Source organism: Sciurus carolinensis, chromosome 9 (genome assembly GCF_902686445.1).
Source record: "Sciurus carolinensis chromosome 9, mSciCar1.2, whole genome shotgun sequence".
Classification (NCBI taxonomy): Eukaryota; Metazoa; Chordata; class Mammalia; order Rodentia; family Sciuridae; genus Sciurus; species Sciurus carolinensis.
In genome coordinates, this window is record NC_062221.1 from 8,634,751 (window position 1) to 8,772,629 (window position 137,879).

A 137,879-nucleotide genomic window follows, 5' to 3' on the forward strand; every position below is an offset into this window, starting at 1 on the left:
AGTCCTAATATATGTTATTTTTGCCCCGGAAGCATTTCTGTGCACCCAGGAGGTCAACTGTTCCAGCTTGACTGGGACGTCTTGGCTGGTCACCCCAAGTCTTGCATTCCTGAAAACCCCTCCTTTTTGAGCAAACCTGGGACAATTGGTCATCCATATATTTTATCTGCTTATTTTTAATCTTCACAAGAATCTGTGACACAGGTCCCATTACCTGCATTTGACAGCTGACTGGTGGCCATGGCCAGTAGGTGGTGAACCTGTATTCAAACCTGCCTTTCAATGGCCTGAGATCTTGCACTCTGTTACATCTGTCATATATTCAAATCTGTTGTGCATTCTTTTATTTTTTTCCTTTTTTGCAGTGCTGGAGATGGAACCCAGGGGTGCTCTACCCTGGGTAGAGCTACATCCTCAAACCTTTTTATTTTTTCTTTTGGGACACAATCTTGCTAAGTTGTTTAAGTTCTAAGTGTTGAGGCTGGCCTCGCACTTGTGATTCTCCTGCCTCAGTCTCCTGAGTCTCTGAATTGCAGGACTGTGCCACCATGCCTGGGTTGTTACTGTGTACTTTAATCTTTAAGTTTTTATCAGAGGGTCCATGGTATAACTCACCGGTAGGCCATGTACTTAGTGTGTGCAAGACCCAAGTTTCCACCCACATCCAGCACATACAATACACACATACAAATTATACTGAAAACATTTGGTTTCAAATAAGATAAATAAAAGATCTTAATCTCCATAAAGTTATTTTATAGAACATAAATACCTAAATATGGGATATACTAGATATTCCAAAATCAGGAGGCTGCTCTGGTCCAATGTCTGAGGAAAGGCAACTCATCTCAAAGACTTGCTCTGTGCAGGCTGAATGGAAGGGGCAGCTGGGTTACCATGAGGCTTAGAGGCAGGGCATTTAGATAATTCTGGGGGAGAGTGGAGGTTTAGGGATGGGGCTAGGGAAAATTGGATTTCATTTCCTTTTTTTTCCTGGTTATTTTTTTTTCCAGTTTTCTCTGCCCAAACAACTATACACATGCTTCTTACCTCTTCTTCCTTCCTCTGTCTTTGTGAAAGATGGATTGGAACAGACACAGCAGAGCTTTCTCACGTGACAGCATCAGGGGACAGCTGTACCTCAGGGTCCTCAGCTTGTCCATCACCTGTCTCCAGGACAGCCCAGGAGTGGCATCAGACGGAGCTGTTCCCTTACTCTTCTGGAAACAAGTGCCAAGCGCTCCAGAACCACTTCCACAAATGCTCTGATCAGAATTTCCCGAGTTACTCTCAGAAAGCTGCTGTTCACTGCAGAGGGATTCTATCATGGCTTCCATTTTCCTTAGCGGGATGTAGCCATAGTGAGCCCAGCCAGGCTTTGGCAGAAGTCACTTTTTTTTTTTTTTTCCCAAAAATGAACTTGGATAAAGCATTTAAGAAAAAAAATGAAAACATGAAAAATTCAATGCAAAATGAATTTGGCAGATTATACTATGTGCATGTCTAAATATACCACAGTGAATTCCACCTTTATGTATATCTATAAAGCACCAACTGGAAAACAATAAATAAATAGAAGGAAGACCAGCAGAGTAGGGGAAGAGGAATGGGGGAAAAGGAGGGGAGGGCAAGAGGAGGCACCCAGGGATTGAGAAAAAAATTCAGAAACCAAATGCATAAAATATAAATATGAATAAATAAAGCTAATTAATGCTTATTATCTTAAAATTTATAGAATCACTAAAATTTCAAAGCAGGGACCCTTTATTATACTTCCTTATTTTGCTACATTTGTAGATTATTTAAATATTCAATGGATTTGAAATATTGCTCAAACACCTGGTTTTGTTAAAGAAGACAGGAATTAAAGGAAAACATTTTCCTCAGTTATCTGTTATTTGATTTGTCTGTACTTTTAAGATAAAACCTGTGAGTAAATTATTTTTGTCAATAAGCTTCACAGTTTGATAGAGATCACAAAAATTTTTGGACAAAGAAAAACACTGAAAAATAGAAGGGAATTTTGGAATTATTTTGTGATTCTCAAAGTGTGGTTCAGCAGCAACAGCATGACCTGAGAATTTGTTAAAAATGGAGATTTGGAGGTATTTCTTTATACCTGGGACTGGGGTCAGCAATTTGTGCTTTAATAACTAACCTCCTGGGTGAATCCAGTACAAACCCAAGGGTGAGAGCCCCTGGTCTAGATCGCCCAGAAGAGTATCTAGTGGGTCATTGTGATGATGTACCTTTAGCATGGCTTGAGAATCAAATGGCTTAATTGATGATTGACAGGTTAGGTAACCACTCTCTCTGCTTTCTAGAGAGGTGACTACCATGGGGCAGTTCAGATGAATAGAACTTGAACTTGGAAGTATGAAAATCTAGTTTTCAATTAGTAACTTTTTATAGGCAAATTACTAAAGCACTTTGAGCTATGGTTGCAATATACAAAATGTGAATACTCGTAATCTTCCCTCAACTAAGTCACATCGACTTGTGATCAAATGCAGACGTGCATATAAGGCAATTTTTAAATTTTCTAGTACTATGCAAATGTTACTTTTTATATGCTCATTACTGCCAGTATGATTGCATATCTCAAAACTTACCCTTCTCACCTCTCCATTTTTTGCCCCATTAAAATTTAATTACATCTTAAAATTTAAGTTTTGCAAACAGACTTTTTTAAAAAAAGATATCAAATATTTAAATAAGAAAAGAAACCAGAGTTATTGCAAACTATTTTACATATGAAATGACACATATGGATTTTTTTCTTTGTTTCATGAATAGTCTTTTACGTGCCTTCAAATCCACAATGTGAAACGAATCAGTAGCACACTTCAGGGGTACCATGGCAATAATAATGCATTTGGAACATTAAGTGTCAAATTTCCCTCACATATTTCAAAAATTGTTTTACATTTTTCTGGTTTAACCTCTCTTGACACCAGTGAACTTAAGGCTTGTAATTGAAGGGTAAGTGAGTAAAAAAGCCGTTCAAGTGATAATATATCCATTTCAAATCCTATTTTCTGGACGGAGACCTTTTATGCTAAGTTCATGTGAGAGCAAATTTTTATGACAAAATTATAACCCTCAGATAGACATTACTCAGGCGGGTTGAGATCTGTCCCGGTATAATGGACTCTGTGACAATGAAATGTAAGAGAATCTCCCAAAAGCTTTGCTTGAGAAAATTCTGACAGTAGCCTATGTGCTGCCGAAATTTTCGAGATGCTATTATGACTCATTATAGAAAAATGGCGGGGTATTTTAATCATGGAATACAATTGTGTTTAAAAGGAGAAAGACGAGTACAGGAGGGTCTTTGACACATTGCTTTGTATTCACATTAGCCTCACTATGTAGAAAATGCTGCTTTTACTGTGGTTTTGCACAATAAAACCTCGCGTTTCAGAAGGGCTCATATATTTGTTTCCCCTAATTTGAGTTCTGCCCATAATTTTCTGCATATTACCAGTCGAATGAGAAGGAAGCATACTCTGCCACCAGATGAAATCTGAACTTCGTACCATTCCTCATAGGTGGGAGAACATTACTTCTTTTCCTGTTTCGATGTGTTCATTTTTTTTTGTTTATTTATTTATTTATTTTTAGCAATACACATACATGTTCACAAAATATACAAAGACTGGAAAACTCAACGATCAGCAATTAAAAATGAACAAAACACATAAACAGGTATTTCACTGAAGAGGATAGTCAAATGATAAATAGCATATGAAAAAATACTCAACATTATTTGTTGTTAGAGAATTTCACATTAAAACCATAGGATACCTAAGAGAGTGCCTATGGTACTATATGCATATATGCATATATATGTACATATTATATTATAGTATGGTACAATATATATGTATGCACACATATATGTGCATATATATTTTTTATTTTCAAAATAAAAAGTGTTAAACAAAAAAATAAATCTGTTGCTGTGTCTCATGTGATAAATGAGAGTGAACAATTGAAACAAAAGAATTCCACAAATCTTCTCTCTGAGCCTGACAGCAGGACTATTCAATCCATTTTCCAAAATATTACATCATCAAATCTATCATTTACCCAATTTTCCACTGACCGTCCTGTCAAGTGTTCTTTTTTTCAACTATATCAATAATTAACTTAAATATAAATGATCCAGAAATTGTAATTAAAAGGTCTAAATGTTCAACATGTGTAAAAAGCAAACAATAACTATAGGCTCCATGTGTATGTCACATTTTAAATATCAATACACCAATAGGTTAAAAGCAAAAGAAGGGGAAAATATGCATGGGAAATCTGAAGCAGAGCTATTAATATAAAATTAATTTCAAGAAAAAGTATTTTCAGAGATAAATGGCAACATTTTGTAACCAAAATAGAGTAACTTCTTCAAGAAAGTAAACCCTAAATGTGTATGTAGCTAATAACAAAATTTTGAAATACATGAAGTAAAAATGAATAAAACTAGAAAGATAAACCCACAATCATATTTGGAAGGAGTAATGATATAGAAGGCTTAACAACATTATCAACCACCTTGATCTATTTATTATTCTATAAAAACTATACACAGAAATGACAAGTAGAAAATTAATAAGGATAAACTACAATTCTGTCATAAAATAAACTTTAAGAAATTTTAAAAAATTGAGATAATGAAGACTGTGTTTCCAGCATGATTTATCATATTAGAAATCAATCACCTTAAGATTTATAGAACCCATCCCTTTGTCTCAACTACTTCAAAATTAAATGGCACATTTGTAAATATCTCATAGATCAAAGAAGAAAGCACAAGAAAAGTAAATAAAAAGTGCTTTGAACTAATTGATAATAAAAGCTTAAAATATCAGAATCTCTGGAACAAAACAGTACTCAGATGCACACTTATAACCTAAAGTATTTGTACCTGAAAGAAGTCAGATAAACAAATTATTTTCAAACTAGGTAGTAGGAAGGAAAAAATAAGAGTAGGAGCAGAAATATGTGTAATAGAAAAGAATACAGCTAAAAGTTGATAAAAATCTAATAAAAGTCTAATCAAGAAAAAAGTAAGAAAAAATATCAATGGAAAGGGAGCTATCAAAACAACCATAAAGATGCTCAAAATATTTTAAGGTAATATTACAATTGTAGAGTTATAAGTATATAGCTTACATAACTTAGTCTATTTTAGAGGATAGAGACCCTGCCTGTTTACACGTTCCATGTGAGTGATGTGTTTTTTCCCATTCTTTCACCTTCAGTCTGTGAATGTCTTTGCCTATGAGGTGACTTTTGGAGACAGCATATTGTTGGGTCTTGTTTTTTAATCCAATCTGCCCGTCTATGACTTTTAAATGATGAGTTTAAACCATTAATGTTCAAGGTTATTATTGAGATATAATTTGAGTTTCCTGTCCTTTTGATTTATTTCTATTTTTTTTAATTTGAATTAGTTTCTTCTTTGATTGACTCTTCCTTTAGTGTAGTTCTTCCCTTCACTGGTTTTCACTTTTTTTTTTTTTTTTTTCCATTTCATCTTCATGGACTATTTTGTTGAGAATATTCTGAAGTGCAGGCTTTCTGGTTGCAAATTCTTTGAAATTTTGTTTATCATGGAAGGCTTTTATTTTATCTTTAAATCTGCAGTGTCATTTTGCTGGATATGGGATTCTTGGTTGACATCCATTTTCTTTCAGAGCTTGGTATATGTTATTCTAGGACTTCCTGGCACTGAGTGTCTGGGTTTAGAAATCAGCTGGGATCCGAATTGGTTTCCCCCTATATGCAATCTGATATTTTTCTCTCATAGCCTTTAAAATTTTATCCTTACTTTGTATGCTAGGCATTTTCATGATAATGTGTCTTGATATGGGTCTGTTGTGATTTTGCACATTTGGGATCTTGTAAGCCTCTTGTATTTGATTTTTCATTTCATTCTTTAGCTTTGGGAAAATTTCTGATATTATTTCATTGAAAATATTGGGCATTCCTTTGGTTTCTATCTCTGTACCTTCATTTATCTGGATAAATCTTAAATTTGGTCTTTTCATGTTGTCCTGTAATTCTTGGAAGTTCTGTTCATGGTTTCTTAACATCTTATCTCCATGGTCAACTCTCTTTGTAAGATTATTTTCATTGCAAGATTATACATTTTGTCTTCATTGCCTTCTAAGTGGTCTAGTCTGTTGGTGATGCTTTCTATGGAATTTTTAATTTGGTTAATTATTTTCTTCATTTCAAGGATTTCTGTTTGTTTGTTTGTTTGTTTTCAGAATCTCTATCTCTTTTTTGAAGTTATCTTTTGCTACCTGTATTTGCTCTCTTACATTATTTTTACTTTGCAGATCAGTTTAACTATGTACATTCTGACTCCTTCTCTGATATTTCTTCCACCATGGTATCCATGAATTCTGTTATTGGAATATCTTGGTTTGCTTGGGGCGATTTGTTCCCTTGGTGTTTCATGTTTGTGTGTCTAATAGTATGAATCTGAGGCAGTAGTTTCTACCCTGAGGACTTATGTGTCCCTGAAGGTTTCCAGTACCTAACTTGTGGAGAAGCTGCCTGTCTGCTTTCTTTGTTTTCCTCCACGGAGCAGTCAGGTACTCAACCTCCTCTATTCCGCCATCTTGGATCTCTCTCAATGTGTTGAATATTTGAGATATCTGTTTAAAGTGGCAGTACTGTGTTGCACACAATTAAAAAAAAATCACATCCTTGATGAAGATCACAATTTCATAACAAGTTGGCAGGTTAATTATTTTCTAAAGTTTTAAGATTTTTAATTTTTCTATTTTTGATTGTTGGAAATATTTTATATTTTCTATCCACTGAATGGAAGATCATTAAAAAGTGAAAGAATAAAATAATAATAATAAGCAAAATAACAAAAAGGAAGCCAGAGAGAAACTTTAAGACGACTAGAGTTGGAATTTTTACTTTTATGTGTGAAAATATGATTTCAAATTTTGTTTTGTGTTCAGTTGTGCTTAAACTTGTGGATGTTGATAGCTCTTAGGATGTAAGAATCTGACAGACACTCTGTATGAAGGAAGATGCACATATGCACCTGCATGGTTCACTACATGCCTTCAGTGCACAGCCAGGTGAAGAACCACATGGGGAGAAGAAATTGCTCTGGTTGGTTTGGTGTCACTCAATACTTTCTCAAGAAGGAAACACCTGAGCCAGTACCCTACAAGACCAGGTACTCTGTCCCAAATACAATGTGGAAATCAGTAGCTTAACTTGATAAACATCTATTACTTCAAATTATAACAAAAACCTAAGAGATGAACCTGGCAGGCAAACGTGATGGCCTCTGGCTGGTTATTGTTCAGTGGTAGAATCAGGATTCCAATCTCAACCTCCTGGTTTCTACTCCCATGGTTTTGCATAACACCACAGCATCCTCCAAAGATTTTCCACCCAGGGCACATCTAAAACAGTTTTCCCAATTTTTCCTGGACTGTTGCATTAGTTAGCATTAGACTTGACTGGGAACAAGAGCAATTGAAATCAATAGTAAGTTGACTTAGAAGACCTTCCTTTCTTTCCCTTTCCTTTCCTTCTCTTTTATTCTCTTTCTCCATTTTCTTCTCCTCCTCCATTTTCTTCTCCTCATTCTCCTTCTTCCTTTTCTTCCTCTGTGCTGGGAATTGAACCCAGGGCCTTGTTCATGTTAGGGACATGCTCTATCACTAAGCTGTATCCCTAATCCCTATTTCTTTGTCACATTTAAGTCCTAGATGGTCTAAGCCTTGATTAGCATCTCTGTTTGGTGAAGTTCTTCTAGCAGTCTCTTGGCTTTGATTCTCAAGATCATCTTAGGGTCTGAAATGTGGACAGGCATTAGTCATCATACTTGTGTTATAACCCAAAGGAAAGAGAACAAGATGAAGGGCCAAAGTGCATGTTCCAGAGGTCTTGGAAGTGAGCATCCTAGACTGTAACACGTGATGCTTCTTAAAACTCATGGACCAAAACAATTCAATGACTGCCATGATTTGCAAGAAAGTTTTGAAGATAGAGGCTTTTTTTGGATAGCCATGTGTGTATTCAAAATTGGGAGATCTCTTACCAGGGAGAATAAAGTGAAGAAAGAGGGAAAAGAAAGAGGGAAGATTGGTTTTTGGAGAATACCATGCAGTAGTGAAGGTCCAGGAACGGTTTCTGAACTCCATTGGTAGTTATAGATGCTCAAATAAATGAGTGTTCAACCAAGATTGCTTACTGCTGTTGCTTTGTAATTCATGAATTCAGAAAAACTTGACATTAATTTAATATTAAAATACTACATTGTAGATTTGGGGGACTAATGTGTATTCTCCTTTAGGAAATCTCTCATTTACATTTTCAATATTAAATATAAAGTGCTAATTTATAGTAGTGAGAACCACATGGTGGAATCAAGATGAGTTATCTGTCCTTGAATTAATTATCCCCTGTCCAGGGGAGGCTGACATCCATCCATTTGGAATGGTCAAAATAATTCAGACTTCTTTTGTGAGAGTAAGGTGACCAGGGGAGAACATGAAACCTGAGAGAACTTGCGTGCTCTCCATAACACCTTCTAACTTTCTATGGAGATTATAAGTTTGCTTTTTTTGTTTAAATTAGCCATAGGTGTTTGGGTTCCATGAGAAACAGTAACTCTTTTCTGGAGGCCTAATGTTCACTGAGCCAATGAGTATTTCTGTGGTTAAAGAACCATGTGTGGGTTATGAGGAGGAACTTCTGATTGAACATTTAAAAAATCAGTTTGGACTCATGTTTCTTACTGGAAACTCATTTATTTGCATAGAAGAAACAGTCAATACCATGGTTAATTTCCTCATGGAATAGAGCTGAGTTTCTCAGCCCAAGACCATTGCCATCAAATAACAAATTTTAAAAATCTGAAAAAATGCCCCTCAAGTGAATTTAATAGGAAAACTGGAAAAGGAATTGTGATTTAGAAGATTTTTTTGGTAAGATGTATTATCAAGAATATCATAGGATATAGCAGGACCTATAACTTGGGCACGAAGCCCTTTTACTGATAAAGGGGAAGTGATAAAAGAAGACTCAGCATGGATTGCCCAAATGTTCTCATGAAAATGAAATTTGAGTTTTTAAACTTTAATGCAGATGTTTTCCTTCACCTATTTATTTTCATTTTCATATGAAGTCAAAGAGGCAAAAATACCCTAGAAAGCCATTCAAAAAACTATTCAATTAGGATAAGGAATGGTCTTGTTAGAATTTTTGACTTTTAGCTAGTCAGATAATTTTTTTTTCTAAGAAAAGCAATATCAAACTGAATAATAGCTCAAGTTAGTTGTGTATAAAACTTTTGTGTCTTCTACAAACTTAATGGACGGACATAGGACATATTCAACAACAGAGATTCTCTCTTTCACCTCCTCCATCTAAAGTCCAATTGAAATTAGAGATAGGTATGTGAATTTAGACCAAGAGCGGAGTTAAACCCTTTCTCAGTTGAGTAGTAAGTGTGAATGAGTGTATGATTCCCACATGGCATATTTAATGGAACAAATTTACCCTATGTTCTGAAACCAGTCTGGAATGCTAAATATTTAGGTGTAGGTATCATAATTTTTGTGAGACAACATACCCCCAGCCACAGTTTTGGCTTTCTCTTTCTTGTCTGTCACTGTCCCCTCTTCTACCTGTAAAGAAATTTTGTTAGTTTATATTTATTTTTCCTAGACAATTTTGCATGGGAAAATTTTGCCTACCCCATGACTATCAGAAATGCCATCATCTTGTAGATTTAATGGTGTCCATGCTTCTGGGGGTCCCTAAGGATCCATGAGGAATGTTCCAGGTTATTTGTTGAATATGTTTCTCAGGAAGTTTCAGGGTCTTCAGAATCTATATCCAGAGTGTTTGGAAAAGTGAGTTTATGGAAGTCAAGGAATTCCCTTCTTGTCCTTGCAATTCCGGTCAGACTGTGGTGGGCATCTGTGTTCTGGATTTCCAGAATGTAGACACCACCATTCTTGTCACTTGTCAAAGGGGTCAATGTTGAGAAGGGATTAATATTTGGGGGGAAAGTATTTTGCAAGAGCATCTTAAACAATCACAGACAGAGCAGTGGTACCCTGACTGCCACTGGTCGGCAAGACTCTCAACTCCTAATGCGTTTCCTGGTCTCCTCTCTCTCTGTCAGGAGGGCAAAATCACAGTTGAGCCTGTAACTGCTGAGAGATGTTTTGGCGGGTGGTTTCCTCTGTTCCTCTGATTACAGCAGGTTAAATTCAACTGTTTTGAGTTTAATACATGTTATAGCCATGAGACCTGGGTTGGTTGTTTAATGCACTGAGGTTTGTCTCTGTAAGCACTGTTTACTTCTATCAGAAAAAAAAAAAAAATATGTGGGCAAATTATGTTTTTGAAAATTGAAGGTATTCTTATTAACAGGATGAATAAGAAATGTTAATCTTGATTATTAATACTATTAAAGAAATGCAGAGAACATAGTCTATCAAAAACAGAAGATGCATTTGTAAAGCACTGGAATGCATTTCATTTCATTTTATTTTTTATCATATTAGCATGTGAAATGACGAAGCCACATGGTAACAATCAGATTCTGGAGAAACTGAAGGTTTACTTTCTTTGCTGAGTTTTACTGTATATCATTTTCTAAAAATACTCAAAATCATACCCTCTTCTGGTTCAGACTTTCCTTAGAACAAAGAAAGATGCTTAAAAATTTCAGTTAAAGCTAGTTTGTTAAGGTGCTACTAGGACTCAATAAAAGCAAAAAGAAATAATGCAGGATTTGGGTCCACCAAGACTGACTTAGGTGACCTGAATCTGCATCTAGGCACAGCTGAAGATGGACTTTCTTACAAAAGGCATGCTCGGATTAATTGGCGTATTCTAATTGAGGGCCGTTGTTCAGGAAGTATGCTTGAGGATGTACTTGGCAATAAATTTGACAGCCAGCATAGTCTCTTTACAGGTTGACTTTATCCGAGATTCTGGAAGGAGAAAACCAAATCTGCCTTTATCACGTAGCTCAAAGGCAAATGTGTGTTTGATGCCCAGATCATAAGCCCAGTCTAAAGAGGAACCTGACGTCGGGTCTGCAAAACATAAGCAGTAAATATTTAATTAGAATCAAACGCTAACTTTTTTTTCTTGAAATGGAAATCACTGGTGTAAAATTAGCAATAAAAAATAATTATGTGTACAGTTAATTGCAATAAAGAATGAGGGTAGTGGTCTGAATAGTACAGAGTGCATGGTAGAACATAATCTTGAGTTTGTAATTATACATTGTAATATGTGCTGCTTTTAGAAAGTTACATTTGGGTTGGGTCAGTGCTACACTGACTTTGTTTCCTGGCTCACTCGGCTGCGGCTGCGGCTGTGGCTGGCCGGAGGTACTCTGAGAAAATGCAAGCAGCCGAGGAAATTAACTGCGAGTCACTGGTGGTTCAAAACCACCAAGGACAACTTCACACACAAGCTGTGTAAAACTCCCTTCTTTGTAAGAGCATAGATCTCTCGATTTTCATGTTGCTAGGGTGAATCGCTTTATAGTCGAAGGCCAGGAGAGTGTATATTCGTTTTTTAGGCAGATATTTAGTCCCTTAATTCAAACTTCCCATGTCAAGTTTTATAACATTTTACTAAAGATGTTATTATTTGGTAGAATATTGAAAACAGAAATGCACATCTAGATGTTTTGTATCTATCATATACATAGAGGTGATGTAATATATGTAAGTACATATACATACTGTAAATTCATTTAGGTAATAATAAATTCATTTAGTAATAAAAATGTGTTTTTGTATGTAAAATTATGTTCTAGAACAAGTAACGAGTTCAGTTGATACCAACAGTGGTGGTTTGGAAGGTAGGATTTCAAAACTGTGAAGAGGAAAGAAAGAGAAGAGGTGTATTTGGTGGACAGAAGCGAGTTGGTTCTCAAATCAGTCAGTCAATAGTTAATAGGTCCGGGCTGGGGAGATAGCTCAGCTGGTAGAGTGCTTGCCCTGCAAGCACAAGGCCCTGAGTTCAATTCCTAGTACTGCAAAAAAAAAAAAAAAAAAAAAAAAAGTTAATAGGTCCAACTCACATTACTTGGGTGGCGTAGAGTACTTGATCCAATTCTGTGACTCTTTTATCCCACAAAACTATTCAGGAACTTACAGCTTAGGGGAGAGACATCAAAGTGCCAATTCATACAGGAGCAGATCAGAAAAGGAACAATGGTATAAAGATTTATAAGAAGAAAGAGAGGGTGCTTGGCCAGGAGGTGACAATTCACTCCCATGCTTTTCAATGGAGATTGCCTAGCTGGGTCACCTGGTGCCTCCAGGTGGCCAATGGTGGGCACTAGCCTGACGGGATGGAAAGCAATTTCTGGTGAGAAAGAGTCAGAAGGAAGAAGAGGGACAGGGAGGGAGAGTCTTTGGAAGAACTTATGCATCGTACCTTGTTTGTTAGAACATGTTTACTCTTAGAGGCAGTCACCAGAGAGCGAAGAAGGAGGAGAAAATGGAGGAGAACCAGGCAGGTTCAAAGTCAGGGAGCCGAGGAATGGAAAGAAGTGTCCAGGAGGTCATCATTGCTGGGGATTGTGGAGCATGTGAGCTGAAAAACTTGTCTGGGATTCTGGAAGGCTGATATTTTTAGCTAGTTGGGTTTAAATTCATTAGAAAGAAAGTACATAAAGAAAAGAGTTCAGGAGGAAGGAGGAAGGTCGAAAGATCTTGTGCCTGGTGTAACAATTCAGAGTGTATAATGAACTTGACCAGATTTTAGCTGTGCCAGCTCTCCATTTGCAGTTGATTAAACTGCTGTGCCTTCAAAGGGTTAAAGGATGCGGCTATTCCATTCCCAGAGCTTTACTTTATGTGAAATTTCTCATTAAGATTAACAGTGATGACTGAGAATATATGTAATTTGTGATTTTTCATAATTGTGTGATGTTATAGAGTATAATACATTTTCTTTTATGATGCCACTTTGTGCATCTTCTAGACAAATTTGCAAAACAAAAACTATATTAAGGCATATAATAAAGGCAATATTGAAAGCTTTTTGCTCATAAGAATATATTATTATAGAATTCAATTTGCTGAACATGATAGTCTTTTATTTAGCTCCATGTGTACTCATTAAGTTATAGCATATATTTATAAAATATAATAACTATCACTTCTCTAAATATCAGGCACCCTTCTAAGTGCTTTCTGCACGGTTAAATCATTTAATTAATTCCTCTCCTAACTTATTACGTAAGTACCAATTGCCACTTTGTAGAAGAGGAATTTAGGCACAGAGGGATTGAGGAACTTCTGAAAGACAGAGTTGATAGATGCTTGAATCAAAACTCAAACCAGGCTATGTATCTTCACAGTTCATGCTGTTAATTATTGCATTTCACTACTTCCCTTGTGCCAATCTATTGCCCACCCAATAAAGTCTTCTATTAGTTCTACAAGATAATTTATTTTTTTGTTGACAACACATTCTTAACATCTCAACCTCTGGAAATGAAACCCTTTCTACTCCTTTCAAAGCACAACACTAGGTGCAAGGGACTTTGTGTAGTGCAATCAAAGCAAATAAAAATGAAATTGTACCAAGCTGGGAATCCACACAGAATGATGCTGGTGACTTAATGTGTGCTGTGTTTACTATCTACTTGATATAAAACTTTCTAGAAAATCGTAAAATTTTGCCGAGTATTACTGAAATGCATTAAATATAATGAACTGCGTTGACATAGCAACATTAAGCGAAAATTCTATTTTAAGTCAAAGCTGAAGCCAGAGATACAGGAGCATAAATTTAATTATTTTCTCACCCTTCTCGTGCCCCACAAGGTCATCTCAGTTTGAACGTCTCTTAGGAAGAAGAGATTGGGTGTCCTAGTCTACCTATGAGTTTCAACTTTCTTCTTTTCAAACTGTAGTGTGGCATAGAGTTTGGAAAGGAGGGCTGACTGAGAAGGAGGAGCAGATCTAGCATTTTGGTGCACAGAGAAAGCAGCACTTTGGAATGAGCTTTGTAATTCCTAATGTGACTCCCAGCTAGATGTCACCAATGATGCAAGCTATCTGGTTCCTGTCAGTTCAAATAACTATCTGTGCTCACTAGGGACCGCATGTAATTATTTCTAAGATGGTGGAGGATTGGATATGATGCTAATATTGATGCAGACATCTCACAGTCTTTTAACATCATTATTTACCCACGGTGCTGACTAAATGTGGCTGCTTTTGGGCTGAAGAGTTGGTGTAACATTTTCACTCTGGTCCGAAAATGCTCATTTTTGTTCCTCTTCTGCCCCAAAGCAATGGAATCTTACTCTAATTCAATTTCACAGCCTCTAAATGAGGGTTGAGCCTAGATCAGTGGTTCCTGACCCGAGTTTCATCTTAGAATCACTGTGTGTAGTTTAAAAAAATGCTTCGCCCTGGATGGATGGAGTCAGAATCTCTGGGGGTAGGGCCTGGTCACCATGTGATTTACAAACTCCCTGATGATTCTGATGGGAAGTCAGACTTGAGGACCAGAGACTGTGTGATCTCTTTAGTTGCCACCTGGGTTCCTACATTTATCATTTTGACTTATGTGATATATTTGCTTCTTAGGTTCAAATTGCAAGTTTATATTTCTTTTTTCTTTTTTTTTCCTGAAGACTCAAGATCTCTCCATGATTTGTGTTGAAAAAATGTTTTCATAATCCTTTCTTCTGCCCTCATCAAATCAGAGAGAAAAATACTGGCAAGAGCTGGATGTTTCCCCCAAATCCTGGGACTTGTTAAGTGACAACCAGGACATTGGAATGACTAAACTTCCATCACGAGGTGCATTCATTTCCTATTTTTACCAAGTCAACTACTTGGCTGCTCTCTGCTTCTCATGAATGTTTGATTAACATTCAATTAGATGCTTTATTAAAGCAGTTACTCCTAGAAACTTTGGACATCTCTTGAGATGCTGCAGCCTTATGCGAAAGAGGCAATTCTTTCCAAATCTCAAGTTCTGAAAAATGGGTTTAGTATAATATAATAAAAAAAAGACACTTCCACACAGGTGTATAGGATGGTAATCCCTCTTGATGCCTTTCTCCCACTTGGAGGGACACAGGTGCCACCGCACCCTGGTCTGTCTGCTCCTCCCAGGCAGCAGGGGACTTCACTCTTCCTCTGTCCCTCGAAGCTCCAGGATGCTGGGCTTTAGGTAGGCCTCCCACCAATTCTTGTTCACTGAGAGATGGTGGTGCAACGGTGATGCCTGCTGTGCACGGCTCTAGCGTTCTTGCACTTTGTGCACACACGCGCGCGTGCGCACATACACACACACACACACACACACACACACACACAGATAATCCTTTGATGCTCTAACTGCCTTTTGCAGAGTTTGCTCCTGTTTGGACCCCTTTGTTCCTTGCCCCCAGGAACATCTGTGTGTCTTTCCTGCTTAAGGAGTGGTTCATGCCTGATGCCTCTCTCAGCATCCATGACTTGGCAGCCATTTAAACTGGTGCTCTAGTCTGCCTTGTTATTTACCTTGCTCACTTTTTGTTCACTCGTGTAGCTGGGTACATGTCATCTGCTTTTGACATCTTTTGGTCATTCATCTGTAGTGCAGTGTGACCCAGCATGGGCTTCGAGGGAGCAGGACTTTTCTGGATGCTGGGGATCTTATGTGTCACTACGCTTTTGCTTCATCCCTTCAGCAGTGACTGATGGGTGATTGCTGATGAATGTTCTCGAGGTATCAGACTTGTCTGCTTTTTTTTTTTTTTAAGTCATTTTTTTCCAATTCCACCAAAGGAGCTTTGAACGAGTAGATTCTAGAAGTGATACATGATGATTCTGACACTTTAAAATTCCACAGCAGTTATGGAGAACACAGATCATTAGTTCATGCTTATTCTCTTAGCTTGGGTAAAGGAAATTGTTGTAAGCTATAGCCAGGTGGCATTATGACAAGGATTCCGTATATATATATATATATATATATATATATATTTTTTTTTTTTTTTGATCCACATATTCTCAAAGTACAATGTGAATATGAGTGTGTTTGGTGGTGGTTGTGATGCTCCTGAAATGTTTGAAAGTTTAAAAACCATCTTCATATTTAAAGAGTTGGCTACCGTTGGCCCGGGGAATGATACCGGCTAAGCCCAGTCCCATGTTGTGGTCTCAGTCTGTGTTCACTGCTTTTGGATAAACCGGACACCCCTCCCAGGACATGAGTTGTGGGAGGGAATTCTGCAGTGTTCCATGCCCCGCTCTGGGCTGTGTGTTTGGGGTCTGCGGGGACATTGGAAGCATTGTCCTTATTTCTGAGGTAAGTTTGGTTAACAACTTATGGATTTGTAAACAGTTTTACAGAAGAATTTCCTATAAAGTTTGGAAGTAGTAAGAGCTAAATCTTGAACTTGGTTTGGAGAAAGAAGTAATTTTTACTAACGTCTTCCCAAACTAAGTCAGTGAGAGGTTTCTATAAAGAAGAAATGAACTCATTTCCCAGGGTCTGAATTAATGGTGTTTGGTAAAAATCAAGTGAACTTTTTTTGTTGTTGTTGTTGATTTTGTTGCTTTAAAATAAATTTTTTTTTAAAAAATTTCAGTTACAAAAAACAAATGGTAAAGTAGTATGAACCATGGTCAATTGGTAGACTTGGGATTTCCTAAAGCCTGTAATTGAGTATTGGATTTGCGAATTCCTGGAAGTGGTACATAGTACTGCTCACTTCATAGGGATTCATGAAGATTAATTGAGATAATGAAATCCAAAGGTTAAACACAGGGCTAATTTGTAAGAAAGTATCAATAAACTCTTGCAGATATCATTGAGTGAATAGTGTGAGGGTGGGAAAATTATGGTCATTCTCCTGCCTTGGTGAATGAGGTTTTATGGGAGCGTAGCCGTGAACATTTGTTAACTTATCATCTGTGCCTGCTTCTGAGCTACAAAGCTCCAGTTAAGTAGTTGCAATAAAGGCCACACTGCTAGCAAAGCCAAAACCACTAACTGGTCCTTTGCAGAAAAAGTTTGCTAATTCCTTGTGCATAGAATAAAGGAAAAAAAAAAAAAAAATCAAGGCCAAGAAGTCTAAGTCAGCAATTCAAGAACACAGAAAAACAATGAAATTCTAAAAATAGTGAAGAGCAAGATGTGGTACTGATAATGTAAAACAAGGGTGCTAGAACTGTGGTAGACTTTCTTAGTCCAGCCTATGGGTTTCAACTGACCCTAATGGGAAGTGCAGGTTGGAGGACAAGAAACTGGCTTCCATGTTAAAAATGGCTGAAAGTGAATGTGTACCCATTTTCCTACCAGGAATTAGGGGAGAGATTGTGCTTGCATGGAGATAAGGCCAAGGGAGAAAGAGTCCAGTTAAAATTAAATAGTGAAAAAATTACTATAGACTCTGCTGCAACTAATTCTTGTTAGTTCCTGTGAAGATAAAGTCTTCATGGTGGAGATGGGGAACAGGAAGGTGGAGGGATTAAGCTGTGAATCTGTATTCAGTTAATAATTTCTGTTAATCTCATAACCTTGTACAAGTTCAAACAAGTTCATATTGCCTGTTTCAGGAAAATCTCATCCCAGGAAATAGACACTCTATTCCTTAGATTCACACATAATTCAGAATCTCCTCTGAAAACTCGGGTTCAAATTAGCAACTCCAGATGTCTAGTCCTAATTGATAAGTTCGATAAAGTTTCTTTCATATTTACAAAAAAAAGGTTAGGAACAAATCTCAGTAAATGATGAGAACTTACAAACTGTCGATGCTATTGGGCCATAAATGTATTGGGTTTCATATCGAGTTGATAGGACATCAGTGCCAATCCGTGCAACTTTGGCCTGAAGGGAAAGGAAAGTTAGACAGGAATAATGGAGAACTATGTAAATTTGCTAGGGAGTCAAAAATCAATTTTAAAGGTTATTTGGCACTTGAAGATCAAAATGAATGGTTAAGTGAAAGATTTATTCTCACTGAGGTATGCTATCATCACCAGAGCTTCTAAATGTGAAATCAATTAGACAGTGATGTCATATCTCATTTTGTGTTTTTGTCTTTCTTCTGTCTCTGCCTCCCCTGCCCCCACCTTTATTTTTAATAGAATGCATTTTTATTCTCAGATTTTTTTTCCTCTGATATTTGTCTCTTCCAAAGTCAGTGTCTCTGGTTGATCCCACATTTCTCATTGTTTGGTCTGTTAGTTCCCACTCATCTGACTTCATTGTGCCCAGGGAGAAAGGTTGTTGACTCCTCTTTAAAGCAGTTCTGTTGAATTAGGGTTTCACATCCAGAGTGGCATCTCACGATCTTTAATAAATGTTAGTGTTTTGTGTTATAAAAGTTACTGTTGGAATGAGCTTTAATAGAATATAGTCACTAACATTTGTACTCAAAATGAAGGTTTCTTTAAGTCTATATATAACTAAGAAATAGATGAGTGATTAATTAGTTTGCTGTGTGAGAACTTTCACTTTTCTCAGTCATTGTTGGTATACACATGTATTTTTTATTCCTAATAACATCTTCTTAAGAATAATGCTAGTGTGCTGAAGACAGTTGACTGAGATCAAAACAAAAATTGGAACCTCTTTTTTATTTCTAAATTAACTGTATGAGTATTTGAATCACATCTTTTCCTGGATGTGCTATATTTGCTAATCACCAAGGGAAATGGGGCAATGAACTTTATCTACTTATTTCTTTTCTTCTACAGCAATTCAAGGTATTTATCTACCTATCCAACCATTTATCCTGTCCGTTCGGTGATTCATTGGAACTCATATGCAGACATGATCAAATAGTTTTCATGGACAGACAAATAATATTCAAGAGGTCACAGCTTAGGAAAGAGGGCCTTCTTAGTGACAAAGCCTCACAACATTCAGAACGTTGTGAACATTCAGAATGTTTAGATGGAGAACATCATTTCCAGTTTGATTGGGAGGATAGAAATACGACAGGTCTCCTTAAATATGGTGCCTGGGGAACAGGGCTATTGGGCTTTGGCTGTGTGTGGTTTTACAGTATGGCCCACGGTAAATATTGAGCTGCAGAGTGGTGGAATTCTGCTCTGAAGGCCAAACTTTTTTCCTCCTATTTTTTCTTAGAATCGCATTATGTTGTCATTTATGTACTTTTATCAGATGAAAAATTAAAGATCATAATTTCAAATCCCCAGCAAACTTCATTAGTTTCATGTTGAAACATGAAATTCCTTCAATGTAACCCAAGTTAACGAAGAACACACTGCCCGTTGATGCCCGTGGAGAAACCAGATTGTTCTCTACATACCAGGTCCTCGTGGTTGGGCGGCAGCTTTAACGTATAGCCATAGGGAAACAGTAGCATCTGAGAGTAGGAATGGAAGGAGATGTAGGCCCGGATTGATTTCAGGTGACTTCGAATGAAGTCAGCGACAGCTTTTGTCTCTTTCTCGGACTCTGGAGCTGGGCCCCGATAGGTGTCCTGACATGGGTCATCGGTGTTAGGAGAGGCTGTAGGGGACACGGGTGGACCAGATCACAATCCACCCTCCATCAGGACAGCCTGCCTCTTCCGATGTGGGCTCCCAAGATACTTAAAGCTCTTTGGCCTCCCCTATTTACAGGGCGACCAGAAGGTCTCTGGGTCACGGTCCCTGCACGCTAACTTTGCACACATGTCCTATCGTAGCAAACTTGGTCCACTGCAATACTCTTAACCTTGTTTATTTCCTCTTCCTTTCCCAGGGCTGTGGGAAAATACATCAGGAGTGTCCCAGGGGCTAGAGCCAGGGAGACCCTGGTTCCAGCTCAACCCCAGCTCTAGCTCCCAGGGTCTGGTGTAAACTACCTTCTCTCAGTCTGACTGTCCTGAGGCATGTTTCAGGAGGAAGTTCTCAATCAGGGGTAGCTGCTGCGATTATTGAACTCATTACGGCAGAAGAGTGTTAAAAGCGAAGGTGATGCTTTTAATCAAATTAGGCAAAGAGGAAACACAAGAATTGGAGCTATCTTAACTTCTCCTGAAAGTCTTAGTGATAAAGTCACAGTTGTGCCCACCCCCATGCTGTATGCGAAGCAGCAGGTTCTGCTTATCACGGCCTTTCCAGCAAGTTTTACACTTTTAAAAAATTTTTGGCACCAGATGTTTCTTTTCACTAAGCATTTAAAGAACGACTTGGTGGTTGGTTTTAACCACTGAGCTTTCTCAGGATTTTCAAGAGCAGGAAGGGGAGGGGAGGTGGAAGGACCTGAAGTCTTTCTTCAGACCCTCTGAAGTCTTTACTCCTGGATGGTGCCTGGCTTTTAAGTAGGCTAGATACTCTGCAAGAGGTGGCTTGGTAAATAGCCTCTTCCTCCCAACTTCCTCCCGCAGAAGGACTTTCCTGATCCCTCTAAAGCAGTGATGATTATCTTGCATTTAGTAGATAAGAAAATTAACCTTCAGGAATTCCTGTTCTTACTGAAACAAGTATGTGGCTCAGTTCAGTTCAGCGAATAAATGTGCAAGTGATTTTCCTCAAGGCCAAGTCTACTCACAGTTCCACGACACATTAAAATTCCTGTTGAGGTCAGTGCCAATGCACTTGGAGTTGTGGTTCTTGGAACGATTTTTTTTCCACATGCGGTTCTGTGGGATTGAATGGTGGAAGTGTTTATCAAGATCACTGTGGACTTTTTGACTTGATCATCTCACATTCTCTGTGCAGGCATCTACAGCTTTATTTGAAATGTATCTAACCTGAGTCCCTTTATGACTAGAAGAATATTATTTTCTTACAATTTCTAATATTTTCAAAAACATGATTTTTAATACTAATATCCTTAGGCCTTGATGAAATAGTTCAATTAGTTTATGTAAACTATTGATTAGCTCTCACTATTAGAAAATGATCAATGTAGTTCTTTCATTACCTATAATCTAAATAACTTTATTTCATCTTTTGCCATTTGTAGATAAAATACAAGTTAAATTGTGACCATTAGACTGTAATTTCCAGAAAAGAACTTGATGTGATAGCATGTTTGAAAGTTCAGTATTAATCTTTTTAGCAATAGTAGGTCAATAAAACATCCTGTTAAAAGATGGGTAGACAGATGCCTGTATCTCTTTTTCTTATTATTTTTAAATTATTTCATCTAATTCCAACCCAGAGTGATGGAATAAAATGACTTTAGAATCAATATGCTCACAGAAGTCTTTAAGTGGCTTTTATTCTTAGCTAGAATATGCTTTTGCCATATCATATAATCATGCACTTCCTTTATAATAAGTGCTTTATTTCATTTTCCCATGCCATTAGCTTTAGCAGCAAAAATTTCATATTATTTCAAGGACATCTATGCAACCAGGAAATCATAGTTGACTTAATCTGAAATTAAAATTTAAAACATAAACATTTCTGAATTAGAATTATCTAGCTACCCAAACCTTAAACTTACTGCATAGCCATCAATGAATGTACATGAAGGCCAGTGAATAATATATCATTTATATGTAGACAAGAGAAAACAGAGCAGTACCTGCGTCCATGACCAAATATATCCATCCACGTTGAACACAGGAAGAACATAAAAATTCATTCGGTCCAAGAGTTTGGTCATAATTTTGTTTTTTCCATAACTTTTTGTTGCCTGTAGGAGTAACAATAGATAAATAAATAAATAAATAAATAAATAAAATTAAGCTATTGGTGGGAAATTTAGTAATAGCTATCATTCCTTGAGTTATTTGCTCAAAGGTCAAATGATTTCAAACATTTTTTATTTCAGAATTTGCACAAAATAAATGACCCGTATAGATTAGATACAGAAAAAAGTCCCACTTCCTCAGACTAGTGACATTAATAATTGAAATCTGCAGGGTGTAATATAAGAGTGGTTTTAGACTTTCCATACTTAACTACAGGAAAAACTTTCATAGGATAGCCCAAAATAAAAATGTCTCTTTTAGCTTCCTAAACTTTCAGGTGGGATTTGAGAAGTTTGAAGGAAGGTGTCAGTTTTATAAAAACTTCGATGACGGATAAAATCCAAGCATTTCTGCCTTGACAGCACCAAGTGCAGGGTCCTCCAGAAAACCTGAACCACTCTCATCTGGAAAGGGGGGTCACCACTCAGTAAAATGCAGGGACTTGAGAGTCAAAGGAGAGCCATGAGCAAGCGCCCAGGCACTTACCTGATAGACAAACCACTGGCAGAAGGCTGGGGAGATCCATTCTTGGGCATGAATACCGCAGTCCATAAAAATAGCCTTTCTTCTTCCATCTTCCTTCCCAACCTATTGAAAAAGAGAACTTGAGATGCTATTTTGCCTGAACTCACACACAGATGCCCTGTCGTCCAGTAACTCATACTCTCAGGGAAATTCCTTCCCCTGTTGGAAAATGGGAGCTGTGTTTGCATGCTGTTCTCAGGGAGGACCATGACGCCTATCCTTAAATGTCTATGCATAATCCATACGCTGCTACATTGAACTTTTAAAACTTTCCTAATGTCAGAGCTGCTTCAGTTTTTTATTTAAGAAAAACGTAACCTATGATTTTCTTATTTCATTGCTAACTTTCTATGTTGGCAATGTAGATTATCAAGTTACTTCTGTTTCCTTTTGCTTTCTGTTTTTTTTTATGGACTGGGGGCATTAAGCTCCAGTTTTTGTGTTGTGTTCGGAATGAGGAGGTAAAACAGGGCCTGATACTTGGAGGGTTGTCCTTTTAGAGAGAGTTCGGATATGTTTTGGGTGGTGGAGACACTGAAGGCAGTCACAGTAAGGATGCTTCTGGGAGGGGTACCTTTGGGTGCACGGAAGTCCTGTAGTACTAAGTGGCAATCATCATCCCCCTTACAGAAAGAAATGCCCCATCAACATGAGTTGGGGTGCCTCATGTACTGTTCTGGGGTTCTGTGGGTGTCTGACACTTAAATTTTTCTTTAAGACATTCATTTATCACTTTGAATTTAGTGGGTGGAAAAGGAGTTTAGATGCCAAGAGCATTACAAATTCTTGCAAGAAAGCTGTGGAATGAGATGCTTATCAGGGTTCATCCACTCTACAGCCTCTGGCAATTTATTCAGATACTTTCTTGGTTTCATAAAATATCACTTGTTACTTCTGTTCTTGATTTGATGTCTAGAGTTTAGGTATTCTTCAGAGGATGGGACTTTTTCGCTATCTCACAATTGGCCCAACTGTGTCACAAAGTAACATTTAAATTCATGTGTTTTTTCAATAACAATAAGAATCAGTGGTTCTTGAATTATTTTTACCTTGAGAACATACAGGGGATTATCCTCAAAAGTAGATCCAATTTTAATACGAGAGACCATTTCAGGGTGCTTATCCACCATTTTTTCAGTCCAGGCTACAATCTTAGGAGCGAAATCAATATTGAAGAATTAGAACAAAGGAACACTATATGAAAACAAATGATAAAGATCACTTTTTAAAAAATAATAGGCATTTTACACGGTACCTTGTCCCAGTTATTATACTTCGCATAACTGTGCCTGCCTGGGATCGCCTCTTCAACATCAAACTGTTTTTCGATCTCTTCTTGTAGATCATGAATCAGGATTCTGTTTGACCCGGGTGATAAAATATACATTTTATCGTGGGAAAGAAAAACACAGTTATCTTTTATTTGCAGAAAATTTCTCTTCCTTCTCCTCTATCTTTAACCAACCTTGCCCCCTTTCCTGTCCAGTCACCTCCTCCTGACAAGTCATGTGTCTGATTGCTTATCTCCCTATTTATCGAGAGCTGTCTGTCCAACACGATAGTCTCTGCACGCAGGTGACTGTCGAGGGTTTAAAATGGGGCACATGTGAAGTATATACTGAATTTTGAAGAGTTAGTGTAAAAACTATGGAAATATCTCACTAATAAGTGTTACATTGATAACATATTGAAATAGTAATATTTTGGGTATATTGGATTAAATGAGATATATATTTTTAAATTTGTTTTGATTCATTGTACACAAATGGGGTACACCTGTTGTTTCTCTGGTTGTACACGAAGTAGAGTTGCACAATTTGTGTAATCATACATGTACATAGGGTAATGATGTTTGTCTTATTCTGTTATTTTTCCTTCCCCCACCCCTCTTTTTCCTCTATACCATCCATCCTTCCTCCATTCTTGCCTCCCTCCCATTCCCCCCTTATGTATCATCAACCACTTATCAGAGAAATCATTTGGCCTTTGATCTTTTGGGATTGGCTTATCTCACTTAGCATGATATTCTCCAATTCCATCCATTTACCTGCAAATGCCATAATTTTATTCTTCTTTAAGGCTGAGTAATATACATACCACATTGTGTATATATACCACAGTTTCTTTATCCATTCAACAACTGAAGGGCATCTAGGTTGGTTGCACAATCTAGCTAGTGTGACTTGAGCTGCTATGAACATTGATGTGGCTGTATCTCTGTAGTATGCTGATTTTAAGTCCTTTGGGTAAAAACCAAGGAGTGGGATAGCTGGGTCAAATGGTGGTTCCATTTGAAGCTTTCTAAGGATTCTCCACACTGCTTTCCAGAGTGGTTGCAATAATTTGCAACCCCACCAGCAATGTATGAGTGTACCTTTTTCCCCACATCCTCGCCAACACTTACTGTTGCTTAAATGAGATATACTGCTAAAATTAATTTTATCTCTTGCTTCTTAGCTCTTAAATGGCTACTAGAATATTTAGAGTTTCACATGTGCCTCACAGTGTCCTGTTACCCTATTCCCCATCCTTCTCCAAAGCACCCACACATTCACATACGCACAGTGCAGGCAGCAATGGACGTTTTCTGAACACATCTCCCCACCATCCCTTGATAATTCACACTGGAAGAGCTCCAGAAACTTGAATGACAATAATGATAATGATAATATTAGTACCCAGGTACTCAGCATTTGCCAGGTGCCGTGCATTGATCTAACCTCCTTATGTACGTCAACTTGCTTCTGCACATGGGATCATGATCTTCATCTTTCTGATGAGGAAACTGAGGCACAAATGTTTAAACAACTTTCCTATAAGTGGTGAAGCTAGCAAGTGGCTAGGTCAGTTTTGAGGGGCTGATAAAAGAGGCAGAAAAAATTCCTGGAGGCTAAGGTTGGAGGTCAGAGGCTCATACCCCCACTTTCTGGTTTTGGTCTCTTCCAGAGTCTCATCATGGCGACGTCTCTTGGAGGCCCTCCCCTCTAAGGGTTTCCTGATGTTCTGCTGTGCTCGAATCTCCAGGTCTGGCCTCTCCCCTCAACTCCAGACAAGCACGACGGTCTACCTTACATTTCTTCTTGGGCTCAGACATGCATCTGTTTAATAGGGGCCAGGTGCTGCTGCTTCACACATGATTTTATTTAATCTTGTCAAAATTATCACATTTTAGAGATAGGGAAATATTGCTTGGGAACTGTAAGTACTTATGGTTTGTATATGTTGGAGTTGGGAATTTGGACCCCAAATACTTGACTTCAAGATTTATATTTTAAAAATGACATCTTCATCATATATACAAATATTTTTATGTGATTTGTTTGTTTTGGGATATTCTATTCAGATCCACAAATTTGTTTTCCATCTCTTATGTAATAACAAGCCATATGTAAATATTATATGATTTGATATTGGATAAAGTGTTTCCTTGTTCTTTTCAATATTTTTGTCTTTAATCAATGTTTTTGTTAGAATCATTTTGGAAATTACTAGAATCATCAGAAAAATAGATTTTTGATAGGAATTATATCAAATTATGAATAAATTGAAGAATTTTATTATTAATATTGGACCCTAATATAATTGTTTCTTTTTGATTCCTCAGAAAAATGTTGTATATTTTGATTGTTTATTCATGTAGTTTTAGTCTTATGAGTGTATTATTCCTGAATATACTATCGGTTATTATTCATATTTAAAAACACAAATTGCTTTGTTAATACCCGTTAGCTACTTTATTGGCTTAAAAGCTATCTTTTCAATTAAAAAAACGTTTAGTTGTGTCTTCAGGGTTTTCTGTGCAGTTATTTTTTCTGCAAATAACTATAATTTCTATTTTTCCATTTACTATTTCTTTTTTCCCCATGCTTCATTTCATTGACTAAACTCTCTGAACAATAAAAATAATAGTAACGAGAAAGGGCATTCCTTTTCCCCTCTTCCAGCAGGAAAACTTCTTTTAACATAAAGTATGCTATTGAATGCCACTTGAGATTGATATGGCAATATCTATTTATGTGATCTAATTATTATTTTCCACTGAGGTAAGTTTGCATTGAAGACTATCACTATGTTCCTTGAGATTTTGAATATTATGTTCAGTCACAGGAGGTTTGCCAACACCCCACCCAGAGTCTGGATCCTCTTCTTTTACACATAGTTCTAAGCTTATTTAGCCAACAACGACCGTACTGGATCTGGGGAAATATTGGCTGAGACAAGCATACTGAGGTCAGTAGGTGACAGACGACAGGAGGAAAGGAGAGTGAAACCACCTCAACAGAAGGATGTAGCGAACACAGAGGTCAGTGGCCCCTTGATACTGTCCAAATGGCCCCAAGCACTTCGGTAGCTTCTACAGCCCTTAAGAATGTCACTCTCTTATAACATGAAAATTCACATTCACAGTTATAATTCTTTAGCAGAGAAGGTAAACTGCATTCATAATACTGCATTTTACAGTATAGAGAACTGTGTAGTATGATGGAGATATTTTAAAGAAAACATTTTTTAAGAAAGAATTTTTGAGACTGTATGAATCCAAACAATTTCCTTATCTGGACCCTCTCACTTCCTGTTGATTCCGTATGAATACAGATGTCGCCCTGCTTTAGGGAAGGAAATGCACGGACACTTTTCTTTTGTTAGCGGTGAGTCCTGGATGCAGGAAGATACTGTCTGTCTTTTAGCATTCACTCCAGGCATTTAGTCATCTAGTCATTTATCTAAGGAAGAAGCAGAGGACCACGGCCAGCGTTCTAGAGTTCGAGCTACGGTTCTGCTACTTGATGCTTACTGGGATCTTGGGTAGTTTAAGAATTTCTCTGACCCTCAGTTTTTTCACTTTTACGTGAGGACCAAAAAGACCACCCAGGGCTGTGCTGCAACCGGAATGAGGAGCAATCCGGAAACAGCTTGGCCTGTCCCAGGTTTCCAGGGAGCCTCAGAAGAGTGGGGTCGAGTCAGGAAACTGACAACCACTTTACAGAAGCAGCAAATCTTTAGGCCAGACTTGGTGGTGTGCTCCTGTCTGACTCTGCTTTCTTCACTTTCTTACGATAATAAACTGTGACCCTGCAGAGCTGCTCTCTGCTTAGTTTCTTCTTGCAGATTGACTGACGGATCTGAGTTCTGATGCGGAACACAAATGCGGTCTACTCCTAATTAGAGTTTATTTAGCACATGGGACCAAGTACTGCTCATGAATATTGATTCCCATTAACAGCACTGACAAGCACATTATTATGCACATTATCTCTAACTCTCTGCATGCTTTGCTTTTGACTTATGAATCTGGGATTTCTGAGAAAGCACATGTGTGACCGCCAGCCTGGACTCAGGTGGACCACGTTTCACTAAAGCTGGCCCAAAGCTGGAGGAGGGCTGACATTATATTTGGGTGGTCACTACAGATAATAGTTGCTTTAAGCTCTAAAGAGATCACACAGCTTTATGCTCCACTCGCGTTAATAGAAGTGGGGGAATCAGGCAAGAGAGGAATGTTGTGATCCCAGAGGCTGATTCAGAACCCAAGGCAGTACGAACTAGTCACAAGAAGCTTGTATCTAAGAATATTTTGAGACTTACACACATCAATTCAGCTCTTGTGAGAACAGCAGCAAAACAGAAAATCATGTGAGCTAAAATACGACCTTCCCACAAATGCTGCGGCACAAGGACATCAGAATGGTGCCAGATTGTTGCTGATGGGGACTAGAATTAAGCCTAAGGCGGGAAATGAGGAACAAGGGCCAGATGTTATTTTCATGAGCCCTTCCACTATCCAGCAGCCAGGCACAAGCCGATGAAACCAAATTTCTTTCTCCCAGATACTCTGTTAGTATTCCAACACTGGCTTATTTTGTTCAAAAAAAAATCCTTAAATGTAGGTGAAAGGATTACCACTTATCATTGAGGATTTAATAATACAAGCGACTGATGTTTACTGAGTCTTTTTTCTGTACTGGGAACTCTGCTCAGCTCTGCATTTACATTTTTTCACGTCAACATTGTCAACAATGGTAATTTAATTCCATTGTCACTCCCATCTTTCTGGAGGTCAAGTCTGTGTACAGAATTGTCATAGCCACGGAAATACAGGAATCTGGGCTTTGAATCTGACTTCTGACCTTAGTACCCATGCTGCAGCACCTCCATCAGCGAGCCCCTGGTGGAGCATCAGACCTGTGCTCTCCTCAGTCTTCAGAGGCCTGTGCCGGGTGTGCCCAGCCAACCAACCCTTGTGTGGTGCTGTCCTTCAAGGCCGGGGGCACGTGAGAGATTTGGAGAAGCAGCGAGATAAATCCTTTGACAATTTCAAGGCTGCTTTTAGAGAGTATCAAAGAAGGACTGGAGGACTGTGGGGTAGTGTATACCACCGCTATGTACTCTGGTGTGTGTGTGTGTGTGTGTGTGTGTGTGTGTGCGTGCAGACAGTGGAGAAGGTGCTTCGTGAGGCAGAGTCATTGTTAGGGTGTCTTATACAGCTCGTCTGGATTCCCCTGATGCCCACATTACAGCCAGTCAGGAGCTCTTCAAAAAAGTATTGGGTTTAGCTTTCCACAAAATCTGATTTGGTAGCTCCCTCATCGGGTTACCAGGCATCAAACTCCACACTTTCCCACATGGATTTCCCAACATCTGAGGCATACCATGTGTTGGATAATAAATTTCAAGGCACTGATTTATTCACTAGGAGGGAAGCAAACATCTGGTGTGAGCCTCTAGTTATTCCCTGTTGCCCTGTGTGTGTGTTGTGGTGTATGGTGTGTATGTGGTGCATGTGTGGTTGTGTGTATGTGTGTGTGCACTCATATAAGCATGTGCATAAGTGATCTTTTCTCTACTTGAATTAATATAAGCAAAGGAGCCAGTCATAGGTCCCTGTCAATCTTCGTGAAACCCCTTTGAAATGGGTTCCATGACCCCCATTTTATGGACAAGGTAAGTGAGGTGGGGATAAATCATTAGGATGATTCACTTATTTGACAGGACTGTGTTTATACTTGGAATATGAACTTGTGCCCGGCCGAGCATTATTAGCAATCAGACACTCTTCTGAAGTGTGGATTAGCACCACCAAGTCAGTTTGGGCTATATGTCTTTTACATTTCCCACGTCAAGTCATGTGGTTCTTAATAAGATTTTACTAAGTTGTACCATTTGAGCTATATTTTTATATTAATAGTGTTTTTTGAAATTACCTTCCATTAACAACTTTTCTAATTTTAACTTTTGACCAAAGAAAAGACCATGTTCTGAAGATCAACTATCTACATGTAAAAAATTAGTAGACATGCCAGGATTTTGAACTGCTTCATGTAACATGGTGCCTGTCTCCAAGCCCAGTCCAAAGGGTTTGCTTTCCTTTCACCATTTGTTCCCCAGTCTGTTTGGGGTTGTGAGTGTATACATATTTTTTAGCTTTTGGACTTGGCCCTTTATGACTTTGTAAAAGTGTAAATAAAAAGGAAGTAAGCATGCTACTTTAAAATCAAATCTGGCTTAGTAATTCAATTTTCTGAAAATTAAAAAAATATTACACACAGATGCTTTAAACTAAATAGTGGTTTATATGCACTGTCTAATGAAGGGTGTCTAAGTAAATCATTGTGTCAAACCAGCCTCTTAATATGGTTTTATTCAGCCCGGTGCCTGAGTCCAACCAGATGTTTCTGTTCTTAGAACCCTCTTCTGTTACTGACTGACACCAAGTAACACATATAATTAATATGCAAATAAAATTATCTATATAATTAGTACTTTGAGACAAGATTTTAAATAGTTCTTGTCTGCACAGATCACTTTACATATTTATATTTTTGAGGAAGATAACTATCTAATTATGTGGCTTTCCCACAACTGTGGCTAATTTGGGCCAATTTCTAGAAATCATGTCTTAATTAGATAAAACTAATTTTTATAGGTAGATTAACCCTTTGATTCTCGATGTAAATAGCAAAAAAATATCTTGGTGTAAGACAAAGAGAAAAACACACTATTTTCGAGGATGCGGATTAGACTCCAATGGGACCAAGGTTCAGGCCAGGAGAGGCCAAGAGGACCCAAGACCAGAAGGGTGGGTGTGGGTGCTGTCCACCTGCCTAGATGTCTTCCTGTATTTACTTCTGCATTCACACCCAGGTGGAACAAATGACTTTTTGTCTACATTACAAGAATGTTAAGGAGAACAGAAATCTCATTTTTTACCCTGCTGTTCAAGCCAGCTTATATAAAATTTGACTAGAGCACCACTGTATTTAGCTGGGCTGGATACTGGGTAAAGATGAATTGACCCTGGGAATCCACATCAGGTACTAATGAGGTCAAGTGAGGAGGTAGTGACTAAGGCACACAGCAAGAGGCCCGTCATGTGAAGGGAATGGAGAGTTGGAGCCCAGGGTTACTGAGGGTGGAATCAAGACTTCATCTAAACCTAGCTAAGCTGGCAGTGTGGAATGTGCTAGGAATTTCTGGACTCTTGGAGGGATAGCTATAAAATGTCTATTTCCAATTTTAAGCATGTCATTTACAAAAGCATAGAAAAGCACATTTAATCTGTTAATTAAAAATGATTAAATGCTGGTTTCAATTCATTAACTTCTACCTTTCTATCACACTCCTCTTGAAGGAACAGTGCAAACAAAAACAGTGATCAATAACCATCACAAATAATTGCCTGCTATTTTAAAACTGTGAAAAAGAATGCTCTTTGTCTTATCTTATGGACAAGTTTTAATAGCCTTTATATTTATTTGTGATATTGTGCAATGTCATAAATATAATCAAATCATGATGGGCAGTAGTTGATCTCACTCTGCTGTGTGACCTTGCTGTATTCAATAGGCTTTCTTCATCTTAGAAGATTTTTTGAACTAAAGCACTAAATTAGGTGAAGGCATGAGATAGCAAGTGGAAAAAGAAAGATCTCAGGCTTAGCAGTTTTGGACAGTGAGCATCTCAATAAAGGAGGATCCTGGGCCGATAAGGCCAGAAGAAGTCAAAACTGGACCTCTCAGAACATCAAACTGCTGAATGAACGTTTAAAAACGCAGTTTGCTAAATTATGCATTGATTTGTGACATTCATTGCTATGTTCCCTTCTTATTCATGGCCCCAGGGTCCAGACTGCATGGTCCATGGTTGTTGCTCAATAAATTCTAATTTCCTCTTATTTCTCAGTGGGGCCAGAATGACTCATTTCTGCATCTTTAGCTATTTCAGATTCTCTGGTCTTTGATATAAGCCTTATTCTGCTGCTTTTCTTTTTGTTTTCTTTGAGGAAAAATTTCTCTTATAAAGAATGATTTATTTATTGTACATTTTACATGTACCATATCTCTGATTTATATTTCTAGACGAGCACTTCTTTGATTTCCTTGTATGTATCAGGAGAATTCGAATCCAAGCACATGGTGCTGGTCATCACTGGCAGTTCATGAACTCTGGGCCAAGTGTACACTGTGGTATAATATGCGGCTAAATGGTCCAGGCCTGCTCTCCTGGGCTCTGTGAGATGCTGGTTTTGGAAATGGCAGATGTAGTAATTATCATTCTTGCAGATCAGGACAAATGTCAGTTGGAAGGTGAGCTGCCGATGATCTTATCACCTCTACAGGCTGCTTCCATAGTCTGTCTGGAGGTAACTGTGAACTTTATTTTATGAGCTTGGTTTTTGGGGAGGTCCAGTTTAAAACTAGTTCTATTGTAATACTTTTCTTAAAATTTCAAGTTTTTTGAAGCTTTGAGTTTTTAACACATTTGAATATTAGCAAAGGACTTACTCATAGTGCATTTTGTTTTGATCCAGGACAGACTGGATGGATTGGAATTCCTTCCCATGAACTCGGAAATCCACTGTCATGTTAGCAGCTACGTGGTCGGTGGCATCTGGATACCAGAAATCAAGCTGCAGAGATGAGTTCACTGTTAGTCACAATGGCTTATTTGCCCATCCAGGGCATATTTGTAAAGAGATAACCATGTGTTATGCACCATAAAAGGAATTTGGGGTTCAGTGTGGCTAAGGTATATATTCTTCTTTTAATAAGTTAATGAGATTTTGGCAAACATATTTAAGAACTGTCGACTGTTAAGGGGTGGGAAAGAAACCATACGCACAGATTACTGTTTCAGGACCTTGTGTTTACCCGTACGAAAAGAATAGGCAGCTTTTGGTTCATCGCTTTCCTTCTATCACTTTGGAGTTGAATTGGATAGTTGCATCCTATTAATTGATTGCTATTGATTAAGCATAGCATATGACTCTAAATGTACACTTACATGAAATATCTGTATTTTTCTCCCCCCTAGTCAGGTATCAAAACCAGACGTGCCTATAAACCCTGGAATTTCTGGAAGCTTTATGTCCAACAAGGAGGCAGAGTCTCCCAGTTCTCCCATTCTTTAGCCGTTCTTATTGGGCATGTTCCTGAAACCCTGCATTTCAGTACTGTCCCCTGAGAAAACGGGGGCAACAGAGCTCTCTGGGGAATGTTGTGGCCATCATGAAATGGTACAAAGTCTGAGACATAAAGGAATGTATGAGCGCCGATTTTCTTCTTTCCATCTTTTCCCACATGAGAATATTAGATTTGGTGAATAGACCCAGAAGGATAACATTCAGGTTAACATGACTTTGAGAAGATTCCAATTCTCATGGTTCTTCAAAATCACACTCCATTGTGAAACCAAAGGAAGTACAAGTTTCCAACCTGGGAGATGAGAAGGAAATGCTCCATCTCCATCTGTCACACCAGGATGGTGCGTGGCCGTCTCTCAATTGAATTCCACTGTAGCTCTAGGTCAGTCCATTATGGGACACTATGAGGCTGTTATGAACCAACTAATTTTGATCAAAAGGTTATAGCATGAATGAGACACGAGAGATAAGGCAAAGGCAAGTTAGGAGGGCCATCAAATCACAAGAGCAATTTTTTCTAGTAAAGTAAAGTAATATGGAGTAAGAGTCTAGAGCTCAGTGAATTTTATAATTATTTTGAAACCCCAGCCCAGAGCTGGATGAGATTATTGAAGAAGCAAGAGGTTGGGTGGGAGACAGATCCATTGTGCATGTTTCCAACATGTAAACCTTTGCCAGAGGAGGAACAAGGTGTCTCAGGAGCAGAAGGAGTCATCCAGACTGGATCATGAGAACTGATGTCCGGGAGGATTTCCTGTAAAAGGTACCAGCTAAGCCATCCCTCAAAGAATAAGGAAGACTTAGCTAGGTAAAGAGGAAACACATTGCTTTTGAGAAAAAGTATACCAGGTGGGTGAAGTTTTGATATCTATATTTCTTGAAGGGTAAGAAAGAGTGTGGTCAAGCAAGAGACCATGAAGGGCAGCAGTGTGGCAGATCATGAAAGACTTTGAACACCACACCAATACCAAGAGAGAAATAGAGAAAATGATTCTCATGACCAGGCCAGATTCTCAGTACTGTCCAAAGCTTACTTAATTTTGATAAAAACCTTACAGAACAGGTAAGATGATTAGCCTTCTCTGGGAAGAAATTGAGATCCTGCAAGGCCACAGAACTAGTGCAGAGTTGGGATTTGAACCAAAGCATTTGGCTCTGAAGAGCACATTTTTCCAATACAAGGCTGCCTCTCAAGGAAGAGTTTCAAATGAAGAAACGCCATTGTTGGGTTTGAGAGAGAACAATCAGGGTGCTATGCAGACTTGGCTTTGTGGGAGGCACGACCAGAACTCTGAATGTTAGACAAGGGGCAATTAAAATTGTCCCAGTAAGTGGTAGAATGGACAAGGACACTGGTAGTGGAACGGTGAAGAAGAGTGTATGTGGGGAACATTTGGCCATAGAATAGGGGGGACTTTCGATTGATCTGATGTGGAGGTGACAGTGGATGTTACAAGAGTCAACCCCAGATTTCATTCTGGGTTTAAATCTGATGTTCTCTTGACAATTTAATTTAGCATTCTTGAACTTCAGTTATTGCTTTAAATTATGGCCATGGCATTGCAAATCTGCTGGAGCATTTTAGATGACGTATGGAAGGTGCCTTGGAACAGAGCAGAGGAACAACTACCAGAATGGGGAATTTAGCCCGTTAGATTTTGAAGGCCTGATCTCATTTTCAGTCTCTTTTTAAAGTGCGCCTGCTCTTGGAAAGGGCCAGGACCTGGACATTATCAATTTATACTGTAACAGAAATTTTGCCACCAAGGGAGATCAGACTGGGAGTAGGGAGAATGGAGAGCCCTGGGCACCAGCAGGGAGAGAAAGAGGGCCTGAACTGCCCCTTATTTTACAAGTTTACCTGGAAAAAGGTGTTGTTCGCAAAGTTTGGCGGAGACAAGACAAGTGGTATTCCATGAAAACAAAAAACATTGAGTTACTGGCCATCGCTGGTTTATCCAAATAGCACCCACCATTTCCCTTATGATGGAGAGCCCTGAGGGCATTAAAAATGAAAAAGAGAAGAAGGATCTTAGAGAACAGAAAGATCGGGTGCAACGTCTCTCCCTCTTACCTCGCTGGTTTTGGCCAAATCCTTCAGGATACTCACTTGGTTTTCATCCTGGGGCTTCACACGGACCACCTTCTCCCTTCAAGAAGACAAAAGACGAACATGTGAACCCTAGAGAAACATTCCTAGTGCTCTTGGAAGCTCCTAGTAACTGCCTAAGACCACAGAACTAGTGCAGAGCTAGGATTGAAACCATTTGGCGCAGAGCGTGTTTTCCCTAGAGGAGACTGCCTCAAGGAAGAGTTTCAAAGGAAGAAACCGGCCTTAGGTTTGAGAGAGAGAGCCATCACATTGCAGTGCAGACTTGACTTTGTGGGAGGCAAGCAGCCCAGAACCCTAAATGCTAGCTAAGGGACTATTAAAATTGGAATCTCTTCCTTCTTGGAATCCCGAGAAGTCCCAGAGGCTGGAACTCAGCATGGTAGACCTTACCTGTCAAATCGGACAGGAGTAATCGCGAGGGTGGTAGCCAGCAGAGCCACAGGCAGGAGAAGCCTCATGGTTTCTCTTTGCTTGACTTGAGACCCTCTGTCACTCTCTGCCCCAGCCTTTATCTTGAGCAGCAGCTGACTTCCTCTTAGAGTTTTGTGAGACCCACTGTCTTCATCTCCATGGTGCGTGTGTGTATGTGTGTGTGTGTGTGTATGTTGATTAAGGAGGGGGGAAAGAAATTGAACCTTATAAGTCTGTGCTCCTCATCTACCTTCTACAGTAGGGAACCTCACTTACAGATAAAGGGTGGAAGGCAAATTACTTTATCCAGTATTTTTTTTAAGATTTTTTTTAGTTGTAGATGGACATAATAACTTTTTAAAATCTATTTATTTTTATGTGGTGCTGAGGATGGAACCCAGGTCCTCACACGTGCTAGGCAAGCCTCTACCACTGAGCTACAGCCCCAGCCTCACTTTAGTCAATATTTGCCCAAGGTAGAGCTAATCATAGCGGGATGGAATCAGTCAGTTCTTTTTGTTCTAAAGTACTCCCCTACCACCATGCTTGTATAGAAGGGTTCTTTAATTTTTAGTTTTTATATTATTTTCTTTCATACCAAAAGTTTATTTCAAGTATGGCAGTATATTATGTGTGTACAACATGCACAATACCTACATACTTACACATGCGTGTTAATTGAACTTTTTTCACGAGAGCTTAATCTTTGCCTTCTCTCCATGACGTATGCCATACAGTCTTGTTTAGTAACTTTAGAGCTACAGATCTTATTGCTCACTTAAGTCATTTGAGTTTTCCTACACAACCAACTGGGACATCAAAATACAATGTTCAGAATAAACAAAAGCAGAGAATGGACAAGGAAGTTATTTTATGCTGCCACTCTACAAGAAAAGACAGAATGAGAAAAACAAACACCCATTTGAAAGGTCAGGAACGTCCATTCTTCACCTGATGGTTTCCAAGCTGTTTCAACAAAAGTTCAAAAATGCTTTTAAAAAAATCCTGACATAAATTTTGTTGTCCTTAAATGACATGGTACGTATGTCAAATGATGGGCTAAAAAATTGAGATGTTTTTCTTTTCGGTGTTTGAAAAGGTACTGAGCCTCTTAGTTCCAGAAAGTCCCAGGAACATCTCATCTTAAATTTGCTCTTGAAACATGAGATGAATTTGGAAAACTGACCACAGGACCTTGGTGGGTGGGTGGTTTTTAATAATGTAAGATATGTTTATGAATGGAGATTATAATCCATTAAATTAAAAACATTTTAATTACAAGATATTTTGAATATGCTGAAATATAGTAAGTACTGTGGGAAAGGCAAACATATTCCCCACACAGTATTCATGAGGTTGTATTTTTGTCATCGTTTTCTGTACCTCTGTTTGTAAAGAAGCAAACATAATCATGCTTTTTGAAAGTGGAATTGATGCAATCTATTGGTCTACCATGTAAAATCCATCTGAGGGTTTCTTTAGTTTTGAACACAACTTAATTAATTATGGACCATTTGGAAGAATAGCACCATTTCCCAGAATTAAGATAATCTCACAGAATAAAGTGAGTTTTAAAAAATCAGATAGCTTATCATTTCCTTTCCAAAATGATCTCTTCTCCTTGGCGAAGGTATAGATGGCTACCTAAGAATCTTCTTAGACTCGTGGTTATACATTTCATTATGGAAACAATATCAATGAGCAGATGCCCCTTTATCTGCAGAGCAACAAAATACCATTCCTCTTCATCTGATGGGCATGTGATATAACATCAGACATCCTGATCTTCCCCCACGAGGGATTCCTGGCCTCAACCCTGAAGATAAGGAAGAGGAGGGTTTTACAAACGCCTTCCTGTGCTTGACCTTGACCGGGCTGATCAGCTAGAAACCCCCGAAGCGAAAGTTTGCTCCATTGCTTTGACTGAAGGTGTGCTGGACCAGGGCACACTGTAAAGGCCGAGGTGGAGCTGGGATCCAGGCAGCTGTACCCTCAGAGGGGGGCTCCCGAACACCAGCTGCAGCCCCTCGAGTGGGCCGCCTGCTGGCGTGGCCCTAACAAGTGCAGTGAGGCTGAGGTGGCACCAGCAGGCAAGTGGTACCTGGTAGGAGCTAAAAATCATGCCCTTGCTCTGTAGGTGTGAACAGAGACTCAGAGCTGGCGACTTCTGTGTGCAGAATTTTCGATCACCAGCACGTATCCCTAGTTAGATTGGTGTGGTGGCCGTGATACTTAAGGAGAGGACTTCTCTCCATATTTATTTTGATGTGAACAACTTCAAGAAAATTTTTTTTTTTTAATTCTGTGACTTTCCTTTTTGGAGTTTCATTTTTAGCTTCTAAAAGTTACAAATGGTTACCGAAAATAATTTTGCAAGATAGAGGGAAGCTGAAAAGAAGAAAAATAGAAATCTCCCTTAATTCTAGCTTTCTGATACATTTTGTTGAAGCTTTTGCTGTGTGAGGGATTTTAACACTATGGAGAGGGCTTCAATGTCTGATTTTTGGGGTTCATAGGGAGGACTCTTCCATTTTCTTTGGGGCTCTACATGAGTGTTTGAAGGACCCTGGTGTCTCTCAGGATAAGATTCTGATGATAAATAAAAGAACATCTTTGGATTCCTAATACTTGTTGCATTTCATAGTTGTCTGTTTCTGAATAAGATATGGACACATGATGCATCCACCCTTCCAATTCTGTTTAGTCTCTGTTGAAAAGCACAATAGATGGATTTCAGGAATGTTCTGGAACTTTCTCTCAGAATGGGTGCTATTTCTTGGCATCTGTATAAGGTTCATCATAATCTTCTATTACCAAATCAAGACTTATAAAAGGTTTTCTTGGCACATGTATGGAGTAGATGAATAGTTACTGGACACCGCATCATTTTAGGGGGATTAGGTAGACTGTGATGTTTCATAGGAAAACTTAATCTCTTTAAAAGGCAATTTAAAGTTGAATGCTTCACACAGCAATAATTTTCCATTTTTTTTGAGCTTTGCACTCCTGGGATTTCTGTAGTAGTGATGGTTATCTAGCTACAGTTTAAAATATCACTTTATTTTTAACTCTACTTTTCTATATGTCTTTGAACATTATCACTATAAAGAAAATGTCCTAGAAAATGGAAATGAAAGTTTTCTTGTGATTTAATAGGAAATAGGATCTTCAAACAGCTCTCCTCCTTCAAATCCAACCCAACAAATTGCTAGAATAGTTTTAGATATACTATCGAGGGCATGTTGAAGGAAAAATGTGATGCTTTTAGTTGTAGAGGTTGGATTCTTATCATTGAAATAAAACTACCTTGTAAATGCAGCAGAGAAAGTTTTCTTCATTAGGCGCAGCAAAGGTGGTGTTTCCGGACACATACATGTGTGCATGGGTCAGGTGAGATTGGGGGAGCACCAACCTGGTCCAATGACCTAGCCTAAGAGACTCCTCAAAACCTTGCTTAACCCCCCAATTAACTTGGTAACTTGGCATGGTTCTTCTCTTCCTTCTGGAAACACTTACCAATTCGTAGAGGTCAACTTGAAAAAGCAGACAAACATGTGACATTCAATTTTTAACATGCAGGAGTTCAATAAAGGAAACCTACAAGTCAGTTGTCTTAGTCAGCTTTCTGTCACTGTGACCAAAATACCTGGCAAGGACAACTTAGAGGACACAAAGTTTATTTTGAATCATGATTCCAGAGGTTCAGTCTTTGGTGGGTCCAGTCCATTGCTCTGGGCCTAAGGTGAGGCAGAACATCATGGCGGAAAGGTGTGATGGAGGATCTCTTCTCAACCCTTGGCAGGCAGGAAGCAGAGAGAGAGAAAAAAGAAAGGGCTGCAGGAAGGATGTACCCTTCCAGGGCACGACCTCAGTGACCCCTCCTCTAGCCATGCCCCACCTGCCCACAGTTATCACCTAGTCCATCCATTCAAACTAGGATGCACTGATTAGGTTATAGTTCTCACAATCCAGTATTCCTGGGTATTCCTGCATTGACACAGGACTTTTGGGGGATATCTCACATGTAAACCATGACATCTTTCTTGGTATTTTCTAGAAAAGAAAGATTCAGGGGGTCATTCCTGTGTTCACTATTGCTGTGTGAAGATGAAAGGAAGGGTACCTAGGCTGCTGGCCTGGCTCTGAGATTTGGGTGGGTCAGAGGAGGGAGGAGGAGAGTCTGGGGCTCTTGGCTGGAGCTCTTGGCAGTCTCTGGTCAGCTGGGCAGGAAGCACAGACTCTGCTGCACGGGGCAGGACTGAGGCCGATTCTGCTCTTCCTGTGTCCTTGGCTTACTTTCAGCAAGTGGGACTCCTAGACAGCCAGCGGCCACTTTTCAGTAAGTGGGCAGGAGCTTTAGCAAAACTGTCTCAGTGCAGGAAGCCTCAGAAACGTGGGAGTCTGAGAATATTTGCATATTTGTTTTCCTATTTCGTTTTCTTCGCCTTAAAAGTGCTTAGAATTTTAGAAAGGTCTACAGATATTCCTAATTTCTATTATAAGTAATTGATTTCTTTTGCAGTACTGGGGATTGAGCCTTACACATGAGCCTTGCACATGCTAGGCAAGCACTCTACCTCTGAACTACTTCCCCAGTCCCTTTTAAATTTTCATTTTGAGGCAGGGTCTTGCTAAGTTGCCTAGGCTAACCTGGAACGTGCCATGCTCCTTCCTCAGCCTCCTAAGCAGCTGGGATTCCAGTTGTGTACCACTCTGTCTGGATCCCCTCTTTATTTTTAAAGTACTCATATAGGACTCTGGGGAGTCGTTATTTATTCCCCATGATTTTCCATACTTTAGACCACAGCATCCCTTAGTTAGGGGTTGATGTTGTCTGATATGGATGGGGTAAGGGAGTGTCCTATGGAACAGGAAGTGAGTGAATAATTGTCACTCAGGTGATTGGTGGAGTTATCCTTCAATCGTAATGAGAGTATAACTGAAGTAGAGTGGGGGAAGGAGAACTTAACCAAATTACTTCTATTTTTTATTACTATCAATGCTTCTAAAGAATTCATGGGAATTTTTTGCAACAAAGGTCTTGCTATTTAAATGATGCATTGCCGAATTATTTTGAAGATGGTGGCTTGACAAATTGTAGCAGCTGCACTGCTACCATCTAGTGGACAATTAGTGCAATTAATCATTCTTTGGCTTGACAATTTCCAAACTGTAAAGACTTCAAAAGATTTTTTTTTTATTAGAACACTGTTATACATATTTTAGCCTATTATATTCAATGGGGAATCCTATTTTCCTTGAGTCCACATAGGAAATAATTAATATTTTGTCCCATGATTTTAAAGTAAGAGATGCCCTCAAATTATAACCTCAATAAACATTATTCTATTTTAAAAATTGGACTTGGTGCCATCCTTTCCAACATGGGCACATCAGCTTATAACTCTGGATGGCATCAAACCCGGTGGTGCAGAAGTCTGAAGTGGTCTTCTGCTTTTTTCCTTGGTCCAGCCAGGGTGCCTGGCATGCTCAGGTCTCACTTGCAAACTGCTCTGCTCACCCTGGGTGCAGAAAAGACGCTTCCCATGTCATTTAAACCTCACATCTTCTGTGGTTTCCTATTGTTCTTGGGACAGTGTGCCAGGTCCTAAACACAACCTCTAAGCTCTCCTGAGGCCGCCCCTGCCCCCCATGCCTCTTTTCCTTCCACTCTCCCTGTTCCACCCTGGTGACTTTCTTCCTGCTCCTTCCATGACCTGGAAAGGTGGTTGGTTTGTCCAGCTCCTGGTGACTTATTTTGCAGGTTGCAGCACTTCTTTGAGAGGGTCTTCTCCCTACATCAGGAAGGAGAATTCTTATATGTTCTTTTTGTGACAAGCATTTAATTTGCATAATGTAAATTTAGTAGCCAATAATTAACTAGTTAAATTTTTTCGGTTAATGTCTGTCTTCTCTAATAGCCTATTATGCCCAATGAAGGCAGAGGTCTTACAATTTTTTTGTTTCACTGTTCTGTCTTGGAAGGCTTAGCAAAGTTCCTGAGGGCACTGGGCAGCTCGTTATAGAACTTGAACGAGCTGAACTGAAAAGTTACACCAGAGTTTGCTTGCTCCATTGCCCTGTTTATTTTTCTTACTTCTTAAGCCCCCCATCATAACCTGGGCACTCTGCTGGTGTTGGCCGGCTCCCCAAAGACTTTAAGTCCCCTCTGGTGACACTGTGTCCCTGTGCCCAGTGACACACTTGCTCATTCATTCACAGCACCCGACCCCCGCCCGCTGCCAAAGTAGACCATCTTTCATGTTTTGCTTTTATAATGATTTGTTTTTATTGTGATCAATTGTAAAAGACCCAAGTATTTAGTAGATGCAGAAGTTTAAAGGAAAGATTAGGATCTTTAAAAACTCCAGGCAAACAAAAGTAAGAATTCAGGATAGACAAGAAATGCACGGTGAGTGTCCTGAGGGAAGGCTCTGGAATTTTCCATTAGTACAGGTGTTCCAGGACGTAGCTGGCCATATGCTTGACAGCCAGCATGGTCTCCTCACAGGTGGCGCGGATCTGGGACTCGGGAAGCAAAAAGCCGTATCTGCCTTTATCCCGGAGTTCAAAGGTGAAGGCATATTTGATTCCTTGGTCATAAGCCCAGTCGTCAGAGCCGCCAGCCGCAGGGTCTGAAATGAGCAAACAGCACGAAATAATAATAAGAAAAATCCCTTTTACCTGTAGAAAGGAGGTTAAAATTATTGTCAGTTTCCTTTTATATTTACAAATACTTTGCTGTGTGAGATATTATGGGTAGAGCAACTTTTTAGTACACTGGATCACAAAGTTTTAAAAAATGAGTCAGTCTTACCTCTGGATCTATTTGGTGGGAGGGACAAGTCTGACACTCCAGAAAGTGTGTAATTTGTAGTACACAATTCTCAGGGTGCTTATGAGCTACGGTCCACCACACCGCATCGCATGCGGTTTGATTACCAGATCTGTGTAAGATCTGGGAAAAGAATGTGTAACTTGCAGGAAAGTAAGAAAACGGTGCGGGGGTGGTGGGGAGCACTGGGCCCGAGCCCCGCAGAAACTGCACTGAAGGATGAAGTGGTAGTAACTTGAGGGACGCGCTGGGCCTTCGTTTCTTTATCTGCAGGGCCTACGTGGAGTCTGGAATGAACGTGGCTGGTGTTCCTGCCATTTGTAATTCACTCAGGGACAATTATACTGCCCCTAACATATAGACCACGTCTTCCTTCATTCATGGATTGATTTACCTATTCGGTCAATGACTCTGCAGTCGCCACAGGGTGGGTCATGTGCTCAAGTTCGGAGATGCCAGGACCAAGGAAAGATGCTGCCCCGCCCCGTAAGTGTTCCCAGGATAACAGAAACAGAAACCTCACTGAACTAGTGTGAATAACATATAGCGGACAGGAAGTTCACACTATAGGATTAAGTGAGTTACTTGAGTAAGTGGGTTATTTCTGTTAGAACTCCTTTAGGAAAAAGTTTAAAATGTTCAGTTTTTAAAACTGGGAATATGGGAAATTGGTATTCTAGATAGAGCTTAACAAAACCCAGCAGCTCAGGACTGGAGCCTGACCAACTGCACTGGGGGTCCCCTTGGTGACAGGACTGGGTCCCTCCCTTTTGTTTTTTGGTACATATTTCTTTGGGCAGAAAGAAATCATTGGAGGGAAGAGAAAAATAGAAATAGGAATCAAAAATGGGGCTCGTGGGATGGGCCGCTGCAGAGAAGCTGACCCTGGTCAGCATCCGGGTTTGGGGGTGAGCGCCCCGCGCAGCCTCTTGCTGGGTCTCTTCCACACAGGAGCCCCAGCGGGGGGTGTCAGAGGGGCTGCCCCTCCCCCTTGAGGGCAGCCTGGGCCTCCAGATCCCTCACACTGCAGTCTGTCCAGCCCAGAAAACCTTTCCCCTGTGCTTTCTCCAGCAGCGGTCCTCCCAGGTAAGGTCCGGGCTGTCACCTGGGAAGTGACCTGACCCTGAAGGCAGGCTGGTCAGCGTGCTCTCTCCTGGTGCATCCCAGGTCACAGCTCTGAGCACCTGGGTCACCTTCCTGCTTCCCTCGGGGGTTCTCCGAGGAGCGCACGGGTGCCCCTCCTTCCCTCTGTCTCCTCTGCCTTCCTCTGCACCCTTCCCTTCTCTCTTCACACCTGCCCAGGGCCTGGCACATCCCCACCATAGCTGCTATGGAGATGTGGACAGAGAGCAAACGTTGCTGTGGTTGAAAAAGATTTCTCTCTCTTTCTCAATAGAAAAATGATTACGTAGTTCATAATAATCACGGTGAGGCAGAAACCACATGCTTTAAAGGGTGGGAGAAGAAAGGCGCGGCGTCTCTTCCACCGTTGGGAAGGCGAGACTCACAGATTGTGGTGGCTCCCGGGCCGTAGGTGTACTGGGTGCCGTGCAGCGAGTTCAGTTCCCTCACAGCAGCTTTGGCCAGGGAGTTCTGCAAAGGAACCGGCAACACCTGAGCGAAGACACCCCGTCAACAGACACACGCCCTGCACACCGCGTTCAAGGCCATTTCTGTCACGTTTGGGGTCAGTATTAGGAACTTATTCAGTGCCCATTTCGATTTTTCCTGCTAACTTAGTCCTGTGGTCCAAGTCCTGCAAGAGGACGTGTCCCCCGGATGCTCATCTGAACTTCCAGCTCTCCCCTCTCTGGAGCTTGCGAGAGAGAGGCAGAAGGCAGGAGGTCCTACACTGCCCGTGGAGGTGGCTGTCCCCGCACAAAAATCAAACACATGCAAAAATGACATAAAACCAAACCAAACCAAAGCCACTTGGCAACATGGTAGGTATGAAGCTGAGGTTGAGTCACGGTGGGATCATGTGAATCAGGCCAGGAGCGGTGCATGAGGGATTGGCTGGCTGGGAAGCAAGTGCTCAGGAATTGGCAGTTCTAATGGTGGGTGGTGGTTCCAGCTTGCAAGAGTTTTGGATTGAAGAGTTAGAGAACATTCATTCTATTTCAAAAGACAGAACATTTGAATTCTAGGACTTTAGAATATCAGTAAACGTTAACTTACTGCCTCCTTTATTTCCCTCAGCATAGTGTCACCCTCTCGCAAGAGCCATCGCCCTCCAGTCCCGTGCACGCAACTCCTAAGAGACAGGCTGTCTGCACCACCGGCAGCCCGGCCGGAGAAACTGCCCTGGCTGGTGCCTGTTTAAATAGGCACTTGGAAAGCAAGACCTGACTCAGCTGTCTGGGGAGCACAGATTGGAAAAGTGGATTGTTTACTACAGGAGGATTAACCATAATTCATTCTGGTTATGAAACCTGCTGTATTTCAAACTTTGGCATCATAATTGCTTCTTGTACATATGCTGGGAAAGCTGCGAGGGTGGTGATGAAATGAGAAAAATCTGCTTTTTCGCAGGGTAGGAACTTTCTAACTGCTTATTCTAGTATTAAACCTGGTTTCAGAGAGTCTTCCCTCAGACTGATGAGGGCACTGTCTTACGACTTCAAGGATCCCAGCTCCCAAAGCATTAGTGCTTCATCAACCAATTGGCAAATTTGAAAATTTGCAAAGAGTTAGAAAATTTAGGTCATGATTTTCTGCTCTGGTCTACTGCAATGAGGCAACCAGTTTCCTGGAACTGACTTCTTATTCTCAAAGTTTTAGATCAGTAACCTGAAAGTTTTAGGGTTCTGTTTCTCTCTGTCCGAGCTGGGGAATGAAGATGTGCTTCCTGTCATTCCTTGGATGCTTTACTCCTGTGATGCAAAGGCTGGGCTTGGGTTGCTTAGCCTGGTAACCAGGGCAGGAGTCTCAGATCTTCTTTCCTCTGTTACATTACAGGGCCTATTGTTGATTGAAATCAGAACAATCTACAAACATTGCATAATGGATCTAAAACCTTTTAGAGATATGGAGGTGGTGAGACAATAGTCCTTTTGCTAAACAAACAGTTGTGTTTTCACTCTTCCATAGTGTCTTTAACTTGCAGTCATCAAAGGAAGCCTCTAGCCAGGTATTTTTTTGAAAGGCCGCGCCTCACATCTCAAAGAACACCTGTTGCTTCTCTAGCTGCCTTCCTTGAGTTTTCACTCATTCTTTTCTTCTTTAAACAGTGAATTATTATTTTGAGTTAGCAGAAATATAATTAGTCAGGATTACTTTCAAATGTGAAAAGTTCCACATGTGAAGAATTCTCAAGAGCAGTTGTGTAGGAGGATTCACGGTCCTTGCTTGGTCTCGGTGGCACTCCTGTGTCAAGTGTCCTTCCAGTCTCTCTACGTATTTATTGGCATTATTAAATAGTTGAATTTTCAGACCACACCAAAGGGCCCCTTCTCAATCTGTTATCTCTCTGGACTTTCCAACATATCAGTCTAGTCATGGCTGCTGTTAGGACCACGCAAAAATGTACTGTTTGCCTTTCTTGGAACCAAGCTCTGGGCACGGGGAGAGCCAGCTCCGCTGCCTGAGCTTTCACCGGCATCCCTCTTCCGGAAACCGTGGCTCTGGCTTTGATGCTGAAGGAGAACCTGTGAGGTCGGCTCAGAAAGGCTGCCATTTCCTTCCCGTGCCTGGCACCCCTGCGGGGACGTCAGCCCGGGCCTCAGCCCCCGCTTTCTCATCTCGACATCTGCCTCAGAGCTGGGGGTCCCCTGACGGCACCTTCGGTGGCTCTGGGTATTCTATCTTGAACAGGAATCTTCTATTCAAGTCCAGCCTCCTCTTTCCTGTCACTGTGGGCTTGTGGCGGCTGCTTCTCTGCGCCCCTCTGGGCCTCCTCTTACCTCCATTAGGCAGGGTGCCCTTCTCCCCTTACCGGAACCCTTGACCCCGCTTTGCTTACGTGGAGAACTCTGAGTCTTCCAAATTCATTTTTAGACTTATCTTCTTTGTGAATCTGCCCCTCGCCTTTTGGGGGGGCCTCACTTCTTTTTAGAGTTCCTGTCATTCTGTGCTGTCACCGGTTGTGTTTGCTTCCATGCTCCCCAGAGGTGAGCTCCCCAGAGGTGGGCAGGGACTCTTGTCTCTTCGTTTTGTCTCCTTAGCAGATGCCTCAGCCCTGAGCCAAGGTGGGTTTGCAGAGTCCTATGCTGGGTCTTAGGGGCAATATAAACAGGCAAGATTTGGGTAGGGGCACAACGTGCTGAGCGTTGCAAAGGCCAAACTGCGACCCACCTGAGTGAAGATGGGGATGCTGGTGGAGAGGGCGATGGGACTACCCAGTGATGGCGGGTGGGTTGCTCCATTTAGACCCTGACATCTTCTGCGTGCTTTTACTTATTTTCATTAATTAGAAAAGAAAGAAAGAAGAACAGTTGGTGGACCCTTTCTCTGAGCCCCTCCAAAGCTGAGGGACAAAAACCAAACAAAGTCAGAACAGACATGAATCAACTGCACTACCATATTTTAAATTCCAATTATCTTAACAAAAATCCCTGGAATCATGTGGGTCTTTCTTTTGAAAAGTTCAAATAATTTCACAAATGTTACTCATTTATCTTCCCAACAGTATCTGTCCACATTTCATCACCACAGAATTTTCGAGCAGAATGGAATGCCGTGTGGGTCGGCACGCTCAGTGGGAATGTTCCCACCGAGCTGGGTGACTGACCCCTGCCAGGGATGATAGAGAGAAAGGTGATTTTTGCAATTACAGAAATGTGAGGGTGGTAGCTCCTTTCCTCTGTCGGTTTCTGTAAAAAGGGACCAAGAAGCACTAATGGCAGAGAGCCCTGTCTATACCCTGCATCTCCATTAAGGACCCTTCCTACACGAGCTGCCACCGGAGAAACAAATCTTCCATTCTTGCTCAATGGGTTCAAAATAAGAACTAACATTTACATAAAACCTTACACTTTTAAGAGAGCTCTCGATAAGCACTAGATATTTTTATCCCCATTTTACAGATAAAAGACTCAAAACTCAGAGAGGATGAAAGAGCGCGTCCAAGGGCACGCAGCTCCATCAGTGGCTGACTTGAGCTAGGTTCTTCTTTCTTTAAATCCTGTGCTCTTTTTCACTTCTCCTCTTGGCCTTTGAATACTTCAAAAGAAGTGTTGCTGGAGCTGGTTTTACCAATTGTAAAGAACAGAAGGAAGCTAAATATAAATCGGCCTCAGAGCAAACTTGGCTTTCAGTCAAGGCCAAACATGGCTGGCCTTTCCTAATCCTCAGATATGGATTTCCTACCGCAGCTTATGCATGTTCTCTTTTGTCATCTTCTTCCTTAAAAAGAGGCCTTGGGCCTAGAGCAAAAGACAAAGAGTCCAAAATGTCACATCCAGCCCAGAGCCCAGGAGACAAAGGACAAAGCAGGGTCGTGCTGCCCCGGGCTCTAGGCCCCGGGCCTGGTGAGATGAATACGCAGAGGGTGTTCTTTTCCACCGGCCCTCATTCCAGGTAAGGTGTGATAAAGAAGCCCCTCTGTCAGGGCAGGGCACATAATCCACATTCCACCTGCATCCCGCAGCCAGCATCGTCAGGGACAGCCTGCTCCAGTCCTCCAGGGGCCACTATCACAGGACAGGAGAACAGAAGCCCTAAACCGACAGCGAGATGCCATAGGATTCAAAGGCAATTTTTTTCAGAACTCGGTCTCTAATTTCAAGTCCAAAGTTTAGCCATCCCTGTGGGCCAGTGACTCTGGAGGCCTGCAGGGGATCTTCACTGTGGCTCCCTGCCTTCTCTCCTGTGGTGATGTGGAGCGTACACCAAGGTACCAACGAGAATATAACTGTTATAATGTTGGTGCACAAAGCGAAGCAGGCACCGAAGAGAAAGCACTCAGAACTAAGAAAGAGGAGCCCTGGGATGAGAGAGGAGGGGAGAGTCTGGGGCACTTGGTTTAGGGGAGTAGGGCCTGTGCTTTCTGCAGAACCCACCAGGAGTGTGGGAATGTGGGATGCTTCCACTGATATAAACCAAATTTTTCTTTGGCTCCATCTGCATACATATTTTCCAACCTTTTCAAATTCAAGGGAAGTGTGAAATGTGAGTCAGCTGAATTTTGCAGTCTGGAGATTTAAAAAAAATTTTTTTAAAAATTTGTTTCTGGTGGAAGTGGTACTTTTCCCAAATAAATTTTAGAAATAAGCGCTATACAATAGAAATGTGCCAGTCTGGCACTTGAGACTGTCAGAACATTGTGTACTGTTTTTGAGGAGGGTATAAGATCCTGTGGAAGCCAAGAGCCTTTGGCCAGGAATGCGACTCTGTTCTTATCTTTGTTTAAAGCAGCGTTTCTCAATCTCGGCTTGCTTGACATCTTGGGCTGGAAGGTTCTTTGTTGTGTGTGGGGCTGTTCTGTGCATTGTAGGATGTTTATCAGCTTCCCTGGCCCCTGCCCACCAGATGCCAGCAGAACTTCCACAGTTACATCAATCAAAAAGCATCCTCCGATCATTGCTCAATGCCCTCTTGGGGTGCTGGCCGGGGCAAAATTAGTTGAAAGGAAAGTGAAATAAAAGATATAATTATGGTAAATGTGAATTCATTTTAGGGAATGAATTAAAAAAAAAAAAAGAAAAGTGTTCTTGAAGGTGCTCTGAAGGCCTGTTTTTGGCTGATGTCCTTATAGGGGTCTCCTAAACATTTCTGCTAGGTCTGTCCGTCTTGCTGCAATATCACTTTACCAGTAGGTTGCCCAATTCAGTAAAAAATACAGGCATTGCAATTAGATTTAAATTTCAGCTGAACTGTGAACATTTCTTTTAGCATTAAGTTTGTCCCATGAGATATTTGGCATGTACTTAGAGTAAAAATGATTTGTTGTTTTTCTGAAATCCTAATTAAACTGAAAGTCTCCTCTTGGATCTGGCAATACTCTTCACCACATCCTGCTCCAGGACCAGCAACGATGGAGGATTCATTCTGACATCCAAGTCTCTCTCCAACCCAATAACCTTATTGAGTGCCCTATTCTTCCCTAGCAAGAGCTCTCGAAACAGGCTGACCTCTGTGTTCGCCTTCTCGATACCATTTTCCAGTCCTACTGGTGTATATTTGTTGGCTCTCTTTTCTGTCCAGCATACCTGATTCCTTCCTCTACCAGCCAGATCCTGCCTATACTTCCAGGCTTACAATAAATCCCACCCCTCCACTAGGGTCATGGAAGAGCTTCGACACATGTTGATGTCATCTCCCTCTCCTGAATTCCTCCAACTGTGCATAACTAAAAACTCCCAAGTCTTTACTTCTCTTGAATGGTTTCTAGTATCTGCATTTTATAATTTTAGTAAGAGCCTAAGTTCTCCATGGCAGGAGCCATGGTTTATGATGAGCACTTACTAGGTGCTCAATGAAACTCTGACAATTACCTGATACACCCTGTCCTGACCAGGACTAGTAGGAGAATTTTATCAGGCCAAGGAGTAGTTAAAAGTGTATAATGGTACAGCAGCAACCAGTTTCTTTATCCAATGACATTCTGCTGTTTCATTTGGAACTTTTTGTCATTTATGCAAGATTAGAAGTTCTGAGAGAATTTTGTGCCCCAGACCCCGTTAGCCTGCATTGTTGGTAGCTGCTTGACACCTGGACTGTGGTCTTGTGACTCTAATTTTAGTCAGGGACATGGTGCCAGCAGTGATGGGTGTCCACATGACCTGAAATTGTCCACCACCTAATTGCAGAATGTCCTCCCTCTGGATTCAGGGCCTTGCACTTTGTCCACATGCCTGCCTGGGCAGCGGGTCTCTCTCTTGGTGGGATATTAATTGCAGCTCTCAGAGGTGGCAAATGATGTGGCGCTGGACCAGAGCTGGTAAACTTTAGAAGTGGACTTCAATATTTTGGTCATGTTTAGTCATTTTTCAGAAAGACGGGCATATTTCTTCTGATGACTGTTATCTTTCTCTTAGTTAATGAATATATTATACTCATCAAAAGAATGGGCCAGAATCATAAAGACTGGGTCCTGAGAAATCAGTCTTGTCTGATAACTGGGGTAAATTCTTAGCAATGACCAGTGGCAAAGGTAATTATATGATTTTTGTGGGATTAAAGACTTCTTTTCTGATAAATGTTCTGCAAATTAGTTACATGGACACCAGAATTGAATGTGGCCACATAAACCTGTGTGTGTGTGTGTGTGTGTGTGTGTAAACTGGGGCAGCACAGAAAATTTTTCAGGAGCCAGTAGCTCTCGACCCCACTGCTATTGTCGGCTTAGCTATGGCTTCATTGCTTCGGTTGGGAAATGAGAAATAGAACGAGAGACTTTCTAGATTTTCCAGCCATGACATGCTAGTCTTCTCATGCAGGGAAGCCAGGTAAGACTCGTGCCCTGGACTGCACTCTGCTGTCTTCTTGATCAGTTTTTGGAGTGGGACAAGGTACTTGTTGCCTGGGTGCTCTTCTGGCTTCCTGGCTACCAAGTGGTATGATGATGGTGATGATCATTGTTAACAGTGCCATGCAGGCACCTGGGTGTTGGGGGATCAAGGACTGGGAACTGCCTCCTACTCAGTCGGTGCAGCTGCACCACCCAGGTTTGGGAGTCTTGTCCTCTATGTCTCCCAGTTTTTAGTTTCTCTGACAATAAAGAAATCACATGATTTGTTCTTTTGTTATTCTTTCGAGTTTTGGAAATGTAAATATTTCTTTTTCTGAGCCTTACAACTTCCCTTGAAGATAATGGTAGACGATATTGAAAGAATCTGCACTGGAGAACCCAGGTTGTGCTAGGGAAGCCACTGGACACTCAGCACACGTCACAGTCTTGCTTTAAATAACCTGGAAGGGCAGTTTGTGACATGAAAGCATCGTGATATTCCTGCACCTCCTACCACTCTGCCCAAGGCCCATTTCTGGCTCCCTCCTGTGTCCACTTCTCCTGATCTTTTACTTCCTTGGTCTTCTGGATGCCCGTCACTGCCCATCTTTCCTCTGAAATTTTTCTCATAATATAAGCAATTACCAGGCAAGCTCCAAATAAGATCTTTCAGAAAGGAAGCCACAAAAATCTTTATCATCATTCTGATGTCAAAGGATTGCTGCTCATAGCATGCCTTAAATTTGTGTAAAAATGCTAATATAAGTATAAAATAATTTCTTTGAGTCTAGAGTCTTATTCATCTTGGAGGGATATTTTTTGATACAGATATAATCTTACATTTTATCAAGAGAAATGAAGATAATATACACACCAATGACTAGGCCAAACTGTGTAAGACAAAGTCCTCACTCTGTCCCTTCAAGGAAATTCCTTGCTCTCTAATGTGGCATGAGGCCCAGCATTCATTTTTCTTATCTTTCACCTCTTTCTGTTTTCTGTAGCAGTCATGTTTCTCTAATCAAGAATTAACATAGAGATACTAGATTCAAATGGAAAATTCGTCCTTCTAGATCAAGATCACTTTTTTTCCCCTCAAAATACTCATTACAAATAAAAACTGTGAAAAATGTCAATATACTTTTTTGGGGGAGAGATTCAAATTCTCCTTTGGCTATACATACCTTTGTAATTACACTGTAGTTTGAGCTTGTTCTAGAAAAATGTGCTTTAGAAGTGAGTGAATTGGAATTTCACCAAATAAGAAAAAATGGAAAGAATTTCTAGTCTCTCAAAAGATCAAAGTTGCTTTGAGCTGTCAAACTAAATTCAGAGGCTGAATGAATCTAATAATCGAATAACTCTCGCCCTGGGCTTTCCTAGCCTGGTGGCATATAAATATTTGTCTCAAGATAGTAGGCAAAAGTTTAATCTCAGAAAAAAATTGGACATTAAAGTATCTTTTAAGTCAATGTGTGATATAAATCTAGTCACCTTTTAATGTTCTGGAAAAGGTAAGAAGTGGCATGTGCTTTACCTTGAATTTAGTTTTGTGAATATTGAAATAATCATTTAAGATAAAATTATTTTATGTTTTTTGTCTTTTAAGAATAGGTCAATATTTTGTATCAATAGAATTCTGTTTATTTCACTCCTTTGTTAATTAGAATTTAAAAACAATTTTAGAGACAGAATTTTAAGTAGTGTCTCTTTTGCTATCTGCTTTTCACTGATTTTAAATAAAAAACTGATTTCTGAGAAGAATATCAGTGCCTTACAATCTACTGGTGCGTTTTCTCACCTCCTGGGCCTATGTGAACGGGCTGATTAAATTCTGAGTCTCTGAGTCCTGGGTGTTTTCCTGGATAAAGTTTCCAAAGGAAGCAGTAAGAATTATTCAAAAGATTATAACATATAAACAAACAAACAAAAGCAAGAGTACTTGATTCCTTTTTAAACAGTAGTTTGGAGATGTTTGAGAACCCATATACTGGGTTATTATCATATGCAGCAGTAGATGCAAAGTTATCTCATTCCTAACGAGGGATTAATTTATCCCCCAAATTAAAAAAAAGGTATCAAACTTTGTGGAAGCAGTTCAATTTCCATGAACACTTTAAACTTTTTGGTTAGTATTAGACTTTGTGGTATTTATGTCTAAAACTAGCAGATACTGAGCAAGCTAGACATATTTGCTATTGACATACTTTGTGCGTTTTAAAATTTTAGTTTTCATAATTCTTTTATTAATTCATTAGTGGTTAGTTACTAGGATTTTGTTTTCTCTTAGGAAGTAGGAAAAATTTAAATATATTCATATGAATTAAGCAACCTTCTTCCTTTTGGTGGCCAGAAATCTAGGACAGAAACCAGGAGCTGATCACACCCATCTCTGGGGCCACAGGACCATGAACTCCCACTGGGAACATGTACAGACAGGGCATAACTGGAAAGCTGAATATTTAGTGGTTCTAACTAATGATGTTTTCTTTTTTTTTTTGGCTCCAGATAGGGAAAATGAGAAACATTTTGAAGAAAAAAATTTTTGAAGAAGAATCCAGCCAACTATTAGCCATCAGTTTTCTGGGAGAGTGGGTTGTTTTTCTGTTTGCTTTTTTTCATGACATATTTACAACATTACATTTCTTATTTGGTCTCTGAAAGACGGAATCTGAAAGTGCAAAACAACAATTTCCAGTTCTTAAAGTTACTGGGCCTTCAAGAGTAAGCTTTTAGGTAAGCCAAATATTTGTGTCATTGTCTAAGTGGAATACTTTTTTATTTCTGGTGCAATTTAAATGCTTTAAATCTTATGTTTGCTCTTTTAGGTCATTGATCTCAACTTCTGGCAACCAGATGTTTCATAAATTAAAAAAAATATTTTTTGAAAGACTCAAACCTACTTTTAAAAATCTATGTGTGATATTTGTTAGTGTGAACTGTTATAAAACTCATGAATATCTAAGTGCTCCTGTGATTATATCTTTAAAAAGGATTTTTTTTGGTAGTTTTAGATAGACAGCATGTCCCCCCCTTTTTTTTTATTTGTTTCATTTTTATGTGGTGCTAAGGATCAAACCCAGGGCCTCACACATGCTAGGCAAGCGCTCTGCCTCTGAGCCACAACCCCAGCCCCTGGGATTCTATCTTGATTTTCCAACAAGACTGCTTGTATTTTGAGCAAGGGCTGCTTAAATTTCTTTGCATTGTCCCCTAAATCTAGAAAGAGTCATTCACATCAATCGCACATCGATTGACTCACTTCTGAATCTCACCCGATCCAACTGTGAAATAAGCAGTTTCAGAATCTCCTGACTAAACCTGATCTCAACCAAATGTGACAAATTCCTAACGGCATCTGCCACGCTCTGCTGTGTCAACCCAGCTCAAGGCAACTCGGCAAAACCAACTCTGACAAATACTGTGTATGAGACCAAGGAACTCCAGTGATGGTCCCAAACACATCTGCCATCATCCTTCCAGTCAGCATTGTGACGAAGCCAGAGAAAATAGAACTATGGTCATTTTGAAGATTAATGAATAAATAACATGAAGGAGACTGTTCCTGATTGCAATTCTATTTTTTTTAAAGTTAATTTATGCAGTCACCTCTAGACTCCTTATAAAGCTATAAGTGTTTTCTACTCCTACTACCAAAAACCAATAAAGGAACTTCCAGAAATTGTTCTTACATGTTTTTTTCAGGAATAGAAGGAAACAATCTCAAGAACGAAATTCCCCACCCACTGCCATGTCCACTTACCAACTCCACGTTGTTCGCTGGCAGTTTGTAGCTGTAGGAATAGGGATAGAGCAGCATCTGAGAGTACGAGTGGATCGTCAAGTATGCCTTGATGGTAGAGAGGTGGCTGCGGATGAAGTTGGCCAGGGCCTTGGTCTCCTTCTCAGACTCGGGCGCAGGTCCACAGTAAGTTTCAGCACAGGGACTTGTAGAGGCTCCCGTCTCTGGATGAACATACGTTGTTGGTAATGGCCAATGGTGGCCTTCGGCAGCCATCTACCTACTATCAGCTACCTGGGGGTGTTTTAACACTTCAAACTTTTAAATCAGGAAGCTCCATGTAAGTTGTTTTCACATGACTCCGTTGAATGATTCTCCACTATGCATGTGTTATAAAGTATGCATATATTTACTGACAAGATTAAGATGGTATGATTTTAAACTGGCAGGATAAAACATTTGCACATGAAATCATCAATGTGTCCTGTAGAGTACTACACAGCAAGATCAATACAGTGCAAGAAAATTAATAAGCAGGGCACAAACCAATATCCATCAAAATTCCACATTACTATGATCACTCTTAATCACATCACAAGGTTATTTAAATAATTATTAATTTAATGGCTTTATGGAGACACTCTCTGGACTTGACTCACTAGACTGTACATCACAACAGCAGTAGGATTCTGTCTGGTGTGTTCAGTCCTACATTTCCCGCATCTGACACAGCTGGGAACGCAACCCAGTGCCCAATACACATTAGTCAAAGGAATTATTATCTGTGCTTTCAGAAAGTTAAAACTCTAAAATATAAAAATTTACAGTTTTTCTTGTTTTGGACACTGTTGTGTTTTCTTATGTTAATTTTTCCTCTTAAGGTTTCAGCTGATGAGTGCCAAATGGCCAGCTGGATACTTACCGCACCAACCAGCAGCAAAATTTCTGTTGGGATCTGTGCCAACGCAGGAAGTTCCAGCCTGAGTCGAGCGGGTCTTTCTCCACATTCGGTTCTGGAAGTGGATTGTGTGGTTAGAGTAAGGGTCACAGGAAGCAGTTGGTTTTCAATTTCATCAGTCTCCCTCAGTATGGATTCATGTACCTTAGTCCAGGTGTAGACGTAGCCATCAACATTGACCACGGGCAGGACGTAAAAGTCCAATTCATTGAGAAGCTCTGTCATGTGGATCTCTTGTCCATACGTGCGAACCGCCTGCATGTGAATTATAAAGCAGAATTTCATGGGATAGAATGCACCATGCTGCTAAATTTAGACAGATGGGGTGAACGTTGACTTTGGTAATGGAACTGTGTCACTTATTGGTGTAGGCATATTTAGAAAACCAGCAGCAAATGACAGCTCTTTTTCTTTTAAATTATTATTTCTAATTCTTCTCTGCTTCCAGGATACTTCTGTTCCATTCATATGTGACGCATGGAATTATTATTTTTAACTTGTTTCTTTAGAGAGGAACAAAGATTTAATTAAAAAATTAAATAAAAATTTAAGACTTTTTTCCCCCCAGGGCATTCCAAATTTATTGCTCATTGAACTACAAATTAAAGACCTTTAAAGGACATATATATATTCTCTTCCTTTGAGGTAAAAAGTGAAAAAGCACTTTTCATCAAACTTACGAGGGTATGACTGTAAGACCTACTAGTCCTGGTAAGGAGTGTCTGTGGGTGGTTATTCATGTTCCTAATGAAATTGCCTGGAAATTTGCCTATTTCATAGAGTTTATGGAAACACTTATGGATGATATTACTAGAGGGAGTGTCCAACATGGAAGAAAAGTGAGAATGTCTGTCTGTAATCCACTGATGGCTTGGGGAAGCTCTCCCTAACCCTGCACACTGCAGCACGGTGGAGGAATCTGCTTTATCCTTTCTTGATGAGGGAATCCCATTAAGGAACTGGTTGTCCCTGTTAGGTGGACACTTACCTTTGAATGAAGGACACCAAGTCCACTTAATTTGTTCTCTTCATGGTAGGCGCTCTGCTGCAGTATCATGGTAAATTTAATTTCAACATTTTCCTGGGCTCGTTTACAGAACTTGAGAAGGTATAAGACTTCTATATGTGAACAGTGTACTTTTTAGGTTGGAAGAGATGTAGAACCAGGTTCTTTGAATGGTCTACACTTTGAAGATGATGATAAAATCTAATTTTCTCCTTCTAAAGGGCCAAGGGCTAGTTACCCAGTGAAGTTAGGTGATGCTAATTGGATACATAACAGGTCTAGAAATCATGACTATAACAAATAATACAGAAGGCTTCACATGAAGGAAATTACATTGTACATCATCATATTCTTGTATTTTAACACACTCCAATGTAACTTTTAAGATTTACTAAGGAGCGGTAAAAACAAATAGTATGGGTAGCTCCCATACACCTGTCTCCCAACTTTCCCTAACATCACCACCTTATATGACTCTGGTATGATTATCAAGGTGAAGGAATGAACCTGGGCACAAGACTAGAATTTAGACATAAGGCTTTGTTCAGATTCCATGGTTTTCCACTCATGTCCTTTTTCAGTTCTGGGTCCTTCTCAGATCCCACATTGACTTTGCTTGTCCTGTCTCCTTAGTCTTCTCTGACTTGTGATAGTTCTTTAGTCTTTCCTTGTCTTCTATTGACACTGTTCAAAAGCACTTATCAGGTTATTTTGCAGACTGTCCCTCAGTTTGAGTGTGTGATTTTTTACACTAACTTTTCATGATTAGAGGGAGGTTCCACATTTTGGGAGAAGAATATCACAGGGGTGATGTATCTCTTTCGTGTATGTGATCAGGGGCACATGATGTCAATACATCAAATTTATCACTGGTGATATTTACCTTCGCAACTTGGTTAAGGTAGTTTATGCTAGGGTTTTTCCATTGCAAGTTTTTCTTTGTAATTAATACAGGTTGAAGGGAAAGATATTTTGTGATGCTGCAAATATCTTGTTTCTTCTTAAACTTTTACCCACTCATTTTGTGTCCCTCTGTGGATTTACCTGAAATGATTATTACTGTGGTATTCTAAAGGTGATTTTATAGTGCATTCATTATATATAATGAATGTGTATATATTATAATTCTGTAAGAATTAGTTGTTTTCCCCCCTTTTAATTATTTATTAAGTCATCTATTTATGCCAGTATATACTCAGTGATATTTAAAAACTTGAATTTTTAGGTTTATCAGGCGATCACATTCAAGTTGATAGCTTCCCCATAACCGTTAACTTTAAACGACCAGTTCACCACACTAACAGTCAGCCTGCCCATCCAAGATAGGTGAGAAAATGTCCAGATGAGTGACAGGCAGATAAATACAGTTCTCTAACTGCTCAGAAATCCCACCCTACAAAGATCAGTTGGTGAAATTTGACACCAATTCTGAAACCCAGGGACTTGGAATTATGGATTATTTTTTCTGTGTCATTCTCTTTTTCTTGCTAGGTTCTAAGGAATTAATTAGAATAAAACTACTTTCTGCTTCCATTTGCTAAAAACTGCCGCACAGACTGACCTCTCTCACAAACCACTGGCAGAATGCAGGAGAAATCCACTCTCTGGCATGGAAACCACAGTCGATGAAGATGGCGGGCTTATTTGGATTGGCTTTGCCAACCTGGCGACAGAAGCAAGAGGGAAGCTGTGATTGACACCCTGGCATGCAGGGTTAACCTTCACCACCCACCAGCATTTTGCGTTCAACAGGTGAAACCTGACAGCGGCGTGATATATCCTATGATTAAATTAAAACACAATACCAGCACAGTATGCTCTTGCCTCTAGACACTCACAATGTTTGAGCTGAGAGCTTACATGGCTGTTTATTATTTTTATTAAGCTTGACAAGCTCATATTTTCAGAAGATGCCTGATTACCCTGCTTAATGGTCCTCACGTGGAGGTTATTTTCAGCCGCTATTACTAGGTGACATGACCAAGACAACTGCATGAGTAATTAGAGGTAATCACGGTTGTTGCTAATCTTGTAAGAATTTTCCCTTCTCTCCACTATTTCTTGTCTTTTTATTTCCTTCATTAGAATTACATGACAAAAATGGCATTAGAGGATGACAGAGACAAATTGTCGGTATGCTTTGTAATGTCGTCTGATAAACGTGAAGTTTATGAAGCTCTTTAGCAAATGGATTTGCAAAGAACAGCTGGGAGGGAGGAATTTCATCAAGGTAGACGATCATTTACATTGCTTACAGGAATGTGGTTAAATTTATAGGACTTCTCTTATTTTATTGCATTTTCCTTTTGCATAAATCAAAATAATGATCTAAAAATCCACATATGATAAGGGAAGCTGGGGAATCTGTTCGGCTCCCTGGGGGATATAGGCAGGAAAAGTTATAACAATGTTTGGGATAACACGTCTGTGAGACAGATGTTAATGCATTAGGACTCACTGATTTAAAGCCCTCAGCCCGGCAAGGTCATGGTTAAAAATCATCACCTTGAGGAGGTACATGTTGCGACCTTCAAAGGTGGTTCCAATGATGCTGCGGGAGACAAGATCTGGATTCTCATCGGCGATTTGTTGAGTCCAAGCCTCTATCTACCAAAGGGAATCATTTGCGGATTAACGTGACATTGTTGATTCAGTTCCCAAAGCAAAGTGAAAACCACCCGCACCCCGTACCGTTTCCCAGTCGTTGTACTTGGTGTAACTGTGTCCTGCCGCCCGGCTTCGGCTGTCAAACTGGGCTTCCATCACGTTTCTCAGGTTGCTTATCAACACCCTGCAATGGACCAGAGAAGGTGCCCCCCTGGTAAACACGCAGGAAATCCAGAGCCACTGCGTCAGCAGACGGTCCTGTGCACCCCCCAGGGATCACATATTGTCATCTAAGCAGCTGACAAGGACATCAGAGGTGTTGGCAGGACAGGCTCTTCCTCAGCCCAAGCTTCACGTATTTGATGTCCTTAGACCCTAAGCTCAGAAACGGTTTCCACTGGGCAAGGGACTTGGGCACAAGACCATATGTACTTGAGTCCTATCTATGGCCTTTCCTCCTCAGGACTTTCCTGATTTTATCAATAAAGTCCCAGCTCCCAGAAACCTGCTCAGTCCCACATAAACGGGGACGGTTCCTCATCTAGAGTCATCTCCAGGTTTTGAGAAAAATCTCTTGGTGGCCAGAAATTAAGAAATGCCAATAAGCTAAAGATTTATTAGGTCAAGAAGACTGGGCTCAAAGCACTAGTTTCTACTTGCCTGTTTGGCTGGTTTAAATAATCTAATAATAGTTCTGCAACTAGGTAACAGGAACACCGGGGACAGGACAGCTTCGGCCCTCCTGTTCCTGCAAATGTGCGGTTCAGTTGAAAGTCCTCTTAACAGTGGCGGACCTGAAGGTGTGGGTGTGGGTGCCTTCATTTCCCTTTGCCACTTTGAGTGAACAGTGTATTTGGAAGGGACAGAATTTTATAAATATTAAAGTCCTTGGTCACAGCACTGTGACTATTACAGACAGAGACCATTTTGCAGGAACTTCTATTATCCTAGTCGATTCTTGAAACAGTTTTATCTGCCACACAGAGACTTAGAATCACACAGCACCAATCTGCCTTTCCTTGGTTGCCCTAAGGGCGTTCTGAGAGTCCGTCAGGGAGGTCCTCTGAGCCTCCCTCTGATTGCTCCTTCCTTTGGGGAACTTGGATATGAACTGGTGTCGCCTCACGGAAAACTGAGTAAATTAAAACTAAATGGTATTTGCTTCCTTGCGAATGACAAATACTGTCCTGAGGACTTCACTCTCTTAAGGTATTAAGAGAATGAAAAAGAACAGATCTTAGAATTTATTCTGTGGAAAGAGATTTTTCCATTGAACAGCCATCCATACTTTGTGAGTGTCTTAATTTTCTGTGACTGCTTAAAGTTAGCAGCGGAGAGCAATGTGGATTTGTAATTTTACAGCTCTGTAGTCTAGAAACCCAACGCAGGTCTCATCGGGCTGAAAACAAGGTGTCCACAGGGATGTGTTCCTTCCTGGAGGTTCTGGGGGAGAGTCTGATTTCTCTGAGCCCTTTGCTTGTCCTGGAGGTCACCTACATTCCATGGTTGGTCCCTCTTCCTCTGCCTTCGAGCTAACAACAGTAAACCAAGTTCTTCTCATATCCAATCCCTCTGACTTTTACCTCCTTCTTCAACTTTTAAGGACTCGATTGATTATAGTCGACCTATCTGGACAATTCAGTGTAATTTTCCTATTTAAAGTCAGCTGGTTAAGATCCTTAAGCTACCTAATATCTCGATTCCTCTTTGCCATGCAAGGTAACACTTTTAAACATGTTGGGGATGAGGATGCAGATTTTTGGAGGAATTGTCATTCTGCCTACTACAGTTAGGAACAATGATTATAGCGAGTGCCATAATTATACTCAACATCAAATTAGATTGTTAGGGCATAGGACGGAAATAGGAGGAATCCTGAATTGGAAATCAAAACATGAATTTCACAGTGTGGCCCAACTCATCAATTCACTTTAGAAGAGTCATTCAATTTCTGGGCCTTAATTTCATAAATTTTAGAATTGGAGCTTTTGATTGATGGATATTCAATGTGCTTTTCAATTCTGAAATGCAAGACTTCACTCAAATTCATGGGTTTTGGTCATTTACATACCTGTCTTCCAAGTTATGTGAAAAAAATTTTCCCCCAGTTACCACCTCCATAAACATTAATATGGAGGAAACTAAAGCCTAGAATAGATACAGTCTAGGCAAATGGTTTTTAAGGATAACAAAAAAAAAAAAAAAACAAAAAAACAAAAACTAAAAACAACAACATAATAAGCAAACAGGAACATGGAAATTAAACAAAAATTAAAAACAAAATTGGCAGAAGCCTTTAAGAAAATGGCAGTCCAATATCATCAATTTGAAAGAAGAAATCCTACTAGCTAACAAGGATAAACTTCTGAGAGAGAGAGAGAGAGAGAAAGAGAGAGAGAGAGAGAGAGAGAGAGAGAGAGGGAAAAGGGGGAGGGAGAGGAAGGGAAGGAAAGAAAGAAAGGAGAGAAAATGGAAAATGGTAAGTGATGTATCCTTTTACTTTAACGAGGTTTTCCACTGGAAGTGAGCAAGTGAAGTATCAGCTGGGTCACGTGGCTTCTTAGTGAGTGTGCAGAGGAAAGATCATGGGTTGATTGCTCCCATGATCTACAGCCTTGGGACTTTCACTAGACAGCCACATCTAAGTCTATAACCGTGGCTGTCCTGATCTGTCGCTGGGTGGAGGGGCAGCAAAACTCCCAGAACATACAGCGTCCCTTTCACCGGCACCCAACCTCAAGTTCGAATTATTTAGAAGAATCAGTGACTGTGCAGGGGCTAGGGTTTCTTTTGGTACAAAGAAGAGACATTCCCTTAGAGTTATTGCTGTGTTAAATATTAAACATTTTCATCAATAACTAGGACAAAGAAGCATTAAAATATTCAGCTAGTTAAATTTAAGACGACACCCAAGAGTGAGAGCGTCCTCTAGTAACTTGGGAGAGAGCATCAGAATGAGGCTGAAATATGGTGTTGACTTTAGCCAGAAGGCAGGGGATTGACCTCAAATGATCCTTTCCAGCCTTATGATTATTTGATATTATTGGATTTAGGATGAAGCACTACTTTAGCTATATTACAAAATATTATTACTAAATAATGAGCTACTATTGTAGAAGATTAAAACAATGCCTCTTAATATCAGAGGGACCACATTACAGCTCCCAAATCCAGAAGATGTGCACTATTTTCTACTTTTATATGCTCCTTTTATAGCCCCATTCAACTTCTTCTTCTCCTTTTTCATTTTATAAAACTTGCAAGCAAATTAGATAACTAGAGTTCCCAACAAAGCAAGTAACACAATGTCTGAAAATGACTCAATTTTATCTCTCTTTCAGACTCCAGAAAATGGAGCATTTGTTCAGTTCTTGGACTATGCACCCCTGACTATTGAAGAACACTGCTACGTACCCACTGCCATCCAAGGACACTTTCCTGTGTGACTGAGATATGGCAGAAGAATGATGCTATTGTCAGTTAGCAACAGACTTTCTCTGCATTGAACAGGTTCGAGATAACCTTGCGATTTGTAGGAAGGAATTCTGCAGAGACTGCCCATCCATAACTTCAAACCATAAGTTGGAGATATATACTAATTCCTAGTTTACCTGTATCTCAGGACGCAACCTGGCCATTAAAACCAGTTATCTTTCTCTTGGTACACATTTTACATTTTTTTCTAGAAATAATTCAGGATCTTACTAAAACTCTCAAATGATATGAGTCTTGGTGAAGAGGGTTGGAACTACTCAAAAATCTGAAAAGCTATTTTGTGGACCTTGTGCAGTGGATGGTTCCTGATATATAAACACAAATGCAAATTTGTGCCAGCAGGAAACCATCTAAATACAAATTAGTTACCATATGAGGTAATAATAGTGTGCACAGGGACTGCTTTCGGCTTGCGGCCCCTGGCAAGGATATTGCTGGAGTACTTCTCCAGGATTTCTAGGGACTTATTATTATTTAATATTTAGAAAATTATATGCTACAAATGTGTTCAGCAGTGAACAGAGAAGCAAAAATTAACAAGATCTTAGCCCTCAGGGAACACCCCATGTTCTAGATGAGACAACATTTATCCACAATGCTCAAAAAGTTTACCATTAAAAAAAGCAAGTATATTTTCTACCTGGTCCAGTAAACGCAGATTGAGAGGGCATTGGAAACCTTTTCATTATTTTGAGATATGAGTACAATTGGGACACCATGCAGATGGCTACTATTTGTCTATGGTTGCTGCTCTTTCTTTGTTTTTCTGAAAGAAATCTTAAAAATTCATCTTTTTCAATGTTACTGAGGCCCCCAAAGGCTAGGATTTTAGAAATTCTTCTAGATAATAGGAAGAGCAAAGTGTCAGGGACATGAATCTTAATCACATTTTGAAATTTACTAGGTTATATTTTGTTTAAGATGACAGTCAGTTTTTAAGGTCACATTTTGACACTTCCCTCAGGCAGAAGCAGATCGCTAAGTGATATGAAGCATGATAATAGGGTTAAACATAACAGTTTTTGTTGACCCTTAAAAAAGGGTAATCTATTTCCCCTCTGTGTAGCATAGTAAGTAAGCCCGAACAGCCTTCTCAGGAATGCTAGTTGGGATACTAGTTGCACCTTATTTACATATTGTTTGATTCCATTTTCACAACAGTCCTGTGATGGTGGCATTGTGTCTGCGTTTTATGGATAAGGTAACTGACATGCAGAGGGGTAAGCAAATTCCCCAAGGTCTCGTGGCCAGGGAGTTGCGCAGTCAGGACTGGAATCTGAACTGTGGTTTTTCCAAAGCATTTATTTGTTGCACTCGGCCACACCAATTCTGACGTTGGTACACACTTTATATGGGATGATTCTGACACCTGTCTTGGCACCGATACTCTTCTTTGATGCTTTTAAGATGTGAGAAGTGACAGAAAATTTCTAATGTTAAAATTATGTAGGTGATATTTTCTTAAAGCATAGTGAAGACCTGAGCATATGGTTGGTGATTGCTGGGTAAATGTTTGAGGATTCAGAACTGGAGCTTGAGAACTTCTTTGCTCCTTCTTGGTCCAACCCTGGTAGAAGAGCTCTGCTTTGTATTGAAGACCTCATTTCTTTCACCCTTTCTCCTGCAAATGCCTCCAGGCCACCAGTTCTCTCCCACCTCTCAGCATAAGGACTGTTCTCGGCCTAGAGTGGGTTTTTCCTTATCTTGGTCTGGCTAACTCCAGTTCATTGTTTGCTTCTCAGCTGAAACCTCATTCTGGTAGGGCAGCCCTCCTTGAATTCTAGACTTGGTCCGTTCCCTGCAAACTCCATTTCTCTGCCCCTCCTAATATCTATTATATGACTACAATTTCTCCTTTCAAGTCTTCACTTCTCCTAAAGCAGATGGGGCCACTTCTAACATTTTTAGCATGTGAAACATGTAGGCAATATCTTCTTAGAAAGACTTGAAAGACCTTGATGGAGCAACATTTGGAGAGAGGAGTCACAGAGTGATCAGCTAAGCCAACCCTACTGTAGGCCTTTGGAGAGCCACTTCCCTTTCTTTGATTCCTTCTCCATGTCTTCTCCTACCATGAGAGAGAGAGTGATAGAATCTTGGGAAGAAGGCAACAGGAGGGCCCCTCAGACAGATTCTAGTCTTGTTCTTAAGCTAAAGGAGCAGAAGGAGTCCTTATGGTTCACAATAGATCTCATGATCATGTGGGAAGAGTTTGAAATTTGGGGATTAAACCATGTCTAGCTGGTAATCTACTGCCCTTTGCTTTGGCCTGTATCTTGTAAAGCAGTAGCAGGGTAGAAATCTGGCTGAAAAATTAGGATTCACTAATCAACACTGTTTTCATTAGAGGAATAACTAAACACAAAATCTACCAGGATGGGAATCCAGGGCCAACTTGGCCTTTATCTCTTTGTGGAGTGATGGGGAAGACAAGTTCTTGGTCTCACTTTTACCTTCCCAGGGCTATTCAAAAGCTCAGATGAAAGCATGCATGAGAAAGAATGTTAATAGTTACAAGACATAAACTTACTCATATTGTAGCTCATGTTGATCTAGAAGGTCCTCCACAGTGACGCTATCTTCTGCTTTAATACAGAAGTCAACTGTACTGCGAGGTCGGATTTGTGTGACAGCATCTGGTTTCCAGAAGTCAATCTGAATACAAAATCAATATTAATCAATATTAAACTTCTATAGTTCAATGGGTGAATTATAATCTGAAGGCACACTGTTGCTTATCTCCATTGAGTTATTTGCAAAATCAAATTATTCAGAAAGTTCCTTAAACATATCTCCTTTGAGTGAACAAATGTTGGGCCCAAGGAGTTAGATATTGATCAAAATGTTTACAAATACATACATAGCATTAACTGGTTATCAGCACGCATTAAGAATACATAATTATTCCCCATAATACTATGTAATTGCCATATTCCATAAAGGCTCTTTTCTATTTATTGATTTTTCTGGAGCACTTGCTTGTTGGGATGGCAGTCTTGGTGGCAATGGAAAAATAATCTGAATGAATGATAATGAACTAGCTACTGACAAAAAACAAAAAAGGAAACTGAATTTTCCCTTTTACTTTTTAATGAACTGATTTTATGAGTTTGTCTTGTAACTGACTTATGTGCAAGTCACAGTAATGTGTGGAAGCAATGGTGTCCCTGACCTGTGGAGGATACCAGAGAGAAACTCAGTGTCCTTCCACACTGGGTATCTTGGCACCAAAATACTTGAGAATAAAATATTCTTGGGGATCCAGGAATGTGCTGACATTTTCATTTATTAAGTGATTGGACAACTGTTTGTAGGACCCATTATGTTCTAGGCTCTCTGCTGAGACCAGGGATACCCAAGGGGTCGGATCAAACATGGTCTCTGTCTTCATGAGGGAGACTTTAGAGAAGAAGTAAGTACAAAACAATAGCATGCCACATTTGAGGACTCTAATGCTTCTATTTGTGGAAGTTTGGTTTTAAATATCCACTTTCTGTGGAAAAATATTAATCAGAGCATACTGGCTCTTACAGGTCTGTGTTTTCCTGTTTCTTCCTTGTGCTTCCTGGAAGCCGGAGGTGAACCTGACATTGGATCTTTCTTTGTCTCTCTATCTCATCCGGTCCCTGTTTAGATGTTTGTGAATTAGTCTCAGCTGGTGATCTGACTGATGGTGATATTTAGGACCATTGCTTGGAAACTTGGAAGGGAGTGAGGGAGACTTAGAGACTGGTCAGAGAAATAGGAGGTCAGATGGCTCAGTTTCAGATACACCTGGGGTGAATCCAGTAACCTATATGCTGTCCTGGTAATCTTCAAACCACTGTGGAAGTTCAGTGGGTGCTGAGCCGGGGTCTTAATGTCAGGGCAATGGCAGGCAGGAACATGGGGTCCCATCAAGAGGGATTTCAGAAGAAAAGGTATAGTGTGGTTATCACAAAGGGGTTGAATGGAGTGTTAATGGTTGGATAAGGATTGGCTACAGAACGTGACCTAGGGTGCCCAGGATGAAAGGAAGAAGATGAGAGCTTAGGTCATAGTGGAGGAAGGACAAAGTGTGTCATGACAAGAGCAGAGAAGCAAGGGCTATTTGGCCAGCATTGTGCAGGGAAGGGCAAGGAGGAGAAGCACATGGTTTGACAGAGGCTGTTTTTTCAAGCTGTTTGTGACGGTGTTCCTAGTCAGTGATTCCGAGGTGAGGCAGGGGAGGAGAGAGTGACTTTATGAGAGACACAGAAGTGTAGCATTGGTAAAGCACATAAAGTCCTTTGAGAATCTATCTGTAGCTGACCCCACAGTGTCCACCTCTATGTAATTGCGGGGACCCATAAGTGTGCTCAGCAGACTTCCTGCTTTCAAGATCTATAGCTCTATTTCTGAGGGCACTTTCCTTTGGGACTAGGAGAAGGCAAATATCAGGTCTGGGGAGGAGGGAGCTGCAGAGGACCTAACTCTTTCTGGAGAACTGCTCAAGCAGTGATCTTGGAAAGCCATAGTTTAGGTTTCCCAACTCCTGACCTGAGAAGGTGGAATCATTTTGAAAGGTATATATTATACCTTTTCTTAAAACGTCCCCATGGATTAAGCTCAGGGTGTCCTCTGTGGTAGCTGGCTTAGTAATGCTGCCCTAAGTTTTGACTGTATCCTTTCCACTTTTATTTACTTATTAATTTTGCAACAGAGCTCTCTGCATTCCTACATGGCAACTTTCCCTTGCATCTTTGTCTCAGGGTCCATTCTGGAAGAGCCTCTATTAAGACTCTACATTCTACTCAAAGCAAAAAAATGCCTGATGATATTTTTGGTGATGATTCTAACATGACCTTGAATATGGGTTTCTTTCTGGTACTAAACTGAAAGTTGCCTTCTCTAACCTCTTAAGCCCATTGGTCTGGGTTCTGCCAAATACTGGAATATCATATATGAATATATATGAATCATATATGAAAGTTTAAATTACCTTTAAGCTTCTGCTCTAAGAATGATGAATGCTTTAAAAGGGATGTTATAAACATGTTCGACAAAAGTTTGCAGATCTAACCTCAGGTTACTTAAAGATTTCATTCCAACATGGGGAAACTGGGTCCGTAAATCTGTTAACATCCATCAGTGTGGAGTGCTGCAGGTGTGACATTGACTTAGTCTTCTGGAGATGGTCCCTTAGTTCCCAGGAGGAACACAGCTGGAAGTCAGCAGTGAACTACAGCTGCCCAGCCACTTACCAATGTGCCAAGTGTGGACACCAGTGATAGACTCAAGTAAAGACACAAGGAGATAATATGAATTTCAGGAACTAGTGAATGAGATTCACATCTGAAATAGGGAAAAGGGTGAAATACACAAGATGCAGGAAAATGAATTACGTGTTAAGATGTTATAAAACTGAAGTTATCAAATCATAAGTGTGGCAGAGAACCATCCAGTGTGTCAGATGGTAGATGGATACCTTTGAGTGACAATCTGGTGAGAATAACAACTACATCAGCCAGCTGGCTAATAACTAAGGAGTCTTTTCTAAAATGTGTCACCAACCTAGCACAAGAGCAAGATAAACCTTCAAATAAGGTTTATCTTGGGAATAAGGCTGGCATATGAAAGAATGAATACTGGCGACAGAATCTTTGGTTCTTCACACATCTATTTCTCCACATTACGTTTGACTCTGAGTTGAGCATCTGATAGATCCCTTCGTTTATCTTGAGGACATTTTCCTTTCTAGTTAGAAAATGAAGCAACTTCTGTTCTAGGCCTAATTTCAGTCAGCTGGGAGGAACTTCCCAGTGTAGCAGCAACAAAGAAACATGGGAACCGTGATGGTACAGGACAGAGCAAGGTGGGCCTTAAACTTGGAAAACAGATTTCCAGAAAGGCCAGAGAAACGATAGTGGATTTTATGGCGAACATCTCCAGTACAGGGACCAGAACAACCTTGACAGCACAGAGGTAAATAAAATCCTTCCTACACAATTGCAGATGAAAGGAGAGGCGGTTGGAGCACAGATCTCTCCAATACATTCAGCTTTTAAAGGACACGTTCAAAAGCTGGCAGGAAGGACACTTGGCCAAGGATGAATAAGAATGCTGGATGCCCTTGTAATGATCTTATCAGGAAGGCTGCATCCCAGAATATTCTGCGACACACAATTGGTAGAGAGAATAAAAAAAGAGATTTTTCAATCATGTTGGAAGTTAAAGAAAAAAAAAAAAAAGGAGAAAGAAGAAGGAGGAGGAGGAGGAGAAACTCGTGTCCTTCTACTCAGAGCTAAGGCAAAATGTTTGAAGAGAGAAACTGGGTCTCTTATGTGACTTCTGTCTTTTCCAAGAAGGGATAACACTGTTCCTTGTATTGTATACTTCTACTGAGAGCGGAAATGACCACCAAGATAAGTAAAGGTTTTTACACATGCTATTTAAGCAGAAATGATTTCTTTGGACAGAGAACACTGAGGTCCAATGTAGATGAGGAGATGGCTGATTCTATTGGCCTGTAAATTGTATTCAAAATCCCAGATCTAATGATAGTAACCATCAAACACTTACACAGTTCTTCCTGTTTAAGTTCTTCCCACCTGTTTTACTTATACCAACTCTCACAGTAATCCTTGAAGGTAACCTTATTATCATCATGGTACCAATGGGGAAGCTGAGACCCAGACAGCTGTCTGAGGCCCAGCTAGCAAGTGGTAGGTAGGGTCAGGAATTGAGCCCAGGCAGCCTGAGACCAGATTCTCTGCTCTGACCACCATAAAATGCTGAATTTTAGATAACCGAACAACAACAACAAAAACAACAACAAAACTGCAGATGTGATTGCAGAACTTTCTCAGCAACATTGGAAGACTCAGAGTTTGGAGGGCACCCTGGGGAATGATGAGGCCCAGTCTTGGATTTCATCAATAGGAAAACAGGTGAAGCCCAGAAGCAGGGGCTCCTGGGGCCTGGCATGGGTTCCAGCGAAGCTGCAGAGTAAACTGGAAGCAGATGGCCAACGAGTGCTCAGAAAAGGAAGCTGTGGATCTCTGGGAGTCAGCGTGATTTCAAGCAAGAATGAGTCAGGCCCAATTAACTTCCTCTTCCTATTGGAAGAAACCCCCTCACCCGGAGAATACTGAGTTTTGCTCTCAGTAAAGCATTTGATGAAGTCTGCACCGAGACTTACTTTACAAGCTGGAAAGTGGCTCAGCTTTAACTAGGTAACATCCCACTAACTTAGGGTAGTTGAGCTGAGTTACCCCAGGAGAACAGGCTGATGGATCACTTTCAGGGCTTACCACTGTGTCTGTCACATCCGACATGCTGATACGTGGGAGTCGAATGAGCAAACCATAAGGAGGTCTCTTTTCTATGCTGACCCCTGATCTACTTATTTTTCTTTATTGGTGATCAAAGTCACAAAGGGATGCTTATCAAACTTGAAGGTGATGCAAAGTTAGTGGGAAGAATTATTTCCTTGTTGACTGAATTCATTTTTGAAAAGATCTCACCATGCTAAAAACAGGCTAGCAAGATAAATTTTAGCAGCATAAATCTAAAATCCCACATTTAGATTTAAAAAAAAAAGTCAATTAAGCACAGAAGGAAGAGTAGCTTGTTTGAGGGTGATTCATGTGAGAAAAAATAACCTAATGATTTTGATTGAACACAGGTTTAATAGAATCTAAGAATGTTCTATGAGGGCTCAAGATGCTAAAAAGAATCTTAGACCCCATTAATAAATGTCTGCTTTACAAATGGAGACAGGCAACAGTCCTGTGTCACATATTAATCAGACTGTACCTGGAGGCCCACTGTCAATTCCGGTAGCCACATTTTAAAAAAGAAGTCTAGACGGACTGAGCTGTATCCAGAAATGACCAGAATGATCAAGAATCTGTAGACAAATGCTAAGAGAAATGATGAAAGGCCTGGAAAAGATTAATCTTAGAAGTAGCATAGCACAACATTTGGTGCAGCTAGGTCTAACAGGCCAAAGTTAGAGAAATTCAGTAAAAGGGAGAAAACAGGATGATTTTTAAGGCAAATTGATGATTTCAAAAAGGAGTATACCTACTGTCCCTGAAAGTACTTGAAGAGGTTTTATTAGGGTCAGCAACCAGGGATGCCATTTCCTGGGAGGAAATTCCGAATTTGAGTAGAAGACTGGAATAGGTGACTTTCTATTCTCTTTCAGTTTTAAAGTACTACTGCTTGGATGTTGTGAAATATTCTACCCTTTTCTTTCTTTCTTCACAACTTCAAAGCCAGAAAATGAAAGATAGACAGACAGATAGATATTCAGGAGCTAGGACCTAGCTAATATGTTCATGAAGAAAGAGCACCTGTTCAAGTGGACCTACTTTGCGATCAGCACTCATTTTCTGGCACATGGGACATAATTAAAAATGTTGGTTCCCACCCCACATATAGTGATTTTCTTAAAGTAGCAAAGAGATTACAGTTTCTTGAAAGCAAAATCAAAGTAGGGAAACCACTCATGTATTTTTTTCTCTTGTTCCCCCACCACCCCACCTGCCTCACATCATGTCATTAAGGGGACCAAAATCAAGGTCATGAAACCTCAAGCTGTTTGATTTGGAATGAAAGAAAATCAAAGAGAACAGATGATACATGGGATGTGGAAATGAATTTGAAGTTGGACACACGCCCAGTTTCTCAGTCATTTCCAAGTTGATCATTTTTCTCTCTTGCTTCAGAAGGCTGCACATTAGATGTTCTGTGACCTTCAAGATGCCTCCGGCTCATCCAGTTGCCACACTCTTTTAAAAGTCTTCATGGATTTATAACACTATGGGGCTCTTTTAAAAGTTTTCATGGATTTCTAATACTATGGGGATCCTGGCTATTTAAATTAGGCAGAAAAATAAGGCCTGGTGGCATGGTGTGCTTTCCAAGGTTTTATTTCTTGATACTGGATCGCTGTAGTTAATACTTTCTATCATTCTTTCTTTGATGGGATCACAGTACAATCAGTTTTTAAAGCAGGTGTGAGGCAAACCTAAGCTACATAATGGTAACTTACCTGGTTGTTGCTGGCCAACTCACGGATTAAGTCGAGGTGATTTTCATCTTCAACATTGACACGGAAAACCTTATGACTAAATGGTGAGATAACAGAAGAATAGGACATTAAAAGTTGGGTCATGTGTCCAAACTTTTGGACTAGCAAGGAAGAAGACTAACTCTTTAAGGAATTGGTCACCTACCCTTCAAAGTGCTCACCAGAAGGAGGAGCAGATGCGAGGGCCACGGTCACCAGAGCCAGGAACACCAACATTGTGTCTGACTAGGCCTGTTGGGTGACTCAGAGTGCCACCTGGCTTTATAAGCAGAGTGTTCTTTTGAGATTGCAAATACAACTATCAGATCTTGATTACTGGTTTTCCTGGCATTGGTGCCGGCGGAGGTGGTGTGAAGTCTGAGAAGATCTTTCTCTCAACACCTGTGGAAACAGACCAAATTGATCTAAGTTAGACCTTGAATAGTCTGGGGCAAAGTGAGTTTTAAATAAAATCTATGTTGCCGTCTTCTTTTCTTAAATTGAGAATTGCATAAGATTTAAGAATAAAGTTTGATGAGTCTTGACAAATGTGTACACACATGTATGTTATGTACCAAAGAAGGTATGAAACGTTTCCTACCCTGAGACATTTCCTTGAGCACCTTTTCAGCCCATTTCTGTGCTCCGAGCTCCTGCAAACCACTACTCCAATTTCTAGCTTTGTGCAGAAGTTTGCCTGTCCCAACTTTGTTCAAATGAGGTCTTACCATAAACAGTCCTTTGTATGTGACTTCTTTCATGTTTTAAAGATTTATTAGCATTTTTGTTTATATTATTTTTTGTTCCTTTTGATCATAAGTAATATTCCATTGGATGAATATACTATAATTTGCTTAGCTATTTTCCTGTTGATTGATGTTTATGTTTCCAATTTTGTGTTACTGCAAATAAAGCTGCAATAAACATCTCTGCACAAGTCTTTTTGTTGACATGTATTTTCACTTGGACAGGGAGTGGATAAATATCTAAGTGGAATTGCTAAACAATAATGTAGACATAGGTTTGGCATTAGAAGATCCTGCCATGCTGGGTGTGGTGGCCCATACTTGTAATCCTAGGGGCTTGGGAGGCTGAGTCAGGAGGTTCACGCTCAAAGTTAGCCTCAGCAACTCAGCAAAGCCTTCAGCAACTTAGAGAGACCCTGCCTTAAAATAAAAAGGACTAAGGATGTAGCTCACTGTTAAATTGCCCCTAGATTAAATCCCAGTACCAAAACAAAAAACAAAACATAAAAAAACCTACCTACCATTTTTCCAAAGTGGCGGCACCATTTGAAGTTTTCACCAGTATCCAGTTGTTCTGATGGAACACAATCATATGTGTGTGTATATAATATATATCAGTCTCATTTTTTCACTTTCCATGAAAAATCATACTGGGATTTTGGTATTGTATTAAATCTACATATCCATTTGAGAATAACTGATATCATTACAACATCGAGTCTTTCAACTTAAAAGCATGGTATTTGTTTACATTAACCATGGAATCTGTCAAAAAGTGTGAAGAATCTGAGATTTTAACTACCTGGAAGATGACAAGTTATCCTGCCACTGTCTCATAGATGTTGGCGGAAGACATGAGCCTGCTGGGTCAGAAACAAAGGCTTTATATGTCATGGCAGAGCAAGCAGCATGAGCTTCATGTTTGCGTCAGTCGTTACCCATGGTCCCATGGATGACGTGCAGGTGGGCCCAGGTGGATACTGTGCATATAGGTTTGTCACAGTTGAGATATACTGAACTTAGGCAACTCCAAATCTTAAGAGGGGAATAGTAGCAAAGTCGCCTAACCTTTGCCCCAGAGGAGATATTATATTCATCATCCTGGAGTGGAACAGATCTTTCTTTTGCTCTGGAGAGAGGCAATATCTCTACCTTCCAATCTCTCTGCTATATACAAATACCATTGAAAAGATAGCTCAGAATAGAAGCTGTCCTGAGACATACAAAAATAGAGGGATTTATGGAAAGTTGGTTCTCAACAATACCTATCACTTTCTATTCCTTCTTTAAAGAATTTTCCCATGAATATGCTACTCTGATCTGACAGGTGCTAGAACCAAATCCACTCAACTTATCAATGTGGCGTGAATTGAAGTCAATATCAATAGGCCCAACGGTAGCACTGACCTCAGCCATTCCTCCCCCGGGTCCTGGATCCAACAGGCTGAAGGAACTGCATAAACCATCAGTTTCTACCTTGGAGAACTAGGTAGCTTTCTCCTTAAGTTTTAGTATTGACTGTTCCACTCGCCTGAGTCAATAATCCGGGCACAACAGGATCTATTAACTATTACACAAACTCCACCAAAGCCTGTAAGGAGGACGTACTCTATGGCAAGTTTATCATCCAGAACAACTTTGGGCAGTGAGTTGGGACTAACCCTAACACCTTCTAGGACTAAAGTGGTTTTTAATACATTTGGTGTGTGTGTGTGTGTGTGTGTGTGTGTGTGCGTGTGTGTGTGTGTGTGTGTGTGTGTGTGTGTGTGAGAGAGAGAGAGAGAGAGAGAGAGAGAGAGAGAGAGAGAGTGGGAGAGAGAAATCCAATCCAGGATTGCATATAATCGATGCTGTCTCTTTAGTCTTCTTTAATTTGAAGTAGATCTCCAAAATTTATGTTTTATAATGTCGATACTTTAAAAGGGTACGAATTTGTCAGTTTGGTTTGTCTCCTTGTTTTTCACAATTTCATTAACAAATTAAAAAAATTAAATCTCAATTACATAACTTCCTGAATATAAAGGATGTAAATTATCTATACTTTATCAACACAACTTAATAAAAAGTTGAAAATTTAGTCAATCCATTGCTTTTGACAAGTCTACCTCTTTTGCAAGTGTTATTAATTACTCCCTTCTTTGCCCCCACTTATAATGACTTGCTTTTATCTCTGCATATTTCTTGTTTATTTTTGTATTCTGGTCAAATAGTTTGGATCTTTTTCTTCCACTAGGACTGCAAGCTTCTTGAGAGATCAAACTGTGTCTTATTTATTTTAATTTGTTTTGCAGCAGGTGCAGGCTTCTTTGTTGACTGGAAAGAATGAAGAAATAACGACAATCTGATATTTTCCTAGTAATGCCAAGTTATTTTGGCATTGTTCAATAACCATATTATAGGGATATTAATATTAAGACAGATATTTGCTTTCTTAGGAAGGTCACATTTTCATCTTTTCTTGTATTAATGGAAAAAATACTCTCTAGAATTCCCTTTTTGGTTTTATGGCTATATGAAAAGTCACATCAAGGAAAAAATTATAACCTTACCTGAATCATCCTCCCCACCACATCTGTATTCTGAGAGTTGTCACTTTCCTCTTGGGGGGTGTTATTCTGAGAATCTTTCCATATTCAGAATTAATGATTAAGTGTGTGCCACATAGGGTGAATTTCTGATGATCATACCCTTTTTACACTATGCTCCTGGTCCCCATAAATGGTGAGTCATATCATTTATTTATTATTCATAGATTTGTATTAAATTATCTTAACCCAGTCTTCTCTGTACATGACATTTTATCCTGCTATTGATTCTTCTAGATTTAAATTCCATCACTCATTTGTTCTGTGTTTGTTTTTCTCTTTCACATTGACCTTGCCTTTGGATTTAGCCCTTTTTGATGTCTTTCTAGTCTCAACCTTTGCAATCCATCAATCCTGATTTGGGTTCTTTATTTACTTCCCTTCCCTTTCCTAGGATGTCCTCAAATTCCCTCTGGGTTGCATCTAAAAATAAAACTAAACTAGCTAAATGAAAGAGACACTTGTTATTCATCTAGCTGAAGAGTCCAGCAATAGTGCTGGCTTCACAAGCCAGTAAGCAATGGTTGTTCAGTCTGAGCCTCTCTTTTGGGTCAACTGTCCTATGTAATAACAGGATGGACGCTAATAGCTCTAGTTGCACATCTAAGTGGGCTAGTAACCCCTTTGGAAAGATAATGTATTCCTCCACAAATTTCTGACCCGACACTAGGTTGCATCTCAGTGGACTAACTTTGGACATGAAGTTCTCTATCCTGGAGCCAATTCTAGGGGTCAGGATGATGGGATATGCTGATTGGTCAGGTCTGGTCACGTGATCACCCCTGGATCTTTAGTATAAGACAAAATACTCAATGCATTTACTACTGCTGCTGCCGACACCCTTCCTAGGACAGATCTGAGACCTCCTCACTTCTGTTTGTCATCAGCTCACAAGTCAGTGTCAAGGTCATAGGTCAGTGCCTTTGGTACAAGGCTTGCAGGGAAGATAACAGTCTGACTTTTAACTTGGATAATGAGAAGGGTCTCTCTTTCCTATGTTTCCTTAGCTAGAGCAGTCTCCAAATTTGCAGAAGGGGTTCAGATCTGGATGACTTAAAAGAATGGCAAATATCCACAAATAAAAGAACATAATCATCTGTGGATGACTTTTTTTATTTTTTAATTAATTAATTAATTTTTTTTTTGTGGATGACTTTTAATGCTGTACTTGGAGTTGTAAACTTTGAAAAGAGTTTACTCAACTGATGTTTTGTGAATCCATGTGGAAGGCAATAGGATTTTTAGGTTTTAATTAACTTTTTTGTTAGGTGCAATAATTTCCCCATAGGTTTTGAAGCTTCTTCTGCCTTTCATTTCATGTTTATATTTTTAAATTCCTCTTTTTGATTCACAGTGTTGGTGAGTAATAACACAAAAGGCACCTTTGTGTCCTTCTGTGGCTCACGCAACAGTGGGGAACTCTGTTTTGGAGAACCTGCAAGCTGTTCATGGTGTTATGGTTTATCCTGTGTGATTCTCAATTTCTTGAAGAACATTTCCCTAAATGTGTTCCATGATATAAAGTAGAAAAGATTTCTGAGTGCAGATGTGTCTGCCTTAAACTAAAACAAACACAATCCTTTAGAGGAGGGCTGCTTGGGGCCCTTAATATTGATTGGAAATTAAAAGGGACTCTGGCATATGACATTCCTAAACACCTCACAGTAGAGGCCAGGAATGACCAAGTAAATTAGAAGACTCAGGACCATTCCTGGTATCCCGGTGTGTTTGGTTGTGAAATACTGTCTTCAGAAGCATCAGTTCAGATGAGTGGGGATACACTCTGGGATTCTCTAGAGTGAGTTCATGACTAGCATTACATTAACTTCAGGCCCTGTGGATTCCTGGTCTGTTTTGCTTAAGACCCAAGAAATTATTGTGATTCTCATGTTACTATCACTGGGCTGAGCACTGTGGGGTACAAAGATAAAAGGGGTTTCATTTGTGTTCTTCAATCCGCAACTGCCATGTGTGACGACAAGTTAGGCATAAATATTAAGGAAGGAGTTTCCTTGACATCTTTCTCCTTTGTTCTAGAGTGGGGGTTAACAACTGGGTCCAAAGGTGGTTCTGGACAGGTTATTCTTTCAGTTCCAGGAACTGTCATGGGAGGAGTTACTGAAAAACGCTCCCTCACTGTCAGAGGACCAAAGGATAAGCTGGAAGAGGGACAAGTTAGGAGGTACGCCATTTCCATTAAGTTAGAGAAAACAGTTCTCATTCCTTGAAGAAGCTCAAGCAAGTGTGCATGTACATGTGTCTGTTGGCTATTGAGTGGGAAAAGTTTTACATAATAACGATTCTTTCCGAAATCCTGCATCATCTTCATCCTCTGGTGGAGTTTAAAACTGCCATGAAAAAATAGACTGTAAGAGTCCAGATTATAACATCCCTTTAGCATACAGATTATTGTGAGCTGATTATTTTGTGAAACAGCAGACAGGAGAAACTGTGGAAACAGAATAGTTGTTAGCCATTCATAAGAACAAGTTACCTCTGTAAAGGAGATCTCCATTTGCCAGGGTGTGGTCTTGTCTGTAGGCCAGGAAGAGAAGAATAATCGATGCACTTTGTTTACAACACTTTTCTGGCTCTTCTTGTAACTGGGTCTCCTATGCGTCTTTCTTTGTTTCAGCAGATGGTATTTAAAACAGCTTTCAGAGATTTGCTCATATTTCCCTTGGGCATCTTTTGTGTATACACGAGGAATACATATTAATAAACTTCTATTTGTTTTCTTAGCATTAATCTGTCTTTTCTTATGGGGCTTCATCCCAACTAAAAATTCAGAAAGGGTAAAGGGATACAAATGGGTTTGTCTATCCATTCATATGATGATGGACATTTGGCTTATTTCTAGATTTTGGCTATTACAAATAAAATAGTTATAAACACATGAGAAAAAGGGCAGAGGGAAATTATTTTTGCTTTCCTACATCATCGTCATTTTCTATCATCAATTCCTTGACCACTAACTATGGAGAGAGGACAATGCTATTTCAATTCTAATGCTAAAAATGCAGGGCTGCGTTGTGGCTCAGTGGCAGAGCGCTTGCCTAGCCTGTGTGAGGCACTAGGTTCGATCCTCAGCACCACATAAAAATAAAAAAATAAAATAAAGACATTGTGTCCATTTACAACTAAAAATATTTTTAAAAAATGCAATCAGATTTTATGTGATAGGGAAATGAAGCTCCTAAATGGGAAGTTATTTCAGACAAGATTGAGCTTTTGTTTTTGTTAACATCCAATCAAAATAACTAACTGCTTCAGGCAATTCAAAGAAAATTCTTCTGATAAACTTTTGTTTATTAAACTGTCCAGTTATTTGTGAGGCAGCCAGAATTTTCCTATAAATTGATGGATGTAGCCCATTTTGACCATATCTGCTAGTATTGTCCTAAGGAAGGCAGAAATAACCTGAAAGGGTTGCACGGGTGAACCTATGTCCTATTAACTTTGCATGATTATATTTGCTATTTGAATAAACTGCCTTCTATGAATGTGAAGAGGGAAGCTAGTAAACATTTGCTGGACTTCCTTTCCCCTGGCATCTATTATTGTTGGCATATATGTATTTTTAACACGATCATCATCATTAATGGGCAGAGTTTGCATATCTCTGGTGGGAATGCTGATTGTTACTGAATTGCAGACCAGTATTTTTGAAAGTTTGGAGATAAACACAACAGCTTCATCCCATAAATCTTACCACCTGAGTCATCAATTTGAGGTTCCTCACTGAAACCAGGAAAACATCCTTAATCATGCAAATATTTGGAAACTGCAAGCCTATCTCCATTTGGAATTTGGGAGATAATTAAAATGGACAAGTTATGATTGATTAACACATGAAGAATGGGTGAGTTAAAAGGCAGTTGGTTCTCTTTCTATGCTTGTATCAACATTCCATCAACAGGAATTAAGAAAACAGTCTAACTGGGCTCCAGCTCCTTGCTGAGGGCAATTAATCAGGACAGAAGAGCATGAGGTGAGCTGGAATGGGCCCAAACCAAGGAACCTGTTCTTGTTCCTACAAGTATCTTGCTCATTCTCACAGGCCATCTTAATATTTTGGTCTTTGATTTGTGCACCATGCAGAGTTTAGGGAAAAATTCATAGGTATTTTGAATTATGAAATAAATGAATTACATATATTTCCATTTAACATCTTTACTTTCTTGGAAGCAAATCCTAAAAAGAGGTATGTTTCCACCTTTAATTTGAACACGAGAACTATTTTTTAATTCTACTTTGAGAGGAAATGACTGTTTTCAGTCTTAAAAGGCTATAACAGAACATTGAAGCTTCTTAAAACCTTTTGAGGAAAAGACCGGGTTTTAATAAATAATGTTCATAACCTTTTGTAGGTAGGAGAAAAAAGAGCATAAAATCAGTTCAGATTTTGATATTTTCTGACAACCTGTGTACTATTTGCTTGATATGCATCTTCAAAAAGATCTGCATTCTACTTTGTGTGGTTTCAACTCAATTCAAATTATTCTTAAAAAATTACTTTGGAAGGGTGACCCCAGGCACACAGATAATACAGCCGACACTGCCATCTGCCAAAGTGGTTCTAACTCCCAGATTGATTTTGACTATTTTCCCCTGTTCTCTAGCTTTAAGTCAGTGAGACTTTCACCTTTCTTTCTCCTTTTTTACCCTCGGTAAGTTTTCAGTCTAACTGTGCAATGACCACTTGGGTCGGTGCTTGAGAGAAATAGGTGGACATTAGATTCTCCTGGAGACATTTCAAAGGTGGCAACTGAGTACTCAGCAATCCAGTCAGTACAATAGAGGTCGTGACTTGGATTTTCACCCTTTGGGAGTGAAATATTTTAATCCTGGAATGTTTTACAGGACATGCAAATGTTGAAGGTCTAGGTATTGTGTTACCATGCTTTAAAGTAACAGAATCCTTCCTAAGAACTTGGAGAAATGCATGGCTAAATTGACACCTTGTTTGAGACTTAAAAGATGATTCCAGAATCCTTGATTGTTGGGTTGTTCCTTTTATCTCAGAGTTTTGATCTCCAAACACAAGGACGGTTGTGCTTGCTTTGCCACTAATGACCTAATTTTGCAGCCCTGTATGCTGCTCCCCAACATTGATCCCCTGCGGAGGCAAGTCGTTAAACTTGGTATCAGCAGGGATTATTTTGACAGCTGCCAGAAGCCATAGCATAGACTTAGGAAGTTTTTGCTTCAGAATGTGGTGGGCCAGAAACTAATCAGACACATACTAAGGGGTGAGGATGCAGTGTTGGAGAGAAGAACCCACAAGGAAAAGTGATCATAACAATTAAACCAAACATCGATATTCTCAGGGAACATGGGACATGAGGTTGAAATGTACAAAAAGATTCCCTCTGGTTTTGAATCAGATCAGTAAAATCAAAGGCACATTCTTCCCTTTGATGGTCTCTGGTACTGCATTCCAAACCACATGTAATGCCATCTTGATATGTGAAGCATTGGCTGTTGACGGGTCCCCATTAGTGAGAGTGCCTCTGTGCATGGGACATCGTTTTCATTCTCAGAATTGATGGGCCCGCATCAGATTACATGATAAACTCGCTGGAAGCATGGTCTTGTGTTTCCTAACGGCACTGGGTAAACATTCAGTATCTGCATTTCAGAGTGGGAACACAAGGATAAATCAAATAGCAAATTAAATTTAGGTATGCCATCTGCTGCCTTTATTTTATGAATTCCAGCCCACAGGACATGGACTGGGCATGAATGCATAAGCCATTGTCTTTTATTGCTGGACCTACCATAAGTGCTGGACCAATGTTAATCCATGCTGTCATTCTTGGAAAGAGGAAAATTCGATAAAAGCGAATCTTTTTTAGCTGTTGTAAGTTTTTTGTTTTAATAAAAATAAAGCACAACAGAAGAAAAACCAGCATGTACCCGTCTCTCCAAGTGCAACATCTCAGCAGGCTCTAGGATTTCATCCACAAGGGGTAAATTGTTTGATGCGTAATTGTAAGCAGAACTGTAAAAAGCCACATTAGGCTTCCATGATCTTACTCTCTTCTGTGGGTAAAAGAACATTACTTCTCCCTGGGCTCCTAATGGTTAAGCCTCTTACCACTTTTCCATTTCTGAGGATGTTCTCGATTTCTTCTGCTGGTGACTCTCAATGTCATGTCTTTACTTCACACTGGTTTCTTTAAGAAGTTATGTTTTCTCATGTTTCTAAGGAAATTTGTTCCTTCATTTATTTTCAGTTTCCAGGTTAAAATTACATATATTTATGATGTACATAATGAGGCTTTGGTAAGTACACCCTGGAAGGGATAACACAGGCCCTTTCATGTATGTATTGCCTCATGTATTTGTTATTATTTTTTTTGTGGTGAGGACACTTAAAATGTACTCTCTTATCAATTTTTGAGTATACAACATATGCTTATTAACTTACTCATTTTTTGTCACTACGATGTTCAGTAAATTCCTTGAACTTATTCTTCCTAACTGAATTTTGTGTCCTTTGATGAACATTTTTCTTAGCAATTCAGGATAAGCAGAATAAGAAATTTTCTTATTTTTTTTTTCGAAACTTATCTTTTTAAAGTCTTCATTTTTTTGTTTTTTTGGAGAGGCCAAAAAAAATTTTTTTTTTTTTTTTTCATTGAATAGTTTAATGTAAAGCATGCATTTATGGACGTGGAGTTATATTTTGGTGCTGTCACTTGGGAGCAGTTTTATCTCTGGATGCTGATGCCAACCTGGTTCTCCTGCAGCGTTTGCTGGGATGCCGTGGTCGCCAGGACAGGAGAGTTGCTTTTCAAGGACTTTTGTAGGTTTTTAGCTAGCCCTATAAAAAGAGTTCTCCATTTCGGAGGCTAATAAAAGTCTTAATGATACGTGCATCTGACAGATGGGGCAGAGGGCCGTTTTGGCAGTGGGCAGTTGGAATTGGCCCTCCATTGTTTGTTCAGGGCTCTTGCTAAAGTCAATAAAAGGTAATTTTCACACACGATTTAGTTCAGAGTATAAAATGTTGGGAAGAGTAGCTGGTGTTAAGTCCAACAGGCATGAGGGTAGCAGTTGGTAAAAGTTTTGTTTGATGGCAAATGTGAACTGACAGAGTGACTGTTTGATCAAGAGAGATACAGGATGGAGCCAGGAATCCTGGACAGTAGCAGGGCTTCAGAGTTGGGGGCAGGACACAGCTGAAGTGATTATCCCCAACATCCCTGGCACAAGGCTTGGTGATGAAAACTCTCCTCCTGCTTCCAGTCTTCTTCCTTTTCTACTGACTTGCTCCAGCCTTATTCCTATTTTTTGAAACAATTTGCTTATGTTTCCCTTTAGCATTCGTTGAACAAAAGGTTCCAAAAGAAAGTGCTCACCAAAAATAGCGAGTGTCATGGGAGCATCATAAACATACCAGAAAGATCTGGAATATACTGCCCACTCCAGCCATGCAGGGTGAGGTATAAGGCTAGACCATGCTTTTCCCTGATGGTAGTGAAGAGATAATCCTGTTTAAGGCTGATAAGGTTTTCATGGGTTGGAGTATTTGTCTAGAGACAAGTTCACAATCAGAAATTAGGAACTGAAACTGCTAGTGACTTTCCTCTTTTTTGTGCACTTATAAGCTTATATGCATTTGGGTAATTAACAAATAAATCAGCAATTTATTTTTAAATTTTTTTAAAAAAATTTGGTTCTAGGGATTGAATCCAGGGGCACTTAACCATTGAGCTACATCACCAGCCCTTTTATTTTTTATTTTGAGATAGGGTCTTGCTAAGTTGCTCTGGGCCTTGCTAAGTAGCTGAGGCTGGTAGTGAACTTGCAATCCTCCTGCCTCAGCCTCCCGAGTCTCTGGGATTGTAGGCATGCACCACCACACCCTACTCAACAATGTTTTTGAGATGTGTGTTGTATCTGATGCTGGTGAATTCTGAGTATGGTTTGAATGTAGGCATGGCAGGTATGCAGAACATGTTCAGAGTCCAGTTGTTTATATCGCTAAATTTTTAAAGGAAAGTGCCGCCACTCCATACACAAAGGCTACGTGACAAAGTAGAAATGAGATTGTAATCATGGAATTATTAACATTTCATTAGACTTCTGCAGGGTCTCTCAACCTTTGCACTGTTGACATTTTGACCTGGACAATTCTCTGTTGTGAGGGTTGCCCTTGGCATTGTAGGATGGAACGCAGCGTTCCTGACCTTAATCAGTAAGACACAAATAACATTCCCGCACCCCCATGCCCACCTCCCATCTCAACTTGTGATAACCGGTAAAACCTCAGATGTTACCAGATGCTCCCTCAGGGCTCAGTCGGCTCTACTGAGAACCACCACCCCACTGGTATGGCCATCTTGCTTCCAATCCATCTAGGACTTACCCAAAGCTTAGTAAGACTGGGGACATGGAGGAGGAGGCGAATTGGGGGGAGGGAAAACGTGGAGAGTGGAGCAGGGCAACGTCCTTGGCGGTTGACTGGCTCCATCGCCATCACTACCACTTCAAAGAATGAGAGAGACAATGTCAGAGACAATGAGGTCCTTAAACGTTGTCTTGAAAGTGCACTCGCTGCAATGGACCCTTCTTTGGAGTGCAGGGCAGAGGGGTTGGTGGTCTTGGAGGCGCTGACAGTTTTGTGAGTTGAAGTGGAACAACTGTCCCCATGTAAAAGCAGCCCTGCTCACAGCCTGAGGATTGGGGCCTGGGCTGTGAGCAGTGCAGTGTCCCAAGAGGGCAGCGATGACCGGCGGGAGTTGCTTGGTGAGTCGCTTGGCATTTGTTCCTTGGGAATGTCTTCAAGTGCTTCCAGTCTCCCAGAAAAACCAGTTCCCTGCTCCATCCAGCTGGGCTTGGAAGCGGAGACCCTGGCTAACAGGGCCGGATATTTCCCTACGCCTCCTTGGCTTCGCTTCCTCTACCCTTTCCAGGTGAAGGCAAGCTGGAGAGGGAAAACTAGGGACTGCATACTTATTTCTATTTTCTTCCTGTTTTATTTATGATCCTATATCCCCAAATTAAGTGAAGAAAAGGGACCCACTTCTTACTAGCTCTTGTTTCTTTGTGATTCAATTAGATGCTTTGCTAGCCTTGACGTTTTCCCATAGCCCTTAACGTATTCTGGACTCCAACTTCTCTTATACCGCTAGTTAAAAAAAAAAAAAATCTGTGCCAGTACTACAGAGTGTTCCTTATTTATGTTTTTCCTTTCACTTTTAACATGTACTTTAGAAGAAAACAGTTTCTGCAGAATTCTAAAGACCCAAAGTTATTTGCTTATTTCTGAGTTACAGAACTCTGAAAAAGGCAGAGTTGTTCAATTTCAAAGAGGACAGTTTAAATATTGAAGTGAAACTAAGATTATGCTCCAGTGAGAGTTGGAATGTGGAGGTCAAGGTGAATTTCAGAGGTGAGGGGTTCAGGATAATTGTGGGTTTAGGATAATTTAGGATAATTTTGTCACCCCAAAATGTGAAGCGTTGTTGAGCTGCAGACAAGGAGGAGGAGATATAGGGAAACTTGGAGAATAGCTTCTCTTTGTTTAAAAGCAAGACACAGACTTAAAAAGACAAAAGCCATCCTTCCCCTCTACCCGGGAGAACAAAGGTTAACCCCTGAAGACAAGGTTAGACCCTTACTGGTCTGGTTCTGGAGACAGTACCAGACGGTACATTAATAAACTTTACCAACTAGCCTGCAGTTCTTGGCCTTCCCCCAGCTGCCCTCTCTAGAACCTCTAAATCCTTTTCGTTTGCCTTGTTGCTTCTCAAAAAACTTACATGTTCTTTGTTGAAGATGCTATAAGCTGGAGTTTAGTGACACCTCTTGAGAACCACTCATTCCCTGAGTTTCGCCCAAGTATGTTGCAATGTAAGTCTTAATAAACTTTGATTTTCATTTCTCTTGTTCATCTGTCTTTTATAATATCTGTTCCAGTCTCTTCCAACTAAGGACCTGGGAGGTTATTCTTCCTTCTGCTGTAGTTCTGGGGATCGGGGGTGGGGATTGGGGGACATTCCAGTTATTCCAGGACTTGCAGATGGGATTCTAGGAAAACTGAAAGGAGCCTGCAAAGGTTAATTCTTACCAAAGTCAGCTCTCCCAGATCTCCCTCTGAAAAGCTCAGCTGTGAGAGAAAAGGAAAAAAAAATCCCTTTCTCACTTCTTTTCCAAATTCAGATTAGCAGGAGAAGGACATTTGTGAGAAATAGCTTGAAGTGTGACTCTGGATCTTGGGGTGCCTCTTGGCATCGGCCCTCTTCCCTCCATGGCCAGCTGTTGCTTTCCTGCTTATGTTGTGTGTCCTGAGAGCTTGGCTGTGTGGCCTGTGAAATCTCCTCTGGTCTCCTCCAGCTTGGGAGTCTAGGCGCTGGCTTAAGTGAGGCCTCGCTCGGCAGGTTGGAAACCTGAGACACGAAGTGCTCTTTGTCTCCATGGGCCTCTCTCAGGGCAGTTTGTTTTAATGAACATTCCTGAAACAGGAACTCCAGGACACGGAAAAAGAAAGAGTCTCAAAAGAGAAGCGCTCATGAACCCTTGGGATGTAAGAAATGCCCCACAAACCTTTGGAAAGCAAACCAAGCAACCCAGCCCCTGTCCTTGGGCAGAACCTTGGCCACACCCTAGCTCCATGCCCTCACCAGCAAAAAGCTCCATGGGGACAACGTGTCAGGGCGGAGGAAACTGGTGCCACACTGTGTAACTTCACCTCAGTCCAGTTCCTCACAACTCCCCCATAAATATTCACGCTCCGCCACAAGGTGGTGTTGTCCCTCCCTCCGGGTCAGCCCGTGTGGTCCCTTGAGTGTATGTTCCTTGCTTTACCCTAAAGCTCTCACTCTCAAGATGTCCGGCTCACTGAACGTGTATCTGCTTTCCTACATCGAGCTGCCTGCCTCTGTCTCTGAGTGGTGTGAGTGAAATTCTTTCCCAGCATGTTTGCCAAGGACCCTACTCTCCTGAGTTGAGGTCCTGCTCTCTGGTGACATTACCAGTCCATAAAGGGCTTTTGTCACTTTGACCTTCATTGCCTTTGGTTAGGATGGGAAAATTCCATCCCTGAAACGCAGGCCAGTATTACCCTTGAACCTGGAGTCATTCCACATTCTGGGCAAGACCAGAGACACTATCTACATGAAAGCCATCCCATGCGGTAATAGAGGACTGGGCTTTCCTGGGCCGTCTCTGGAAGGAACCTTGACATCGTGGGGCTGCATCCCTGTACCTTGGAGATGCCTTGGAGGTCTGTGGTTAATCCACATGGGGCTTCCTGGCTTTGGACTTGAGTCATTTGGAAGGAATACCTTTATTTTAAAGTTTGGTTTAATAAGTTTGGTTTCTGATATGCAGAGCCGGCACCTACTAGAAGAAAATGTAGACCCAACTCTCCATGATGTTGGCTTAGGAACCGAATTCCTCAACAAAAATCCTAAAACTCAAGGAGTAAAGTCCAGAATCAATACATGGGATGGTGTCAAACTAAAAAGCTTCTTCACAGCAAAGGAAACAATCAAGAACTTAAACAGAGAGCCTAGGGAATGGGAGAAATCTTTGCCACCTGCACCTCAGATAGAGCATTAATCTCCAGGATATACAAAGAACTAAAGAACCTCAACACCAAAAACCCCAACTAATCCAATCAATAAATAGGCAAGGGAACTGAACAGGTACTATTTCATAGAAGAAATACAAATCAACAAATATATGAAAAAAATGCTCATCCTTTCTAGCAATTACAAATAAATTTGTAAAAGACATCTCTTTAATTGGACTAAAGAAAAAGAATTACATAAATGAAATAATTCCTAAAGCTGTTTGAAATATGGGAACTAACCTGAGCGCTTTTCAAATTCATGTAACTTGGGTAAATCTTTGGTCAGAAAACTAGTTGAATATTATTTGCTTAATAAAATTAAGCCAGACGAAGTCCATTATTCAACTGTTAGGTTCTGGCTTTGTTGATGACTGCTTACCACGCATGTGCTGTGAAAATATTTAACAGGAAAATGACTTGAGATGATGGCTGGCTTTTCTAATGTCTCATAAAATTTTCATGAGTAATCTAAGCATAATCATTAAGAACAAGTGCATTAAATAGATACAAGTGTGATAAAAGTTTATAAATGTACATTTAAATAATAGTAATACTTTTAAATGTTTCTACTAAAAACCACTTCGCAAACCTCTTGAGTTACTAACACCTTCAGGTTTTACTAAGTTAAGCTAAATAGCAGATACTTACTGAATATCCAGATCATTTCCAGATAAGATAAAATATTGAAACATTAATTACTAAACATGAACTTTAGATAATTTTGGCATCTTATTTTTATATTGCTTAGGGAAGATAGAAGTTCTTATTTTATGTCCATATATTTGCATAAGTTCAAAAAGAATTTAACCTCTTCTTAACAGGGTACAATTGGAAATAATGATTATATCCAAGGTTTCTGCTGGGGATGTCATATTTGAAGATGTGCATATAACCAGATATAACCAGAAAGTTTTAAAGAACTAGGTTGATTTTGTGGAGTCAATAATGTCCCCTTGGAAAAACTGGCCGGGACCTAATTCTAAAAGTACTCCAGCCAACAGATGGGTAAGGGCTGCCATTTCCAGGCAGGATCAGGAACCTCCACGTATTCTGGGGACCTCAAGAAGAGAGGAATTCATGCAATACTGTTGGTATGGCAGGGGAGGTCTGGTGGCAAGTCCTGGGCGTGTCTCCTTAGTCCCAAGGAGCTTTTAGAAGTCTAATCTGAATTTCCTCATCAATATTCCCAGAAGAGTAGCCTGAAGAAGCATCTATGTGGTCAATCACTATCTGTGCTGCACTCATATAAATAATCAGGCCAAGTTTAATGAGATGAAACTGAATCTGCAAATAAATTTACCTCACTTTGATTTCTTTGGTAAACATCCAGGCGATTCTAGCGAGAAAACAAATGTTTGGAAAGAAAATTATAGTGTACCTGGCATTAGATTTTAGCCCTAGTCATTGTTTTTGAGATCTTATTCTTCTCCTGTAATCTGGATTGATTACAGGTATGGAATAATTCAGGATACAACTCAGGACTGTACCCTGAATTGTTCTCTTTTCCTCCAATATCTGGTTTTGATTCTCCAAATTAACATTTTCAATTTTCTCCCAATTTTTTCTGAATTGGCGTCATTAAAACGAAAACTTTCCTTTCCCCAAGGGCCTGGAGTTGAAGCTGGACAACTTGATATAAACTCCAGGTACACCCAGAATAGCTCAGAAATGGACGGCCTTTGTGTCTGCTGCCTGGGAGTCACTTGGACATCACTGGGGACTCTCAAACCACAAAAGACCCTCAATCCCAACATCCGGAAGTCTTCTCAACAGCTGCCCTTGGGATTCAGAAATTAGTTTATAATTTATCCCACTTGTTAATCTTTGATTTTTTCCATAGCAGAGCTTCTTATTAAATACCTGTTTGCTCACGCCATACGGGCCTGGATTATTCCCCCCTGCTAATTTCAGTCTAAGTTTTCCTCCCCCTTCTGACCCAAATCTTTCCATTGCTACCAACCCAAGTTTCATTTGTGAGACTTTCTAAAAGTGAAGTTGCAAAGGAAGGACTGTTGGGAACCAGAATATGCCACCACAACCTATCAAGAGTTGTTGAGCTGCAGGCAATTCAACGGAAGGTTCAGGAAAGCTCTGACCTCCCTGTTTGCCTGAAAGCAGGTCAAACAGTATCCTGCCTCCTTTCTACCAGAGAAAATAAGAATTAGCACTGAAGACAACTCGAGAGCCTTAGCAGCCTGGAGATGGTACAAGAGGAATCTACATTAACAAGCTTAACTAACTAACTAGCTAACTAAACTTTATCTGCAGTTATTTATCTTCCCCCAACTTGGAGTCTCGAAGTCCTTTTCCTTCATCTTGTTTCTTCTCTTAAAATTACTGTTCTTTGTGGCAGATGCTAGGTAAGATGGAATTCAAAGCGACCTCTTTGAAAACTACTCATTCCTTGGGTTTCTCCCATGTTAATAAATACCCATTTGTTTTTCTCTCATTAATCTGGCTTTTGTAATATGTCTGTTTGAACTAATAACGAATGAAGTAGTTTTCCCTGCTGCTACAGTTTAAAGACTGATTTAATTGCTGAGATATGTTTGATAACAGACCATCTCAAGTTGGTCTTGGTCTTTCCAAATGCCATAGTTACCTGACAAACCAGGCATTTTCAAATACCTGTTTTTGGTCACGATTTGCAGGTCCTTCTGAAGTGCCATTCATGGAATCCTTGGACTCCTTATCATAGTTGATTGAATGCAAGTCATGTTTGCTTTGCTTTTTTATCTCCCATCCTAATAGCTCTCAATTTTCTGATGTTGTTCAATGAATAGCATACTCTGGTTAAATTAGTGGCATTTAAAAAATAGTATATATAAATAATGTTTTATTTTATAATCAATGGCAGTTTAGATTTGATGAAATACAGCACAGGAGTCTGCACCATCAATGCATAATTAAAGCAGAAATATGCCGTAGGCAGTTGGAAAGGATGCCCTTGATCTTTGGACAGATGAAGGTAAAAAGTTCACCCACCCCAACCCAACATTCTCCAAATTCTCAGTTCATTACTGTGTCAATGGTAAGACCCCATAGCATGCCACTGAGAGATCAAGGAAGTTAAGGACTGGTGAGGAACCCATAAGATGGTGCTTGTCGCTGATGGTCTCAGGAAGAACTCAAGAAAAGGAGGAAGGAATCTCAGAGATTTCAAGGATGCAAAGGGAGAGAGGGAGCGAGGAGAGCAACTGGAGGGGTTTGTGAGTTTGAACACTGTTTTTAAAATGGCAAAATACCTTGGGTATGTTTGCATTACAAGGGAAAAAACTAGTAATGAAGAAGTGGAAAGTATTTGAGAAGATTAAGTATTGACCTCAGCAGAGAATGGAAAGCTCTGGAGCGGGACCTAAGGGATTTTCTGCAGAGGTGCCTCGCTTTCCTCTTTGACGTAGAAGGCAAGGGCATCTATCTGCAGGCAATGGGGGATGTGGCTGGGAGGAGTCTGGGGAGAGTGGGGTTTGAAGGAGGGAGGAGGGCCTATCCTGACGCAGGGATAGAAAGCTGAGGCTGGGCTGGGAACCATAAAACCACAGTGTTGTTCTGCCACTGCTTTGTGGGACAGTCCAGATCAGGGAGGGCGAAGAAGGTCTGTAGCTGGAAAGCTCAAGAGAAAAAGGGCATGTGGAGTTGTTCTACTCTTTTCCATCATTGAGAACGTAGCACGATGCTCCGCACTTAGGAGGAACCCAGGTGCTATCAGCCCAATGGCATCTTTGAGTATCCATGTTGGGAGGTAGGGTGATGTAGGGAAAGCTCCCTCTTGACTTTCCATCATTTTATATTAAGAAGAAAAGAGTCATCCGTTCTCATGGCTCATTGCTGTGGCTATTAGTGAAAACGTTTGATATTTCACAGGTGATTTTTATTTTGCATGACAAATCTCTTTATCCAAACTCTTCCTCTGTAACCAAAGTGTTTGGTCTTATTTTTCACTGCATTATTGAGTTATTGCTTATATGCCATGAAATCCACCTATTTTAAGTGTACAGTTCAATGACTTTTAAGTAAATTTTCATATTGTGTATCACCCAAATTCAATTTCAGAGTCCTTCTACCACTCTAAGAAAAAGCTGTTATACTTCTTTGTGTTGAGCTCCATCTCTCTTCCTCGGCTCCGGATAGTCACTTATCTGCTTTTTATAGCTATAGATTTGTGTTTTCTGGACATTTCATATCCATGGAATAATACAATGTGTGGTCTTTTGTATCTGGCTTATTTATTTAGCACAATGATTCTGCAGTTCTTTCTGTTCCAGCATTTATCAGTATTTCACTTCTTTTTATTATTAACATTATTCCATTATCTGAATGGACCACATTTGGTTTATCCATTCATCAGGTAGACATTTGGATTGCTTCTGATATTTGATTATTATGAACAATGCTGTTATGACCGTTCACGTGTGAGTTTTTTTATTTGTGTATACGTTTTCATTTCTCTTCACTGGATACAGAATAATTTCTTGACCAAACTCTGGGTTCTTGTCACAAGAGTAGGATGTTATTGGGTAGACAACTTTGAATTTTTCTTTTTTTTTATTGTGGTATTGTATTGAAACCTTGAATAAAATATCTAAAAATTAAAATACTAATGAGTATGTCAATATGAGAATAGCAGCTAAAAGGCTATTAAGATTTACTTGGCATCTGGTACCATTTACTGTCATTCACTGGTAACTACCTCTAGTCTTCCTGTCGAAATAAAAATGACATATACATTATATTTACTATGCTGCTAATACCACCAGAAAGCCTAGCAATTGTCGTTTCTAGACTGTCTGCCACAAGGTGATTCGGCAATGGAATTCTTTAAAACCACGTCCTTGAATGTATCATTTCAGACCCTTCTTTGTCCTTTCAGGTTCGAAGGATATTTCACTTTTGAAAACAGGGATTTGGGTTGGTTCTTAAAGGGGCCAAGAGAAAGAAGTAATTTGTTTTAAAATCTTTTCAAACCCAGAACACCACACAAGCTAGTTCACTAAATTTGCCTGAGATGCTCGTTGGAAAATCCTGTGTCTTGGTTTACTCTGTTCTCTGGCTTCCTAACTGCAGAGAAATTGGAGTGCTATTCTCCATTTGCACATTTTTAATAGTACGAATAAGAAAAATGTGATGATGAATGTGAAAATAAGAGCAATAACAACTTTTCTCAGGATATTTCTGCTAAATTGGTAGTGAAAAATGAAGACTTAGAATATGGTCTCCACTAGTTAATTAACCCTGTAGCTCTTTATTAATTTAAAAGTTATTTATATGGTACCCTCCGTTTACCAGATACTAAGCTAGGCACTGGGATTTACAATTGTGAGTACCACTTTAAGGAGTATACAGGAAAAAAAAAAAAATTAATAAAAACCACCCAAAAACCAAAAACAAGAGCAACAAAAAAGGAAGCTATTTAACAGTTTCCCCAAGTAATTTTTAAAAAGGAGAAAGGATTTTCTTTTTGGTTTTCTAGCTTCCTTGGCATTTTCCCTGAATCATCCGTAGGTGTATTGTTACTTGGTTCTGAGATCAGGAAAAATATGACCAAGGATTAAAAGAATCATTCTGTAGGGGGTAATTTCCAAGACTTCCAAGATGAGGTCTTTTGGGTCCTATATCTCGTGTAAACATCTAACATAAAAGAGAAGGATATAAATATTGTTCAAAAATCAAGCAACAATTTTTTTAATTAAAATCACTTCGTACAGAATAACAATATCATACTACGGCCTATTCCTCTAGAATCCCTCCTATGTTAGTCAGTTTTTTCTCACTGAGACCAAAGTACTGACAAGAATAACTTAGAGGAAGGATTTATTTTGCCACATGGCTTCAGAGTTTTAGTCCATGGTCAACTGGTGATGGTCAGTGCTCTGGGCCTGAAGCAAGGCAGGCATCATGGTGGAAAGGCAGCGGAGGAGAGCTGTGGGGCTCAAGGCAGCTGGGAAGGAGGTCGGGGAGGAGCAGAGAGAAAAGAAACCCCTCAGGCATGTCCCCCAGTGACTTACCTCCTCCATTCAAAGTATTAATCCATTAATCCATCAAATGGATTAATCCACTGATGAGGTCAGAGACCTCATGATCAAATAATTTCCTGAAAGTCCCACTTTTGGACATTGGTACATTAAGGACCAAACTTTTAAGTACACAAGCCTTTGAGAGTCATTCCAGATCCAAACCATGATACTACTGATCATCTACAAAATGCTCAGTATTTGTTTTAGTTGAATGTGACATGACAGATCTTAAGTTAAAAATGGTTGCTCTCTTTGGTACCAGATTCTCAGATGAAGCATGGTTTAATTTTTTAATTCAAACTTTCTGCATTGAAATTACCAGTCATCACATGGCATCCATGGAGTAAAACGTTTTTGTTTTTATTCCAACTTTTGGGAAGAAAGTCTGCTTTCGTCTAAGAGAAAAATCATTGTGAACAAGGTTGTATACCAAGTGACACCTAACGTGTATCAGATTCTGACTCTTAGGGGTGTGGAATTATCCAGACCCTAAAACGACATCATTATTACAGTGCAAAATTTGTTCATTTTCCAAAGTGTGGACATCAAGAACCCTGGTTGAGCCACCTCAAGATCACCCCAGTTTCTTTCTAGACTTTTATGATATTACATTAACGAAGTCACAAGTTCCTGTATCAACCAATGCCAAATTAGGAAGCACACTTCAGAGATTCCTTATTTTTTAGTGCAATAGCTTTTAAATAGAAAGAGCTTCATTTGGGGCTAAGATATCCAAATGGAAAGGCAGCTTTGTTCATTATCTGCTGGAATTAAAATCAGAGCTGATCTGAGTTGCACAAACATGTCCTGGCCACCGGTGGCACACTGTGGAGAGTGGAGGCTTTGAATACCAAATGAAGCAAGCCCTTAGGACACCGGGCCTCCTGTTTCCTCTGGTGCTGGGCAAATGCAAATGACGGCCAGGTGGAGGACCTGGCCAGCCGGCTATGGCTTCTGTCTGGAGAAATAGGCAAATAGTGCAGGCACAGCACGCCACTCCTCGAGACAAATTAAATTACACAAAGAAACTAGCAGATCTCCAGATTGGAAAGTCACTTTAAAACAATCATTTTCTTCTTATTTCAGTTTTATGATTAATGGCAAATGAATAAATGAAATGACCAAGAAGAGACAGTGTATTATTCAGCTTTTTTGCTGATGTGACTAAATCTAAATGACCCGACCAGAACAATTGTGGAGGAGGAAGAGTTTATTTGAGGGCTCATGTTTCAGAGGTCTCAGTCTTTGGAAGGCTGGCTTCCTTCCTCAGGGCTCCAGGTGAGGCAGAACATCATGGCGGGAGAGGGTGGTAGAGGGAAGCCGCTCACATCATCAGAAAGCAGAGACAGAGAGACAAACTCCACTCTCCAGATACAAAATATATACCCCATAGCCACGCCCCCAATGAGCCACTCCCTCCAGCCACACCCCACCCTCCTCCAGTTACCACCGGGTTAATCTCATCAGGGATTGATCTGCTGATTAGGTTAAGACTCTCACCACACAATCATTTCTCCTCTGAAACTTCTTGTATTGTCTCACAGGTGAGTTTTTGGGGGACGCCTCACATCCAAACCATAACACAGAGGATATAGTAAGGGATTATTAAGGGTTTATTACCACACCATAAAGATTTTAGAGATATTATATTTGAATGGGCTGAACACGAGGTGGGTTTTTAACCATTTTCCTTAATTTAAAAATCACTATTCTTAAAAATTATTTTATAAATCTCCAGGCTCAGTGAATGTACTTTGGATTTCTAAGGAAAGGAGCGACAAAATTTTAATTTATTCTCCCTAGCAGAAATAATGTTGTAGCTATCTTCTAGTTATCCAGGTAGTTGTGATTTTTTTTTTACACTATGTCAAGTCAGATGATATAGTCTTACGTATGATATGACCTCCTCTCACTTGAAGTTAAAATGATACTTGTAAAAATTTGGTGATGAGACGTGCCATTGCATTAGCATACCATCAACAAGTATTGCACGGAATATAAGAAGAAAACAATAGGTTCTTAATAAATACTGGAAATTTGAATCAGACATCATGTTTGCATTGAACCAACCAGAAGGCAGATTTATATAGCCTGGAAAAAAAGATGAGTCACTGAAAAAGAGTAAGGATTCAGGTGTGGATTTTATATAGATGCATCTATGGCCCTGGTATAGAGCTTACTTTCTTTGGCTAGAAGGTATAAAAGAAAATGTATTTCCCCAGTTACCATTTTTATAAATTGTTATTTTTCAGATAGTTCTCTACCCATGTGGCTGAGTTTTTTCTTGTAAAATTATGAATTATATTAGATTTTGCTATATGTGTTTTGTTGAAAAGAAATGTTTAACATTTAATGAGTTCACTTTTTGATTGGTAGGTCTAATCTATCCAGAACAATTTAAAAATAAATTTCATTTATGAGTCTCTGGCTTTCCTGTTTATTCAGTATTCTTCTTTAACAACTTACTGGGAAATTTAATCATCTCTTGGATTACTCAGGAATAGCTCATCAGAAAATACAGTGGCCTCTAAGAACATAATCATATAAATTTCCTCTGGATTATTATTTAAGGAGGAGAGTGGTAAGTGGGTGTGTCATGAATTATAACACTTTTTAGTTCCAATGTATATCTGCTTTATGTGGTTAATAATTTTAAATCCTTGAGCTTCCTTACAATCTTCTCAATTATTCATACCTTTGAAAAAGTATGTACTGTTAACATCCATTTAATTTATTTCAACATTGTTATTGGCGCATAATAGGTGTACATAATGGTGAGATTGGTTGCTATGTGTGTGTTCATGCACACAATAGAACAACAGAATTTGGCCAATATCACTCCACAGCACTTCCCCTCCTTCCAGACACCTGGTCCTTTTCCTCTATGCTTCTGATCTCCCTTCAATTTTCATGTGACACCCCCTGGCTCTGCTTCCCCCACCCCTTTTTCTTCTCCAGCTTCCACATATCAGAAAAATCATATAACCCTCCACTTTCTGAGTTTGGCTTATTTTGCTTAACATGATGTTCTCAAATTTCATCTATTTTCCTGTAAATGGCATAATTTCATTCTTTTTTATGGCTAAAAACTCCATGGTGCATACACATCACATTTTCTTTATCCATTGCTTTGATGGACACCTAGGCTGGTTCCATAGTTTGGCTATTGTGAATTCTGCTGCTATAAACATGGGTATGCATGTATGATGCTCTTCATTCTTCAGAGTAAATACCAAATCATATGATGTAGCTGGTTCATATGGTGGTTCCATGCCTCGTCTTTTGAGGAAACTCGATACTGATTCCCATAGTGGTTATAGTAATTTATAATCCCACCAACAGTGTAAAAGTGTTCCCTTTTCTCTACCTCTGCTCCAGCATTTATTATTATTTGTATTCTTGATGTCTAATATTCTAACTGGAGTGAAATGAAATCTCAGTGTAGTTTTGATTTGCATTTCCCCAATTGCTAATGATATGGAGCATTTTTTCATGTATCAGTGGGCCATTTGTATTTATTTTTTGAGAAGTGTTTGTTTAGGCCATTTGTCCAGTTTTAATTGGGTTATTTGTTGTTTTATTTGGTGTTTGGGTATTTTTGGAGTTCTTTATATGTTCTGGATATTAATCCTCTGCCAGAAGAGTAGCCAGCAAAGAAGATTCTTTCTTCACATGTTTGTTTCCTCTGATGTCAGAAACTTTTTAATTTGATGCCATTTCATTTATTAACTATTGGCATTATTTTCTGAGTTTTAGATGTCTATTGAGAAAGTTGTTGCCGTTCTCCTATTTATTGGAGTGTTGACCCTACTTTTTCTTGTAGCAGTTACAGTTTCTGCTCTAATTCCTAAGTCCTTGATTCATTTTTAGTCGATTTTTATGCAAGGTGAGAGACAAGGGTCTAGTTTCATTCTTCTACATATGTGTAACCAGTTTTCCCAGCACCATTTATTTCAAAGGCTCTTTCTCCAATGTATGTTTTTAGTACCTTTGTCAAGGATCAGATGACTGTATCTGTGCGGTTTTGTCTCTGTGTCTTCTATTCTGCACCATTGGTATATGTGTCTATTTTTATACCAGTACCACGCAGTTTTTCTTACTACATCTCTGTTGTATAATTTGAAATAAGGTTGAAATAAGGTATTGTGATTCCGCCCACATTGTTTTTTTTCTTTCTTAGAATTGCTTTGGACATTCTGAGTTTCTCATTCTTCCAAATGAATTTTAGGGTTGTTTTATTTTCTACTTCTGTGAAGAATGTTATTGGTATTTTGATAGGGATTGAATTGCATCTGTATATTGCTTTTGGTCGTATGGTCATTTAAAAATTTTAATTCTGCCTGCTCATGAACATGGTAGATCTTTCCATCTTCTTGTGTCTTCTTCAGTGTTCTATAATTTTTATTACAGAGATCTTTCACTGCCTTGCTTAAATTTATTACTTGGTATTTTATTTTTTTGATGCTATTGAGATTTTTTTCTGATTTATTTCTCAGCACAGCATATAGGAAAGTTATTGATTTTTGTATGTTGATTTCATAGCCTGCTACTTTGCTGAATTTGCTTATTGGCTCTAGCTGTCTTCTGATGTAACTTTCAGTCTTCTGCTATAGCTTTTTGAATCTTCTAAGTACAGGATCATATCATCTGCAAAAAAAAGTGATAATTTTACTTCTTCTTTTCCTATCTTTATCACTTTTAATTTTTGTCTTGTCTAGTTGCTCTAGCTAGAGTTTCTATTGATTCATTGGATAGGAGTGGCGAGAGTGGACATCCTTGTTTTGTTCTGAATTTTAAAGGAAATGCTTTCAGTTTTTTGCCATTCACTATGATGGTGGCTTTGAGTTTGTTGTATAAAGCCTTCGCGTTGTTGAGAGAGATTTCTTCCATCCCTAGTTACTTCAGTGTTTTATCTTGAGTGGGTGTTGAATTTTGTTGTAGTCATTTATTGAGATGACTAGGTTTATTCTTAATTCTATTAATGTGATGGATTGGACTTATTTATTTGTGTATTAAATAATCCTTGCATCTCTGGGATAAAACCAACTTGGTCATGATGTATAATTTTTTTTTCAAAATATGTTGTTGAATACAATTTGCTAATATTTTATTGAGGATTGGGGATATTGTTCTGTAGTCTTGATGGGTCCTTATCTGATTTTGGATTGAATGTGATACTGGCTTCATAGAAGAGTTTGGAAGTGCTCCCTCCCTCCCTACTTCATAAAATAACTTGAGAAGCATTGGCATTAGTTCTATAAAGGTCTAATAGAATTCAACTGAGAATCCCTCTGATCCTTGACTTTTCTTTGTTGGGAGACTTTTTATTACTGCTTGTATCTCAATTCTGGTTATTGGTCTGTTTAGGTTTTCTATGTCCTTGATTCAGTTTTGGTAGGTCACATGTGTCTAGAAAGGTATTCTTTTCTTCTATATTTTCCTATTTATTGGAGTATAAGTTTTCAATGAGTCTCTGAATTTCTGTAATATCTGTGGTAATTTCTCCTTTTCATTTCTAATTTTATTAATTTGATTTTTTTCTTTTTCTTTTGTTTAGTTTGGCTAAGAGTTCATTGATCCAAAGAATCAACTCTTCATTTCATTAATCCTTTTATTGTTTTTCTATTCTCAATTTAATTGATTGTGGTTCTGACCTTATTTCCTTCTTTCTACTGGTTTTGCAATTGGTTTGTTCTTGTTTTTCAAGGGCCTTGAGATACATCACTAGGTTGTTTATTTGAGATATTTCTGATTTGCTTATGTAAGCACTCATACTTATAGATTTTCCTCTTAGAACTGCCTTCACAGTGTCCCAGAGGTTCTGGTATATGGTATTGTTATTCTCATTTGATGCTAAGAATTTTTAAAGTTTCTCCCCTGATTTCTTCTCTCACTCTTTCATTATTCAAAAGTGTATTGGTCAATTTCTATGTGCTTATATAGTTATTGTAGGAGTTTATTGTGTTGATTTCTAGTTTAATTCCATTATGAGCTGATAAGATGCAAGGAATTATATCAACATTTTTATATTTGCCAAGAATTACCTTATGGCCTAAAATATGGTCTATTTTGGATAAAGTTTCAGTGGCCATTGAGAAGAAGGTATAGTGAGCTGTTGTTAGATGAAATATTCTATGGATTTTATTAAGTCTATTTGATTTATAATTCCTTCCATTTTGATTCACAGGTCCAAAGAGTTTTTACTGAGTTTCTGTTTGGATGACCTATCTGTTGGAAAGAGAAATGTGTTGAAGTCACCCAGAATTATTGTACAGGGGTCTATTAGAGTCTTTAATTTAAGTAGTATATATTTTATGTAATTGGATTCATCCATGTTTGGGGCATAAATAAGTACTATCCTTATAACTTCTTACTGTTCTGTTCCCTTCAGCTGTATGAAGTGACCTTCTTTGTATCTTTTGTTTAATTGTGACTTGAAATCTGCTTTGTTGGATATAAGGGTAGCTACTTCTGCTTTTTCGGGGGCTCAATTTGCATGGTATATTGATTTCCATCCTTTCACTTTCAGTCTGTGTCTGTCTTTGCCTATAAGGCGAGTCTCTTTCAAACACAATAGTCACATCTTGTTTTCTAATCCATTCTGCCTGTCTATGCCTTTTAGTTGGAGGAGTTAAAAGATACACTTATATTTAATGTTATTACTGGGAAAAGATTTATTAATTCCTGCTCTTTTGATTTATTTCTAATGTTTAATTTGGTTCTAACTTCTCATTTGCTTAGCTACTTTCCAAATGAGATTTGTTCATTTGTGAGCTCTTGGGTTTGTTTTTTATTTCTTCTGTGTGAAGTATTTCTTTCACCAAAGAAATTAAAGGGATACGAATAGGAAAAGAAGGACTCAAACTATCCCTATTTGCTGATGATATGCTTATATACTTAGGGGAACCAGGAAATTCCACCAGAAAACTTTTAGAACTCATAAGTAAATTCAGTAAAGTAGCAGGATATAAGATAAATGCACATAAATCTAATGCATTTTTATATGTAAGTGATGAATCTTTGGAAAGAATAATTAGGAAAACTACCCCATTCACAATAGCCTGGAAAAAAACAAAATACTTGGGAATCAATCTCACAAAAAAGGTAAAAGACCTCTACAATGAGAAATACAGAACACTAAAGAAAGAAATTAAAGAAAACCTTAGAAGATGGAAAGATGTCCCATGTTCTTGGATAGGAAGAATTAATATTTGTCAAAATGGCCATAATACCAAAAGTGCTATACAGATTCAATGCAATTCCAATTAAAATCCCAATGACGTACCTTACAGAAATAGAGCAAGCAATTATGAAATTCATCTGGAAGAATAAAAAACCCAGAATAGCTAAAGCAATCCTTAGCAGAAAGAGCGAAGCAGGGGGTATCGCAATACCAGAACTTCAACTGTACTACAAAGCAATAGTAACAAAAACGGCATGGTATTGGTACCAAAATAGACAGGTAGATCAATGGCAGAGAATAGAGGACATGGACACAAACCCCAATAAATACAATTTTCTCATACTAGACAAAGGTGCCAAAAATATGCAATGGAGAAAAGATAGCCTCTTCAACAAATGGTGCTGGGAGAATTGGAAATCCATATGCAACAGAATGGAACTAAACCCATATCTCTCACTGTGCACGAAACTAAACTCAAAATGGATTAAGGACCTCGGAATCAGACCAGAGACCTTGCATCTTATAGAAGAAAAAGTAGGTCCAGAGCTTCAACATGTCGGCCTAGGACCAGACTTCCTCAACAGGACTCCCATAGCACAAGAAATAAAAGCAAGAATCAATAACTGGGATAGATTCAAACTAAAAAGCTTTCTCTCAGCAAAGGAAACTATCAGCAATGCGAAGAAAGAGCCTACAGAGTGGGAGAAAATCTTTGCCAATCATACTTCAGATAGAGCACTAATCTCCAGAATCTATAAAGAACTCAAAAAACTCTACACCAAGAATGCAAATAATCCAATTGACAAATGGGCTAAGGAAATGAACAGACACTTCACAGAAGAAGATCTACAAGCAGTCAACAAACATGGAAAAATGTTCACCATCTTTAGTAATAAGAGAAATGCAAATCAAAACCACCCTAAGATTCCATCTCACCCCAATTAGAATGGCGATTATCGAGAATAAAAGCAATAACAGGTATTGGCGAAGATGTGGGGAGAAAAGTACACTCATACATTGCTGGTGGGGCTGCAAATTGGTGCAGCCACTCTGGAAAGCAGTGTGGAGATTCCTCAGAAAGCTTGGAATGGAACCACCATTTGACCCAGCTATCCCACTCCTTGGCCTATACCCAAGGACTTAAAATCAGCATACTACAGAGATACAGTCACATCAATGTTCATAGCTGCTCAATTCACAATAGCCAGATTGTGGAACCAACCTAGATGCCCTTCAATTGATGAATGGATAAAGAAACTGTGGCATATATGTGCAATGAAATATTACTCTGCCAGGAAGAATGATAAAATTATGGCATTTGCAGGCAAATGGATGAAATTGGAGAATATCATGCTAAGTGAGATAAGCCAATCTCAGAAAAACCAAAGGACGAATGATCTCGCTGATAAGTGGATGATGACACATAATGGGGGGTGAGAGGGGTTAGTGTTAGGGTTAGAGTTAGGGTTAGGGAGGGGGGCAAGAATGTAGGAAGGAAGGACTGTATAGAGGGAAAAGAGGGGTGGGAGGGGTGGAGGGGAAGGGAAAAAATAACAGAATGAATCAAACAACATTGCCCTATGTAAATTTATGATTACACAAATGGTACGCCTTTACTTCATGTACAAACAGAAAAACAACATGTATCCCATTTGTTTACAATAAAAAAAAAGGTATTTCTTTTAGTATTTTCTGCAGTGCCAGCTTGGTAGTCATAAATTCTTATAATTTTTGTTTATTTTGAGAAACGTTTATTTTTCCTTCAATTCTGAAGAACAGATTTCTTGGATATAACAATCTTGGTTGAAAGTTATTTTCTTTCAGGACTTAGAACACATTCCAAGTCCTCCTGAATTTGGAGTTTGTGCTGAGAAATTGAAGTAATTCTGATTGGCTTGTCTCTGAATGTGGCCTGATGTTTTTCTCTTGAGGCTTTTAAAATTTTATCCTTGTTCTCTATGTTAGGCAAATTATAATGCACCATGGAGAAGTCCTTTTGTGGTCTTGTCTGTTTGGGGTTCTGAATGCATCCTGCATCTGGATGTCCATCTTATTCTCAAAGTTTGGAAAAATTTCTGTTATTGTTTCCTTGAAGATGTTATCCATTCCATTAGTCTGGATCTCACAACCCTTTTCAGTTCAAATGGTTCTTAAATTTGATCTCTTAATGTCCCAGAATTTTTCTTGTATGTTCTTTTGTTTATGTGAACAAATGGGATACATGTTGTTTCTCTGTTTGTACATGTAGTCAAGGCATACCATCTGTGTAATCATAAATTTACACAGGGCAATATTGTTTGATTTATTGTGTTATTTTTTCCCTTCCCCCCACTCCTCCCACCCCTCTTTTCCCTCTATACAATCCTTCCTTCCTCCATTCTTACCACCCTCCTTATCCCTAACCCTAAACCAAACCCTAACTGTAATGCTAACCCCTCCCACCCCCCATTATATGTCCTCAGCTGCTTATCACTGAGATCATTTGTCCTTTAGTTTTTTGAGATTGGCTTATCTTACTTAGCATGATATTCTCCAATTTCATCCATTTGCCTGCAAATGCCATAATTTTATCATTCTTCCTGGCAGAGTAATATTCCATTGCTTGGTAAATGTTGTTCCAGGCCCTTCTAGCTTTTAGGGTCTGGATTGAAAAATCTGCTGATATTCTTATTCGTTTCTCCCTGAATGTAGTTTGATTCTTTTCTCTCGCAGCCTTTAAAATTCTGTCTTTATTTTGTATGTTAGGTATTTTCATAATAATATGCCTTGGTGTGGGTCTGTTGTAATTTTGTATATTTGGAGTCCTATAAGCCTCTTGTACTTGGTTTTCCAATTCATTCTTCAGATTTGGGAAATTTTTCTGATATTATTTCATTGAAGAGATCATTCATTCCTTTGGTTTGTTTCTCTAAGCCTTCCTCAATCCCAATAATTTTTAAATTTGGCCTTTTCATGATATCCCATAATTCTTGTAGATTATGTTCATAATTTCTTACCAACTTCTCTGTTTGGTCAACTTTGTTTTCAAGGTTAAATATTTTGTCTTCAATGTCTGAGGTTCTGTCTTCCAGGTGTTCTATCCTATGGATTATGCTTTCTATCGAGTTTTTAACTTGGTTTATTGTTTCCTTCATTTCAAGGATTTCTGTTTTTTTTTTTTTTTCAGTATCTCTAACTCTTTATTGAAATGATCTCTTGCTTCCCGTATTTGCTCTTTTTACTGTTGATTGGTGCAATCATTTAATGCCTGCATTTGCTCTTTCATCTCCTCCTTCAATGCCTGCATTTGCCCTTTTATTTCCTCCTTTGCTTCCCTGATTGTTTTAATTATGTACATTCTGAACTCCCTTTCTGACATTTCTTCTGCTGTGCTGTCATTGGGTTTTATTGATATAGTATTTAGGTTTGTTTGGGACATTTTCTTCCCTTGTTTTCTCATATTGGTCAGATGTCAGTGGGACTCTGAGATACTGCAAATTTCCTCTATTGGCTTATAGTGTCCCTGTAGATTTCCAGTATATCACCTCCCAGCCTTCAGTAGCCTGAAGTCTTGGAGGAACTTGAAAATGCAGTGCTTCCGAAGAAAGCTGCCCCTAGCCCACTACTGGTTCCAGGGCTTGGAGCTGGCTCTGTGCGGAAAGGCTCTCACTGGGCAGTCTGCTCCGAGAAGCTGGCCGTGAAAGGAGCCTGCTGCCAGAGGGAGCAGGACTCTTGGGGAAGTCCCTGGCTGCCCTGTCCTGGTCCCTGAAGCTGCCTGCGGGCTGGAGCTCGCCACTGGCGGGACTTGGAGCTGGTTCTGTGCAGAAAGGCTTTCACTGGGGGCCTGCTCCGAGAAGCTGGCTGTGTGGGAGGAGCCCACTGCCGGAGTTATCAGGGCTACCTGGGGAAGACTCTAGCTGCCCTGCCCTGCTCTGATAAGCTGCCCTTATCTGTGCCTGCCGCCCAGGCCGAGCTTCACCCGGTGGGGTAGGCTCACCCCGTGGCTCTATTTTAGTCCGAGACTCTCAATGCCTCCCCTTCTTGAATCCTGGGTTCTGGAGCGACTGGAGATGCAGTCACCCTCTAGTCCGCCATCTTGGATCGTCTCTTGTATGTTCTTGTTATGTTATTTATTTTATTTTCTTTAATACTTTCTGAATGTTCAAGACTGATCACTTTGTCTTTCAGCTCCTGTATTTTATTACCAGCATGGTCTACATTATTAGAGTGACTTTCAACTGAACATTTATTTATTTCAACTGAAGATTTATTGTGTCTTTCATTGCTGAGATTTCTGTTTGATTTTATTTCAGTATCTCTACCTACTTATTGAAATTTTCTTTCATAACCTGTATGGAATTCCTTATTTCATTTGGTTGTTTTTCTGTGTTCTCTTGGAATTAATTGATCACTTTTAAAAATTATTTATTTTTTAATTTTTTACAGACTGCATTTTGATTCATTGTACACAAATGGGGCACATGTTTTCATTTCTATGTTTGTACACAATGTAGATTCATACCATTTGTGTAATCATACATGTACATAGGGTAATGATGTGTGTCTCATTCCACCATTTTTCATACTCCCCCTCCCTCTCATTTCCTTCTACATAATCTAAAGTTCCCCTGTTCTTCTCTCACTCCCCACACCCCCACCCACATTATGTATCATTCTCCACTTACCAGGGAAAACATTCGACCTTTGGTTTTTTGGGATTGGCTTATTTCACTTAGCATGATATTCTCCAATTCCATCCATTTATTTGCAAGTGGCATAATATTATTCTTCTTTATGGCTGAATAATATTCCATTGTGTATATATACCACAGTTTTCTTATCCATTCGTCTGTAGAAGGGCATCTAGGATGGTTCCACAATCTAGCTGTTGTGAATTGAGCTGCTATAAACATCCATGTGCCTGCATCACTGTAGTATGCTAATTTTAGGTCCTTTGTGTGCAAACCAAGGAGTGGGATAACTGGGTCAAAAGGTGGGTCCATTCCAAGTTTTCTGAGGAATCTGCACTGCTTTCCAGAGTGGCTGCACCAATTTGCAACTCCACCAGCAATGTGAAAGTGTGCCTTTTCCCCACAACCTCGCCAACATCTATTATTGTTTGTGTCCTTGATAATAGCCATTTTGTTGAGTTCTTTATCTGATATTTCATCCACTTCAATACCTTTGGAGTCAGTTGCTGATAAATTATGAACTTTAGGAGGATCATGTTATCATGTTACCTTGCTTTTTCCTATTTCTTATATTCCTGAGCTGGGTTTTATGCATCTGTTGGGGTGGGTTTCTCTTTCACTCTTACATGTGGGCCTTTTTTAGGGCACAGCCTTCTGTTTTCAACACATCCTATAGTGATCTAGATCCAGATCCCTAATAGGTGTGATATCCACAACCTTTGTGTTAATTCTCTCAGTTTTTGCTCTAAGAGTGGATGTCCATGAGTGGGACATGAACTTTACCCATAGCTGTTTCTACTTGGGACCTGGTAATTTGGGGAGGTTATTTTTGTGTCTTCTATTTTTTTGTATCACTGAAGTTTGTGGTTAATTCGCATGTGGAGCAAGATGCACTGTGTTTGGTTGGGTTTAGTTCAGCAGCAGAATCTCTATCCTGTGAACTTGTAGTATCCCTATAAATTCACAGAGCCCCACAGAACAGGGGGAAACAGACAATACAACAGCTGAGACAAACAATATATAGCATAAAAATAAATACCCAGTGCCTACTGACATCTACACAACTAGTTACTACAAAAACAGGAATGGAAGGGTCAGTAATGGCCAACAGCATTAGCAACAAATAACTGTGAACTAGCTCTGGCATTAGAGCAAACAGCAAATGTCAGTTATGTCATCCGTGGTACTAATCACTGTAACAACATGAATCGTGGGGGCAGGAGTTATGTAAGCCAAATACTATTAAAAGACAGTAAAAATACAGTTAATTAAGAGAAAAGAAAATGTGATAGGAAGTAGAAGAAAGTTTAGAAGATGTTCAACACGTGAACAGAGAGAAAGCAGAGGAGAGGTAGCATGTAATTTTTATAAACAAGGAGGGAAAAATAGAAAAAGAAAAGGGAGAGAGAAAGAGAACAAAAAGAATTTGGCTGTCAGCAGATGATAGGAGAGAAAGAGAAGCAACAGAAAGAACAACCAAACAAAGCAAAACCAAAATTAACAAAGCCCTAACCCTCGAAAGACAAGGCAAGGAAAAATACCTATTTAAAAAATGCTGAAAATGAGAAAAAGAAAAAGAAATGATTATGCATATGTATGTATGTTCCTGAACCAATCAGCACAACTTGGATCCATGGAGAAAATTCCAAGAGTTGGGGTTTGAAAAAAGTACATCTGTTTTTTTTTTTTTTTTTTTTTTTTTCACTTCTGTCTGAAGTTTAGCATTTCCTTTAGGAATAGACACAGACTACAAACCTCCATAGTAGTGGCAACTGCCATATCTTTGTCCCTAACAGATGAAAAATAATTTCTTATTACAATGAATTGTTGTAGGTATCTTGAAGCATTACTTATACTTATAGGTTCTTTGAAATTGCCTTTGATCTTGCACAATGCTTTAATAAAGAAAAGTGCATATTACTATATCATACTTTAAAATATTTGTGAACTCTATTTCAATATGATCTGCTCTCCCTCCAACCCTATGCATTTTATTTTATTCATTAAACATACCCTGTGTTCACGGGGTTCACCAGACAGCACAGAGGTCCACGGCACAGAACAGCACAGCAACCTGCCCTGGGCAGCAGAGCCTCCTCCATGCAATGGGCCTGTGGTATGTGGTTCTTGGTCCTCGGCCATACGGGGCCTGAGGCCCTGACCTCAGCCAGCTTTGGCTGTCAAATGTGAGCTTCATCTGCTCTGAGATGAAAAAGGGTGGGAACGCTGCTTTACAATTTAAACTGTGGCTAGTGATTTGACTCTGTTAACCTTGGCCTTCCAAAGATGCCACATTGCTTCCTATTACCTTCATACACAGTGTTGTTATATTCAGGGAGAGAGGAGCTTTATTACCCAGAGGAACATGAGCTTAAGGAACAAGAAATTCTAGAGGCTTGAGAATTCCTGAGGGAGAGCCCCTTGGACAAGAATGAGCTCATGCCCTAGCAAGGTAGTGGAATCTCCTGGAAGGGATTCTTTTTGGCTCCTTTTATGGGACCGTGGAAGAAGCTATACAGATTCTTCCTGAGAAATATATTACCCCTGAGTCCTAGAGATGCTGTCGTATTTTGGCCCAAGATCCAAATGGCTTTGATCATGCCAACACTTATCTGCCCCACACAGTTGCTGATTCATGAAGCTTTACCATAGAGCATATCACTACCTGTCTTTCGACATCGAGAGGTCGCTATAAAAGGGCTACGTTCTTATCAATGTCCAAAACGTCTTGCAAGGATTTAAATACTTTTCCTTCATATTGTCATTTCCTCTTTTTACATAATATGTGAAGTCAAATTTTAAGAAATCCAGAGTCACATCATTTGTGACCATGTACATAATTTAGTACTCTCTGTCTGGAGTATATTTGCAAGACAATTTCTCTTCAGTGTTTTTCAACGATGAGATTATTAGAAGAAAGGACATCGTCACTGATTGGATCGATGGTAGATTCTGTAGATCCCCCACGTCTCCTGTGACTGTATCACTTAGTTTCTGCTTCTTAGAATATGTCGCAAAAGGCTCTGAAGAAAGTGGAATCCTTTTGTTCCGCTGGAGCCCCTAAAAAGCAGTGACAGTCCTGAGCTGCATAGACAGCGTCACCCTCTGGTGAGTGGTACTGACATGTGGAGTGAGATTTCTCACTGGCCGTTGATGACAGAGCCTGTTTCTTGGTATCCAGGAAACTGAAAATCATTTGGTTCTCTTTATCTAGGCCACAGCTGTCTTGGGCCTGATTCCAATCATTTTGATCTGGTGAGGATTCTTGCTGGCAGCCCTGTGCAGTTGGGGAGGGGCTGTACTGACGGTGGTGACAGCTGGGGAGCATTTCCTCATTTTGATCTAGGTGAAGGTTCTTGATAGTATTGCTTGATAGCCATCTGCTTATCCTCCCACACTTTGAAGATATATATTTTTTAAAGGGACCAAAAAGTATATATATATTTTTCACTAAACTCTCAACAAAGGGCAATTGTGAGCAACGCTGGCTAATCCGTCAGATTATGATGCATGAGAGTCAATACGTGGAAAAAATCAAAGCCTCTCCGTGTGCCTACCATGGCCCACCCTTCTCCCAGGTACCCACTCACCAGGAGATGTAGTATCACATCTGATTCGTCTGCCTAATGATGATGCATTTCCTTTTAAACGATTTGTACACAATAAGTGATCAAAACTCCTCATAACAGTCTTCCCCAAGCAATTCATTAGTCCCGTAAAGCCACGTGAGCAATACTTGGAACACGTTTACTTCATGATCATTTAGTTGGAAAAGAAAAAGCGCAGCATCTGTGGTGCAGTGTGGACAGCCATCAGAAACAGTTGATTTATCAAAATGAATTGATCTTGGCAGTTTGCATTTTGGGCCTTAGACAGAGAAACACAACTAGAATTCAGTGCAGTGTGCGGAGCCCAGCAAAGTAATGTGGGCTCATTTTCCAGGAGCATTATGGGTCACACTGTGGCTGGACAGAAATCCAGACTTTATCCATCCATACAGATTGTCACACATCTCAGGGATCAATTAATGGCCTAAAAGCATTCCTTGTTCTTCCTCTACTGGAGAATGACAGGTCAATATCTTCTTTGAAACCTGGGCCTGCTGCCTTAATCCCCAGCAGACCCTCAGTGAGCAGCACTTCTTCAGCATACCAGGAAGACAATGTGAAGGCCCACCTTGCAAAATGACCCCCAGCCCCTGAGAAGTGGATTCTTGCTCTGAGCCTCCATAGGGTCGCACATGAGGAAAACCCTCAATTCCTCCTTGCATCTAATCCTGATTTCTACACATCAATCATAGCCCTGGACAGCCGTAGAAATTCAGAACCTCTATCCTTTTCCAGTCCACACTTTCTCCCTTCTTAGAAAATGACGGCTTGATTCATTGGCTCAGCAGCTGCCTCCTTCCAGCATACGCCTCCAGATACGCAGATTACATGGGACCCGGCCATCTGTGCTCCGCAGTCATTGCACCAGCTCCAAATCTTCTTGGCTTCTCCTCCCAGGCTCTCTGCGGGATACTTGACCCTCAGGTGCTGGGAGGCAGTCAAAAATACAAAGAGCGCTGGATCACACATGAGGGATGCAGCGCTGAGCGCCTCCAAAAAGCCGCCTGTGTGTGGGGGGGAGCATTTTACAAAATGCAAAGACGTACTGCAAACACTTCAAACTTCTTTTCACATCACCTGCCTTGTTTGGCCTAAGAGGAGGCAGATTTTCTGGGCCAAGTCTTTTTTTTTCTTGTTGTTGCCACTAAGCTCCAGGATCCAGATCACTCTCTCTGATGGGGGAATACTCAGCTGAGTTGAGGAACTGCTCCCAACATGTGCTCATTCTGGAGATGCTGTGGTCTGCCTAGGTTGGGTGCCAAGTCTGCTCTGCCGGGAACAACTGGGGAGCTCCATAGAAAGATAATGAACTCGATCACATGCTAGCAAAGTCATGGTCACAGGGTGAAGGGAAACTAACCAAACTCCAAAACCCCACAATGAAAAATGTTTGGTTTGCTGCTGAAGACAGGAGTTCAAGGGCCATCTGCCTAAAGGATGGTGTCACTCAAAGAAATATCTTGAAAGTCCAAATCAGTTCGGAAGTCCTAGACCCTGTTTGGCATCCATTCTTTCCCAGTGTAGACCACTTTAACTCTCTGGAGCCGCCATGTTTTTATGATCAATGTGGTCATTCACCACAGTATAATGGAAGCAAGTTAGTATTGGGGACAGAAAGAACACCAGAGATCTGACTGCACATTCTACTTGATTTCTAAGTGAGAAATTGCGATCACTGCATCCTTCCCCATGCAGAAGGTAATCTGATTAAACAACTGGCTTTGAGGAGTAAGAGCCTAGAATTGAAGTCACAGGCAGTCTCCAGAGCTAACCTGGGTTTGCAACCTCCCTTTGTCCTTTGGGACAAGAGGTAAACTGGGACTGGTGACTACCAAGCAATGCTCAGTTCTGCACCTTAAAGGTCTTCAGATCACGCATACCTTCTGTCTATTTTCAGGATTCACACCCTGATCCCAGCCCTGCCTGCTGCAGTTGACTAATAGGTCTTGTTGCTAATAGAATCCCTTCACTCATGCCTTCGCCCAGATTAGATCCCCCTTGTCTCCCCCTGTCACATATCTGTGGGTATCAGTAGTGCCAGAGGATGGCCAGGTGACCAAGTGGGTAGAGACGCATAGCTTGGGACAGAGGAGCACTGAGCTGGGTAGCTGGGTGATATTTGACAAGTCACTTCATCTTCCTGAACACAGTGCTACTTGGAAGAGCAAGAGGGTTCCTTTGAGGATAAAATCCTGTTTGTAGCCCTTTGAGAGAAAAACCAAACTTTTCGGCACACATGACGGGACTCCATTAGTATTTGCAAACATCAGCCATGTGTGTGACATCAGCGTGGTAGAGCTAGGAAGGAAATGCCTCTTGGTGGCTAGGACCAATGTCAATGACCTTCTTTCATTTCCCTCCCATGATAGCCAGTTTGTCGCTTTGCTGTTCCCAGGAACTCTGAAGATAATGTTATTTAATATTAGCAAGAATTAGACATACTGGATCTTTCACTGTGCTGGTGTCTCTAGTAGCTCGGAGGGATCCTGCCTCCAGTGAAGCTTGTGGGGGGTGTTCCCGGCACAGCCTCCTCTATTTCCTACTCCCCAGAGTCCTGTGTCAGCAGCAATGAATGCCTAAGTAGGTTCTGTGGGGAAACCTCTCTGTGGCCCTGGAAATGGTATTTAACCTTTCCGTGGATCAGCATCCAAACTGCAAAGCAATCATGACACCTCCTTCACCACTCTAGGAGCTGCGACTGTGAAAGGGGACTGTAAAACGCGCTGCGCGTCCTAATGCGGCAGACAGGCCCGGTAGCAGGATGACTCACCAGCTCAGAGCCCTAAAGGCAGTTGCTTAGTGGGAATCCAGATGGCTTCCTGCTGGAAATGGCAGAGCTTTCACCAATATTAGGTGACCACTGACAGGAAAACTGGGTTTTCCCAAGTGGGAGGGAGATGTACCAAGGCTGTGACAAGTGTTCTTCCTGGGTCAAGTCCAGGTCATGAGCACCCTCACTGTGGCTCTTCACCAGCACGAACCACTATCTTCACTGTACAGATACATTTATTTATAAATATGTTTTTTTTTTCACAAACTATACATATTTTTATAAAAAATGTATACTTTTTAATTTTTAATTTTTTTATTTTTGAAGAAGGATGAGAAAACAGATTACAGTGAGGCGTTCTTAGGTATGAGAGATACTGACAGCCCCATGTGGATTATGTAATTTGAGAATATAGCTTTAACAATCCTATTACAGGCAGCAGTACTTAAGATCCATACAGAGGCCATTTACCTTTTTATTACGTGTTTTATTAGCACTTACCAGCCCGATGAATAAAAAATACGGATTGCATGTCAGAAGGGGAAGACATTGCTCTAACGAATGACACGGGGCAGTGGCACCGAGGTCCTCTGCTTCAGCAGAGGAAGTCCTTGGAAGTTTGCTGCAGAGTGTGCCTGTGGGTCCCCGGGAGGTCATCTCCCGGGAGGGGCTACCTAGGAGGGTCAGAGAGGTCTTCTTTGGCAGGTGGCAACTCTGGGAAGACCAAGGGGAGGGAGTTTAGGAACAGGGCGTGGGGGAAAGGGGCCAATCAGACAGAGGTACCAGCCTGGGCAGAGGCCTAAGCAAGACTGGCAAGTTGCTGAATTGCAGTGTAAGGACAGAGTGGGTGGAACCTCACTGACGGGGTGGGGCCTGGTGGGGACAGGAGGCCAAGAGATGTGTGGTTAAGTTTACTGAATGAAAAGAACACAGTTCATGAAGCAAATCCTTACTTTACTTGGGGATGAACTGAAAAGTTATTGTGTCCATAATAAAATTGTGTACATATATATCTGAACACGGCAATCCCACTTCCAGGGACTCTGAAGATGTGGGTTTATATATCTAGGCATGTTTTATGACGTGGTTGCTAACTTTCACTTTTCCAAGCAGACTCAGCTTGGTGGCTTTATTCTTTGATCCAATCTCCTAAGACAGCAGACTGATCCTGTTGGTTTACTTAACTCTTTCCTCTGTGAGTTTAGAAGTTTTTCCCTCTTATTCTACTTTGTGTTACTTTTAGATGTTTATGTGTATTCTTAAATTCTGAATTTGGATAGTAAGTACATCTGTCCTCCTCTGAACATTAGAAATTCTTAACTTTAGTCTTCCACTCATTTTCTCTGTTTTTGTACACTACTCGATTCTCCTTGTTTTGAATTAATTTCTGTTGTAGGCTACAAATAATGAATGTACTATTACCTGTGCCTGCTCTGCTATGGACACTTCATTTATTTTTTAAACGTTTTTGGCTATATCCATAGCCTTTCTCATTTTTATTTCCAGAGAGGGTCTCCCTAAGTTGTTGAGGCTGGCATCAAAATTTTGATCTTCCTTCCTCAACCTTCTGAGTTCTTGGACCAAGCTTTGTTTTTACTATGAAATAATTTTAAACCTAGCAGAAGGTAGTAAGAATAGCATGAGGAACTTTTCTCCCAACACCTTTAAGAGTTAGTGGCTGAAATGTTGCCTGGTCACTTCCAAATGTCTCCGTGTGAATTCTTGCAAACATGGAGATTCTCGTACATTAAATCAGGAGATTGACGTTGTACATCACTGCTAGCAATCAGACTCCATTCCAGTGTGGCTGGTTACCTCAGTGACTTCCTGCATAGACAAGGATCTAGGGTGGAATCGTGACTAGCCCCTCAGTATGGGACAGTAGCTCTGACCTCTGACTCCCTTGACTTACATATGTTGAGTCTCAAGGTTGACAGAAGTGTCAATCATGTCCTCCCTGAAGCTCATTGGCTGGCATCTGATGCTGATTTGTCCCATTACTGGTGATCATAACCATGATTAAAGTGACGGCCATCAAATTTTTCCACTATGAAGGCACTCTTTTATCCCTCTGAAATTAATCGGGATTTTGTCCACAACTACTTTTAAACTATACAAAGATCCCACTCCCCATTATATTTTCTCCATGTAGCTTTAACAGGTGTTGATGTTTCAAGGTTGAATTAATTATTACTCTGATGGTTGGCCATTTGTGATTTTCATTTCATTTACTCACTAGCACTCAGCTATAAGGAAAGTCTTTCCTCCATAGTTACATCTTCATTTATTAATTTATGTACAGACTCATGAAGTCCTATTTTATTCAGTGGATTACAGTCTGATGCTATAATCATTATTCATTTTTAAAACTTTCTCTTGGTGCATAATAATCACATAGAATAGAGGGATTCATTGTGATGTATTCCTACATGCACGTGACATAATTCCATCAGTTTCATTTTCCTGGACCTCCCCTTGTCCTTCCCTCCTCTCTACCTTATCTCTTTCTTTACTACTGGTCTCCCTTTTATTTTCATGAGATTCCCATTACCCTTTTTTCCTCTGTGGCTCCCACACATGGGAGAACACATACAACCCTTGACTTTGAGTTTGGCTTATTTTGCTGAACATGATAGTGTCCAGTTCCATCCATTTTTCTGCAAATGACATAATTGCATTCTTTTAAATTTTTTTTTTTCTAATTAGCTATATATGACTGTAGAATGCACTTTGACACATCATACCTAAATGGAGTATTGCTTCTCATTATTCTGGTTGTACATGATGTAGACATGTACACAGGTCGTGTAATCATATATGTGTGCACAGAGTAATAGTGTCCGATTCATTCTGCTGTCCTTCCTACCCCCATGCCCCTCCCCTCTCTTTGCTCCCCTCTCTCTAGTCCAAACTACCTCTCTTTCTCCCTACCCTGCCCCCGCACTTACTGTGAATTAGCATCTGCATATCAGAGAAAACATTCAGCCTTTGGTTTTTTGGGATTTGCTTATTTTGCTTTATGGCTAATACTCCATTGTGTATATACACCACATTTTCTTAATCCATTCATCTATTGAAAGGCACCTAGGGTATTTCCATAACATGTCTTTTGTGAATTGTGCGGCTATAAATATGGGTGTATATGCATGTATCCTTATGGTATGCTGTCTTCAATTCTTTTGAATAAAAGCTGAGGAATGGTATAGCTGGATCATATGGTGGTTCCATTTCTAGTCTTTCGAGGAATATCTGTACTGATTATCAATTATTTAAAGAGAATTCATCTCTAGTCATCATGGAAATGTAAATCAAACCTCACTTCAATTAGAATGACAATCATCAGAATATAAATAACAATGAATTCTGGTGAGGATGCAGGGAAAAGGAATGGTTACATTTCCACTTTTGGTGGAAAAGTAAATTATTGTAATTATTTATCTGTCCAAAATTTGTCCAAAATTTGGCTAGGAATCCCTTTACATTAATACCTGTGATGTTCTCCTATCATTCTTCCAGCATTTCTTAATTTCCTGTTCCGAGATGATCTGGGCTCACATATGCTTTCTCTGTTCCAGTCCTGAAAGTAACCACTTTCCCAAGGAGCCCTGGTTCTTTTTAGTGGAGAGTGGGTATTTAGAACATAAGATCTGATGTCAGGTGTAATCACTGCTATTGATCCCAGATTGCCTGACTTTGTATGCATGTGTGTATGCAAGTGTGTATGTATGTGTGTATGTTTGAATAGATGTGTGTATGCATGTATGTGTATGTTTATATGCATGTGTGTATGCATGTTTGTATACGTGCGTATATGTTTGCATGTATGTGCATGTATGTTTGCACGCATGCGTGTATGTATGTTTGCATACGTGCATATATGTTTGCATGCATGTGCATGTATGTTTGTACACATGCGCATATGTATGTATAGGTGCGTATATGTTTGCATGTATGTGTATTCATGTCTGTACGCATGCACATATGTATGTTTGTATAGGTGCATATATGTTTGCATGTATGTGTATGTATGTTTGTATGCATGTATGTATGCGTGCATATGTTTGCATGTATGTGTATGTATGTTTGTATGCATGCATGCATGTATGTATGTGTATATGTGTTTGTATGCATGTATGTATATATGTATGTGTGTATCTATCTGTCTATCTATCTATCTATCTATCATCTGTCCATCCTCACTTTCAGGACTGTCTATTGACACCAGGAATGCCGCTGACACCCCATTCCAATCTGTTTTCCCCAGCAATGGAGAACCTGGCGCCCTTTGTCCTTGGGGTATTTATTCATGGCATCAATCCTAGCTGCAGACAGTCCATTTCTCATTTCAGTTATGGTTCCACTCCTTGACCTTGCATACTCATCCGCCTTGCTAATGACTTTTAAACCAAAACTGTTATTTTAGAAAATTTACATCAATTATAAATTTTTATTTCCAGCATTTCTCTCTCTGTTTTTAAAACACATGTTTTATCCTGATCTTCTGTCCTTGGCATGGTTTCTACTCTTCTTTTCTCTATTGTTTTGATCATTGGAAACATCCTTTCCTATTTATTTGCAAGTTTCTCTCCACCATCTCTGGGTTCAAGCGATCCCATTAGTTGCATCTACTCTCTTTGCTTCAGTGTGACTCATTTCTCTGTGGGACCTATAATTTTTTACTGTGAGTAATTTTTCAATAGGGCTTGTTTACTACTGAAGTCCTAGTGTCCTGGATTGTGGAATTGTCCCCGTGGAGTCATTCCTGTGGAATGATTTTGCATTTGCTTCTGCCAAGGATTCTGAATCTTATTGGCTTAGGCAAGCGATTCTGCTCATTTCTCATGTTGAGATTTCCACACCCAAGGATATGACCCTCGTAGCTCTGAGGGGCACAGGCTTGCTGTTCAGCTTTCCTGTACATGATCCTTTTTCAGTCTCAACCCCTGTGTGTGTGGCCTGCTTCCTTAGTTTCTCAGGCTAGAAAGCAGAGCTTGTAGAACAGAATGCAAAGCCTTTCGTGGTGGCTTCTTGTTTTATGCAAAGATTAGTGCTGACTCTCAGGATGGTGACTTCTCTCCCAATTCCTCTCTTCTGTTCAATCAGCTTCCAGCCCCCACAGCCTACCTCAATTCGGATACCTCTGGTGAGAGGTTTCATCTCCTATTGAGCCTCAAGACTTTCAGTTTTCTCTTTGCTTCTGGCAATTGAGAATTTCTCTGACTTGTTTTGTACTTGGCTATCTATTAAAATAGTTTTTATTTTGATGTTTTTGATTATACTCCAGTGCACATTTAATGTTTCAACCAGAGAAGTCTGAATTGTTTCTAGCAATGAAATGCTGTGACTTAAATGTTAACAATAGTTGACTATGGAAGTAAATTATAATGTAGCTGTAGGATTAATAATATATAGCTCTTATAAATGATGTAGTTGAAATATAACAAAGTATATAGAAACACTTGTATTATAGTGTTAGATTACAAAGCATGATTCAAAAATCATTGGATATTATAAAAAACAAAAATATATAGAGAAAAATATTTATAAGAATACACTAGAATGTTAAGCAAATTTCTCTTCAGTTTGTTTATTATTGAGTTAACTTTATTTCTACAGAAATAACAGAAAATTAATTTTGACAAATATACCCATATCATAGAAATCTTCAAATAGTAGTGATAACAATATCAGTGGTAGTTTATAACACCAAAATTAGCTATTTGTTTGGTATTGGTTGAAAATAAAATAAGGTTGGGTTCTCAGAAATTAAAATCGTGATTTGAAAAGTAACTGGTCTTATTTTTTTCAATTTTAGTATTATTTTAATAACAATGAAAGAAATGGAAAGAGTGTTCAATGACTATATTTACTTGTGACTGGCTGAACTTCAGAAGTAAAAATACTTTCTAGGAGGTTGGATTGTAAGATTTTCCCCTACATTTGGGATTGAAGAACATGCTTTGAAAAATGCAAATGAAATTTAAATTTGAAAATGAAATTTTAATTTCAAATCATCAGAGCATTCTCAAAAGGATTTTATCATTGGAATTTGAAGGCTAATAAGAAAAAACTCATATAATTTTCTGATTTAAGTCTAAATAAATTCTCTGTAACTTAGCCAATCTTTTGTTTTCTTTAGAGTCACAACAATTAGTGTTTGAAATTTATACTCACCAAAAGAAGAATTACCACTAATGATCAGAGCCTGGACTAATATTTGTTTTTGTATTCCAGCAGATTTTTATAGTATCCAATAAGAAATAAGGCACTTTAAACCTGGTTCTTTAATTGAAAGCTTAGATGACTGTCCTGTTGGTGGTTTAGTCTTAGCATAAGCTGAAGGGAATGCAATTCTGAGTTGTATGGCTTTAAGAAAAAAACCAAATGAAACCAAAACACTTATTTTCCTGTGCAGGTATCCCAGAAGCAGCTTTTATTGTAAATTAGTCTTTCTGACACTTTACCGTCACTCGAGCACTTAATGCATGGATTTGCCTGTTTTACTCTTAATGCTATGATACCTGGGGCTCCTCACCACAGTAACCTGTGTTTCTAATTATTGGGTTCTTTAAAATAGGGTGCATCTCCAGCATTGTTTGAAACTGGGTTCTCAAAGACTTTCTTCTCCTCAGACTCCAGTCTTTCTCAGGAGTGTTCCTTGTCTGTCCTCACAGACAGACTCTCTTGGTGCCTTTCTATCTTTTTTCATATGTGGAAAATACTGATTTTATAAATGTGACAGACTGGCATGGCTACTCCTCCGGGGGCTGGGGCACTGCGGGGACACCGTCTCAGATCAGCTAGCTCCTTTTGGCACACCTGTTCCCTTGGCAGTGGCAAGCTTGCTGGAAAACCTGGAGTTATTCCATCTCACCTCCATTTTATTAGGATTTTGTTTACAGGGTCCCAGAATTCTCGCAGGCATCAGCCATTTTTGCACTTATTAAATCTTTAAAATTTTCATTAAATGAATCCATGTTTAAAATTTATAAAATTGTTTAAGTCATCAGACTGCCAAGTGCATTAGGCCTCTTCAGAATGGTCACCCACCACATGTCTCTTGTCCCCATCATCACTTCAAGCCCAAAAGTGAGTGAGTGTGGGCTCCCTGTCATCTGTAGGGGATTGTGTTTTAGTGGCCTCAAGAGATTAAGGGAAGAACATCACCAGCTGAATCTGGAGGCAATCTCCTTAAATGCTTATAGACATGCACGTATATTAAATGCTGGTTTAATATGATTATATTTCCTTTTTCCTTCCCTCCTCTCTCCTCTCACCTCTCACTTCCCTTTCCTCTTTTTCAGTTCAATTTCTTGAGAAATTTAGGTTCTAAAGAATTGATCATGGGGTTGAAGGGCACGGCTCCATTGCCGGCTCACACGAGCCCTGGGTTCCACCCCGCACTGACAAAAAGTAATTTGTCATTTGTTTTATTAAAATGTTCTTTCAAATCAGGAGTTGTTTATTTAATAGGGAAAGAAGCCATCCAAGAACAACTTCAAAATTGTGTCGTCTTAGAAAGGATGTTACCCTGTGGTCTGGAATGTGTGTGAAAGATAAAAGAGGCTCTTACTGGGAGGCAGGAAGAAGCAGCACTTAACCAGCCTTTACTCAGACTTTCTTACAGATCTTAGCTCTCGCCATTATTACATAACCTGAGTTCAGTTATATGCAAAAAACATTTTCATTTCTGCATTTTCTGCCAAGAAGCCACAAATGGAACTGACCTCACGAAGTCTTCTGAGTTTTCTGATGGAATGTTCTTCCTTCCTTTAAATGGTTCTTATTTATCTTTCTATATTTAAATGTTTCAGTTCATCTCTCTTCTTATCATATGTTCCTTCAAGTTCTTTTTATGAATAAACAAGCTTGAATAAATGTGAGTTGGGATAGATAGATCTCAAAGGCAGCTTCAGATGAGGACTCTTCTATTATTTAATCATGAGACAGTATAAATAGTTAACAGCGATTCAATATTCTCTCCTCTCCTCTTTCCCATTGAGGGTTATATGTCCAGTCATATCTTATGACTTGAATCTTAATCAAAATACCTACAAGATTTGCCTTTCTATGAGATGGCTGCATTTTAAGTCAGGAAACACCTAACTGAAGTTTTTGTCCTCTGCAAACACTTCACAAATTCCCAAATCTATGGAGGATTTTTTCTCTGAGGGAAAATTATAATGATTTATAACAATGATAAATTTAATTTGATAATGAGAAAAATCATAGAAAAGATATTGCTCCTCAGGATACCTTTGTTCCATCTCAAAAAACCTAATTAAAATTCCAGTTATGAAATAAAATGTCAGAAGTCAAATTCTTTCTTTCTGGGAAAAAATCAAGAAATTATAGAATGGTGGAGAGAACAATAGACTGAGGCCCAAGGGAGTAATCTGTGGTATCTGAAATACATATTGGGAAAATTATCTGAGGTACCATCTTTGGAAACTGGAGTTTCAAATCCTGAAGTGTCAGGTAAAAACCTCAGGTAATTAGACAATTCTTGGGTCCAGCTTTCTCCTCTGTGAGGAGACAGCAGTCCTTCCTTGACTGGTTTGTTCTGAGATGTCGAGTACCCAGTTCAGTGCCTGGCACCTGGTGGCCTCCCCAGAACAGTAACTGTTAATACCAGTATCAGCAAAGCTCAGGTTTAACTTCTTCTCTTGCTGTTGTGTGACCTTGGGAAATCACTTTGTTTCCCTGATGAAGTTCATAATTCTTGACCACACCTCTCTGGGGAAAACACTTTGAGCTGAATTTGAGCATTATGGCCTTTTTTGGAGCATCCATCTCACGTGATGAGTAACAGCACCAGCAATAAATCTTACTGCCTCTATTTGAATCTGAACTTTGACATTTACCAGTCATTTGACTTTGGGCAAGTTGCCTGACTTCTCAGGTCACAGTTTCCACATTTGTCTTATCAGGGTAATAATAGCACTGATCTTATAGGGTTGTTATAAGAATCATAAAATTTAATGTAGGAAAGTGGCTGATGTATCAATAAATACTTAGTTCATATTTAGTACTAATAATACTTGAACCACTTTTGGGGAGATTATTAGTGCTAGTGTTAAAATGCGAGATAATGGGGTACAGAGGAGAAGATATGAACCTTGACTTAAGACTAAGTCTCAAGTGTTTCCCAGCCTTTCAGGAGTTCAATTTCCTGTGTGTTAAGCGGCAGTTCTATTGTAATGTTACCTCTTATGGTGTTTGTGAAGGTTCACCTCTAGTCACACTGGTGAGAAACGTAGTATGGGTAATTCTATTTTCCCCATGCTGGAAAAATGTAAAGGAGATAGTAACTTGGCTAGGAAGTCATAGCACTGTAACTGGGCTATTTGTAATCTAAGATCCATCTTTAAGATCTTTAAAACCACTCAGGTGAGAACATTTTATTTATTCCCCCACCTTTTACATTAGAGAAACCAGGAAGATGCTCTTCACTGGCTTTTTTTTTTTTGCATGAAACTGACAGTTGTCATTAATATCACTAACATTTCCTAGGAGACTGATATTAACCAAGCACTTTGTCATTCTTTTCATCTCACTATTCTTCCACTAATTATGATGTTAAACAGTGTCCTCAGTGATAGATAAGTAAACAGGCTTAGGGAAGATTAGTGACTTGCTCAAGGTCACAAGACTTATGGGTAACAGAACAAAACTTAAATGGCCTAATCTACTGTACCCTGTGGACTGAACACGAACCTTCCACTGCACCTGCATGAGGCCTTGCCCATCAGTTCAGATGTCAGAATAGGAAAACAAAACTTTTGGCATCGACTCTACCTTGAAATAGGCAAATTTTCCCTCTAATTTTGGAATCTGAGCAGACCAGAGTAAGCAGACTCTTTTCCAGGCAGGAGGGTATTTAAAGAAGACAGCAGATTTGCAGAGGCAGACCCTTGATCCCATAGCACTTTTTACCTTGATCTGCTTAATTTGTTCCACAGTGGCTCTGTAACAGACAGAATCAGTGGCAAAGGTACTCTCCATGGGTGCGCTGCATACTTCCAAAGAAGTCAATGGCAGCCGAGAGAGTGAAGCACAGGACATGCATTTCAGATTTATATAGTGCAATGCCTTGGGTTTGCCTTCAGGACAGTTCTGCTTGATTTCATCACTATGCACTTTTGATAACTGTTTTCAATTATAAAAATTGCATTTTGTGTATGTGTATTGGGTAAATGAGTGCTTATCTGTTCAATTTGTACAACAGAGGCATACTGACATTTTTATGTATGTCGGCCATGACTATCATGTTCAATAAGACTGAAGCAATTTTAGAATATGATTTTATGCTAATATCACAAACTCTTGTCTGTGTGCAAAGTTTTGCAAATACTCAGCAGCAGAGGAGAAAATATAATTTTCCAAGGCTTATTATTGGTTGAGACATCTTTCACAGAAGTACTAGAGTAGAATAATTGGTAGTTCATTTTATGTTGCATGATCTGTAGTATCTGAACTGCAGACTTGTGATTTTATTTCTGAGTGAGACTCTAGGAGATGTCACATGTACCAAGACAGGTTTGATGAAGGCTACATTCAGTATACAGGTTTACATTATGTCTCATTGCTGGACCCTTTGAGGGATACACTGCATGTTTATAAATTATATCATTTCCTTGTGAATAATAGAATTACTGCCCTTCTGTTCTTGTAAGGATTCACTTCCTGAATGAATGTACCAAACGCCACTGAGTTTTTACTTTTAAATGGTTAACTTTAGGTTTTGTGAGTTTCACCTCAATTAGAAAAACAAACAAACAATTGAACAAAAAGATGAAGAGGTGGTACTGAAGAATATCAGTAGGGGAAACATTTGAGGCCAGAGGTTGTACGAGTGACTGTGGGCTAGCAGGGAATGATCCTGGAGATGTTAAGGACACCAGCACCAGCGTCAAACTGCTGGATTTAAATCCCAGTCCTCTCACCTGCTGAGGCCCTGGGCAGGCCACCCAATCTTCCCATCTCTCAGCCTTAGCCCTGTGGCGTGGCCATAACATCTCAGGGAGTTGTTGAAAGACTTTAATGAATTAACTCCCATGAAGCACTTGGAGTAGCTTGGGGCATCACAGGCCTTCAATGATATTTCTTGTTTTTTTTTTTTTTGTCATTTCGTTCTGGTTGATTTTCCTCTCTGAGCAAACCGTTCCAGGTTGAGCTCTGTCAGTGTATTGTGTAATTTTATATCAATCCCTATTCTGCAGTTAAATGGGATCCTCAAATTAATTATAAAGAACATCTCTTAAGTAAAGCTACCTCCAGGTTCCATAAGAACCCTAAATTCCCTGAAACATTTTCCTTTCCCGCTTCATTTAGTTTTCTAGACTGCAAAGTACCACAAACTAGTGACTGAGAACGAAAGAAATTTATTCTCTTACAGTTCTGGAGGCCAGAAGTCCGAAATAAAGGTGTCAGTGGGGCCAGGTTTCCCCCAGAACTCTAGTATCAGATCCCTCCTGCCCCTTCAGCCTCTGGGAGACCCCGGGGTTCTCCAGTGTGTGTTGGTCTAATGCTAATCTCCAGCCGTCATCTTCCTTCTGTGCAGGTCAATGTTTAAATTTCTCTCTTCTTGTAGGAACATCACTAACTTTGGATTAGGGGGCCCACCCTCCAGGATCACCTTGTCTTAACTAATTTCATTTGCAGTGACCCTATTTTCAAGTCCAGTCCTGGCGTAGTGGGGATTAGACTTCAACATGTCTCCTGAGGCACATGATTCAACCCAGAACACCAACCAGTCCCTATTCCTTTCCTAAATATTCATAAACTCCACTGACACACTTCTGTGATTCTTTTTGGGTCCACTAGGTGCTGGAACAAGTCTGAGGAAACAGAAGGTACCCCTTCTGCAGATGCAGTTCGCACCTGATGAATGGTACTGGTGCACGTCCTATCATGATTCAGTTATGTTTGGTTCCTTTGCTGGTCTTTGAACTCCTTATGGGTAGGTATGGTGTCATATTCAATTTTGGAGTGTAAAAAAGTACTGGAGTAGATGCAAGTGTTACGGAAAATACGAAAACATATGGAAACTTATGGCCCTGAAAAGAGACAAAGGGCACCTGGAGATGCGGAAGAGTAAGGTGTATTCTGCACCGGTGGAGGCCCAGGGGAGTCCTCTCCAGAGGCTGAGCACCCCCTTTGTTCTCAGTGTCTTTTATACAGTGCAGACTTCTAGGTCCCAAGACTTTCTCATGCGAGTAGCCTTGGTCCCTTTTCGTTCTTACTGGGTAGCTCTAGTTCCTGCCACAGCAGCTGAGCAAGCACGATTAGAGAAGCAGAAACTAGCAGGTTGCACTTACTAACAGAGATAAAAAGGGGAAAGAAACATCGTAGGATGTGCTGCTTCACAAGGAGACCTCAAGAGATGAGGAAAGCTACAAAGGAGTGAAGGAGAGAGTGGAGAAAGTAACTCAAATGTCTGCTGACTCAACAGCCCTCACTGTGAGCATGATCAGGTCCTCAGATCTTCTTTTCCAATGTTTTGTAACTATGTCTATTTCTTCTTTTAATTCTACCAATGTGTGCTTTGCATATTCGGCAGCTTTGTTTTTTGATGCGCATACATTTAATATTGTGACATTTTTTGGTGGCTTACCTTATATAAGGCCACTTTCTGGCTCTGTAGTCTACCTTATCTAATATTAATACAGTTACTCTTGCTTTCTTTTTCAGAGTTTCATGTGATATATTATTTTTCTATTCTTTTGCTTTCAACTTGCCTATATCATATTTAGTGTGAGTTTCTTATAAACAGCATATAGTTGGGTCATGTTTTAAGCACTTTTCCACTCTTTATCTTTTAAGTGGTATACTTAGATCATTTTCACTCATGCTAGACAGAATAATGGTCCCTCAAAGATGTCTGCATCCCAATGCCTCAAACCTGTGAATACGTTACTTTATACAGCAAAGGGAATTAAAGTTGATATTTAGCTGATCATGAGATGGAGATGCCTAGATTATGTGGGTGGGCACATTGTAATCACAAGGGTCCTTAGGAGTAGAAAGAGGAAGACAGAAGAGGCTAATTTGTGATGTGAGAAGGACTCAAATCGCCTTTGTCTTCCTCCCTCCATTTCTTCCTTTCTTTCTTTCTGTAAGATGCCACATGACCTTTTTTGTTGGTGAATATTAATTATACAGAATAGTGGGTATCACTGTAGTATGTTTGTACGTGCATATAGTGTTTCCCGTAGCCATTTGTTTAGGAAAAGTCTTCAGGTGACTTTTTTTTTTTTTAAGTTTTTCTTCATCTTCAATTAGGAGACTCCATCCCTTGGTCATGGATTCTAAATAGTGTCAACCATCTCTGAGAGCAAATGTTGTATTAAAAAAACTGTTTATCTAACATCTCGTATACTTAAATACCTATGGATTTAACTTTGTTCCTCTGTTCTAAGTACCTCTTTTCATCTAAATAATACCACTCAAATGTTAAAAAAAATATATATCTTGATGTTCCCCTCATTCCTCATTCCTGAAGGATATTTTCATTGGGGTTAGGATTTTGGGTTAATTTTTTTTTTTTTTTTTTTTTGTTCAACCCTTGAGAAAAATATTTTGCCACCTGCTTCTGGCTGCCATGAATTCTGATGTCATTTCAATTTTTAGAGTTAAAGTGTTGTTTTTCTCCCATCACTTCCAAGACTTTTTTCTTGTTTTTTAGTTTTTAGAAGTTCAACAATGAGCCTTGATTTCTTCAGGTATACTCAGCTTCTTTGTAGTTTATGTCTCTTGCCAAATACATAAAGTTTTAAGAATTTATTTCTCTGGGTATTTTTTTTTTTATTCCTGGGCCTCCTCTTCTCCTGTGATTCTGGTGATATAAATATTATACCTTCTGTTTTCCTCCATGGTTTTCTAAGGACTCGTTTAATGCTTCTTTTTGGCTTAGTGATCAAAGTGTTTCAGATTGGGTAATCTCTATGTTCTCTTCATTCTGCTGTTGAGCCTGTCACTGAGATTTTTAGTTCAGTCAGTAGATTTTTTTCAGTTCTAAACTTTCAATTCTAAACTTTGGTTCATCTTTATATCTTGTATTTCTTTGCTGAGACTTTCTTCGTCTTTGCTGAGGCTATTTATTTATTTATTCTTTTTAGTTATACACTGACAGTAGAATGTATTTTGACATATCACACATACATGGAATATAACTTCCTGTTCTTGTGGTTGTACATGATGTGGTTTTTCATTTTTTAATTTATTTTAAGCACTATCTCTGTCTACTTGGGCTACTGTAACAAAATATTCTAAACTGAGTAGCTTTTAAACAGAAGAAATTTGTCATAGTTCTGGAGGCTGGGGAGTTCAATATCAGGGAGTAGGCCTATCTATTGCCTATCAGTAGGTCCTACTCTGGTTTATAGATGATGCCTTCTTACCCCATATGGGGAAAGAATACAGGTCTCTCTGGGACACTTTTTAAAAATAAAGACACTGCTCCTATTAATGATGGCTCTGCTCTCATAAACTGATACCTTCCAAAGGCCCTCCTCTTAATCTCATTACCTTGGAGGTTAGGATTTCAATATATGAATTTCGAAGAGACAGAAATATTCAGTTCATTGCAAGGTTGTTCGTAAGTGCTTATCAAACTGTTTCTATCAAGACTGCTTAAAATTGGTTTTAAATAATTTTGACATCATTTTTAATTCAGGGTCAGCATTTATCAAAGGATTCTTTTTCATCCACGTTCAGATTTCCTGGTTCTTTTGCTTCTTTATTAGAACCTGGTTTTGGCACATTAGATTATGAAACTCTGTATCTTATTCAAATCCTTCGTTTTACCTGATTTTCTATGACACTGCTATGCAGGAGAAAGAAGAATGTTGACTCAGTGTTCCTAGGTGAAGTTGGACATCAGGGTCCCCACTCTGTCTCTTCTTAATCCTGAGTGGGGAAGCTCTTCCTTGCTGTTGGGCAGGAGAGTTCTGGTTACCTTGTGTCTCCACTGACACCACAGTGATTTCCCTGGACTACAGCAAAACTGTTGATTTTCTATTAGGAGAGATGCTGATTCCTGCTGGGAGAAGGGAGAAGTGGAATTCCCAACTCCTTGTGGTCTCTGCAGACACCATGGGGACCTTATTCCTTGCCAGTGGGGATGAAAGTCACAGGTTTGCACTTGGTTCCTTCTGACTCCACCCTGGCAAGACTGTTGGGATGCCTTATGATCACCTCACAGGGGTGGGGGCTGGTTGAAGGCTCTACACTTGACTTTTGCAGGTGTGAATGAAGGAGAGGCCACAGGTCTGTCTCTTTTTTTCTCTCTCTCTCCTTCCTTCCTTCCTTCCTTTTCTTTCTTTCCTTCTTTCTTATTTTCTATTGTATTTGACTAGAAAAGAGCAGCTATTATCCAAAAGTGTTCTCTCTTTTTTTTTTTTTTTTGCTAGGATTCCTCTTTTTGGTCCTTTGGTTAGAGGTAGCAGGCTTTTGATGGGTTTATTTGTGTCTATGTCAATCGGTGTTTCTGGGTTGTTATATTACTAAATTCCAAAGCTGTTATATAAGAGGCAGAAAGAAAATCCAGGAATTTACCATGATGTCTTCCGAGGGTCCTGAGGTCCCTAGGTTCCTTGCTAGTGGCCTGCTTCTCACCCTCTTTCAGAGTCTTCTTGTTTTTATTTCATATAGGATTTAAGATGTGCTAAGTAGAAGAAATAGTAAAATATACCTCTGTATTCCATCTTTCCAGAACAGAAATCAGCAAAAATTCTATTTTTATTATTTTTTGGCAAGTCTGTGCCAAATGCACATGCAAAGTGTCAAGCATAAAATAATTTTTAGGAAATAATATTTGATCTCTGTGATGCACTTATCTGTAGTAACTAATTAATTCCTTTGACAGGTATTTTTCTAGGTGTAGAGGATACCACAACAACTTCCTAGCTGGTGTCTCTGTGTCTACCTATGGTTTATTCTCTACATAGTAGCTAAGTGTGACTTTTCAAAAATAAAGCAAATCATATCCCTAAAACACCAAAGAAATTCTTCTCCCTAACATGATACAATGATTCTCCACCATACTTTAGAATAAACCTAGAGTATTAGCTGTGAATAATTCAAGAAAGAGAAATATCAGAGTGAGGAACCAGTAGAATGGGAATGAGACTCTGGAGCTCTGGATTCCCCTGGATCTGCCACCAGACTCTCTAACCCCTTGGGACTCCCTTCCTCTGAATGGAAAAACAAGAGACCTTGGGGAGCCATTCCAAATATGTCACTATCCCTAATATTCTGTGGAGGTAGTAGACATGAAGACTTATGTACCAACTATAGAATCTTAAGTATTTATGTGATAGTGTGATTCTCCTTTTCTCTAAATGAATCCAGAAGATTATCTACAATGATAAATGTCTAAAATAACCTTCATGATCCCTGCACAATCTGCAAATGCTCTTTTTTAGTTTGCTCTTCTGTCTGGACTGTTCTTCTCCCAGTATTGCTGTGACTCATTTTCTCATCACCTTTGCATCTGCTTTAGGGGACCATCTCAGTGAGGTGTCTCCTGATGCCAGGAGTCCCTAACCTCTTCCAAAATCCAGTAGTCACTTTCCTGTGGCCAAGTTTTAGTTTTCTTTTTATATATTTTATATAGCTACTCATGTCACTTATCCATTATGTTCATTATCTTTTTTTTCTCCTTCTAAAAATCATTTTTTATGATGATAGAGCTTTTCTGTTTTAAATACTTTTTTTTAAATGCCATGTGCTCAAAATTTTAACAATGCCAGGTGCTCAAAATTAATTTGGAATGAATGGGTGAATTTATGTGAGTTGTGCTGTCAAACCTTACCTTCTCCTGGCCAAGGTCAAAGACAAAGCAAGGGGCGAAGGGCCCAGACCCTTGCTTTAGACCCATACTTCAACCTTCAACCTTCAACCTTCATCAGTCGCCTGGCATGTTGAACCAGGCTTCTTTCTGAAGATGCATTTTGTTTAATTACAGTATCAAATTAATGGAAAGAATGGGATTCCTTTAGCTCTTGGATCACGTGAGAATGGGATTCAGGAGAATAAAATAACTAAACACCATAACCACCTACGGAGCCTACCAGGATTTCATATGTGGACATACAATCTCAGGCAAGATGAAAGCACTCATTCACTCCGCACTCAGTCTTGCCATCAACACTGACTCATTCGTGTGGATATTTCAGCCTCTTGACTACTTCCTGTAACTGTAGGTGCTTAGCCACTGCTGGAGACGTGGAGTGGGCAGTGCAGAGAACTCAGCTGGACACACATGCATTTTTATGGACCTGTACACCTTAGCTGCTCTCCCCTCTGCTCAATAGCATCTTCTGTGGAAATGTGTGGCAGATCCATGAACCAAGAAGGACTCAAAGGGAGAGTGGAACTATTATATTCCTGATTTGCTTTGAAGTGGCATTTATCACATTTTAATGATAACTAAAATGCCAATTGGAAAGGAACATTATCTTTAAAAGAACTGACGACATAAATATTCAAGTTCTCAGTCTAATAACCAACGTAGAATCTGGTGAACATGTAACTTGAGGGCATGTGAAAAAAACACTGCTTTGTAAGATCATAAATTTTGATTTCTTTTATGCCAATTTTTCTGGTGAGCTTAACAGTCACAGTTAGCAGTGCCTCACCAAATCCTGGGTCTTATTATGAGATATGTGTAGAAAAATTTAAAAAAACTGAGGCCTGATGGAGAATCTTCAGTTTGCTTGCTGCCCACACCTATGGCTTCCTCTCTATAATTCTTGGTCTACATGGGCTTCGACTGAGATTTTAGTAACAAGTGGGGCCTGCCATTTCCTTAGCTGATCCAGAAGGTCAGTTTTATTTCTTATGTAGCCGGTTGATCTAGTTCATCACACTGGTAAACCCCTGGGATGAGGCAAAGTGCCCTGGACAGAGGCCGCGGCCCTGCTAATTTATAGGAGCACGTGACTTGGGGTTGTAACATCTTCATTCTCTACAGAAACAACCACCACCAAACCACAAACACCAAAAAGCGAAACTAAAAAGCAGAGAACCACCCAAACAAAAAAGCCATCTTGCGCTTTCCCTCAGTCGGAAAGTGAATTATTCTGCTTAGATTCCCTCATCTTGCAGGGCAGGCAGTGAAGCTGTCCCTAGGAATTACCTCCTTTAATTTCATTGAGAACCAAAGTCTGCAGAAAATGTCACTTAAGAGGAGACAGGTTGGACATGGAAGCCATCGAGGTCCTGAAACATGAAATCCTGAAACTGGAGGTTGGCTTAGAAGTTTGTCCCCTTCTAGATAACCTGACTTGATAAAGTCCCACGGGTGAGAATCTCATGTATAATAGGGTGCAGTAACCATATTTCAGGTCATTTTGTTTAGTTTCTTAAACATATTTTTCAAACTGGTTTTTAAGTTGATCCAACTGTCTCTAGCAGAGGACTTTTAATTGCCCTAACTCTGACGGATAGCAAGCAATTGCTGTTAAAAACCCGACACAGCATCAATGATAAACTCGCACTCGCAAAAGCCACACACTGAATTATTTGTCTTTGTGATAAGACTTCGCATGAAGTTTGTCCTGACAGTAACAATGAGAAGGCCCAGCTTGCCATCTCTGATTTTTGAGTTATAAATCTTTCTGAGAAGGCAAAGCAGACTAAGGATATCATACCTATTTACTGATTCGATTTCAATAGCTTCACATTGACTCCACAGATATTTTAGTTTTCTATACCATATGTCACAACATGACTGTCCATTACCCATGGATGACACATCCTGGGCTTCCTTTGTGACTTTTGTCCTGATGAATATGTTATTTCTGGGTAGGTAGATAACACGGCAGCATATAATGTTAAGTGGGTGTCTGGGAAGGAATAGACTTTGTAACAATAATCTAATCCAATGAGGTTATTTCCCAGTTTCAGGGCTCTTTTAATCCACACTTTTTCTTAAATACTGTATTTGCAATTTAAGCAGTGCCACATGCTGCCACCGCCGTTACAAAGATACATTAGATTGATAGAACGATGCTACATTCTTTATGACTGGAGATAATAATGACTTCCTCTGTTCTCTCTAATCATGTTTTTATGGTTTGTTTTCCAAAATACTGCATACTTGACCTTAAAAGGGGAAAAAGACTGCACATTTTCATTTGGTGAGTAATAAAAAGTTGGGCTCTCATTTTGCATTTAAACCTATGGGGAATGCATTTTACTATAAGATGTTTTCATTATGATCCCCAGGTCTCAGGCGATTCTGGCTGACTCTGGCGCTTGAGGACTGTAAGTCTCCGTAATTGAAAATAGATGTAGTGCCCTTTGACCTACTTCACTTTTCCAAGTCTTCAAGCTGAAAACCACTTTCCAGTCTTCCTGGAGTTAGCAAGCCACTCCTCCTAATAGAAAGGAATAGCAAGCTCCTGCTTCATATTTTTCCTTCACTAAGTTACCTTTTAATAGTTCTCCCATTACAAATCCTAGAATAACAGGTGATAATGACACTGTCCCTTGCACCTTGTTTAAAAGGTAGGAGATTTCTAATGAGTTCCTATTAGAAAAAGTGCCTTATTAGAACAGTTTGCTGCCTTCAAGTGTGTGTTAAGAAAACTGATCCTCTTCAAATCTTTGGATCTCTTATGTTAGGCAATTTGTGTGTCCAACATATAAATGGAAAGAACCCAAACAAAATGCCAAGGACTATTAAAACTGTCTTCAAATGTTATAAAAAGCACAATTGCTCCGTTCCTTTGGAAATGAAATAACAGTGTAGATAAGGCAAAAACATATTTTGGAACTTACCCTGTAGTTGGTTAATAACCTGGAATTTCCCAATTTTGGCTACATGGAACTTACTCCTAAGTTATGAAGTTGAGGGATAGAATAATTATTTTTTTAAAGACAGATTTACAAAATTTCCCACCTGTCAATTTGGGCCAGTGGCTTTTAATAAAGCACATGACACTTGCGTAATGAAGTGTCTAAAGCTCTTCAGTGATGCTGGCTAACTTAGTAAACTGGAATCATACAATTTAGAATTCCAACTTTTATAATTGAAGATTATACAATATTCATCTTTAAAGAAGTCTTACAGAATTTCAAATAATATGCTTTAGAGAATATATTTCTGAGAATCTGAATTCTTTAAACTTCTGAGGGACAACAGAGATGAACTTCCACTTGCTGAATCTATTTGTTCCTTTCATGGGTTGTTTGCAGAAGGGTGTTCAGAGGTCTTTTACCCTCAGTGTGTTTTTTTGATCTTTAGTAAAATACTGAGTGCATGATCTGTAGCCTCTTTGCAGAATGAATTAGTTTCAATAAAACATGAACTATTTATGATCCATCTAATGCATTTCAGTCAAGAATCTGAAGTTCATATTGCTTTCTAACACAGTGTAGAAAAACATGCTTCACTTATCATTAGGACTTAATTGACAAGTGTCAACTTATTTTCAAAATATTGAAGGTGACCAACTTTAAAATGCAATTAATGACTAAAGTGTTACTATGAATCTATATAGAATCCAGAAAAGGTACTACTATTATTTTTCCCCAATACTAGGAATGGAACCCAGGGACATTTTACCACTGAGTCACATTTCCAGCCCTTTTTATTTTTTACTTTGAGACCGGGTCTCACTAAGTCACTTGGGGCCTCGCTAAGTTCCTGAGGCTAGCCTGGAACTGGCTATCCTCCTGCCTCGGCCTCCGGAGTCACTGGGATCACGGGTGTGTGCCACCATGCCTAGCTTGCCTGCTATTTTCTAAGTTAGTTTTCAGTTCTCATAATTGGCACTTCGTCACGGCTCACTCCATGAGGCAGGGAGAAGAAGCAAACTTACGTGGAGGTTTGTGTGTCGAGGACAAACAGCAGTGAGAGATGTTTCTTGTGAGTGCCTTGTGCTGAGCGCTGGGCCCAGTAACCCCGCAGGTCTCTGTCACGTGACGTCTCAGGTTTGCCAAGTAGGCCGCACCTTGACCATCTTGGCGTCTGGCTACCTCGACTACCAGCTCTGAGGGCGGTTTCCCGTTACTGCTTGCAGTAGGGCGACGGAGCAGGAAGCCGTGGAGACTCTGTCCCAGAGCAGTGGAAGGATTTGTTACAGCATCTCGGAGCGGTGAAGGATCTCAGAGCTCATCAGATTCAATCTGCTGATTTTATGGAGGAGGGAACTGAGATTCAGGGGGTTAAGACACTTTCTCATGGACCCACTGTCTCTCAACAGTGGGCTCATCAGACTTTTGGACCATTTCTGTGCATTCCAGGTGTTACTCGTGGTGTGTCGATTGTCTTTCCAGGGCCTGGGATCTTCGGATTAGGGGGATTTCCTCATCGGTTTTTATTATTTTTAGCTATCTCCCCTTCTACTTTCCAGTAGTTCTTGTTCCATTTTCTCTGGATCTTTGGCAAGTCTCATGCGGAGGCTGTGTGAGGGCTGGGGGCACTCTGAGAAATCAAGCTAGAAGTTTGACATTCTGAGGCTCCAAAGAAAGTAAATTAGGATTCATCAGAATGTACGCCAGGAAGCTCAGTCACGAAATTGATGGAAGGACTAAGCCTGAGTACACAACGCTTCCTGTGTTTTTCACAGGGCATTCTTTCGTGCCTGCATTACCTATTAAATTTCAGAAGCATTTTTATTCAAGCCAGAACCAGAAGAATGAAAAGTTTATGAAAGGATCAAAGCATTTACTTCTCAATTTTCTTGAGCCATAGCATGAATCCCTTTACATTGGTGAATTTATTCATAGAAATACGTGTGTGCCCGAGAAAAAGAAATCTTCCAGTCTCCTGTCAGTGAAACACTCATTTGTTTTATCTGAGTTTGCGTGTGTGCACGTGTGTGTGTGTGTGTGTGTGTGTGTGTGTGTATTAGGGTGTGACGATGAATGATCGCTCCCACAATCCATACATTATTTGAACTGGCTATGCCTTACCACGGAACAAGCTGTATAAATTCAATATGAATATAACTTCCCCTGGACACTTTAACAACCTTTTGAAATTTTTACTTGAATAACTATAGATATTGACAATATCCTGAGACAGTTTCCAGTTGAACAATTGGTATTAAGTAACACCTAGATGGGTACAGGAAATTCTAGTGTGCTCTTGAATAGTAACGTGGATATATACTAGTCATGTGCTATGCATTTCGAAAAACTAGAAGGAAGGATGTTTGGAATCTTTTACCACAAAGAATTGTTAAATGTTTGAAAGTATAACCTGATTTAGACATTGCACAATGTATTGAAACATCATATGGTTATCTTATGAATACATGCAATTTTATGTACTTACAAAAATAATTTAATTAAAGAAGAGACTGTTCCTTAAGATATTTGTTACAATCACTTAAAATGACCTTCCTGCTTGTCATCTTTCATCTTCATGAAGTTGTTTTCTTGATGACAGTCGCAGGCACATTTGTGCCATTTCTGGCTTTGAGTTTCCATGATTACATTACATAATAGGAGGGCTGCCCTCTAAAGCCCGTATGGGTACATTCAGTGCTGGTTTTGGTTGACACAAATTAATTAGAATTATAAATTATTACATAACTCTTCTATTCTTCATTGGGAGCTGCAGTCAAAGCGTTGGCACTGGCTAATTAACAGGCTTGATTCCGCCTTTTCAGCGAGGCTGGTCCATAAATGATTCGCTGCTTTCTTTTCTGAAACAAACACAAACAGCTTTGGAACTGTCAGAAATAACAGCAGCTCTTGAAGGCTAATCATTACCAGCTTTTGTCGTGTGGTTGTAATTGTTGCATGAATTCCGCTTCAATCAGGGGAAAATATGCTTAAGTGCCAGTAAAAGTTTTTATGCTGCTATGAAATTTTGCAATTTATGGCTTTGTACAGATCAGCCTGTGTTACTAGGCAACACCCTATGTGTCATTCACTCAAATTATTCCTTAATCCCTGGCATCGCTGTCAATTCCAGCTTAAAAGAATCATAATGAACCATTAGAGGGTTAATTTCTGATGGAAAAAGTGAAACGGAAGTCGTGATGCTAAAAAAAGGAAGCAGTATTTAAAAAATACACTTGATGGGAAACAATAAGAATATTTAGAGCTTAATTGTATTCACCTCAGGGAAAAAAAAAGAGAGAGAGAGAAAGAGAGTGGTTCCAAATGGATTTAATGATCATGTAGTTCTCTGATTGGCCATTAAGCGGCCAGGTTTTGGGTACTTAAGCAATCATCTTGGCGATGCTGGTTTTAATTAAGGAGTACACTGCAGGATATTCAATGACCAGGGAAGTGTGGTATCGCTGCTTGCTTGCTGTGCATCCATATGCATTCGAAAGAAGCTAAAACCCTGGAAGAGAGAGAACAGCTCTCTCCATCCATCTTTAAATGTAGTCTGCCTGAGATTAGGCATGGCTGCACCCACCGAGTTTTAGAATCTACTCCAAGTCTCAGCAATCTCATTGAACAGGCAAGAAATTGGGACTCGTTTCTCAAAGCAATACCAAATTAAATGGCAAGGGCAAGAACATGGAAACCTCAGGGATGTCCGATGACTCAGAAGGATTAGAAAAACCCTAGAACCAGTGCCGGAACAGCGGTGGTAACCTTGGCTTGTGGCTTGGAAGTACGTTCTGGTTTGAATGCTTTTAGTGTTTTGAATTTCTGTTATTGTTCTCAAGCAGCTTAACTGATATTTTGAAAATAGCTACTAGGCCAAAAATAACAAAAGTCATGTTTTGAGCGGAAGCTCCCCATGTTTTATTTTAGTACAACTCTCCCATATAGGAAATGCTTTCTAGGTGAGCGGGTGTACCAAGGGGGAGCGCTCCATCTGACGTGCCAAAAGGGAGAGAGATGTGGGTTCAACTCTGGCTGAAATCTGACCTCAGGTACCAGATCTCATCAAGATGGCTTGTGGAGCAGGGTCAAGAGAATCCCCTGGGGCTTGTGAGCTTCGGTCTCTCAGGCCCCACCCAGATCCACAGCATCAGGAGCTCCAGCCCCACCTGTCCTGGGGTGAAGTGACTTAATACATGTTGACTTTGGGGAGCAGTGTCCTAGCAGCACAGCACTAAAGAAGATTTGGCTTCCTCCTGCCACAGGTCCTTTGCTTGGCAGGCTTGGCATCCCTCCAGCTGGGAGGTGTGATCCCTGGGGCTACGGAAGTTGTCACTGTGAAGATCTGAAAAGAACAAGCTGCTACTGAGCTGGGTTCAGCTTACAGAGCAGCTCTTACATGAAACTCCAGGCTGTCTTCCTAATCACCTGCGAACCTACCTTCCCCTTCTCCCCTTGGCTAGATCCCTGGGGGTCAGTTGTCATTTCTTCTAATTGCCTTTCCCATTCTCAGGGCTGACATACTTTGTGATTTTAAGAGCCCTAGAAACATCTTTTGCTCCAAAGCTTTTTCCCTCATCTGAGTTTTAGGAGTGGCAATTTCACCTCCAGTCTGTGGGTGGCGGTGTCTCGTGTTAGAGCATGCAGCCTCCGTCAGGGCTCAGTGCAACCTGCAGAGCTCGAGAATGGTGGGGCTGGGGAAGGGGGTGGGCGTGGGGCCTGGGGCCACGTTCAATGACCTTTCCTTCCCTGACACTTATAATTTGTGAAATGTCCTGAGAGTCTTTTAGACAGGATGGAAGTCTGACTTGATAAGGGATGAAGGGTGAGGCTTTATGAAGGTAAATTATACCCTAAGTAAGAAGGTTGCCAAGTACTGCCATTTTGGCTGGTGAAGAAAGAGTTGGGACCATGGGATCAAAGGCCGGAGGAATGAAGGTCTGGAGTTGGACTAAGATCATTAGAATCCGGAGTCTCCTCCCCATCTTCTCCCCCTCCTCCTTCTCCTCCTCCTTCTTTTGTTTCGGAAGTCTGTAGGAAACAGGAAAATCACTCCACCTCTTTTAGTTCAACTGCTTTCTATTGTGCCCTGTGTCCTGTGTTTTCTCACGGGGTGGCCTGTTTTTTTTTTTTTAAGCAGAATCTAGCAAAAGCCAAGCCAGTCTGCTTAAGAGGGGACTTGGGGCATCTAGGATGGAGGTGAGGGGTATGGAGGGTGAGGGGAAGATTATAGGGAGGAGCTTGTGCTCCAAGAAGTTTAGTCCTTTTGTCCCCTCTGGAACTGACGGAATGAAACAGAGGAAGTGCTTCTGTGTGGATTTCTGAGGAAGGGTAAGGGACAGCTTTGTCTTGCCCTGGGGCAAAGTGGAGTAGTGGATGCAATTTGTGCTTAAGGAGGAGCCCAGAAGGGACAGAAGGAGTAGGAATGGGAGGAGGAGAAGGAGGGAGGAAGATGTCAAGCACCCCTTCCACCTGTGGGGGACACCAGGGAACTCTGCCCAGATCTGTTCTTCAGGGCTGAGACCGAGTCCTCCAGGGTCCAGAAGCTTGTCTGTCAAAAACTCTCTGTTGAGTTTGTTCCTCTGGTTGGTGGTTCTTTGCAGGAGAGAGCGATCTAGGTCTTTCAGAGGACAGAGCCCACAACCAACAGCTGGCCAGTGTGGGGCTTCAAAGGTCAGGTCCTTTGCCCCAATTTGGTGTAACCTCACAAGGCTATTCCAGCTCCAGAACTCCCTGTGGAATGATCTCTGCATCCCAGCCTCCTATTCCAGCTCCGGAACTCCCTGTGGAATGATCTCTGCATCCCAGCCTCCTATTCCAGCTCCGGAACTCCCTGTGGAATGATCTCTGCATCCCAGCCTCCTATTCCAGCTCCGGAACTCCCTGTGGAATGATCTCTGCATCCCAGCCTCCTATTCCAGCTCCGGAACTCCCTGTGGAATGATCTCTGCATCCCAGCCTCCTATTCCAGCTCCGGAACTCCCTGTGGAATGATCTCTGCATCCCAGCCTCCTATTCCAGCTCCGGAACTCCCTGTGGAATGATCTCTGCATCCCAGCCTCCTATTCCAGCTCCGGAACTCCCTGTGGAATGATCTCTGCATCCCAGCCTCCTATTCCAGCTCCGGAACTCCCTGTGGAATGATCTCTGCATCCCAGCCTCCTATTCCAGCTCCGGAACTCCCTGTGGAATGATCTCTGCATCCCTCCTCTTCCCCGTACTGCTCCTTTTCAGTGACTTAATTCTGCTAACTTGGTGTTTTGCCCCAGACAACATAAATGAGCCCCAAATGTATGTAGGTAGTATATCCTACACTTATTCTAAATTTTCTGGTAGCAATGTTCTGGAATCTTTAATATAGTCACCAAACCATGGTGCTGGGCTTAGATAGAAAAATTTCAGATGTTTTCCTGACTTAGGTTATATCTTGTATAATAAGATAACGAGTACTTTTGCTTTCTGGAAAAAGTATTTAGAGAATAGTTTCCAGTTGGGTTTGGAGTCATAGTTTTTGTTTTGTTTTGTTTTGTTTTGCCTTAAATCTGAAGAGGGAATATAAGGGGAAACTATATTGGGTTCTCATCTAAAAAGTGGATTCTGGGTTCCTGGAATGGCAGAATGCAAATGACATCATAGAAACACCCTTTATGAATGTTTCTATTTTTCCTCTCTTGTATTAATATACTCAAATTAAAAACCAGACAGGGCATAGGACAGTGTTGCATGCTTGGTATAATTTTTCCTCCCAAGGTCCAGGTATGGCCCTTAGTAACCAGAAGATTATAAAAAGACCGTAGAATTCAAGGAAATAAAAAACAAGCTCTAATTTCTGTAAAATTAGTCACCTGCCACCATTAAAAAAAAAAAGAGGTTATGTTAATAAAATTGATAATTTCTATGCTTACATGGAGGTCAATGGAGAAAATGGTTCCTTAAAACATGCACTCCTGTGTAGCAGCTACATAACAATTTGCATTTTGAAATAAAGATATTGTTTTAATATCTTCAAAAATTCTGCAAAACCTGTGGGACATGAGAACTTTCTAAAAGCTAAACCCAATGATGTGTTGAATGAATATAGTGAGGGACAGGTGAGAGGGTGGCTGGACTCAGGCTGGATGAGTCAATCCCATGAGTGTGGCTTCGCAGGGACCGCCACACAGCACAGACGCCGCCACACAGGAAGAACGAGGTGGTCCCCGGCAAGAGAGAAAAGCGGAAGCAACACATCTGGCTGGCAGAAAAACAGGAGCGCAGAAGAAGCTTGAATTCTGAATAAATCAAATTATAAAGGGGCTCAATTCCATGGAGGAGTTTTCTGCTTCTTACCATTAGGACTGGGCGTGGCTTGTCAGTGATAGGGGACCAGTGCTGCACCTTAGCAGTGTGGGCTGGAATTTCTCCTACAGACTTTCTCTAAGGAAAGAGCCTGCCAATCTTCTTGGGGAAGAAGATGAATGTCTGCATGGTTGACATTCAGCAAGGGCCACTCCTGGGATGAATGGCTTGTATGAGAAACTGGATTCAGAGTTTCCCCAAGGGAGATGATGTTAAAGGCCGAAAGTGGGTAGAGAGGGTGACTTACGAGATGGGAGTGAGGTTTGGTACTGTACGGAGTCTCTGGGAGAATTGTCCAGAGGGACACAGGACTTTTTGGATCAAGGGTGTCTCTTAATGA

At 39.9% G+C, this 137,879-nt stretch overlaps 2 protein-coding genes across 2 annotated transcripts; both read right to left on the bottom strand.

The window, feature by feature from the left end:
- Positions 1–10,524: 10,524 nt before the first annotated feature.
- Cpa3 (carboxypeptidase A3) lies at positions 10,525–35,290 on the bottom strand. Its single transcript, XM_047564494.1, has 11 exons — positions 35,146–35,290; positions 34,717–34,792; positions 32,005–32,129; positions 23,478–23,580; positions 23,272–23,373; positions 22,184–22,285; positions 21,529–21,639; positions 20,545–20,635; positions 19,316–19,518; positions 17,781–17,865; positions 10,525–11,096 (listed from the first exon to the last, which is right to left on the bottom strand). Exons 1-11 carry the CDS (start codon positions 35,211–35,213, stop codon positions 10,909–10,911), a joined length of 1,254 nt encoding a protein of 417 aa, XP_047420450.1. The 5' UTR covers positions 35,214–35,290; the 3' UTR covers positions 10,525–10,908.
- A 6,152-nt stretch (positions 35,291–41,442) lies between these two features.
- On the bottom strand, positions 41,443–71,528 carry Cpb1 (carboxypeptidase B1). The gene is made up of 11 exons (XM_047564796.1): positions 71,402–71,528; positions 71,218–71,293; positions 64,729–64,853; positions 58,788–58,887; positions 58,602–58,703; positions 57,658–57,759; positions 55,235–55,345; positions 55,055–55,145; positions 54,154–54,356; positions 43,510–43,594; positions 41,443–41,801 (listed from the first exon to the last, which is right to left on the bottom strand). The coding sequence occupies exons 1-11, from the start codon at positions 71,470–71,472 to the stop codon at positions 41,614–41,616; spliced, it is 1,254 nt and encodes a 417-aa protein (XP_047420752.1). The 5' UTR covers positions 71,473–71,528; the 3' UTR covers positions 41,443–41,613.
- Between the last annotated feature and the right edge of the window lie 66,351 nt (positions 71,529–137,879).

Excerpts from the sequence above, each read along its gene's own strand:
- Cpa3 (XM_047564494.1), bottom strand. The coding sequence starts at position 35,213 with ATGAGGCTTCTCCTGCCTGTGGCTCTGCTGGCTACCACCCTCGCGATT. Across the intron at positions 32,130-34,716 it reads ATTTGGCCAAAACCAGCGAG|CTTGATTTCTGGTATCCAGA; the intron begins GTAAGAGGGAGA and ends TCATCTCTGCAG. Across the intron at positions 20,636-21,528 it reads ATATTTGGTCATGGACGCAG|AACCGCATGTGGAAAAAAAA; the intron begins GTACTGCTCTGT and ends TCAATCCCACAG.
- Cpb1 (XM_047564796.1), bottom strand. The coding sequence starts at position 71,472 with ATGTTGGTGTTCCTGGCTCTGGTGACCGTGGCCCTCGCATCTGCTCCT. Across the intron at positions 55,346-57,657 it reads GCCAGTGGTTTGTGAGAGAG|GCGGTTCGCACGTATGGACA; the intron begins GTCAGTCTGTGC and ends ATTCACATGCAG. Across the intron at positions 43,595-54,153 it reads CAGCGAACAACGTGGAGTTG|AACTCCCTGGCCAAAGCTGC; the intron begins GTAAGTGGACAT and ends GTTCCTTTGCAG.